Source organism: Scomber japonicus, chromosome 5 (assembly GCF_027409825.1).
Source record: "Scomber japonicus isolate fScoJap1 chromosome 5, fScoJap1.pri, whole genome shotgun sequence".
NCBI classification, from domain to species: Eukaryota; Metazoa; Chordata; class Actinopteri; order Scombriformes; family Scombridae; genus Scomber; species Scomber japonicus.
Genome location: NC_070582.1, coordinates 15,854,400 through 15,998,578, shown reverse-complemented (window position 1 = coordinate 15,998,578; position 144,179 = coordinate 15,854,400). Strand labels below are relative to the sequence as shown.

The 144,179-nt window shown below is 39.4% G+C and overlaps 4 protein-coding genes across 6 annotated transcripts; 1 reads left to right on the top strand and 3 right to left on the bottom strand.

The window, feature by feature from the left end:
* Positions 1–76,926: 76,926 nt before the first annotated feature.
* On the bottom strand, positions 76,927–79,125 carry LOC128358474 (cyclin-dependent kinase inhibitor 1B-like). The gene is made up of 3 exons (XM_053318770.1): positions 78,455–79,125; positions 78,141–78,258; positions 76,927–77,655 (listed from the first exon to the last, which is right to left on the bottom strand). Exons 1-2 carry the CDS (start codon positions 78,978–78,980, stop codon positions 78,143–78,145), a joined length of 642 nt encoding a protein of 213 aa, XP_053174745.1. The 5' UTR covers positions 78,981–79,125; the 3' UTR covers positions 76,927–77,655; positions 78,141–78,142.
* Positions 79,126–85,514: 6,389 nt separating this feature from the next.
* Positions 85,515–111,231, top strand: ptdss2 (phosphatidylserine synthase 2). Of its 2 annotated transcripts, none has more exons than XM_053318768.1 (13): positions 85,515–85,679; positions 86,238–86,541; positions 90,241–90,342; positions 93,114–93,196; positions 96,080–96,147; positions 97,914–98,048; positions 100,276–100,326; positions 100,807–100,920; positions 102,013–102,131; positions 102,443–102,557; positions 103,148–103,293; positions 104,373–104,558; positions 108,123–111,231. In XM_053318768.1, exons 2-13 carry the CDS (start codon positions 86,354–86,356, stop codon positions 108,274–108,276), a joined length of 1,461 nt encoding a protein of 486 aa, XP_053174743.1. In that variant the 5' UTR covers positions 85,515–85,679; positions 86,238–86,353; the 3' UTR covers positions 108,277–111,231. The 2 variants fall into 2 exon arrangements, with proteins under 2 accessions (XP_053174743.1, XP_053174744.1); XM_053318769.1 differs by having other exon boundaries at positions 86,197–86,541.
* A 993-nt stretch (positions 111,232–112,224) lies between these two features.
* On the bottom strand, positions 112,225–116,818 carry tmem168b (transmembrane protein 168b). The gene is made up of 4 exons (XM_053318767.1): positions 115,558–116,818; positions 115,122–115,264; positions 114,008–114,282; positions 112,225–113,642 (listed from the first exon to the last, which is right to left on the bottom strand). Exons 1-4 carry the CDS (start codon positions 116,692–116,694, stop codon positions 113,095–113,097), a joined length of 2,103 nt encoding a protein of 700 aa, XP_053174742.1. The 5' UTR covers positions 116,695–116,818; the 3' UTR covers positions 112,225–113,094.
* Positions 116,819–119,502: 2,684 nt separating this feature from the next.
* Positions 119,503–128,245, bottom strand: bmt2 (base methyltransferase of 25S rRNA 2 homolog). Of its 2 annotated transcripts, none has more exons than XM_053319648.1 (5): positions 128,056–128,245; positions 124,240–124,381; positions 123,958–124,086; positions 122,392–122,506; positions 119,503–122,061 (listed from the first exon to the last, which is right to left on the bottom strand). In XM_053319648.1, exons 1-5 carry the CDS (start codon positions 128,213–128,215, stop codon positions 121,429–121,431), a joined length of 1,179 nt encoding a protein of 392 aa, XP_053175623.1. In that variant the 5' UTR covers positions 128,216–128,245; the 3' UTR covers positions 119,503–121,428. The 2 variants fall into 2 exon arrangements, with proteins under 2 accessions (XP_053175623.1, XP_053175624.1); XM_053319649.1 differs by lacking the exon at positions 128,056–128,245 and adding an exon at positions 124,550–124,654.
* Positions 128,246–144,179: the final 15,934 nt, after the last annotated feature.

The window sequence follows — 144,179 nt, the reverse complement described above, 5'->3', positions numbered from 1 at the left end:
CCTCATGTTTCCCCTGTTGTCCATCAATCTCTCTGCCTGTTTCTTTTTATCTGCCTTATTATCTGTCTCTGTCTGCCTGTCTATCTCAGGAACTCATTACTAGTTGATGGTTAGCTTGCTGTGGAGCCAGCTGGATTCCAGCACTGGTCTACACTTATTGCTTCTACCTTTAAATCAACTCACACACACACATACGCCTACACACACACGCACACACATACACACACACAGAGGCAGACGCATACATATACAAACTGGTTGCCTACAGCCTTAAATGAGTGCCATAAAGCAGAGAGGGGGTTGGCTCCAGCCCTCCCTGAGGGCTGCTGTTGCCTCCTGATACAGATTGTTGCCTAACCCCGACTAAGAATGCCTTGTTCAAACGCAGGGCGTTTATGGCAGGTGATACCAAGGGGAAAGGTCAGAAGCCAGGTCAGAGGGAGAGATTGTCTTCGTCAGTAGGAAGTAAAGGGCCGGCGGGCGAGTAAATACTGAGAGATGGATGTGGTTGTGGATTGTATGTGCTCATGTTTAAAGACTTTATTTTGGTCAATATAGTTAAATGCGCTTAGAATTTTATTTTGAATGATTTGTAGATTTGGTAGCAAAGTACTTTTTATTAATCTAAAAAGTGTATTTATAGTGTACCAATTAAACAGAAAAGTCGTCCTCAAGCACAGAAAAGTTTTGTAGTGTAGTATAAAGAGTTGGCTGTACTCCCATCCTGTCAGTCATGAGATGTGTGTCACATGTCTAGTCTTTTGAACACTGGTGAGAGACAGAAAGTGAGGGAGGGGATAGAGTCATAATATGGTAAAACAAGAAGAATTGTGATGATAAAAGATGGAAAAAGTATGGACAAGGAAAACTGAAGCAAAATGTGCCTAAAAAAATAAAGTGCAGAAACTGAAATGAAAAATCTAATTTTCAGCTGCTCACAACAAAATAAAGACAAAGATGTGAAGGGTGTACGGATCGTATGTGCCTTGGAATTCACCCCTAGATGATAATATATACTCAAACATACTGTACATGTCAGGTAATATCTCATGGCCTGTGCAGATGTACTAGCAAAGGGAACAGTGGTACATTTGTTGGAGCTTGAACTTAATGAGTTTTCAATCACAGACAGATTTACTGGCAAAGTAAATGTCCCCAGAAATTAATTCAACTTGGAGTGTTTCTAGGGTCAGTCATCCACTGAATGTTACAGTAAATTATAGTTCACTCTGTGCACTGAATATATGACTTATGCCTGAAGGGGATTTGAGTGTACAAATCCATTAAATATATATAACATATTAGGTGTTTAAATTAAAATCAAAGCCAAAGATAGTAATCTCCCTTGAATCTATTGCACGTGACGTAAATGTGGAGTGTTTGCAAATGGTTGTGTCATGTCACCTGTGTGGTGTGGACTGATGTTGGGTCGATGTTGAGTGAGATGTTTAACCGCAACACAAGGGTTTAGTTGAGTTTTCACGGCTGCGTCGTTCTTCAGACGTTTGCTTAGGGGTGTGTAAACAGTGGAGGTGGTGTGTGTGTGATCAAGTGTGTGTTAAAGATCACCCAGCTCTTCCCCTGCTGCCCAGCTGTGTGGATACAACACTGTATCCAAACAGACTTTTAAAATGTAATTGTCTGTTGTTTCAGTTCTGTACACTGAACATAGTGTTTGAAATGAAGCGTTGACTACAAAAGTTCAAAGTGACTGACTTTTAGTTTGAAGGATATTTTGTGGAAGTTCACATCCATGTTGAGTGAGCAATTTAAGATTCTGCACTGTAACACTTTAATACATTGTCTCTCAACATTAGGAAAATGGATGCGGATAATTATCATAATCATACCAATTTTGCAACTATTCAATTTTAAAAGCCAGTGTACCTTTCCTCAATGTAACAAGTAATTTGCCCTCAACTTCATTTCACCATACATGTGTTGCTGAACTTGCTGGAGATCATGCTGGAGATCACAGTAAGGGTAAAAAGTCAGCAGAACAAACAAGAAATTAATCTGGCAGTTTTGTAGAGACTGTTTTGTCTACCACGAAACACATTACACAAACAATTATTTTCATTATCTATTCATCTGACAATTATTGATTAGTTGTTTGAGCCATAAAATGTCAGAAAATTGTGAAAAATGCCCTTGATACTTCTTTACTTATGTCTGAATGAAGTATAGGCTGTCAACAATTAACCTCAAGAAGTCTTGATCATGAGCTTTCTTTTCTGTCTGATTGAAGGTGTATCCCAGTCTCTTGATGTCTGCCTGGGGATCCCATCACCAGGTGCTCTTTGGCTGGCTTCTTTTCCTCTTCCCTTGAGCGATCCATGTCAGAGCTTGTCTGGTGATGTTCACACTGGTCTTTTTGTGTGTGCCTGGTCCATCTCCATCTTCCTCCAATTTCATCAGCTGCTGGTAATTGTTGTGAGCTCGTCCACAGATTGTTATTGCTGATCTTGTCAGGCCAATAATTCTTAAGGCAGTTGTTGATAAAGGTTTGTTCTTTATTGGTTGTGGTCATTCCACAGGTCTCTGCACCATAAAGTAGCATTGATTTTACTTCATAATTGAAGATTCTTGTTTGTGTTTATTGCTGTAACACTATAGAATACCAGCTGTTCTTGAGCTGTAAAAAGACTGACCTTCCCTTGCCTTTTCTTACATTAACATCTAATTGTGCCCCCCCCCCATTTGTCAATGAGGTAAATGGTACTCCCCAATTAGATAAATTACTCTACTTCTTTAAGCCTACTGCCTTTAAGTGTGATTGGTTCAACACTGGTTGGTTTTATCCCCATGATCTTTGTTTTTCTCTTATGGATGTTCATTACCTCATCGATGGCTAGTAGAAACAACAATGGAGATAATAGGCAATGCTGTCTGACTCTGGCTAATACCAGACCACGTCTCAATCTCACAGCCAATCACATCAACGATACACGATGACGTATTCAGAGCCTGTAGGGGGCAGTGCGAATCCCATCCTTTTTATGAAGGAAATCATGTAGCGCAAGGTTTTGTTCTATTTTCAAAGTGAACTTGGCTTCCAATTTATTTCACAATCTATTGCTGCTTCCAACGGTTGCTACACCTCCGTGGCAGCCATGCTGGATGTAAAAAGCCCGCCCCCCTGTTCGGTGATTGGTTCCCTATCTCAGGTGAAGATTTTGTCTTGGTGGCCATGCTAACTTTCTGAGCGAAGTAGAATCTCGCTGGAATGAGAGCATGGGTTTACCCAGGCTAGTCTGACTCTGGCCTTGATCTCAAACCCGTGGGTAACCTGGCCTTTATGTATCACTCTACATGTCATTCCAGCATAGCTACTTTTGATAAGATTAATTAGCATAATGTCTCAAAAGCTTCTCCCTGGGTCTCCCTGCTAACATTGTCAAACAAACTGAGGAAATTCAGTCTCATGATTGCTCCATGATAGTACAAAGAGTGGCAATCTGGTCACAGAAGTTTGAATCGTTTTGAATCCCACTTAATGTCACAAAGCTGTTGGTCTATCCAAGATGACTCTATTGAATACTTTACCAGGCACAGAGAGTAGGGCAAACCCTCTATGACTAGAACAGTTACCAGGTTCTCCTTTCTTCGGTAGTTTATAGATAAAGCCCTCTTTCCAGTCTGATGGTATTTCCTCTTCTTCTTCGTCAGTATTTCCAAATTGTGATTTCAGTAGCCACACAGTAGTATCCAAATCTGCTTTTAATGCCTCTACCTGGATATCTGGTCCTCTTGCCCTGTTGCTCTTTAGTTTCTGTTCTGCTCTGTGGAGAGATTTATTTCTGCTGGTTGGATATCTGGGGGGGGGTTTGGTGGTCTATTTAGTTAAGCAGTTCTTTAAAGCGTTCCAGCTATATATTGATTTGACCTCTTTTGGTCATAAAGGTGTTACCTTGGTTATCTTTTACTTGCCACTAATAAGTGAATTTTAGTTTTGATTTGATCAATTTTGTAGTGACTTTAAATCACCCATAAGTGCAATGGTTGTTTATTGTTATGACTATTGCTCATTATTGTTGATTGTTGTTGGATTATCTCATTATATGACCATTTTATAATAATATCACACCACCCAAATATGCACATATTTCCTTTTAATACACTTTCCTTTTATTTTACACTGAATTATACTGATGGTCTTTCAAAGCAATTTGTGTTCTGATACTTCCATTATAAAAGGAGAGGACCAAAACATGGTGAGTAAACTCACTCATTTCATGAGTTTAGACATTCTTTTCTGAAGACATTGCCATTTTACAATGACAAAATAAATTTTTAGCATTTCAGTTATGTTCAGGTGCACAGATACATTGTACCGGTTAGTGGTTTTCGGTTTGCTACAATTTAGTACATGAACATAATTTCTAAGAGACAGGGTTACAAAATAAAGACGAAAGTTAGCACACTGCAGCTGCCTTTGCAAGTACTTGGACAGTGGTCAACATTCGTATACTGTCCATAAGACCGAGTTTGGAGGTTGGTTGTACAAAGTGTAGGATATTGACACCTGAGACTGGGGTCACATTTAGGCTGCTAAAACACTTACTTAAAATGTGGGTTAAATATTTAAAAAGTCAATCTAGCTTTTTCAAATATTTAACCAAGACCTCAATATTTCTTTAATGTAAAGCAAGTTATTTTAGTCACCTAAACATAACCATAAAAACATTAATCATGCTGTAGCTGTAAGGAGTGAATATTGTTCATGTTTGTAAAGTGTAAGCATCTGCAGTGAACAGTTCCAGATATGTTCTATATAAATGTTTCTTTGTTATATTAATAAGAAAATGTAACCCACATGGGATCATGTTTTTGCAGATTAGTTGTGTATGAATGTAATTTTTGGGAGACAGGATTGGCAGGGACGATACAAGTGCCCTCTGAAGCCTATAAGATCTCAGCTAACGCTCTCTTAATCCACTGTATGTGTATTTGCATGTAACATTCATGTCTATGTGTGTGTCTGTGTGTGTTGTCCGCATGCCAGTCCCAGAGTGCTGAAGCATTACACTTGGGTACACACTGACCAAGTGCCCAGCAGCCAACGCCCTGGAGAACAGACTCTGCAGTGTGTGAGCCCACAGGAAATGTGTGCTAGAGGAAGTCGGACGGAGAGTTTGCACAGGTGTGTGAAGGTTGTGTGTGTGAATGTGTTTGGGGTCTTGCAGCCGAGGTTGCCCTTTGAAAGTCCCATGTAGTGCTCTTTCTCCTTTCCATCTTTGAACATATCCCGTGCAGAGGACCGGCGGGTTGAATATAAAGTTACAAAGAAGGGACTCTTTGTGTGTTCCAGCAGCTGCAGGAGTCACATAGTGGTCTGGTTACTGCTAGAATGTCATGTTAAAGCACAAAGTCAAGGTGAGGTTGAGGAAAGTGCATGAGTGGGAAATGCTGTCCTTTTCCTCACAGCTACTACTAAGGTACGCATGAGGTTCAGAATGTCTAATCAGACCTGATCTTAAATATTTAGTGATCCTCTTCTATTACATAATTTTCAAACTTTTTATCCAAAGCACATCTGAAAATTGAATTATCCTTTAGAAACCTAATGTATTTTCCAAAAAAATTAAAATGTAAATTGTAATTGTATAAATTGTGTTATGAATGTATAAATGTTCATACATGCAAAATATGTGTATGTGTATTTATTCTGACCAGATGTGAATATATTACAAATAAGTATTTTCTATAACTGCATGCATGTGGATAAATCTGATCTGGTTTTCTCAATTTTTGGCCCTCTGTCCACACAAAGCTGGTGATTTTTTGACCCCTAAAATTAGATCTAAATCTGGGAATAGTTTTGTGTTTTCAGATTGAATTATATGTCTCAAGCATTTATGCCCTGGACTGAGAAGTTACAATCAGTCTGTATGATCATTTTATTTTGCACAAGGGCTGTTTCTACATCTCTGTGATGCAACAGCAGCTTTCATTAGCACACAGATGAAACAAACCAACAGCAAACAGTCTTATCTCTGGTGTCAGTAAATTGAGCAGGGATAATCCTTTGTTAAAAGGCTTCAAGCACTCCAGTCATACGGTTTTCAAGCGCTTTCAAAACATTTGAGGTCAGTTGCACAATCCTACAGTGTAAAGAAAAGGCAAACGCAATTTTTGGAGCAGTCACAGCTTATTTTGTAACTCTTGATCATTATTGAGCTTTTATTGAATCAAATCATTTCCTCACCCCCCCTGTACTAAATGTTAATAATATGTTATTTTACTGTAATTTCAAATAAATTCCTGAAACATTTTCTGGGGGAAATTGATACCAACAATCAGGTAAACAGACAATTATTTAAATTTAGTTAGTTTTGTTATTGCCAAATGACTTTCCTTGAAAGAACTGTTCCAAATGAACCTAGGTAAATATTAATATGTTACTCATTTTTTATTTGAAGCTTAATTCTTCATTTATCTTGGACTGTATGTTTGTGTCTATTTTCGCTGTGGTTTGTACCAAATTGCTGAGTTCTACTGAACAAACTTCCAAGGAAATATTAGGCAAGTATTATCATATTAGGGACCTGTAAAATGTTCCATGGCTTTGTGTCAGTTTGTGGTTGGAAACTAATGGTTAGATTGTATTCAATTTTGTTTTTTATAAAAGTAATTTCTTTTATTTTTTCAGAATACTTGCTGCTGCCACAATCCCATTTCTTAGTGACATGCACAGGCTAAAAAGTGGCACCTTATGTATGTGCAATGTTAGGGGTTGGAAGGACATTTAGGCTGAAAAGAAGGGCCAATCAGAGGTCACATTAGACAAGCTAAAAGGACATGTGGGCCTCTCAAGTGCACCTCTGGTGTGTCATTAGGGCAAAATGAAGCAAAGAACTGTAACATAGGGGCACAGACATAGTTTGGTAAAATGCAGGCATAGTTGCAACCACAATATTCCAGTTTTACATTATCTTAATCTCATTTTATCATGATAAAATTTATTTTCTCAACTTTTTTTCTTAAGGAGTGCGTAATGTTGCCTTTCACACTTTGGAAACACGCCACTCTACTTCAGACTGAAGCAAAGCTAGCCTATTGGAAACAACAGCCAGTGCACATTTGGTCTAATTAGTGAACTTGTGCAAATCATCAGCAGGTGAGCCCATACAGCAGATATCAAAGCTACTTTAAGTCTTCAAGTCTTATTAGTGGGGCAATCATTTCCAAAATGACCACCAGTGCCCTATAGGAGGACCGATTTAGTAACTAAGATAATAATTACTCATGGAATAAAATGTACTCTCTAGAGAGATTTTAACACTTTTTGAATGAGAAACAATTGGAGCCAAGAATTTTTTGGAGCATCTAGTGGCCATCGGTGGCATTTAAGTACTTCTGCATTGGCCCCAAGCAGTGGTAGTTGTGGCTTGGATATAACACACTCCTCTCTTCAACTCCCACAGGAGACTGTTTTCTTAGCAGCATAAATGGGCACACTGGAATGGATAGATAACACACAACACAATACTAGGCTGTAGGCCACACACACACACACACAGAGCCAAACGTGGGTGGTCTCTCGGTCTTTCAAGAGCGACAAGGGTTAATGACAGTCCTGTTGGAGGGATTGACGCCTAAGCCACAAACACACACATCCATATACATACATAAACACAGACACAGACACACACACACACACACACACATACAAACTCTGACTAATAACAGTGATGTGCAGGCCTGTGGTTGGTCAGACAGCATCTGCAGACGTCTCTGATTAGATTCTGACTTGTTTTCTGTTTGTTTTCATGACAAGAGTATGATTAGTTAATGACCTGTAGACGTTTTTGTTTTTACACACTTTTTTTTGCAATAATCTGACTTTATATTTCATGTAAATAAAAGGCCGGACTTGGTTATTAAAGTCATGTCAGGATTCATGATAAAGTTTTTCATATGTACATGGAAAAGAATAAGGAAAGGTTGTCTAAATTACAGAAACATATTAGTAATATTTACTTGCTCACTTAATCTAGTAAAATTTAGTTTTTCAGTATTTTACATATTTTTATATATGAAGTCTCTTTTATACAAATCTTACCATTACCTGTTAAAGTTATTGGTAATGCAGGTACAGTGTGTGATACTGACAAGAAATTATCTTTGTAGTTATAATAATAATATCACTGAAGTCACATTCTTCCAAAACTCCTCCTGCCTTCTGGATTAATGATGCATAAATGTTTTTTAGAGTTTCTGATGAGTGACGTTTTCAAGTGTCATACATACAATGAAAAGTTTAAGCAAAATAATCTGATTGGTCACAGATATGGTAAACAAACAAAAAAACAAAACATCTGTAAACCTCTGACTTGAACTATGCTTCAATCGTTGCTATGCCAACCCTCGATGTCACCCTTGAGTTAGTGAGCATTTCTCTTCTCTTTCTGTAGCTGCAACATCTGGGTTGGTACCTCAGTTGTGTAATATCTCTAATGTCCAAGATGATAACCTGTACTGTAATTTGAAGAATTCTATGACAAAAATATTATGCATCAAGATACTGTATTTAATTTTCTTCATTTGAAAGTGTGAATAAGTGGCTAAAGGAGGAAAAGGGGGGTGTAAGATGACAACAAATGAATGTGTGTGTGTGTGTGTGTGTGTGTGTGTGTGTGTGTGTGTGTGTGTGTGTGTGTGTGTGTGTGTGTGTGTGTGAGCCTGTAAAAACAGCTGCTGGTTTTGTTTTGGGAACTAACATCATCACCATCCAAACACAGATACACGCCGACTGCAGCCAAGTAACCCAAAAGGAGAGAAAACACGTTTGTCACACACCTTCCCCACCCACTCCTTGGAAAAACAAAAGCCAGTCACTTTGGGTTTGCATTCACACTGAGATACACACACACACACAAACACAAACACACAAAAATACTCATGGCGCTCTTGTCTTGCCACTCAAACACTAAGACATATTCTTTGTTTTGCGTGCGTACAAATGCACTCAAACTCAAGCACCCTTCCTCCCTCCCCACACATACACACACACACACACACACACACACACACACACACACACACACACACACACACACACACACACACACACACACAAGAACATCCACAAATAAACACTTAGTCTTGTTCCTCCATTCACGGAATCACTTTAAATAAGAACCAGAGACTCTGAAGGAAACTCATAATATTCACTCACTTGGATCACATCATGCATGTTCAAATAAACATTTTTTTTGTTTAAATGCATTGTTTGCCTCTTAATTTGTTGTGAATTGCAAATGGCTCCCCTTAGTTTTTTTTACCGAAGTTACAATTATATTACACATGCCGTGTGTGTGTTTGTGTGTGTGTGTGTGTGTGCGTGTGTGTGTGTGTGTGTGTGTGTGTGTGTGTGTCTTGGTGCCAAGGGCTGGACCAGGGCTTGGTGCCAGCATGGATAAAGAGCAGATGGCGACCCTGACGGGGCAGAACACCTCCAGTTCCCACATTCTCCTGTTCTATTCAACCTTCACTCCCATACCTCTAATGGCAGCATGTGTGACAGGGATAGCTCAGATTTATACTTGAATGCACTGTCGTTTATAAGAAAACAAATGGAACAAAAACTTCTGCTCTCTTGTGCATACTATTTCTTTTCATGGGGTAATCATACAAGTTATGGGAACTGGGCAATCATGCTTGTCCAATTACCAAAAAGAAGAGGGTGCCTCAAGACAAGACCATCAGTATATTATATTATATAATATATTATATAAGTAGATAGTATCAACATTTTCAATCTCACCTACTAAGCTCTGATTTGTCAGTTGTTTCTTCAGCTGATGGAAAAACCTATTGTCAAATATTGTAGGTTATCACATACAAGGAATGTGCTTTAGTGTTGACAATGGTGGATAACAATCAAAATATACAAAGTAAGAGATAAGAGAAAGAGAAAATAGATATATAAGCACCTATACAATCTGGTAGAGAAACAAGTACAGCAAAAGTCAAGAAATAATATAATAATAATAATAATAATATAAAATCAAATAGAAATTTACCATAAAATATGTAAAAACAAACATATATATATATGTATATATATATATATATATGTGTGTGTGTACTTTATATACTGAGAGTGAGAAAAGATATACAAAGTTTAAATTAATAAAATGTAAATATATATTGAGGATTACTATTACAGTGAGAGAAATTTGATATGTCATTGAATAACACTTTGAATCAAATTTCAGCGTGTGGTTTGACTTTTCTAAGAACTGCATGGTCTGTAATACTGAATACTGAGAAATACACAGGCAACAGTTTCCTCAAAATGTATACTCCTTGGATGAGTAACTCTGTTATCTGTCTGGGACAATTCTGACCCTTCATTGAAATGAGGCCTGTTGATCATAAATTCCAAAAAAGTGTAAAACTTGTGGTAATAAGTTGAAATGAATTGCTAAAAGGGTCTAACAGAGTCAATTTTGACCTGGGAGGACAAAAGTTGCACGGTCAACAGGAGGACAACAGGAGTGTTAAGCGATGACATGTTTCAAATGATCTTTCTTATCAACAAACATTTCTCTACATCCTGTTTCTGGAGAAACAAGAGGTAGATCCCCGAAACAAATGGTTGAGGACATGTGACATACGAGAGAGAGAGGAAATGAGGGATGTGTCAGAGGACAAAGACAAAAAGGGGCTTGCCTGAAGAAGAAGTGGATTGTGACCAAAGCCGCATCTTTGCACTGGTGGATTCCTGTGCCAAAGGGCAACTTCTGCTTATACTCCTTTCAGGCAGACACAGTGACATTTAATCTTTAATCATCTTGCTTATGTATGTATGTGTATCAAACATCAAGACACACAAAGAGACAAAGAACTAGAGACAAAAAGAGATTAATAAAGAGCAAGACAGATGGCCATGTACTGTATTACTCGGACAAACACTGGAAAACAATAAAACCATAGGCTCTTGGCATCAGGAATAACTAAAGAATTTGATTTGATGCTCCTGCGTAGGTCAGCGTTTGGTTCCATCCTCCACCCTTTGCTCCCCATCTGGCCTCCATTGTCTGGTAGCCATGAGCGACAGGTGGTATTGTTCCCACAGAGACAGTTGCCGTGGTGGCACACTCCTGTGGGTGTAGCCTGTCCACATACACACATGCACCTGCACACGAACATGCACAACAGACACTTTACTAACCTGTTTCCTGTGTGTGTTCCTGCCAGACGGGAGGTGTCGCGCCAGGAAGTGCCCCGTCTCATCATGTAACTTTGCGTCTCTTAAGGCCAGCAGGTGTCTCGCCTGTGGAATTTCCCATGTGAAACAGACATGGCTCGACAAAACATCCATCAAATTTTCCAGTTTGTGAAAAGTGGTATATTTACTTTTTATGACTTAATTCTGGCTGACTCTATTTAAATAGGACTGTCTGATGCTGTTTGGGAATTGTTACACACATCAAGGCACTAAAACTTTACCTGAATTTCATTGCAGGGATCACTCACAAGCACACTCGCAAACAACTCATATGTGATATTTTGTAGATTTAATCTCTTCAACTCTCATGATAAATAATGTAGAGACCAATAAAGTGAATTATCAAGTTATTGAGTTGAAGAAGTCAATGGTTAAATTGCAATATTGCTTTTAGTGAGGAGCTTCTACAGCTTTGTAGTCAGTATGTGATTCATATTTAATGTTGATAGGACTTAAAAACACATTCTTTATTAAGAAAATGTGTATGTACATAAAAATAATAGTTCTAGACAGACACAGAGAATGAGTGTGTGTCATTGAGTTTGCATGTGTGTGTGCGTGTGTGTCTGTGTGTTTGCGTGTGTTGTAGCCAGACTGACTTTAGGCTGTCAGTGCTCATTAGGATAATGACTGTGGGACCTGGCAGGTGCCCAAACTTTGAGAGAGGGATGGTTAGAGGTGGGGGGTGGGAGTGCGATCGAGGAGAGTTATAATGGCCCAGGAGAGGGGGGCGGGGGTATAGCTGCTTAATGGGATCACATTTCATCTACCCTCACCCAACACCCCCCCCTCCCCCACACACACACACACCCCACTGTTTTTTGACAGTGACAAAAATTTATACTCCAGCTAACACAGATCAGCATAAATTGTAAGGTAAAAAAAGACAAACAAACCATAAAATTGGTGGTTGGTTTCTTCCTCTTCATATCATCAGAGCTGCAACTACAGACACATGGTTTATGTTACAATTCCTCTGTGAGGTAGCATACATGAACAGGGTTTTTTTTTTTTTTTTTTTTTTTTTAATAAAATTGTACAGCTGTATCTACAGTACAGTATGTCAGTATGGAAACTGTGTGTTTTTCACACTTCAGCCAGATGTTTTCCAGATCGGTCTTATTTTTGTCACATTTGACGTTCTAATCCAATGAGTTCAATTTATATGAACTCATGATACGAAGTATAAAATGCTCAAATATAGCAATTTTAAAAAATTGATTAATCTTGGTGCTGCCATGACAATAACCAAATCTTCTATCATTCAGCTGTCAAAATGATGTGTACATTGGCTTGGCTAACAGACTGATGAAGAAGGAGACACAGCAACTGAAAGAAAGTGAAATTTGGCTGATGTAAGAAAGTGTTTACTGAGGTAATAAATCAAGTGAGAAGTATGGCCTACCTTACATCTGAGTCTAAGATGCATACTTACGAACATTATTGTTACGACCCCAATAAAGCCTAGGAGAGGGGGAAGTAACAAGCAAAACAACTAAACAAAAGGCATAACAATAAAGAGTACCATAGAGCAAACTCGATTAACTGCAAGGCAGTGATTTATTAAGGATCAAACCAAAACAAGCTTCCAAACAAGAGAAGCCGAATTATGATCGATGACAAGGCAGTAGAACCATGCCGCTGGACAGAGATACTGGACACACGTGCACACCACACAAAGCTACAATGTGCACGCTCACATTATCACGCACACAGTATCGTCACCATCTTGAAGTAACACCGCTCCAGCTCCAAGGGCAGTAGCATCCACTTCGAGTTTGAAAGGCATGGAGAAGTTGGGCGCAGCCAGAACTGGAGCACTGCAGAGAAGAGACTTGGCAGCAGCAAAGGCATGGTCACAATCATTTCCAGACAAAAGGAACAGCAGGACTACACAGCTCAGTCAGGGGCGCCACCACCACAGAGCAGAGAAGTTCCTACAGGAACACCAATAGTAGCCTGCCATTCCTAAGAGAGGCCTGAGCTCACGTCGAGTGGTGGGAGTGGGGAGAGCCAGAACTGCCTCCACCTTAGCAGTCACAGGGCGGACCTGCCCAAGGCCAACCTGTTTCCGCAGGTATGTGACCGTAGCTTTGCCAAACTCATATTTGGCCAGATTCAGAGTTAGTCACGCATCAGCAAGCCGCTGAAACACATCCCTTAGGCTGGAAATGTGACTCCCCCACTCATCTGAACAGATTACAACATCGTCCAAGTACATGCTACAGTTTGGCACATCACCCAGTACACGCTGCATCAAGTGCTGGAAAGTGGCAGGGGCATTTCTCATTCCAAAGGCCATGACAGTGTACTGCATGAAAGCATCAGGGGTGACGAATGCAGAGATACCTGACGCTCGTGGAGTTAAGGGAACCTGCCAGTATCCCTTAAGCAGATCCAGTTTTGTGATGCAGGCAGTCAGGCCAACACTGTCAATACAGTCATCCATGTTGGGCAAAGGGAACGAGTCAGGTACCGTAACAGTGTTCACCTTACAAAAATCTGTACAGAACAGAGGGGTTCCATCAGACTTGGGTGCTAACAAACATGGAGAACTCCACGGACTACAGCTAGGCTGGGCAAGACCATGTTCAACTAGATAGGCAACCTCCCTTTTCATCACCACCCTCTTTTCTAAAGGACAGCGGTAGGCATGCTGCTTGATAGGAGTAGCACCACCCAAATCAATATCATGCTCTAATACATTTGTGCAGGATGGCACATCACCAAACAAGGTGGGAAAAGCCTCAAGCAGATTAAGCACATCCTGTCTATGAGCCGGGCAGAGGTAAAACAGATGGTGTTCAGCACTGGACAAAGACTCAAATCAAAAAGACAAATCAACTTCCTGGGCCTGCTTATGGGCCTGGGCTCTAGTTAGCACATTAAGTAGAAAGACATCAGGGTGCTGTTTGACTGGACCATCCTGATCAGACTCTGGCGTTTTGAGCGGACCAATCACAGCCCTTGCGGCCCGCGTTGCCGTGACGCGTAGTTAGGATTTTTTGGAGGTGCATGTCAGGCTACGGTGTAGGGGTCCACGTCTACGCAGAGGGCTACACGTAGCTACGCTGTCGACGTGACGCAGAAGTATAAATCAAGCTTAACAAACACACTTTTATGTGTCAGCATAAACTCATCTGCCAGAGAGGCTGCCTGTTGCAGAGTGGTCACTGTCTGCTCATTTAAATATACCGCGGTGTGTTCTGAGACACAGTTTTTGAATTCCTCCAGCAACATCAACTTCCGTACTGAAGCAAGATCATTAGCTTTACATGCTGCACACCACCTGTCAAAAAGACAGCCTTTCTCTCTGGCCAAATCAATGTGAGTCTGATTCTGCGCCTTCCTGAGACTGCGAAAACGCTGTCTGTAAGCTTCAGGCACAAGCTCATAGGCACACAGAATAGCACTCTTAACCTGGTCATAATTTAGTCCGTCTTCTACCGACAAGGAAGAACAAGCCTCCTGAGCCCTACCTGTCAACTTACATTGCAATAAGATAGCCCACACATCTTCGGGACAGCGTAAAGCAGCGGCAATACGCTCAAATGCGCCAAAGTATGACTCAACCTCTGCTTCGCGAAACACAGGGACCAAAGAAATGTGTTTGCTCACATCAAAAGAGACAGCTGGACCCGATGTAGATTGGACATCAGAGGACCAAGCTGAATGGGCCTGTACCTCCACCTGGTGCAGCCTGACAGTGGTGTCTGCCTCCAGCCTCTTAAGCTCTATCTCCCTACGAAGCTGATACTCGCGCTCCTGCTCACGCTCCTCCTTTTCTAATTGGAGTCCAGCCAAACGGATTTTTAACCTGGCATCCAACTTGTAGCCAGGAGTTGACAAAAGACGGTAATGTGACCGGCTTCGCTATCACCTTATCCCCTTGCGCACCAGGAGTAAAACCAACCGGCTGGCTGCTAGCCTCACCAGTCGGATGGCCTGAGCGGCCCTCCGCCACCGAAAGCTCATCCGCTCCCAGGCGACCCACACCCGGGGAAGCTTCTGCCCAGACCACAACCTGGGACACATCCCCTGGAGCCAGCAAACTTAATACTCCCCTACTCAACAAACCTTCCAGAAGGACGGCGCTAAGCTCTGCTTTCGGGAGAGACCTTGACACAACAATCACGTAATAATCCCCGATCACATGCAAGTCACTCTTTTTACGCTTATCCAACACAGTCAGAGACGGGTTGGATGTAAACACACCAATGTCAAACGTTGCCATGTCCCCCAACACACCTTGGGAAGAGCAACACACACAGTAACCCACACAGTAACCCACACAGCAACGATCTGCATGCTGCCGGAAGGCCCACTACCCCGGCACCAGCTTCCCAGGGGTTATTAAACACCCAGCCATGATGTGCCACAGCTGCGTTAATCAGCGGAGGGAGGAGGAAGAGGAGGGTGGTACCTGGCAAAAAGAAAAACAAAGAAACAGCACCAAACACAACACAGCATGTAACAATTATGATTGGTAACGTCACAACAATTTTGGAGCCAATTGTGTTTCATTTGAACTAGTTTTATGGGTGAAAAAAACACAAACATATCAGATACAAATTATTAGCCAAAGCAGAGGTTTTTATGTTTTCAAACATGTCGGCAAGCCTGTGTTGGAGGTGTCTGATTATACTGTTTGGTTACTAGAAGTGACCGGTTAGCCAATGAAAATAATAATAATAATAATAATTCTCAGTGGCCTTGGTATCAACGCCCATATGAAAACATATCCAGTACAAATCAGCCACTGATCAGAACTGAGCATAAAGACTGTTCAGTGGGAACCTTTGAGTTGAGTATTTAGACTAGACATTCCTTTATGCATTTACATGCCACTTGAAGTATTTGGCTAATGTAAAATGAACAAGCGGGTAATTGTTCAGTGTCTTGTTTAAGAACATCTAAACAGAAGGGTCTAAAAAATGTTCTCCTTTGCCAATTCAGGGGTCAAATTGTGCCCTTTCTGTTACATGATAAACTCTATTTTGAATGACCCTGCCGTTGGCACTTACTGGAAGCTTTGAGTTAATCACGCACTGCACACCAACTGGTACCAGTAACGAAGGGTTGGGACACGGACACGGACACGGACACGGACACGGACACACACACACACACACACACACACACACACACACACACACACACACACACACACACACACACACACACACAAAACAGTCCTGCTCAAATATATTTAAACACAGACATACATCTCCTGGGCTGTAGTCCAAACAAGACGGATAAATGTTAAACTCTAGTCGTCTCCCAGGTCTCTTTGATGCAGTTGTGTAGGCTCAGACGGCGGTGTGAGGTAGCATGTTTGTCACAAAATCCTTCACCCAAGCAGATCAAGGGCGTTCGTCAGACACTCAAACATCGCACATGTCTGCTGACAGGAGGATTATCTGTTCAAAATGAAAGGTTGGAGAGAGGGAGTTGCTCTGATCAATGGAAAGATAGGATGGATCCTGAATACAAATGTACAGAGGTTGAAGAGTGACAGATTCCTTTGGAAAGGATTAGAGTAAAAAGGAGTGGATGGATTTGTTAAACAGCTTGGTATTAAAATCCTATGTGTGTTTCTTATACTCAAAATATCTGAATGAATATTCAAATTTTCTAAACCATAAAATCAAAGTTGCCACAAATCTTAAGATTTTTTGAATAATAATATCAATGTTACATTGAGATTAGACTCATTACAGTAAATATAGATTCTGTTTTAACTTGATCCCTGAATCTTGAATATATAAAATTAATAAAATAAAACCCAACCTGCTTACAGCTTGAGGGAACAAATAGAGTATAAACCAGTCCTAATCTGTAAGGTTTGGTTAGGCTCCAGCTGGATTCAAGCTGCAAACATTAACTTCCATGATTCATTGGTCTGTGTTGTTTGCTTCACTGCTGAGTGACTTACCTGAACTATAGTCATTGGACAGATACTTAGAGCCCTTTTCCACAACAGACAGTTAACGAAACGTAAGATAATGTGCATCCATTGTCACATGTTACTGAGGTAATACTAAATGCAATCTCCTGATTGCTGCCAGTGCTGTTAGTCAAGATAGGTCACACAAATATGATGACACATCACAACAAAGACAACTACAACACACAGAGCATATATCCCCATTTATATCCAAAACATCCCTATTTGTGACAGTTACACAACAACATGGATGGCTGTAGTGATGAAATCTCTGAGAGGAAGAGGAAGAGGAAGAATGTCTTGGTTTGTAAATGAAAATAAACAATGTGATGAAACCTCAAGGGGTTTCTAAATAGTTTAGAAAATGTGAAGCCCCAAGTTACATGTTAATATGGAAAAATTCTATTACTGTACAATATCATTCATTATTCTTGCACTGAAAACCTTGAAGTTGGAGAAACCCTCATATTTTAGTAAATATGTTGAAACATCTATCTTAGATTAATACTTATTCTAAAAGAAGAACCCAGTAAACCTTCTACAGGCTACCAGGCAGCAGCTGTAATACAGCACTATGGTGCTACTTGATGCCTTTAATAACTGTACTTCTTGCTGGAATATTAAATGTTTTGTTTTTTGTTGGTTTGACTTTTGTTTGTTTTCAGAATATGTTAAAATCTTTAAACACTAAGTCAGTACAATGTTACTGAAAGTTGGGACAAGAAAAAGTTACTAGTTGTCAGTGAGGATCCAGGATCCCAGATGTGAATCCGAGACTTTTCAGACTAAATTCTCAACATGATGGAGTTTTAATGATTGATGATAGATCAAAAACATTATCTCCTTTTTCCTCATAAACTCAAATTTGATACTGATCCCATGATTGAGCATTTCTGTGTGTGTTTTCATGCAGATCTTGGTAAAGATGGAGATGAAACTTTTCTAAACATTTAACACATGTATATTGGTGTATGAGGAAGGATGTATGAGGAAGAAAATTTGATGTTACACGTTCTGAAAGTTCCTTCTTCATTTTCTGTGAAATTACTCTGTTTGAGTTCCAGTTAATACGACATGAAACTGCCATCTTCTTATTTATTAATTTTTTTTCATTTAAAGGTCTTTCAATTGCATTCAAAGTGCATCAAGCAAATGAGGGAAGATACAAAGTGAAACTATGCAAACCAAAGTTGTCGTTCTTGTGTGAGACCACCGGCCTCACCTCCATACACCACAATGTATATGAAAGGTTGTTCACCTATACTTGAATGATTTGATGGGTGTGTGAGAACGCAGCTTGCCTGCTGTTCTCCAATCGAGCTGGAGGAAAGTGATCTGTGCCTCGAAACAAAGAGAAGGCGGCTGAGGGGGTCAATTCATTAGCAGGTTAATGCAGTGTGTGTGTGTGTGTGTGTGTGTGTGTGTGCGTGCGTGAGAGAGAGAGACAGAGATGGGGCATGTTGTTGTGTGCACATCCGAGGCAGATTGTTATGGTTATGGGTGGGAACCTTTTCTTCACTCTAGACTTCACTCTAAACTTTTTTTTCCTAGCACACCTCACTCTGAAAGAATAGTGGAGAGGCTTCCCAGGAGAGCTGACCTCTCTCTGCCAGTGAGAACCTATTTGTCTCTCTCCCTCTTTCACTGCCTGGCTCTGAAAGGAGGATGCTTTAACCTACGCTACACTAACTAGAGAACGTCTTGAGTTTCACCTTTTACCAGAGTCCCATGAGGGTGCTCTCGGCTTTCTTAGGTTGAGGAAAACATGACAACCTATTCTAAAACAAAATGAGCAGGGCAGAAAGGACTTTGACATGTATTTGAAAGAAAGTATACATGTATTCATGAAACACTGATGGGATCAAATTCAACACGGTACATGTAACTAATACACAGAGGTGGAAAGAGTACTGAAATTTTCTACTCAAGTAAAAGTACCACTACTTTGTAGTACTGGTCTAAAAATGTACTCAAGTGAACGTAAAAAGTAACTTGTTTAAAATGTACTCAGAGTAAAATTTACTTAATTACTTTTTTTAAGTGGTGGCGGGGGGGGGGGGGGGGGGGGTGTTAGGATTAGGACAAGGGGATATAATTCTCAAACTAGTTGTTTTAATTAAAGGTATACCTCTTCAAATTAAAGCAATGACAAAATGAAATATGTCGACACATACCATTAAAACATTTAGGGAGGTCTTATGTCTTATGTGTTTTTTTTTTTTTAATAAAACATTTTCAAACAATACAACCATTGAATTGAAGGTGCCATTAATTGTGGATTCTGTAAACCACGCTTTTCTTCACCAACAGTCATACTGCAAATCTATAAATCAAAACGGGTCAAGGTCACAAGTTGTAACTATCCTTAAATGACCCAAAGATGACCAAACTCTAAGTAAAAAAGGCTGTGCCCCTGTGCACCATTCGCTTAAAACTCTCATGTCCAACGTTGCCCTGTGCACTAGAATGCATCATGCTCAATGCCTGTACCTACAGAGTGATGACATCACAACACAGTACATTTATCTTGCTGTGCGTCTATGAATATGTGAGTTTGTTCTGTTCTGTTATAAGTGGCAATGAGCTATGATATAAAGTTATTGTATCATGCTAGTTAATGCTTCTGTACAATCCTATTTTTTTATTTTATATCGGCAACATTTTTTTACTCAGTAACAGATGTGATATAAAATGTAGCTAAGTATAATACTTCAAACAAAACATACTTAAGTAAAATTACAGATTTTTAAAACTACTTTAAAAAGTACAAGTACACAAAAAAACTACTCAATTACAATAATGCTAGTAAATGTAATCTGTTACTTTCCACCTCTGCTAATGCATACACATCTACTAGGCTGCGAAATAAAGTTGTAGCAATTTGTAAATTTGGAAAAACTACATGACAGAGAATGTTGCTAAATTGTTTGATTACCACTGATGGAATCATACGGGTAAAGTCAAAACATTAATTTTGTACCTGCTATCCAGAGGTAGGTTGAATTTTAAAATGTATTTTTGTGATCCCAAACCATTTATCATTCCAGGACTTGTTTTCCCTGGTTGAAACACACATTTAAATCCAACATTTCCTGCCAAGTTAGTACAGTAGATTTAGGATTTAAATGGTGGTTTAACCCTGGAAGGAAGAAAGTAGGCCATCACAAAATTTACCTGTGAAGATAAATCCCACTGCTGGATAGCAAGTGAAAAAATACATTATTATTTTTTCTCCTTAATGTGAGTGAGAAAGAGAATAATGTCTGGAGCGCTGAGGTAAAAAAAAATGAAGCTATTTTATTATGCTTCTGCGTCACTGTGTACAATAGTAGGTAGGTGTCTCTGGTGTATGAACTGATTTATGGTGCTGTTTTGGATTTTACCTAGTGTTAGCAGTACTGGAGTACTGGATGTTATATTATACATTATCAGACAATTCAGGCTACTCAAAGAGGGATTTTTTGAACTAAAAAGACTAACTTTGGAAGCTACTCACATGATTTGCTGGCACTGAGAAGAAGATTTGCAATTCACACTGACAAGAAGGAGATTCTTCAATTCAATATATGTTGTCCTCACATTAAAAGCGTGTGGGATAAAACACAAGCCCACCAGTTCACCTTTGTGGTCTAAACGTGGCATCACTATATTTGCCATATCACTGACATTTTGAAACCATTTTCACTCCAGTGTCATAGATGGTGAAGAATGAATTCGGGATTTTTATGAGTTATTGTTGTTATAAACAGGCAAAAATTAGTCCATGGTGATTTGTTTACTACAAAAAGATAATCTTGCTAATGTATGATGCAATATAATACATATAGGCTATACTAAAACACAAATAAGTAGTGCAAATTTCAACATTAAGCCTTATTCTGCCAACTGTTTTCTGTGCATACACGTAATCTTACTTACACAAACGCACACAAACACACACCTGAAGATCTTCTTATTTTAAAAAAATAGCAAAACAAGAAGAAAAGAAGTGGAAACTCAAGAAGAGGACAATTGTCACGTTGTCCCAGGAGGCATCCTCCAGTCACATCCCTGCCACAGACAGGAAGTCACACATAATGTTTGCCAAACGGAAAGATACCAGGGGTTCCCTGAAGGAAACCTGAGACCGCAGGACATCGGATCACTGAGGGGGCCCAGGTTCCCTTCTCTATATCTACAGGTACAATAGAACCTGCTGCACTAAGTACTATTCAGCACTGGTAAGGGATATAGGGCCACCATGTATGCTGAATAAAGTGGGAAGGTAAGTATCTGCTGCTCTTTATTCAGATGGGATTATGTAATGGTGGCACAGGAAAACAAGAAAGGGATCACAAAAACAACAGTGTCACTTTCACCTGGTGACATCACTAGCAAGTGGATGTTTTAACTGCTGACAGTCACTTTAATAAAGGAGTGTCTTGAGCTGCTCTTTAAGCCCGAAGCACTGTAGGTGCTCAAGCTCATATTGTTAGAGTTTGTGACCTCAGAAAGACTTCCATCTCATGAGCATAGTCTGGATAACATCCACTACTGAGGATCAACCACATACTGTATCTGTGGGACCAGTTAAGTATAGAGAGTCTAGATAATGACATGACCCACTACCTCATGAAACCTATGTTGACCCATTCATACTAAAGCTGTGCAGTTTCATAAACACATTACACCTAGGTCAGGAGGAGGGTGGTAGAGTCAGGTCAGATAATATGTTGTTGTTGACCCATTTAAACTGCAGAAACAAGCACAACAACAGGCTTGCTAAAAGATAGCTGTGGTTGTTTGTGGGTGAATTTGCTCTTGAGAGGACTGCTGTCGGGACATTTTTTATTGTATTTATCAGTAAACCTTAATCCAGTAAATTTAATCCTAAACTGTGTTTAATTCTCTATATTGTGGCAGGATGCTAAACAGCTTTAATGGACCATGTATGAAAAGAGTCTTGCTCCCTGCACATAAATTAAATGTGATTTGGAGAAAGTTGCGCTTCAACAGTGGGATTCTTAGTGGAGTGCTAAACCAAAAAACAAGTAAGCATGTTTAAAAAATATGATAAGGTAGTACGTCTCAAATTTCCTGGTCAAGGAGGACAAAGTACTAATATTTCAGTTGTTTACTTGGCTCACATCACAGTAGACAAATGCTTATGGGTATTCGAACAGAGCCTTCTTCAGAGCATTTTGAGGTATACATGTTCAATTCAGTCATATACAAGGGCAAAATGTATACACAGCTGAGAGTTGGACCATGTCACTTTACTTATCCCATGGTTCTAGATATAGGGACCACTCACACGTATATAATTCAGTCTGATTTAAACCCCATTATATAAAAAAATCTAATCAAAACAAAACACTGTTTTGGGCCATCATTGAAAATAAATGTAGTATCACATCCTGGAGATTCTTGGACCACCTCATACTATACAACCCTAGCCAGACACGGCATTTAGAAATTGTGTGAGTCATTAGTCTGGTTTTGTTTGCACTACCGGAAAACTTCATAAGAATGGCCCAGTCAGGGTAACACCCTGTCTACATCCTAGCCGCATTTCAGCTGCATTTTTCTGTTGCTTGTATCTGCTGACGTACTGTGTACAACACGCAGCCAGTATAAACAAGCCGTGAGAATCACTTTTAACCTTAATCATACAGAGACAGACAGGCCAATGCAGTTTCATTACATGGAACTATTTATTGAGTTCACGCTTGCCATGCTTCCTCCTCACGTACTACACATTATCAGAGGGGGTAGAGGCAAGGCACCCTATGAGTCATTTTGAAAGAGACAGACAGAGATGTAGCAGACACAGACTTCCTGATGTGCTCTGTCTATGACCTTAAATTTTGATTTGACACAATAGACAAATAAACTCTAACTTTCCTGAAATAATAATAATCAGTTTTTCCCCAGAGGACATTAATTACATAATTAATGATGATTTGAGAATAAATAATGTTTGAAATAAATTTTGGGTTGTTTTTTCAGTTGTTTCTTGGTATTTTTGGGATTTCCAGAGAGCCCAGTCGATAGTCCTTGTATGTTAAACATGTTGGTAGGATGAGGGTTAACGCGATAAAACTTATTTTCTCTCCATCATGCTCTAATATAAAATTTCAACTGAAGCAATAGTCCACTTTCTGAATGTAATTTAAAATTTAACACTTCATGTTAAGGTCACGGGATATGGCAAAACACAAGATGTAGAAAGGGGGAAAATGTACATGATTAAAAAAAACATCATACATGTTGTGATTTAGGTATAATTTATCTCTTTCCCATATCTCCCAACACATTTTTCCAAGCCATCCTCTCCTCCTTAAAGGGAGAGAGAGACTGCCAGCAAAACTAAACATGATAAAACACATTTGTTGTCTGCCCTGCCTTGATTTCATTGGGGTCACTCAGTAAGTTAAGAACAGCTGCAAAAACTCAACACCACCGATAAGAATCACTGAAGTCGTGGTGCCCAGTAATAGTGGGAGCCTTCTCACAGCAGGGTGGTGATGATGCCGGCCTGCCAGATGTTTATTCTGACAATTTGAGGTCCCACTTGAACCTGACCTCCTTCCCTAATTTTCCTTCAAAACATTCAAAAAATACTTTGGTTGCTAATGTGTGTGTTGTTCAAGGTTTCATAAAAACCTCTTTTGTCCCTGTTATCGCCAACTGCTGACACAACACAATTTAGAAAAACCCATGCTGAGCAACATGGCATTGCAATGCTAAAACAGACAGGAGCCTCTTTAGTCAGCTGCTAAACATCTTTTGTTGATGTCCACTCATGCTTTAGCTATTGTTAGCATTGACTAGGATGTGAAAGTTCTCGTCAACATGACGACAGCAAAGTTTCAATCCGCTTTGCTGTCTCCACCTGGGCTGTCTCACCTCACCTTTGTGTCGAGCAAATGAGTCAATTAACTTCACCTTTATCTTCGCAGTGACAGTAGTCACGTCTGTTAAATCTACACATTCTTGCATAGATAACAGACTGACTGAGGTGTGGTGACAGCAATCATGCGCTGCCAGTGTCATTAAGTGTGACTAAAAAACAGAAACCATTGCTTAACCCTACACTACTACTGAGGTGAGCCTGACATTTAAAAAAGCATGCTGAAAAGCCAGACGATAACTGATCTGGATAAGTAAGCATGTCTAATACTAAAATGAATAAGCAAAATTTATTTTTTATTTATCTTATTCAACCTTTATTTAGCTGGGAATAGGCCCATTGAGACCAAGGTCTCATTTTTGATGGTGCCCTGGTTACGATATACAATAATATGAATTTTAAAAATCACAAACATTATGAGAAATTACTTGTACCATGAGCTTAAACAAATTAAAATACAATAAAATTTGTAATGGTATCAAATTTTAAAGCATTCACACACCTCAAAAAAATGTTCAATGGGGAAACTTAATAGCTTGGGGACATTAATTACATATGTATATGTTTTACGACAAAATTCATAAATCAATGACAAAAACATATACTACATAATGCTGGAGAATATAACAGAATAGTTAAGCCATGTTGAGTAATTTCATGGAATATTAACTCCCCCAAATCATCGTAGTTTGTACAGTACAAAATATAACATATAGTAGTGCCTCTCCAATTCGCTCAAATCACACAGCTCACACAATCAAACTGGAGGTTGCTTGGCATATACTTAAATCTCTCCGGCTACACTGGCAGTGACCTGAGAGTATCATCATATTTTTTTGATATCTGTTTTGAGTGTTGCTTGCGCATCACTTTTTCTTTTCTGACAGAAAAAAAAAGTTACGGTGTGCATACTGCATACTTTATGTCAGTAGCCACATCTCAGTGAGAATTCACACAATCACAGAAGAGGAAGGGATGCACAAGATTATGGCCAAAACACATCACTACGTATTTTATATAAGTAAGATGCATAACTCTTATGTCTCTCTACTGGAAAAACCTGTTGTTTCACAATTACTATGCAATTACTGTTGTTACTGGTATTTCTCTGTCCATTTACACTGATGGCAGGCATGTCTAGGCAAGTTCTTTGTGGTTTAAAAAGGCACACTAGAAACACTAAGAACTGAAATAAACCAGTAAAAGATTCAGTTACGTGTTGGCAGTTTTCACGTCCTTGCTCATGATTAAAGTTTTGATTCATTATTTATTTATTTATTCATGATAATGATTACCATTATTATTGATTACACACTACTCTACATTTCATTGTTGTCAATTTAAAATTGAAACCTGAAGCAGCTCTGGTCACTTGACATGTTTGAATTAAAGTAAAGTAAACTTATTTCATTACCTTTTGTACTGTTTAAAACTACTTAATTGTGTGTTTATTTTTGATAGTTATGCACCACAATGCCACAGCAACTTCCCTGTATGTACAAACCTACTTGGCAATGAACCTGATTTACAGTAATTTGCCGTATTTAAAAATGCCGGGTTTGATTCTGCTGTGGGACGGCTCATGACTCTTCCAGCGACAACTCTTCTGATCAATCAGTGGCCGGCAGTCTGTTGACATCACATTTAGTATCTGCTCGACTCGCTTGGAACCTCAGCAGAGCAGGTACTAAAAAAGTACCAGGTACCAGGTACTATTCCTAGTGGAAACGCAAAAAAAGAGTTGAGTCGAGTCATGCTGGAAAATACTGATGACATTTGACTGCCTGAATGTCTGAGAATAATCTCATGTCATCAGAAGCTAAGGCATGCATATATATAGGGATATATGTGTACTGATCTGGATAGTATTGCATGTTATTTGGTATCTGTGAGATGCAGTCTCTCCAAGTCAAAGGACCTTTACCTGTTTCCATGCTGTGAGGCCAGATTCCCATGTCCTGACTCAAAGTTCATATGAGGATTTGGAAACTTAATTTAAAGAAGGGTTTTTTTTTTCTCCTTCTGTTTCAATTAACATCATGAGTTGTTCTATTAGTCACCCTTTAGATTTCTCGTAAAGCCACACAGAACAAATACCTGCAGCTGTTGGTTGATGCAGGATAGGAGTGACTCACGGAATGTCACGGCCCAGAATTCACAGTCCAATTAACAGCCCATCACAAAACTGGTTGCCTATATAAACTGGCTCTTGTTGGTATATTATGATTTCTGTGCTCTTGCTTAAAGCTTTGTTGTTTTATTTCTTTCTCTCATTTCTACACTCTTCATTTCCTGTGTTAACTTATCTACCGCTATGCAAAGCTTCTGGTCCGTCCAAGCCAAGCGGCTTCCTGCTCTAGGTCTTCATTATGTCTTTCTTAATCTCTCAATCTCTATTTTTTTTAGTTCTAAAGAAAAGCTTTTATTGTTGCAAGAGGACAACAATAAAAGCTAGTCATCTCTCTCCAGGGTAAATTTAAACCACTGTTTTATGGTTAAATTATGTTTCTTACTTTCATTCAACAGACAACCCATTGCCAGCAGACAATCTAGAGAACACAAAACTACAACCAATTTGTCAGTACTGGCTGATCATTAATACATAGTTAAATTTACTCCATATGTGAACTTTTTTCAGTCACATGCTGAACATTACGCATTTAAGACTTAAGTTGAAATGTTGGATTTTACTGTATTTGTCGCTCTGGAAGCACACCCATTCAGTATGTAGGCAATCTTTGTCCATGTAATTGTTTTTGCCTTTTAGCCTATGCACCCATTAACGTGTTGGGAAGTGGATGCATAACTATGAGGCACAAATTTAGGCATCTAAAAACTTTTTGCTTAATTTGTACAGAGATGCAAAGAACTCACCTTTCTCTGAAATTTGCCATTCGTGATTGATCTGATGAGATTTTTTTTGGAGGGGGGGGTGATGATGGGCAACAGCAGTCTACATTGGATTTCGGTACCATAAAAATAAGTGCGGAGGACAAGAGGCTAATGATAGCTGTTGTTTGCTGTAACTTCTCATCGCGTTGCGCTCCTCTGCTCTCACAGAGACTGTTCTGCTGCTACTTTATTCCTTTATTCCGGCTACAGGATGCTGTTGTTTTAGCTGTGGTCAAGGGAGCTAGAGAGGGACCGTAAGAACGCAGGTGAATTGATCAATAAAACGTTATTTTCTGAATGTTTCACAGCAGTTACGTTCAACAACACAAATAAACTTCCCCACACACCTCCACTCAACCCTGCAGCTCAGCCTCAAACCTCTGAATCTGAAACATCTGCATGCTGTTTAAAACACAGCAACAGCATTATGCTGGTTTTAATGAGAGATCTTCATTATTTCCATCTGTAAAATAAATCAACTCAGATCCTGTACCAGAACGATGCATTTGACTTAAAAATGTACAAAATCTTCTCTCAGGGGAGCATTCCCCAGGACCCCCCTACAAGGTTGAGCTGTGGTCAAACCACCATCTCTCAAAATTCTGTGGAAACACTGGACCACTGGATTTGTAATATCAAATAGACATGGGTTGTTCTATTTGTGTAATTAAAATAACGTTATCATTGTCTGTATCATTATTGCCACAAGTGTGAGTACCCCCGTGCATCATGTACTTACCTTTTTCAGTCCTTACCCGTTTGCATCCCTGTTTGTATGTTGAAAACATTAGATCTGCATCTGATCCATGTTGCCATCAGTACATGGGGTTTTATCTTACAGCTAATGACTAATAACAGTAAACATGCACTTTTAGTTTTTTTTTAATGTGTGACTGCAACCAACCTTTAGGTCTGAACACTACAGCAGCAATAAGCAATAAGTTAAAATGCTGCTGGTGACTATAGACTGTTTCAACGGAAGCGCAAAAACTTCCTGCTTTTGCACTGAATGTAAACAGAAGATGTTGTAAACTTTTTGAATAAACTATTGTTACATTTTATTGGGAAGACAGCCTCTGTAAACAGCTGAAAAAGGTAATAAAAATGTTCATGCCTTTTCCTAAACAAAACAAAGTGTTCAAGTTTTGATAAAGTCATTAATTTGCCTGCATTAAACCCATCCATAAATGTTTATATAACCAGGCTTCTGAGTTTGTCGGTGACCTGGTGAAACCTCTGCAGTATTTGACTCAATAACTAAACAGCTAAATAAATAGGTGCTGAAACTGTACAATAGGTCAATGTATTGGGATTCTTTCCCATACAACACAGACTTACTCATCACTTGGACAACTTAAAATACAAATTGACTCAGAGCCACCAGTCGTAACTTTTCCCTGCTCCCTCCTTCCCTAACCACAAATTTATTGCATTATAAATCTTTTGTATATCTGATTTATTAACAAAAGCCCATTACGGAAAAACATTGTGACTTCGCGGATGTTATGAACCTCATGTTATGTGGCATCAGACTGTTTGTTTAGTCGTCTGTGTTTAGATATCTATCTCAGTTAAGATAAACATTAAATAAAGATTTTCATCTTGATCTATGTCTTCTTTCTCATCACTATTTCTCTCTGCCACTTTCTTCTTTAACTGTATGTTCCTCCTTCTCTTCATGCTGCTGCATGTTGGATGAGATTCAATATCCTGCAGTCAACAGGAGACTGGGACCATGTTTATTCTTGTTGAGCCTCAGGTGATACAGCTGCTCTTAATATTAACTGAGAGATGTTTTGAACTGTGTAATGCATCACATCAGAAATCTAATATTGCTGATGGATAGTAGTCAGATGTGATTCCTTGGCTGCATATCTTTAACGACATACAATAAAACCATTTTTCCACCCTTTATGACAATGTTTTCAATGAAGCTGCTTTTGACTCAAAATGTTTTTGTATTTTTTTCACTGACTGGCGAATCAAGTTGATGAGTCTAATGCAGGTTATCTAAGATAATTAATTAATTATAATGTGTTATTTAATCAAGAGGCTAAAGCTAGTAGAACTCATTAGTATTCTATGCAAACAGAAATGCTATTCAACTAATTAGAAAACCTAGACATACCAAAAAAACAAAACAAAACACTATTTTATTATAGTGATAATGAATATACTAAAACCGAAACTATGACAATAAAACGAAAATCAGCTTGAAGCTTCAGCTCACAGGTCGTCTGGAATTGAAAAGAAGTGAGGATAATCAAGCTGTTGCATGATCACTCGTTCTTATCAAAAGAGATTAATCATATGTTCTCCTACTGTCTGTCATAGAGGAACATGTGTTCAGGCTGGTGGAAATATTGCAACATATCTGCAAAGAGTTTACACTGACATTTTGCCACAAACATGAGTGCACACAAAACTCACATGCACACACAAATCTGGAAAATACCCATAGAGCCCCCACCTCAGTCGTAACTCTAATTGAAGCCTGATGCCAGCAATTTCTGCATTTGCTTTTATAGCCCAAATTCAGCAAATGATTTTAATGAGAGGGGGACAGAGGCAGAGTGATGCTTTCAGTTTAAACTACTGTTTTAGTGGCTACTTGACTCTGCACAAATGTTTGCCCCCAGTTTATCCTTTAACAGACAGAAATCTATCAAAATCTATTAAATCATTTAAAAGTGTACATACATGTTGGGATTTTGTTTTCCAGTTTTTCTTGCAAACATATAACATTTATTTTCTGTTCGTCTGTTGGAGAAACACAACATGAACAGTATATTCTTATTTTCATATTATGATATGTTTTGAGATCTTTATTGCCATCATTTCACAGAAAAAAAGAATTCTATACAGCTTAAAATTCTCTTTGATACTTCATGGCTAAAGTCTTTTAAGTCAGTGTGCCAAAACAACCTCAAAGAAGCAAAATTGCTGTTTTGGGGAGGCTGGAGGAACATGAAGCACATTCGCCCTGGGGCAGTTCAGTCTGGGGAGGGCTCCACTCCGGCTCCAGTGGTCTAGAGTTAGCCGCGGAGTCTTCAGACAGATGTGGTGAGCTGCATGTGATCAGTGCCACTGTAATTTTAGTTTAGTCATCGTGTGGTGGTGAATGAGGCTGACTGATGCCAGTCTGGCAAAAGTAACATGGGGTGTCTCTGTTAGTCTCCGCTCTCCTCTCTCCGTCTTCCTCTTTAAATGACAGTTCAGTGTTTGATTTCTGAAATGTTTTTAGTTTATTTCCAGTGGAGATAGAAATAGAGTTGGATTTGACAAATACACTGTAAGGACTAGATGTATGAATACAGTCTTAACATGTCATTATTATTCGACATATATATCATCTCTTTGTAATAGGTTATCTAGGTCCTTTAAAGTTGGCTCATCCACTTTGGTATTTTCTTAACTTTACTCTTTGAAATGATGGATTTCCCCTGCATATGACTTTGAACACTGGTGCAAATTCATGAGTCTGAAAGTATCTCTTTCATGTTGGCTCTTTGACTATAAGGGAAAGAATCATCAAAGGTGAAGGTTTAGACAGTTGAAAGTGTTTCTTTTACTTCATCTACTACTTCTTTTTTTTTTTTTTTTACTATAGAAGGCTTAATGTTTTTAATATAGACCCTTCAAATAAGGAGATGCAGCTAGCAAGCAAAGCAATTAGCTTAGCTTAGCATCAAGACTGGAAACAAAGGGAAGCTAGCCTAGCTCTGTCAAATGTTTTTTTTTAAATTGAACTGCCGACATTTCTGTTTGTTTATTTATTAAGTGATACTCATTTTTAACATCTGCACACAAATAGAAATGTAAGAAATATTAACTTGTGGATTTAGGGGGAGTTAGAAATAAGACATAGTTCCAGCATCAAAACAGATATTTCCCAAAATGTAGAACTTTTCTTTTAAATCTCCACCCTCCCACTCCCTCCTTCCGCTGCCAGGAGTCTGTCTGTTGATGAGTGTCAGAAGACAAAGTGTGGGTGCCTTTGACCCAGAGTGATAGTTACTTATGTAATGACTAGGCGCAGGACAATGAGTGGGAGGGCAGCTGCTGACCATGAAGCAGCACTTTCAAGGTCTGCCTATAATTAGCAGCTTTTGGCAAGTCAAAGTGGAAGGAGACGGAAGTGCGGCTGAGTGTAATCAACTTTACATCTGAGAGTGGGTGGAAGCATGAGTCCTGCTGAATATATGGCCAAATACAATTACAAACTGTGGTTACATGCATCTTGCAGCATGCACAATCCACCATCCTCCATTCCTCTGTGTGTCACATTGTATAGCCATGCTGCATTCCTGTCATATCAAAGTTATTGTGATTACCAGTTTCCGTCAAATAGTTTTTACATCAACATTAAAGTTGTGATTTGAGTGCGGAAATATGATTTTTCTGATAAGGTAATTAAACCCAAATTTAAAGTATATAGAGTTTAAGTGTTAATGCACAGGATTTTTTACCATCTAGCCACCAACTCTGCAGCCCTACAATCAACATAGTTTTTTCCTAACAATGCTTGTAAATCTTTTCCACCTCTTCCATCCTATCCTATCATATTTAGGGCATTAGTCAGGTCTGTTGTTCACTGAAATGGCTGAAAGTCCAGATGGCCAGTCACACATGAACTTCTTCACTGTGCAAGATGTGAAAAAATACAAAAATGACTTGTTTAATGTCAAGTCATCCTTTATTTAGTTCAACAACCTTTACTCATATCCCCTTTACTCCATTTCTGTTTTTGTTTCCATTTTCCATCACTTCAATTATTTATTTGCAAATAAAAAACTATTTGATATTTGATAAATAATGAATTATATTTGAGATAAATGATTGGGTCACGTGGTCTGTTTGTTAAAATCAAACTAACACTAAATCAATGAGCATGTTCTTACAGCTTCATAAAGAATCAAAGCATGTAATGACACTGAACTTGCACAGACTAATATAAGAGTGTTGAAGTTGAGGTGCTGTTGAAGTTAACACACACCCCTTTAAGAAAAAAAACAGATTCAAGTTCATGTCAATACATGGATGAAATTTAAGCTTTCTCCTCTTAAACTTTAGTGTTAACCATAGTTGTGTTACGTGCCTAAAACTGGAGTGGCATATCCAATTGTCACATAATTTGTGGTTGGGCAACATTATCATCACATAATTTGTGTCTAAAACATGTAATCTGCAGGTTACAGTCTGTACTCATTTCATGAATATTCTGGAGACAGTTTTGGAGCCATAACTTGTAGAAAACAAAAAAAACCCTTTATCTTCCCTTTCCAACCATATCTGTCCTTGGCTCTCACTCTCTCTCTCTGTATCTGTTACAAATAATCCTCTCTTACTCTTTATCTGTTCATCCCCCTCACCCCCTCCCTGTTCAGTGTAATGATAGATGTTATCTGAACTTTTGCAGCCAAAGTGGTGCAGTAACAGTGAAGACAGAGGGTTTGGTTGGCTCAGAGCCCTAAACCTAGAACAGAGCTGTGAGAGGGATTACAACACTCCAGCTGTGTGTGTGTGTGTGTGTGTGTGTGTGTGTGTGTGTGTGTGTTCTGCGATTGCTATCTCTGTGAGGACCAGTTTTAGTATGAAACAACTGTTGTGATATGTTTTGGCCTGTCCCTACTACTTCAAAGTGCTCTTTAAGGGTTAAAGGTACAGTCATTCTGGAGAAAGATTGATATTTGAACTTAACACCCAAACAAATACACCTCTCCCTTCGTGCTCCTTCAGAATCTCCAAGTCCCAAATTAATGGATGTGTATTGCCATGGAAATGACCAAAAGAGAAATATGGTGGAATCCAGAGTGGTGTGTCAGCTGTAGAGTCACTTCTGTTCCTCTCGCATATTATTACAAATAGAAAAAAATACTTTATGTCATGTGAGCACAACAGTCCATCCACGCTCTCCGCCTCTCTACTTCCTACAAGATCAGCGTCTCTTTCAGCCCCAGGGGAGCTGAGAGGGCAGTGACTACAAAAACTGCCTTCACCAGGTTGACTGACAGCAGAAATGTACTGAACCAAATTAGTTTGCATGTTGGCTCCATGGGAAGAAACCAACAGTGTTTCATTTATTGATTTATTGATATGGTTACGTTCAAAACACATAAACAGTGGTCCAGTGGAATATCTGTGTGGTTTAAACAGCCGCCTGCTCAGATTACAACTAGTAGTGTAAAAAAGACAGGGGTCGTCTAATTTCCAAATATTTTTATTCCTCAATCACGTGCATAACCTAAAACATCAAAAACGGTAATATGTCAGAAATTTGAACTCACTACGACCCCAAGTGGGCTCAAACCAAGAACCTTTTGGTTAAATACAAAGCGCTAATCTGTTGCACCACAGAGACATTTCTGGCCTTTATTAAATTGATGTGCCCTATATTTTTGATCCCCAATTACATGTTTTACCAAAAAATTCTTAAAATGCTATATGGCAGAAATTGGAAATCACTACATCCTTGGGTGGGTTTGAAACTCGACTACGACCTAAGATCAGACAAGACGACACACTGAAGTGTTACATTTCTTCAATAAACTCCTTTTGCAAAGGAGGGTTCCAACTACAGGTCTCAAACCCTCATCAGACCACATATGACTACCTTGCCCATTCAGCCTCAAAACAAATAATAAAAAAAGAATATTTGTATGACATAAATATTCATAAAAACCATCTATTTGTGCATTTCAGCTGCACCCTAACTCTATGTTGATCACTTCATGATGGGCTGAATTGGAGCATTGGTCAAATGCACACATTGCACATGCTCACATTCTATGAACAAATATTGCAGATAAATATATTTCATGTAAAACCAATAGGCAAGCAAGTGTGGTCCCTTGATCTGCATATCTAAACATATATTGTGTCAAAGGCCGCATTCACTCTCCTGCACTGCATCACAACATGTTCTGACAGGCCTGGATTAATGGAGTTGAAATGAGACAACACTGAGATTACAGACGTGTGGAAGATTTCCACAGAAAGTGATTCCTTCTGTTCCTCACACCAGAATTCATAGAAAGGAAATTGCCACAAATAGTACTGAAATAGTTGTGGTAAATACAAGAATACAAGATTTTTAATTCACTTTATTATAATTACTTGGTTTGGTTAATCCTGTTTAACAAAGTTTGACAAAGTATTTTACAACAACATTAAAGGTGACATACTCTTTGTGACTTTCTGTTATTTTTATATTGTGGATGATGTTGAATGTCTATGTTAAACATGCTCAAAGATCCAAAACTTGAAGTGAACATATATAAAAGTGCTCCCTGCAAGTGCAACTGCATTTAAACACTTAATGTTACCTCTACTTCCTCCTCGCAATGATGTCACATTGTTCATGTCCACAAATGGCTGTCCATTCCTTTGTTGCTAAAGTTGTTCCATGGGTTGTTTGCATTGTTCACTCACATTTTTGGACATGGTTTTGGTGCAAAAATGTGCAGATGTTTTTGAGAAGTTTCCATTTCAACTAAAGAAAAAGAAAAAGAAGTCAAATCCTGCAACTATTGTTTGCCTACGTAGTATCCTTGTTTACGTAGCCTCTTTACAAAAGTCAGACAAGTCACAGTTTCCAGGAGTTGCCCAATCAAAGCAGAATGGAATGGGCATTGGACATAGGCCATAAACAGACATGGGCTAAAAGAGACAGGGTCTAAAACAGCCTTTTTTAGACAGAGGTTGGTTGGTTTAAGATTAAAGGTTGAATATGTAGAATATTTATTAAAAGCTATATTTTTTTAAAAATAATACAGCCACGGGGCGTTTTGAGGGGTACAGAATGAAAGTATTGCTTTTCCATAAAAAAAAATATTTAGTCTGAATTAATATTTTTAAAATTTTTTGACGGGTTCGACAATGACGCTCTGACACGTTCTGTGTACATTGTACCAGCCAATTAGCGGCCGGAATTGCGGGTTGCCAGGGTTGTCTGTTGTTCCGGTGCAGCTACTGTAGGCTGGCACTGGGTGAAATGGAGTTGTAAACAAACACGGCCGTGTTGGACTTACTAAAACCAGCGTTTTTTGCTCTCAAGTACAACTTTTCATCACAAAACTTCGAAGGTAAGACAGAATATCTGTTAGTCGCTGTAAATAAGTGGTTGTTTACCTTTGTATGCTGCTGGTTCACTGAGTTTTTAGCGCAATAATAGTGGTACTGTTGAACTCGCCAGGGTCTTAGCTTTCATATGAGATGCTATTTGTTTGTGTACCATGAAGTATCAAAACGGTAGCAATGGAAATGTGGAGAGTGGGTTGACTTTCTGACGCTATTCGGATTTTGATATTTGATCATTAACCTCTTAACGCACGCTGTTCCGTTCACGGGACGGGACGGATGTTAGGAGGTAGCCACACGTTCTTCTGAATGTTTTAAACACCAACCCTTAAACATATATATTCATGCCGTACATTGTTGGAAAACTTAGATTGTTCTGATTCATTCAAGACCACTCACGACTTATATGGTTGCTCACAGCCGTAATAGTATTAGCGATTAGCTTGGCTAGCCACTCAGCTAAGTGAGAAAAGCTATAATGCCTACATACCTTCAAAGTCTTCCCTTTATCCACAACGATCATCTTATGACACAGGACTTTCTGTACAGCTCGCCAAGTATCCATTCTTGTGAAATATGAAATCTGTTTCCATAAAACCGGAATATTTTCCTCAATATGTCCATGTATTTAGTCCAACACGTAATGTAATAACACAAATAACAAACCATATACGGTCCGTTTACGTCATTTCCTGACCTGCGCGTCCATCTCAGAGTACACGTGACTAGATGTTTACGACCGTGAGCCTCTTCTGCTTCTGACGACACCACACACAAGCCAATCGGTGTTTAGGATTAGGCAGTACATGCAGAGACATTGCTGCTACTCCCACTGGCGTTACAATGTAATGTACCTCGGTGGTTTCAAGTCAGTTACAGCGAGGGTATGTTCGCTTCCTGTTTTCAAAATAAAAGCACCAACTCTATCGTTATGGTTTTCTTCATAATAAAAGGCAACGGGTGTTTTATTTTGTGAAAATGACCGGAAGTGCGTTACTCGCTACGGCTAACTTGAGCGGCTCCGAATTCGCAGGAACAAAACTTTAAGCAGATGTTATTTGGACAAATTAGCGTCACATTGTGGGTCTAAAGGGCTACTTTCTCGCTTAAAAAGGTTAGACATGTGGATAAAGTGAGAGCTAAAATAAAATCCGGCACCGGACCTGGCAACCCGACTGCTGGAATTACTTTTTGGTTGTTGCGACTACGATCTCGAGACATTAGATGGCGTTGTTCTGCTCATTCTACATATTCTACCTTTTAACTCAGGCTTCATACATAGCAGGTTTGGTCCCAAGTAGTGTTATTGTCTGTTGTTCATGGCAGGACCTCTTCATTCTGAAATACTCACTGTGCAGTTACGTAACATATTGGTGCACAATGATTCATTGACCTCACCAAAATACGCTTCTTTGTGATTGTGTTCTATAACTCATTTCATTTCAGCCAGTTAAAATAAAAGGAAATAATGGTGAATAATGAACTTGGCTATGTGGAATATGATAAAGAAATAGGCACACAAAACACACGTGCCTGTTTTTTTTTTCATACAAGGGATTAGTAACATAATAATGCTTGTTCAGCACTTCTTGGCTTGGTCAAATTTCATTCTTGTTCCCCCTAAACATGACTAATTGCATGGCCGGTCATTTGTGGCACTAATCCCACTGTGACTGAGAACAAGCAGTTATTTTTGGATAGGGTCACCTTGTTCATTTTTCTTTTGTGACCTCAGACTTTTTCTGAGAGGAGTGAATCCAGGTTGCCATGGTGATATGTTGAGTCAACAAGACTTTATGATGACAAAGAGTTAATTCATTTTAGGGATTATTTTCTACTTTTTACCTCAAGCTTAATATCCTTTGAGATGTAATATTTTTCGATAGGTGGGGGATCCCAGGGGACAGGAAGCGGGGGTTTGGTTCACCAGGAGCCTGCAGGAGCCTGCAGGGGCCTTTGGTTTACTAGAGTCTACTCATTAGCTCATTCCTAATCACTTGGCTGGGTTTTCTCTCAGCTGGGGAGTTGTGTGTGTGTGTGTGTGTATATGAATCTGCAGACTATGGAACAGTGGCTGCCCCGTGGGTAGATATCTGCCCACCCGTGGTCGTCTAAGTGCTACTATTTAGGGGTCTCCCGTCTGCTTTGGGAGGTTATTACCATGGAAGTGGGGTCACGCTGGAGCTGGGGATGCTGGTGGTGGTAGGGGGGCTATGTTGCCAGATAATTGAGGTCCTTGTTGGAGTGGTCACATTTTACAGAGTTGGTTTTAAATTGCAGACTCTGACTTTTTTTTCTAAATCCAGTAGAAAGGAGACTGTGATTGTAATTATTTGATAGGTCACTCATTTAGCTGAGTTACAGTTCTCAATGGAGTTGTATATCTGTGATCCACAGCTGCTCTGGAACAGTGTCTCATTTGTTTTCACTGTCGTCTGGGGTCATGACATTATTAATGATGCTTGCAAGCCTTTAAGTGACATGGGTTGTATTATGGATTTGCGATGTTGAAAAGAAAAAGGTTTCTCTGTGTAAAGAAATGGCACTAATGAAAAAAAATCACTTGCTGCTTAATCGAGCCAACATTTAAGTTAAGAGGCTCATCAGTTAGCAACACAAAACAAGTACTGCCTCAACTGCCTCAAATAAATTAACACAACAATTTACTTGATTAAAAGCCAAATGTTCCATGATTGCTACTTGTCAGTCCCATTGGTGGCTCTTTTGCTCACACCAGATTGCTCAGCCAATCAAAATAAAAATATAGAAACTCCCAGGAGAGTCTTTTGTGGTTTTTCTTCGGGTATTTTAAGGTCCTGAAAGCTCCGTTGATCTCATGTAAAAAGGGCTGTTAAGATGGTTATTCTCAGCCATCAGGTGTTTATCAAGTGCAAATATGTGATTCTGTGTGCGCCCGATGTCTGCTTTCGGGTTTGTGTATTTACATTGTGTGCGTATGCTGTATACTCGGCTGTGTGTATTCAGGCAGCATCGTGGACAGCTCATGCACTTATTTTATTGGGCTTCTCAAAATAGCTTTGGCCCCAGTGTGATTGTGTGTTTATGTGTGACGAACACTTCTAAAAGAGGGGGAAAAGCTAGCCTGGCAGCTCAAGCTGTCTCCGAGCCAAACCTCCAGCTCAAAGTGTGGTTAGCCTGCACAACTATACTTAGCGCAGCCTACCCTGTGTGCAGCTACGTGTGTGTGTGTGTGTGTTGTGTGTTGTGTGGGGTCTGCCAGACAGAGACAAGGGGTTGCCTGTGTCCACCCCTGCCTTTTAATTCTGTTGGGGTGGGGGCTGTGGCTAACGGTTAAAGCTAACCACAGCTAAATTGAGCTGTTTGTAAATCCAGGCCTAGAACATATTAGTGGAAGATATGTGTGTAAAACTGTCAGCTTAGTTCACAACTGCATTGAAGTTCAGTTGCTCTTCATGTGTGTGCACGAGTGAGTGATTGGGACTGAAATGCACTGTGTTTGTATTTGGGTCAATATTTACAACCAACAAGGGAAAAGCAGAGTGAATGTGAGACAGCGAGATGGTGAAAGAAACTTTAAAGGAAACAAACAGCAGCACAGGATGAATGAGGGATAAAACATGTCTACAGCAGTGAAAGCTACTCATTTTGTCATCTTGTATTTTGCAAATGTTTATACATGTTTTGCTAGAGAACTGAAAGCATTGACTGTTCTCCTTTCCCTGCATTTTGGCAGTGCTGTAGCACCTCATTCAAACACGGGGACCCAGAGCATTGCAGAATTGTCAGGATGCCATTCATTGTGAATAAATCGAAAGATGCAAAAGGCGCCCAACAGCAGCCTAATGAGACTGAACCAACACATACCCCCCCCCCCCCCCCAAACAATCAGTAGCCACATGCTTGTGAGAGATGAGAGAAGCTGATACTTCAAATCTATATGTGTGATTGAAGAAGTTCTGTAATGTTGCCCTCTATGGCTGTGAATAAACTCAAAGACCCTGTTCACACCTCGCTTTAAAATGCTTCTTGGATGATCTGATCACAAGTCGACAACTCTAAGTACAAGTGTGAATGTACCCCAAATGCATTTAGTATGCATTGAGATCCAATCACTCAGACCACATTCTGAGGTGGTCTGGGCCACATATGGCCACAGTCTTTTGGCAGTGTGTATCAAACGCTGGGCCCAATTGGAGAACTACCTACTCGACTGAAGCATGAAGCACTCTATGTAAGCAGAAGAACATACTCATTTGCGTGCAAATAGCATCATATTAAATGGCCAAACAACAAGGTGGCTGGCAACTGGACGTTAGCATTATAGCTGTGAATGGAGTGTGAATATGTGTACAGTTTAGGCTATGGTAAATGGACTGTACTTTTATAGCGCCTTTCTAGCCTTTACGACCACTCAAAGCACTTTACATTACATCTCATTCACCCATTTTCATACACTGATGGCAGGGGCTACCACACAGGGTGCCATCCTGCACATCAGGAGGAAGTTAATTCATTCGCATTCATACACTGTTGGCGCAGCATTGGGAGCAATTTGGATTAGTGACAATGGGTTGGACTAACCTGACCACTTAAAATGGACTGACCTTTAAGGTGGACTGCCCGTTCTCATTTCAGTGACAATCTCAGCAGTTCCTAACATAGAAGGGTCTGACTCCTGAGTCTTTCTCTCTCTCTCTTTGCTCTTTTCTGCACTGTATTTGGTCTTTACAAATGGAAATTATGTACATGTTTACTTGCATATAGGATGGGGAAGTGAGAGTTGATCACAAGGGATCACTCGTGATGCATGTAGGGACACATTCTAAAGCCAGGGCTGAACTGACAAACTTACGGCTGTCCCTTTGTGATTGGATAACCATGTTAATGTCAGGTGTAGATGTGGCGAAAATGATGAACTACAACAGCAATGTCAAAGTGTAATGAGTCAGGTTTGTGAGATTATCTCATTAGATTCTGTGAAACATTACAGGTACTTGGTCACTGCAACATACTTTACCATTTTAATTTGTTGGCATAAGGCTTTACAGACTCATAAGGTCATTTGTAATCAGATCTAAGATTATGCAAACACAATATATAAATATGTATATGACTAGCGATTTTTATTACAGGATAAGTATCATTTAGATAAAACACTATGGCTTTTATTATTAGCTTCTGAACCAAGATTCAATTGCACATACCTGCTTCAAACATAAAGACCGAAAACACATTTGATTAAGTTGCTTTGAACAATCTGAATCACCTGATGTTTTACTTGCATATGTATTGTATGAATCATCTGTAAGACAAAGAGACAATAAGGACTAGAGGAAAATAAGAGATAGTATGAAGAAGGTGCAGGAATGTGAGAAGAAAGAGAGAGAGAGAAAGTGGAAGGCAATAATCAAGACTGACGAAATGAGGGGAGAGTTATGCATACTTTTGGTGTGTGTACTCGTTCTGTGTATTTGTGAGGACAAGAATGATTCAATGAGAACATTTTTATTACCCATCTTCACAATACTAATTGTGGGTTAATTTTTAGATGGGGATTTAGCACTTTCCAGTAACAACTAGGGTTACTGTCAGGTCAAGTTTTGGTTTTGGCACAGTAATATAGGTTTAGGGCTAGGATTTAGGTTCATTTAAGGGTTCATTTAAGTTTTAAAGAAATATGAATCAACTCAAAAATATGTTCTAACCCTTACTCATCAGCTTATTCTCTTCAAATATGCTGAATTTGCTGTTCTATCCCACACACCTGCCTTAATGACTGTGGTGATTTGCATGTTCGCATAACCTGGATGTGCCAGATCAACATTTTATGTTTTTATTGTCTATTTTTATTGTGTCATGTGTTTTTTTGTTTTGCATTTTTTAATCATGTTATGGGTGGTCATTTCATCTGTAATGATTAATTTCTTTTTTGCATGTCTTTATAAAGCACTTTTTTGACTAATATTTATGAAAATCCCTATACAAATGAATGTTACTTACTTTACTTAATAAGAATGCATGTGAGTGTTTGTATGAGTAAGAGTGTATGAGGACAATGGCTGTTGCCTGCATGCCTTCACTACGGTACAAAATGTTCTGGGTCAGGAGAGTTGGCATTAAACCAAGTCTCTGGACTGGAGCAACCTCCATCTCACCACTCATAAACTTGTTCATTCAGTCTGCCTTGCAGTAGATCACCTCCAAGCTGGACCCACCTAGAGTTACACTAACACATGCAATATAATTGAAATTAAACCTTTGCAGATGCCACAGTATAGTTTTTTTTCTGTTATGTCATTCTTATTGATGACACACACTAGATTACCAGAATTTACTAAAACATCTAAATGCATTTTTCTCTTTTTGTGAACAAACAAGTATGGTAATGGTGACAACAATATGCACTCAGACTAGTTACAGTCTATTGAATGTACCACCAGCAGGTAGTTCAGCTGGGCATTCTGTTGCTAGTAGCAACCATTACTGCACAGTTGTATTGCAGTTGCTGCATCTAGCCTGTTAGATCTGTGACTAAGCAAATATAGAAAGACTTATTTTCTAATTTCCAAATGCCCTTTTTAAAGCATTATCTGTAGGTACTCTTTTTTTTATCGCAGCTGTTTTATGATTACTGATTCTTGTTTAGTTGAATTTAGCTTTCAGAGTGTCTTTTTGCACCCCTGGCACAAATAGCCTTTAGAAAGGTTTCATCTCTAATGTTTGTTCTAAAGACATTTCTGGTGGGAAAGTTGTATTATGTTTTCATAATCTTTTATAATCTTAGAAATTATTTGTCGCCAATATATTGTGACGAGCTCACGTGGAGGAATGTAAAGTGAGACAGATTTCTGATTTCTACAACTCCTGCGTGCACCCTTACACCGCACGTCCACAGGATGTGCTATTTATTTAACATCAGAAATGACAACAACCATACATGAATACTGGCCAGAGGTAATCAAACACACCAGGAGACTCAGTCGCGGTGGCGACACTGCTAATTAAAGTTAACACTATTTACGGCCATATAACCTGGAAACTCACATAACACAATTAAACATGCACACAACATCACTAAAACATGGCTTTCATCTCAAACATTAACAGTCCCATGAGCATTTGTGCTAACCAGCTCAAATTGTCCCAATCAGAGTGACCACTCCCCCCTCTGGTCACTACATAGCCCCCACCTGAGGGGTCAGCCGTCCTCGGCAACCCCATCACTCAACACAAAGTCTTTCAAATGTCTAGGCTGCCGCCGCTGGCGACCAGGCCGTCTGGGACTCGCAGGAGGTGCAATTTGAGGAGAGGGACCCTGATCAGTCTGTGGGGAGCTGCTACTGTCCCCCTCTACAGCTGAAAGTGGGGCAAGGGACCGGTAGGGTGAGAGTCTGTCCCGGTGCAGCACCACCTTGCTTCCCTGTCTGGGCATGCGCACCCGGTACACCACCTCAGACAGTCAATCCAAGACCTCGCCGGGCCTTTGCCAGTGGCTGCGGAGCTTGGGGGAAACCCCCTTCTTATGGACAGGACAATGGATCCACACCTTGTCCCCTGGTATGAAGGCCTGCCCCTGGCATCGCGTATCATAGGCCCTCTTCTGCCGTACCCTAGAGTTAGCCTGGGCCTGGCGGGTGTAGTCATGGACCACCTGAAGTAATCCATCTCTTTTCCCCTAGCAATCTCAGGTTCAGGCGGGGCGCCAAACACCAAGTCGACTGGTGTCCGGAGCTCCCGTCCGAACATGAGGGCAGCAGGCGTACACTGGCTGGACTCCTGGACAGCAATCCGGTAGGACCACAGAACCAGGGGTAGGTGGCGGTCCCAGTCGGCTGGTGAGGATGGAGAGCTGAGTGGCTAAGGTGCGGTTGAAACCAGCCCTCCACCAGCCCATCGCTTTGAGGGTCTTGGCCTTCCCATAGTGCCCTGCCCACACCGAGCCGTGGACAGTCTGGAGAACCTGCTGGCGGACCTCATTTCCCCGTCCAGGGGCCTGCCATCTCCGGTAAACCAACCCGTCGTGTAAATAGCATGTATTGATATCTGCACCAAGACGGGTGCAAATAGAACACTTTGCTATATATACCAGGGTACGAATAGCATCCACTTCTAATTGTACTGGGGTGCAAATAGCATTCATGGATGTGCAAATAGCCTTTGCCTTTAGTTTTTCTCTGATCAGCTTACTGCTAACCAAGATAGCTACTTTACTAGCTATCTGCGGTTAATGTGTTGCTAATGTAACAATCTAAGTAACTCTAAAGGAGCTTTCAGACAGTGAGTGATTACTGTAGCCACCTAGCACTTTTTGAATCAGAAGCAGCGCGCAGCACTGCCAACGTGGCTATGTGGCATCCAATCCTACCAGTAGGTACACCAGAGACTGCTGCTACCCCCTAGTATAATGTCAGAATGCTGCTAAGTAGAGCAGGTTGTGACAAAATAGAGGAAATGGTGAGCAATACATACAGATGGGTGACAAATTAAAGGAAAAACCAACATACAGTGGAGAAGAGTTGGGTCACCACATGCCACCAGAAGAGACAAGACAAGTGCTGTGCTATACTAATGTGAGAACCTAATATTTGTGATACTTTCTCTCTGGTACGTATAATTTAAGTAATTTGACATCTATACTTTTGTGAATCCACTTGACATTTATTTGTAAAACATTTTTAAAATAACTATGGCCTGACTGTTATTTATGGTACATTATTCTGATTTGTAATCACTATTTGTTGCCCAATACTGTTTTCACAGTTACATAATTGCTATGAGTAAAGACTGTCCTTATTCTATGTGTGTTTTGCTCGCTGCAAACTGTGCACCAATCATAACCACCTTTCGAAAAACATGCATTTCTTTCTCCAAGCAACAAAGAGATTAATGCACATTTTCACAACTAGTAGGCTGGATTATTGTAACCACGGGCGTTTCTAGGTGTTGACAAGGTCTGGGGTTTAGCCCAAACCATCTGGGGCTGTGGTCAGGGTGTGTGCGCGTGCTGAATTTTTTTGGGGTGGTCCCCACTGCTCTGCCTGGAACACTACTGCCTAAATTTAATTTAATTTGACTGTATTGTATGACCACTGCCAATATTGCATTTCATTTGAAATTAGACTTTAATAGTAATGTTGAGACAGTTGCTCTGGAGAAAATGGACGTCTGAGGAGCAGCTGAGGATTCGGAAACCTGTGGCACCAGTGTTTAGTTGCGGCTTAACTTTTTATTCTCTACTTTTACATTTTTTTCTGAATTGCTGTGATGTTTAACTCATTGTTGTAGAAAGATTGAACTGAAGCTCTTGTATTTGTGCTACCATTTAGGGAATATCAGGACAGTATGCCTCTGATCTTTGACCTCTTTATTATCGGTGGCCTGTGGTGCTGCCGCTGAAGGAAGTGAAACTCATTGTATGGTCTCACTATATGTCCTTTCCTTATTTCCAAACCTAAACAATGGAGTCCATATCCTTCCCCTTCCAGCAACCCTGCTTTGTTGTCATCTTTTTCTTTCACTAACTTTTTATTCAGAATCTTTTATTAGGTTGTATGACATGAAATCTGATGGTTTTGAAGTTATCTGAAATGTGTAATAATCAAAAAGGACCATCCCAAAAAGTGGTTATGTGTGACAGGGTTAAAAACTAAAGGATTGTCAAAAAACATGGAGGAAAAAGAAGTATACATTCTTGACTATGGCCAAAAAGAAAAAAGAAAAATGTGTGTGGAGTTCAGCTCTCTTTCTCTGTTTTGGGACTCCTTGATTTACAAATTAAGCTTTGGCTATTTCAACAGCCTTGGGTGTGCTGCAAAAACTAAATTATGTTTTCTTTGTGCCTTGTTTGGCTTCTCAGTAAGATTTGTGACCCTGTAATGCCATCACTATGGGGGGTCACCGGGGAACAGTGGAGGGCTTGTGGCACAGCTGAGAGATGCTATATAATCACCCAGTTAGAGCCTGTGGGTGATCATTTTATAACTGTATGTTTGGCGGCCTAAGTTGTGAAATTTGTGAATGTGTTTCTTGTTTGAGGCAGAAGAGAGAGGGTTCAGGGTTTGACTCCAGTGATGGATGTTGGTCTGGAGGGTTCCCTTTCTCCTTTACCTTTCAACTTGAACAATAAAAATGGGTTTGGTGCATTCTTTAGGCTGAAGACCTGTTGGTCACAGGAAGCCAGAGAGTCTCCTGACTCCATGTGGTTCCTACTTATTGTCTCAAGCAGCAGGATTTTCACCACTGCCATGTTTTCACTTCAGCTGCTGCTTTCCTCTTGTACCCACTGGGGGAGATGTGGTGTAAATGGTTTGGTTATTGTCTGTGTGCGAAGGTGCATTGCTTTTACGCACACTACGTCTGTGTGTGTGTGTGTGTGTGTGTGTGTGTGTGTGTGTGTGTGTGTGTTTGTGTGCGTTCGGCATGCGTGCGTGTTATTCAGTAATATGGATTCAATGTAATCCAAACACTTAAAATTTAATTCCCCAAAATGCAAAGAATCCCACAACTTTGATCATGGGCTTTGTGCTGTTCATGGGTCAAAGATGAGACATGTAAATTTGGTGTCCAAAGACCATATTTGTAAAACAAAAAAATAAATATAATATTAAACCACTCAACTCTTTTCATCCAGATGTATGTGTGTATCAAAGTACTAAATTAAGGGTGTTATTGAGCTCCAACATGACAAAATTCACTCAAATAGTTATTTTCCTTTTTCACATTCAATATTAGAACTGAGAATCAAAATCAAGCATGCTTTTGTCTTCTGATCCACAGGAGGTTTCTGTGCACCCTGGGTACACTTTAGAACACTTACATAAGCATTTGGTAAGTGTACTGCCCCAGTCAAACCCACCTGCCAAGACCCGGGAACATTGTGAGCGGCACCCCATATGTGTTATGGCCTTGATAAATGCTCCATAACTGCAGCCCGACGGATTTTGCATGTACTTGGGCTTTTGTGGCGTAATCTTTAAGACAAGTTACTAACAGGGATCAATCAAGTAGCCCTCAGTCACCAATTGGTGTGAGAACACCCGCCGGACCTGCGCCTTGGGAGAGAGAGTTGCAAAATAGACCCCTGCTGCAGCCACCAGGATCATGGGGTGGCAGGGTAGCCGGTCGAAACCACTCCAACCAACCCTATCCCTGGCGTAGACACAACAGGAACTGAAGCTTGACACAGCCTCGGGTTACTGGCGATTATACGGTGGGGTTTCAGCGGTAGAATGCGCCATTCAGGGTCCCCGGCGCCGTTCAGGGTCCCCGACAAACCCCACAATGGGCTCCATTAAAGGACCACTTCTCATACGAGAATTGATTTTTAAAAATCGCCGGGGAAAAAAAACGCGATTAATATAAAAATTTGGCTCAGCCCTACTTTTTACTCCTTATATTGTCAAAACAGGCTCCTTACTTGTTGGCTTGGTGACATTATAAAAAGAAGACATGACGTACAAATAAGCAATAGAGATCCAATCTTTTTTTTTCTTTTGGTGTGTGTGCTCCGTGTCGCCCTCGGTAGGATACCACCCTGGGCGACTGCTCATATTAAAATCTGCAACTGAAATGAAAGTCCCAACAATGTGTGCAGACAGTGCAGGAATATGGCAGCAGCAGGAAGACTCCTACCCTATGAACATATTATGGTATATATAATATAGGTCAATTATAACAGCAATCTGTGACAGTGAGTGAGTCACTCACAATTAATGTGATTAAAAATAAAAGTGTGACGCTCGGCCCTTAATCTTAACGCATTAACGCAATGCTGAGAACCCTAATATTTATATTAGGGTATTCTGTCTGTAATTGGCTTGTGGCAAAACCAGACTGTGTCCAGTGATTTTTCTTTCTTAATTAATTATTATTATGTGTGCCAAGGACTTTTTTTTCTTTTTTCCGAGTTATCAAAAGAGGTATTGTGTATCATTGATAGTAAAAATTCATTTTTACTTTTTACTTTTGTACTCAAGTACATTTCAGAGCCTGTAATTTCTTACTTTTACTTGAGTAAAGGATTGAATCAGTACTTTTACTTTTACCAGTCTTTTTTTACACAAGTATCTGTACTTCTAGTACAGGATGTGAGTACTTTTGCCACTTCTGAAATTTACTATATAATTGCAAATGGCTGTATAATTAAATTTAAATTAAATATAGAAGAAAAGGCTCTGAAAGAAAGAAAGAAATAGTTGTGACTGCTGACACATTGCACCATTTAGGCTGCATTTCTAAAGCTGGCACACTTTATTTGTCTGTAATTTGCAGAGTTTTAGAGGAGGGAGTTTCAGAGTCTTATTGTGCGAGGCGATTTTCTCACAGAATTTCCTTACTGTGAGCACAAAAATAAACACATTTTAAAACTCATAAATCATGCTAGCAGTACAGGATAAACATTGATGGCCTTTCTTTCCAAAAGGTGACTTTTACTTGATTTCCTATCTGCTCAGGACTTGAATCATAATTATCTCTCATGAAGAGTACTCATATGGCATAAACAGTAACATATACACTATTGGTCAAAAGTTTTAGAACACCCCAATTTTTCCAGTTTTTTATTGAAAAATTGTTTTCAAGCTTACCATCTTGGTCTTTTTTCCGAAGGTAATTCTGGCATAGCTTGGATTTATGTTTTGAGTCAGTATCTTGCTGTAGGATGAACCCCTGACCAACTACGTGCATACCAGAGGGTACTGCATGGTGCTGCAGAATGCTGTGGTAGCCGACCCTGGATTCAGAAAAACAGCCCCAGACCATCATGCTTCCTCCTCCATATTTGACAGTGTCACACACCGAGGAACCATCCTTTCGCCTACTCAATGGCGTAGAGACAGATTATTTTAAATTTTGATTCATCAGTCCATAACACCTTCTTCCAGTCTTCAGTAGTCCATTGGTGGTGTTTCATGGCCCAGGCAAGCCTCTTCTTATTATTCTGACATCTTAGCAATGGCTTTCTTGCTCCAACTCGACCTGTCAAACCTGCAACTTGAAGTCTTCTCTTCACAGTTGAAACTGAGTCTTGCTTACTACGACCACTATGAAGCTGTGCTTGAAGCTGTTGTCCTGTGAGCCGCCTATCACACAAGCTGTTGACTCTCAGAAACTTGTCTTCTGACTTTGTTGTGGCTTTGGGCCTGCCAGACCTCTTTCTTTCAGAGTTTCCCCCAGTTTGCCCAGAGTGCTTTTTGATGGTGAAGGAAACTGTACTCACTGACAACTTGAGTTTCTTCGCAATTTCTCTGTAGGAAAGACCTACATTTTTAAGTATTTTTGTATAATTTTCAGTTTTGGGTAACCTTACCTTTTTTAACCTCTGGCAGTTCACTACTTACCTTTGTACCATTTCAAGCTATTCATTTTCAGTTTCTTCCCTCTGACAGCATACACAGACAGATGTCCCACAGAGTTTGTTGCATGTGGAAAAATGGTACATATTTATCATTATGGCCTTCAACTTGTGCTCAGCAACCACTGCAGCCAGGTGGGATGCAAGCCTCCATACACTCTCTAGTGCAGACGCAGCGCTGCCTCGGCCTGCTGTGCATAAACCAAGCTGCAGCGGAATTTTCATTATTTTCAAAGAGGCTGCTCCTTCTTGGGTGGTCCTCGCCATGTGTCGGCCTCTAGCATGTGTAAATATGTGTGTGTATCTGAGTGTGTACAAGTTAGTGAGTTTGTGTCTCATTGCTTTGCACTTTTTGTGAATAAATTTTGTCCATGTGGCTTTGCAAGTGTGCGTTTTTGCCCAAAACTGCACAAGTCACGGACTCCATTCCCGTGTAATTAGCCATGGCTGCATTTTACGAGGGCGATAATCTTAACTGGGCAGCAGCCAAGTGGTTAAGACACAGCTAAATACAGCTGTTGTCCACCGCTAAATGAGGAGACGTGTCTGAAACAGACCCAAATACCGTGTCTAGAGAATTAACTGAATTAAGATTATTAACAGTAGTGATGGAAAAGTACATGAAATAACCCAATAATGCTTTTTTGTCTGAATAAAACCAGTTTCTTCTTACTATCAGATTAAACTGTTATCTGTTTGCACAATTGGAAACAATAGCACAATGGATGGAAATATTGTCCTTCAGAAATGAAAAACTTTAACCCTTGATAATCTCTCCATAAACAGCACTGAGACCTAGTTCCATGTAGGCACCACAAGATAATTACTCACTCCCTTCTAAAAGTGAGATGTTGGGTCATTTTCAGGTGTTGAGTAATTCATAAAACTCATAAGACTCATGGCGTCAAATATGGTTTGACATTTGAAAGCCAGCAACCCATGTCTAGCAGGATTTGAGAAGTTGGTAGATTACACCATTGGTAGATTATAACATTGTTTAATCCTCTGCATGCATATTTTAACATTTCAGATGTAGTAAGGGTGTATTCAGATCAACAATAAGCCTCCATAATTTACAAAAAAATGTATTTAGGTCTGCACTGGTGTGGTGTTGTTGATGCAGGATCTGAAACAACCTTGCTGCTAATTTGTCCCAATGGCCAAGCATAATACTGTAACAGAAAAATGCTGGACCACAATTAAAAAAGATGTTTGTGGGACTGTTTAGGACACCTCAAACTGCAAACAAGGACAATTATAAGTGGTTGCATTGCATCTTTAATAAACCATGAACATTTTATATTCATGACTTTTTCCCAGAAATAGCTGGTATCAAAAGTAAAGTCTGTGAGATGAGTAGACAGTGCCAGGGAAAGAGACACTAATAAACATGTGCAGTGAGGCACACTGAGGCAAACTAGGAAGATGAACACTTTTTGGCTATGTGCTGGGTGAGCAACTTTCTGGCAACCAACCAAATAGAAATACAATTACAAAAAAGCAAATCAATGTTACTTTTTTCATAGCATGATCTCTAAATGCTTGCAGTAGTCCATTATATCAGCCCTCGAAAAAGCTTCACATCCAGCATTAGCATTCTTCAGAATCAGTTACTGTTAGCATTAGCAATCAGCAGTTACCCTCCATCCTCACATGTTGCAGTGCTCCCTCCACTTTGTTATTTGTTATATTAAATTCCACTTTTTATGGCTGTTTTTGTTTTTTAGATGGTCCAATTCTGCAACTGTCAACTAACTTCAACATTTTAATTTAATCAAATTATTTATTTGTTGCATTACTCCATCATCCTTTAACAGTATTCATACTAAAATATTTCAAATGTGGGGAAAATGCATCTATTTATCAGATTTGGTCATGACATTTGCTTACACAGTTTTCAAAAATGTTTTTACAGTAAACAAAAAATAGTGGCAGTACATTATATATAATACCTGATTTAAGGTTTCTGCCCTGATTTCAAACATGGTAAACAAACTGTGTGTGGAAAATGTTTGTGCTGAATGTCCAGTGTGCATGAGGCGCAGCTCGAATTCACAGCACCATCAAATACTTAAATATCTGTGGTTGTTTGAGACAGGGAAATTTGACTCTTCTCCTCCAAAATGATTTTTCCATTGTTTTGGCCAATTCCACAGAACTTGGAAACAAAACCAAGCCCTGAGCCAAAAGAGCCAACTGTTCATCTCAGTCAGACGGCACATGTTTTTTTAGAGTGTACACCAGCTGTATGTGCCATCATGCCATTATCTCAGTACCAGTACGCACACTAATCACAAAAACAATTTCCTTGTCATGGCTGGTCACACTGCCAATTTACCAAAAATACTGCACACTCAAGTTTGAGAATGGATAATGCATCAACAGAGAGCCAATGAGAACCATACTTGATGTGAAGAGAGAAGCGGGGGAAAGCTGTGTAGTTAAAAAATCTGAGTATCCACTACATATTTTTTCACAAAACTTGCCCCCAGAACCGCATTATGGTTTCCACAAAAGATTCAGGCGTGAAAATCTGAATGTGTTCGTTTCCTCTGCCCTTAATCTCTCAGCCACAGAACAGTGAATTCACTGCTTTATTTTCTTCACTTCACCTCAAATGATGTAGTATAATTTGTCTATTTAGGGATAGGTTTAAGTTGAAAGTTGAAAATATCAAATGTTTGAAGTGTAATTTGACCAAGCAGAACAGTAAACTGGCACTGATAGTGTTACAGTATTTTCTGTGTTGCTACACCTGTATCTTACATCACTCTGGATATGAAAGTAATAGTAGTAGTTTTACAGTCCTCTCTGGTGACAGTTCAGTTTGTCAGCATACTCAGAGATGATGCTGACAGCGAGAGAACCAAGTACACCTAGTAATGTCTCCTCTTTCAGTTATTAGTTAGTACCCAAGACCCAATTCCAGCTGTCTCAGTTTTGAAAGTCAGATAATTATCAGTTCGGTTCTGTATAAGATTTATTATTGAGGTTAGTTACATGGAGTAACACTTTGGTATTTAGACCTCATTGATGCCAAGCGGCCCATGAATGTAATAAAGGGGCCAGTAAACTCCATGAGAAGTGCTTGTCTGGCAGTCAGATAGCTTTAAAAACCTCCTCCCTGCACATCTTTCAGACATCGCATTGGGAGGAGCAATGAATGCCATTTCTGTGATCTGACGATCCAACATTCGTTTACTTTCATTGGCCAATTGTGCAGAGGAGAGAAAGGAGCCAGGGTTTGAACTTCTCTCTCTTTTTCATTCTTGACCATTTCTGTCACTTTGAATTTGAACAACTGAGTGCAACAGTATGAATGCATTCCACACATTTGATTTTGAACAACACATCTTACGAACCAGTTCTGATCGACTGTAAACCGACTCTAAAGGACAAGATCCCCCAAAGTCTATATGCTGTTTGTGGTGGTGTAACACCAACAGGCAGAATACAGAGACACTCAGCTTTATATCCCTGAACATCCTGGTGGTGGTGGCTTAGAGTTGTAGTATTTGTTTTTTTTTCATGCACAAGACTTACCACAAAAGCATTGACCTAGAAAGATTTCCTTGCATATCAACTGCCTGCAGCCATACCAGAGGAATGTAATGCAATATGTTAAAGAAAGGGCAGCAAAACCACTGGTTGACTATGGAGAAAATGGAGTGAATAAGAAGAAGTAGGAGAAAATGGAAAGTAGAGCAAAGAAACAGGAATAGACTCAGAAATCTGAAAGAAGCTGAAACAGTCACAGAAGGACAACACAGTAGACACTCAGGCCCGTCACAACAGGACAGGCAAACCAAGCAATTGCCTTGGGCCCCGAGCTGGCCGGGGGCCCCCAGACAATGACTAGTTATGAATTGAATGCAATGACAAACTGTGTGCGCGTCCCTTCAAATGCTGTGATGGTCAATGCAGGAAAGTGCAGCGACACTGTTATCGGAATCCCCCTCAAGGGGGGGCCCCACAGTAGGTGTTAGCTCGGCTGCTAACTCGGCTGCTGGCTCGGCGGCTAATTCGGCGGCTAACTCGGTTGCTAGCTCGGCGGCTAACTCATCTACTCGGCGGCTCTTTACAGTAATTTAAGCATTGCCTTGCGGCTACTCCTGACTCTCCCTGTGACTGTGGCCTCAGGTGAGAGGAGCTTTTCAGCTTTGAAGCTGATTAAGACATACATGAGGTCCACCATGAGCCAAGAGAGGCCCACAGGACTGGCCGTTACGTCAATTGAGTGTGATGTTCGCTGGTCTTTGGACATGGAGGACATTGTGGTTGCCTTTGCTGAAGCCAAAGCAAGCTTGCAAACAGCAGATGTAGATATTTTGCATATTTTTTAAAGGTTAATCTTTAATGTGTGTGTGTACTTTTATCTATGTTGGATTTTATATTTAATACCGAATTTGCACTTTGTTTATATGTTGATTGCAAATGTTCAAATAAAATAAGTAAATATACTATGTGTGCAGTAGCCTATATGCAACATTTGTAAGCAGTATTTGCACTGTTAAGAAATATTTTATTGATTTAATGTGTGGTTGAACTTCAACAGTGTGTCTATGCTGTGGTTCCTGTAGGCTTTGGGCGGGCAGGGTGGGATGGTGAGGCGTAGGTTTTTTTGCTGTGGTCCAGGGGTGTCGGCGTCGGCGGGCGGTGGTGCTCCTATCATTTATATAATTCATAATTCAATTTTTGTGTGTTGTCATGTGCAGTCTGATAAGAAAATTGTTTGTTAAAAAGGTTCATCTTTCAAAATACCTTTAGTTGAATTCTTAATATGCCTCTGAAGGCAGCCTTGTAGAAGCCAATAATGTAATAACTTTCCAATAATGTAATAAAAGTCCTGAACCCGATAAGGTAGTAACTTTTGACCATTAACCTAATAAGCTGGAGCCGATAATGTAATAATATACTAATATCACTTTATTGAAGTTTCGTTTATTGGATATAACTGTGAAAATGCAGTGAAAATGCATACAGTCTCTCTCTCTGTCTAAATTCAAAGTGCTTTATTAGCATGACTGTTTGAATAGAGTGTTGCCAAAGATACAGGAAGATCAACCAAGATGTTTTAAATAAGAAGACAGAGAGAGTGTATGCATTTTCACAGTTACTGTATATCCAATAAATAAAACTTCAATAAATAATGATATTAGTATATTATTATGTAATTGGCTCCAATTATTACATTTGTAAAGGTTTTTTTTTTTACCAGGCCAATAACATAATAACTTATTACGTTATTGACCAAAAGTCCATTTTGCTTGGGGCCCCCAAATTCCTTGAAACAGCCCTGTAGACACTAACAGATCTGTGGGCACAAGTACTGATTTATTGTATTAAGTGAAATAAACAACATGAAGGTGTGTGCTTTTTGCTGACGCTTGGAAATGTTTCTTCAACTTAAGTGATTCCCAATGTAAAAGTGTGGATTTGTGCGTGTGCCAGTCTGAGTCTGAGTTTGTGTGAACATGCCTCTTTCTCTTCCCCACTGGCAGGAACAATAGCCTGTGGTGAAGTCCTGAGGTGCAGCCAAAGCCGGGAACAATGCGAGGGGCGTCGCGTGCCTCAGCAGGAGGTGGTTCATGCCCAGGCCCTCAGCGGGGGGAATGTCAAGAGACACAACTGGAACCAGGTGAAATGTTTGGCATGCCAGAATCCCATCTGGCTTCCTGCAAAGAAAAAGCGTCCCAAAGAAACCCACAAGTGGAGAAAGTAAAGGATTATGTTCACTGTCCAAAGAGGTGGAATGTCGAGCTGGGAAGGATACAGACAAGCCAGTGGTGCCGATAGGATCCAAGCAGCTGGCAGTAAATGACCAAAGACTTGAGCTTTAGCTTCTCCACAGGGGTGGAAGTCAGAGGCTGAGACAAGTGCAAGTCTACCAGGCTCAACCTAACCTAATATTTTATGAAAATACAGTATATAAAGTCTCAGAGCTTAAGCTCATCTGATATGTACTGTGTCCATCAACATATGTTTGCTTTACTTAGTTCTTCTACTTCTTTTTTTACCCATGAGGGGCCACAGCCAAATTTTTAATTTTTAAATACATACTTTTTTGCTTCTTTTAAAACATTTTCAAATTGGTTAAAATTGTCTACCAAAAAAAATTATACAAAGCTGATCTCTGGATGATCTATGGATGAACCTGCTGTTGTTTTATTTCATAACATCTAACATTTAACATATGTGAACACATCTTTTACAGTTAATTGATTTATTTAGTCTAAAGGGACAGTTCAAATTTTGTATTATTCTATGCAGGGTTAGAAAAGCATCTTTATATACATTTGCATAAATGTTTTGTTTGTTTTTGTTGATGTTGATGTTGTTGTTTGATTGGTCAGGGTGTATAAGTGACAAATAACACTGAGGTATGTGCATCTCATTCCCTTGCTTGCGCTACAGCACCTGTGCCTTGCTGCCACCCACCAATATCTGCCTTAACTCAACCAAAAAGCCAAAACAAAAAAAAAATAGAGATGACAAGTAGTCTTGGTGGTCCAGGACTTACATTGTTCAATTCAAGTGCAACTTCCAGAACAGCTGCAGATCATCCCTCTCTTTGTTTCAATAGTGACTAACAACAACAATGCCACAGGGTACACAGGTTTGTGTTGTTCACTTAAAGTAGTTGATGAAAACTTTTGGATATAAATAGCTATAGAAATGTGAAATTAAGACATCAAGTACTAGTCCAAACTTGTCTACTAGTCTTTAATATTCTCAAGCACATGTTTAAATGCACCGCCCAAATTCGCAAATTACAAACATGCCTCAGAGGGAGTTACAATCTCGACAACATTCATTTAACACATGCAACAGGTGACATATAGAGTAGACCAATTAGCAATGCTAATATTGAAACTTGGAGAAACAGAATGATAGTGTAAGTAAATACATTAGTAATGTACAGTATATATTCTGCATTAACATATGTTTGTTTACGTCAATTTTCTCTCTTTTTGTTTTCCATCTCATTGCAACTTCCAAGTACATCTCTCACCCTCACTTTTCATTTCAATGTTCAGTCATCGAAGAGGAGATATGTCCTGTTTTTACTGCTCACTTGTTTTTCTGTAAACTCCAGCGTATAGTGCTAAACAATTGCATCTTGTTAACACAGACACAGACACACACACACACACACACAAGATCAGAGCACACAAACATAAAACCTCGCCCAGCCCCTGACCCACACTTTGCTGATTTGACATAAACAAGCCAGAGAGGCTGGATGAAAACAAGCCAGGACACATCCCTGCATTCACTTTCCTTTTTGGCTCTGTTTCATGCTCCAGATCTTTTAATCATTCAAACTGAGCAAGGGTGGATTTAGAAAAACAAAATATCTATGATAATTTAGTAAACCGTCTTTAACAGTAAGAGTAGAGGAGTAAATCCTCCACATGTCAAAACAAATGAAGAGTTTTTTGGTTTCTCTCTATCTGGCAATCTTCTCTCACTCCCCCCCCCCCCCCCCTCTTTCTCTGTATTGCCCTCCCTGTCATTCCCTAAGGTGTGAATTCTATTAAAACCACATGTGCTGCATCGGCCTTGAGACATGGCCAGAATTTTATTTTATATCATTTTTAATTCATAGTCCCCGCAGAGAAGGAAAGTGCAGGATGCCGAAAACACCTGGAATCATTTTGAGACTTATAAGATAGACAGGTTGTACTTATAGTGCCAATATGTGAGTGTGTGCTTGTTAAGAGCACTATACCTACTTTTCCCGCTGTACTTTCTTGCACATTTACATTTATATTTTATGTTTGGGCACTCTTTTTTTTCTAAACCAGAATTTTCCTGTGTCATCTTTTGTGCTGCTGATGTTTATTAGTACAACACAAACAAATTGTCCTTTTATTTTTGAGTATAAACACTCTTATCTATAGACGTGTGGGACAAAACTTTGTACATGGTTTATTGTAAGTATAGCCTGGCCTTTATATAACCTTGCTCCATTGGCACTGCACATTAACTGAGGTTGCAGGTGTGACTCTGGAAACGTTCAATATTGAATACAGTATTGCTGGAAAAAAAGGAGTACACAATAACCTGCTTTCTTGTTGATGCAGGGTTTTTTTAATACAGATGATCAGTGACACCTGTATGAGACTCTACATTCATTGATCTGCAAGGGGCCCTTCAGACAGACTGCACAAATGTTATGCAGAACTACATTTTCAGATATAACACTGAAAAGGTGCTCTTCAGCTGTCAGTGTTACATTTGAATTTCAAAAGGAAGAGGCTAAAGCTCATTGACTTGCATAGAAAAAAACATGAATTTATTCATTGGCATCACCAATGTTTGAGTCAAATAAATCTGCATGTTATTGGCATCCTTCCTTTTGAATCGCTGCCAGTGATTTTATCCAACAGCCTCATTTGACAAAGCTCTGCACACATCGTAATAGGTGCTTTGGGACATGTTTAACCCCCATGTCTCAGGTGTCCTTCCTTTGTGTCAATTCTCATTTACTGTTATTGATTGTTCTTCATCACTGCTATTGGTTTCATCTCATTTGGTGACCAATTCTGCACTACTAATGAGATATGCCCAGTCCCATCTGTTCAAAGCGTGAGGCAGATCAGGAGCCATGTGGTACTTATTCCCAGCAGACATGCCCACAGGATGCTCGGACGACCTGCTCGTCCAGTTCAGAGCTGCTTGTGCCTATCAACTTAGTTTACTTGTTAGTGTGCATGTAGTGTGGAAGTGTGTGCGTATGGGCGTTCTGGGGGGATGGGCAAATGTCCCTACATGTGTGTTTTCCTTTGTGTTTGAAGAAATAAACATTTTAAATGTCTGTTTCAAGTTTGCAACAAAACAACATCTGAATGAATGAAACTACTGCTTTGCACAGTTCATTTGAGAAAAAATGCACCTTTGAAAACAACTTTTTGGTTGGATTTTTATATGTCTTCAAATGATTTGTCATTGGCTTTTTCTTTGACAGAGCATCAGTGTGAAGTGATAAAAACACAATGACAAAACACAGAAAAGGCTGGGGGGCATCCTGACTGAAGTGTATCCCTCAAACGAGTTTCCACAAAAGACACAAAACAAGCAAACAAAAACAAACTGGTGACGATTGAGCAGCTGAATTGTCATTGTGGGTTGGGGCTCCAAACGAGGACACAGGTCTGATAATGGGTGCTCTGTACTGAGCCTGATGGCTCAGAGTTTTACAACCAGAAGAGAAGGCCTTTTACTGTCTGGTAACTCAGCACCAACAGATGTGTTTACACAACCTTTATTACCTGTCATTAACAAGCTGTCAGCATGTGTGTGTGGAAACAATTGAAGGTTTACCTTAGAGACATACTGTATGTGCAGGGTTGTGACTGAGAGGTGTGGTTGGATTTGCTCAGAAAAACAGGAAAATTAATGGAGATCCTTCAACCCTAAATGAGTGAAAATCCAAGGATTAGTGGGCTCTGGGCAGTGAAGCTTTAAAGTTCAAGTGCTCTAATCTCTAATCTCTGTAACATTTAAGTTACTTCAACATTTTGGGACATAGCCTTGTTTGCTCTCTAACCTACTGTTAATTTAGCTATATGAAAAGATCAATATTAATCCCATTTCATTAGAGAGGTCCAGAACATGTTTGGTCTAGCATTAACTTTGCATAAAGCCTGTAAGCAGTTTCAAGTCAGAAAAGTGTGTGAAGGCAGTTGGTGTTTGAAAAAAAAAGTAAGTTATGTTACTAATTACAGCTCCTGTTGAGCATGAGTAATGGGATTACATTTGAGTAATTGATTACGTTTTCCAAGTATCTTTCCCAACACTGGTTTGTGAGCAGAAAATCCTAGTCTGAAAATTCAGGAAAACTGCACACAACAAAAACAATATGTACAAACATTTGACAGTTTTTCCAAAAAAAGGTTTTGTTTTAAGTATTAAAAGTAAAGTAAGGATGCTCTCAAAAAACAATACAAATAGTTAATAGTTTAATTTATCAGTTAACTTTGTACAAAGTGCTATACACAGTTTTTTCAAGGTACTTGGCAGGTAGGTTTTTTCAAGCAACCTGAGAACTTGCTCATAGTTCCTGTGTGAATTTAAGCTGTCTCAGTGCTTCTGTCTCTGCAATAAATATATTTGTTGCATTAATTCTTGCAAAACGCTGTTTTGTTCCTTTTTTCTTGAAATTCTGCATAATGCAATATGTTCTGTCTATGGAAAACATGTTTTTGACATGACCATGGTTTATTATTTCACATACACTGTTGTAAGTTGGATAGTGTGGGTTAGTGTGTGGGACAATATTATACAAAATAAAAGGAGATGCATCATGAAACCTTTGGGGGTTCTCCTTATTTTTCCCCACACATAAATGATTGTAATTACCCTTTTGCTCTTTAATTATCTTTGGAGGGAATTATCAGTTTTTTCATTCTCCTGCACAAAGAGGTCAGAGGTCAGGTCTTCAGAGCAGGGACTCAGTATCCTGCTTGATGATACTTCAGGTCAAATGCTTACAGACACAAGAGACTGCTAATAGTTTTTTCTACTTACTTAAAAAGAGCTGGTCATACCGAAACAGTAAATACATTTTCAAAGAAAAACAAATTCAAAGGAATTGCAATAGAATGCGTCACTATCAGGCAATGGTATGCAAGACCACGAAAATAGCTCAGATGAGGGAAGTGAGAGCATGACTTCAAGTTTATCAAGAAGGAACTTGACACTGTTACGTTCTTTCAGCTACGCAACAGTTTCCTGATGTTGTTGATGATTCAGCGGGATAAACTCACCAACTTCATTCCATTTACTATACATGTTTCTAAATCTGACTAATAATTTTTGTCTCTGCTTCCTCCATTTCTGTCTCTGCATTTATTCTAACAAAGCAGACAATCTCTGCAGAAAAAAAATAGCAGAGGAAAATGACTAGAGAGGCCATATAAAAGACTAAAAGTGTTTATTTTCTGCCTCTCCAGAGTTTGTTGCTGTTTCTGGTTGGCTGCAGCCTAAGTTTTGGAAAGGTCCACAGCTGCAGGCTGTAGTGTACCGTACAGACCACTGCAATTATAGTAGAGCACGTCAGCCAAGCAAACAGCTACAGTGAACACTCCGGGGAGTGTGTGTGTGTGTGTGTGTGTGTGTGTGTGTGTGTGTGTGTGTGTGTGTGTGCATGTGCGTGTGTGTCTGTACTGTTACATTGTGTGTTTAGTTATGGACAGCTGCCAGTGGAAGGAGAGAGCAGTGAGGGGGGCTGGTTGGATATCAGTGTTTGCTCTGGCTCGGTGCCAAAAGACTCCTCTGTTTTTCTCAGCTGGCGATAATAAATGCAGAGGGGAGAGAGCCAGAGAAAGAGGAAGAGTGATACTGACCAAAAAAAAGGTAGAAAAGGAGAGGAAAGAAAGATGTAGTTGGGTGGAGAGAGAAAGGAAGAATAGGCAGGCAGAGAAAACAAAATGTAAAGGGAGTGAGACACAGTGAAGGAGAGAGAAAGAAAATCAGAGGTGAGTGAACACGATCAGACAGATAAATAGCTCAGGATAGAAATGGGCTGACTGTCCTTGTGTCTGTGGAAGAGGAGGAGGATGACGAGGGAGTAAAATGAGAAGCAGAAGGAGGAGGGAAGATAGCAGAGAAGAACAGACAAGAAAGCAAGGAATAAGAAGCAGGAAAAGAAAAAAAATGACAAAAGGAACACTATGGAGAATGAACAGGAGAAGGAGGTCGGAGTTGAAGCAGGAAGATCATTACTTAATCAGCCAGTGTACTGTATATACTGTCCACTTGAGGTTGATGCCATAAATGAAAGAGTCTGTAAGTCATGTTGAGAGAAGAAAATAGGAAATAAACAGGGAAACAGTAAAGTAAGTCCAAAGCAGAGCTTTAAAGGGGAGTTTTAAAGGGGATATAATATGCTTTTTAAAAAAAGGTATATTGTGAAGGTGTTGGATATAAAACTTGAGGTGAACGAGAGGCTTAAAAAGACAGGATCTACAATGGTCTGTTTCAGGCAGAGGCTGAACTGAGGGGCTACATAAAGTACCAGTATAAGATAAATAAGGAGTGCTTTGAAATGTAAATCATGCAAAGATATACCAGTACAGCCCCAGAATATAAATATAGACCTGGAAATGAGCATTATAGATCCCCTTTAGGTTTTTGACTTTGTCTTGAGGCCTTTAAACAAGATTTTGTAAAGTACAGCTGACCAGCCTGTTACTGTCTTCTCCAATCTGTGTTTTTAATTTTGCTATTTTGACAACAAAATTCAGCCAAATCTTATTTTGTTTGCATTTTACTCCAAGCTGAATAGTCAGGTAAGAAAAGACAGACATCTGGCAAAATCAAAACTCTTCAGCCCAAATGGAAATCAGATAGCATGTTTCGTGTGTACTCCATCCATGAGGATCCATTTTACACTTACATAGAGGATGTCAGTTGAATAGATGGCCTTTCAATTTGGCCCATAACACATTTACGTACCCACTGCTAAAATAATGTGTCTGGCTGCAAGAAATGACCCCTTATTGAACACCTGTAAAAATTTGATCTTGGTAAAAATCAACAATATCACAACTATGAAACATAAGGAGGAGGCTAGTGTGTTGGGGGAGAAGAGGCAGCTCTCTGTACACCTGCATGAAGTGACAAGTTGAAATGCAGAGGGCTACAGACTTGGCTAGTCACATTCATTTACATTCATTTGGCATATGCTTTTGCACCCAAAAAAGTGCAAGAGCTACACACCTGGAGTGTATACCTTGTGTTTAGCACTATAGTAAAAGTGCTTTTTTAAACAAGCAATTCACAATACACCACTGATTAAAGCGTGATTAAAGTGAAGTCACAATACAGCTAATAGAAATCTATTAAAAAGGGAATCTACTCAGCCATCTCAAAGTGTAGTCCAAGAATCCAGACCCTCCAGACCCTCCAGATGCACAGTTAGGCGTGTGTGTGTGTAAGATCTGTTTGTTTATGTACTGAACATGTTGAAGTGGTGTTTACAATCGATCTTCACGGACTTGTCTACTGGCTCTCCTCCCTACCTACGTTCAAGACGCTGCCCAGCTTTGCTGAACAGGTGTTTCTACTGGAGATAGAACATATACATTTTGGGTGATCTGTAATGCTCTGTTAGTAAGAAACACACTTTTATACATACACCTAATGCATCAGAGCGTAGCATTAGCGTCATATCCGCTCATCAAGCCCTACAGTGGTTACAGTCATAAAGAATTACGACGACAGAACCTACACATTACCTCCTTTCTCTCTGTCTCTCTCTCTCTCTCTCTCTCTCTCTCTCAATCTCTCTCTCTCTCTCTCTCGAACACATACACACATTCAGCACCAGACCTATCATCCCCATTTGTGACTTTGATCGCAGCAGCTACAAATCCAGCTGTGGGGGGTGTTTATAGTGTGTAATTGTCGCCTCTGTGTGACTTTAGAGTGAAGGAGGAGGGTGTGGCACTGAACAACATGACTTCCAACTTCATAAAGAGCAGCCAAGTGCAATTAGTACTGTTTTTACACTCCAGCCCTGCTACCCAGTAGCCCCCTGGCCTTTTCATGTAGGCTTGTCTCTCTGTCTCTGCTCCAAAAGGCCAAAAAAAAAGGAGGGATGGGAGGCGGTGAGACAGCCACACTAGCTAATTGGGAGCCACATCTGACACAGGCCTCTGCACTGATGTCAGATCTCAGTCCAGATGTGACGTCGTAGGCAGATGAAAGCATTTAATAGACTTTTCCAGTGAAGGAAGCAAGGAGCAAGTGTGGCATGGAGGTTTGGTAATGATTCAGCATCGTTTGGTAGAAGAAGAGATTTGGGGATAATTGGGAGGAAAAAACATAAAGGCTTGATAAGATTCTCCATCATGAAACAGAATTACAATTGAGAGAGAGGCCGATAAAAGTGGTAAGCTTTTCAAAATGTTTGTTGTTGTTTTTCGTTTTGAAGTTTGCTGAGGACGATAAGAGTGGCCTCTGATCAGACGGCCTCATTATTGAACTACTCGGAAGGCCACTCATTACGGCCATCTGATAAAAACAGCAAAACAAAAAAGGCCGATATGTGTTTTCATAGCAAAAGATAAACACAAATCTCAAGTCCCAGTGGCTTTGTTTGCTTACTCTGTTTGCCTCCCCTCCTGTCTGTGTTGCAAAGTGTCTCTTGAGGCCAACAGTGTCTTAAAATCTTGACACTCTCCTTCTTTCCTGGATGGGTGAAAGTCCTCTTGGATGCAGAATAAAGCAGGGCTTGGATCTGTCAAAAAGCCACTCAGCTACCCAAGGGTCAACCTCTCCACTGTGAAAATACATCATATATTCCAACATCAGTATATACTTGTAACTATTATTATTTGTAATTTTGTTTCTAAAAAAGTACTGTATAAATAATATGTATTATTATATCATTATCGTCCATCTAACCAGCAAAACAGATAAATAATAAAACTGGTGAGTAAAACCAATAGGAATAGATTCATAATTCAAGAGCTTTAATGTCCCTAACACAGTAACACAATGGGTAGCTCTAGTTCCAATTAAATTGACAGTAAATTGACAGAATCGAAAATGATGAAAATATATACTAATATACATTATGAACTGTATTGCACATAAGTAATAAAGATGTCTGTGTGTGTGTGTGTGTGTGTGTGTGTACAAGTGTGTATGTACGTGTGTATGTATGTGTGTGTGAAGAGGGGGGTGAGTGAATTCGTAGGAGAGGAAGCATTGGAGAACAAAAGAGAGTATAATAACAGGCAACATTTTAAAGACCTTGATTGTAAAAAAAAAAGTGTAATTTTTATTCCTTTTCTCAATTGAGCTGCAACAGCTTTGGCAAAGAGGGACAAGTCTCAGAAAAATACGTCACACAAATTAGGGAAAAGAAAAAGGTTAATTGAAAGAGATTATGTTAGACATCAAAACGCTTAATGAAAAGCTATATTTTAGAATAATATGAGGAACTTGATGAATCTCTGCCAAGGGACACTGAAGCTCTTCTAGAGGCAACCTTTATGTTGATTTTTTCCTTTAATTTGTCACCCATCAGAAGAAGAGGAAGAGGTAGAAGAAGATGAAGAGGAGGGAAGAGAGATTAATCACAATCATTTATTTGTACATTAACACATCTGATAGTCTCAATAAAAGCTGAACATGTTAATGTGATGGTTTGGAGGAAAATCTGTCATTGTCTCGTCTCGACCTACTACTTCTCACAACGGTCACATGGGGGCATACTTCAACCGATGGACTGCTCTTTCTCACCCACCCTAGCCTGTTGTGACACACACACACACACACACACACACACACACACACACACACACACACGTCCTCACTCACAGAGGGCTCTGACATTCACTCTCACACAGGGAGACACCCCCTCTCTTTTGAAAACACACAATCACCATTCACTCTGCAAAATCCACACACACCACGTCCTGTCTGCTTGGGTACACTTTATCAACACACACACGCTCCTGCACACGCACGCTCAGACACACACACACAGACACACATACACACTTAACTGAGGGCCCCTCGCCTTATTGCCTCTCCATTTGGCTGGTGCCATTTGTTCCACACGTTTTGTCAGTGACTGACGAAAAGCTGCTCAGAGCTGGTGGTGCTGTGAGGCCGCATGATGGAGGTGCTTGTCCAGACTTGTTGAAGACTTGTGTCGTGACCTGACACTTTACTAAGCGTTTGTCTGTGAGAAGTGATGCTTTCCTAACACGGGATATTTTTTCGGTTGTTGAATCGCTGACAATCCCAGGATTTTAAACTTGTCAACTGAGATAATGACCCAAATTTGTATTTCTGTGGGAAGAGGTGTGTGCTTTATAGGAAAAAAATAACTAAAACACTTTGATGAAATATGCAAGGCATCATAAGAACAAGTGTTTTCTGATCTGACACCACTATTGACAGTTATCAGCAGGGTGACGTCAATTGTCTGTGCTGTCAGTCACAATAAAAAAAACAAAAACTTCTCTATTCTATTATTCTATTGTGTGATAATGCCGTGGTTTAGGTTTGGTTGGCCTGAAATCAATTTGGTTAAATTTAGGAAAATATTGACTTATTGAAAAGTGATGTCTTGTGACGTTTTGTTGAACCCCCCCCCCCCCCCCCCCCATTCACCATGACTTCATCCCTACATGGACTTAGTCACTGTATGTTAATGTCACCTGCTTCCCTCCTTTGCTCCAGTTTATGGCCACAATTATGGCTGCTAAATAGAGGGTTTTGTGACTTGACAGTTAAGATGCCGTGTGTCGTTTTTAAGGGCAATCGGCAAAACAACTGACTTTTGAATTTTTCTTGGAAGGACAGTTAGTGGTAAACATCAAGTTCTTTCACTGAACCAAAGAACGTGCCTGGAAACACTTTTACTCTCTTGGTTTTTACCACCGTTTCTCCATCACTCTCTGTCTCAAGGCCTTTCTTTGGTCTTATTGAAAGCTGGAAATGTAAGAAACAGTACTAGGAATAAACAAGAAAAAAAATTAAAAAAGAGAGAAAAAGAAAGAGAAAAATGATTGAAATAATAGAAAGAAAATCTCAAAAGGGATGTTTTATGTGCATTTTATACATATGATATGGAAGTGCTTGGATACACAAATGGTATTTTCTTTCTAATAACTACACCCAGTCATTCCCCACTCACAGTGATCCCCAGCTTTGAAGAAGTTCAAGACAACAACTGAAAGAGACTTTTTCATGCAATGGATGTTGCATTGTATGAACATTTCTTAAGAATGTATATTTTAGCTTTTACAAACATACTTCTTACAGGTCAACACTTACATTTGTGCATCTCATTCTCCTACAGACACCACAATGTCTTAATCTACCATTAATATTGGTTTTATTTGTGGTTTCCAGTACTGCTGCAAGTTCATGGCTCTGTCTGGTTCTCTCTCTTTTACACAAACATACCATCTTCACTACTCTCTCTTTCATTTATTATGTTTCCCATTTCATTCATCTTTCGCTCTCGCTGCCTCATATCTTTTATCAGCTTGTGAAAGCTACATTCATTGTTGTCACTGTACGCACATGCATGCACACACAAGACCAGAAACACATCTGATTATGCTCACACGGACTGGACAGACCACACACCAGCATGCACACGGCACATGTGGTGAACACACACACCTGAGCCACACTTGACTCAGTGGGTGGTGGGAAACTCGCCTGATTCCATCAAACCTCTTTAAACTGTAAAGCAATGAGCACTAAGGTGGAGAAGGGTGTGCTGTTTAATCAGGGGCTTAAGGAGTGAAAGTAAAGAGTTGGCACTGTGATGAAGGTGAAACATGCTGGTACCTTCACCGGCCTGTTAAAGTGTTTTCAAATGTCTCTTTTCATTCTGTTCTTACATCTCAACTCCTCACATGTCTTTCCAGCAGCAAACCTTTGCCCTGAAAGCAACTATAAAATTTTAATCTCATACTTTTGAAATAGCAATTCACAGAAGTATTTCCAGCATTTCTTTTGTAAGAGGTGTAACACATTTATAATCGCCCTTACAATATACACTCATATGCAACAAATTGCAAGTGAACTTGCTGCATTTATTTTCAGCACATTTGTATGGAAAGGTAGGCATGAATACAGTATTTCTGGAAATTCCCAGTCAGCAAAGCATTTGGAGCAATGTGAGGATTCCTGCACAGAAGGTTGTATAGACTGAACCTGATGACCCTCAGCTTGTCCTGTCCCTGAGCAAAGTATGCAAAGTCTCTTTGTCCCCGGGTTATGCTTCAGCACTGGCTTGTGCTCATCGAGCGTGAAAGCAGGGATGTTTGTACATATTTGTATAAAAAGGAATGCATGTTATTCAGACGTTTTTCATACAAGACATGGTGCATTGGTGCATGATGTGCACACACCAGTCAAGAATGACATTATTTTCCTGCTAAAATTAGAGCCTGAGATTCAGACAGATGGGAACATTAATTAGTTGCACCTCATTTAAGACTTAAGTATTTGTGATTCCACCAATTTAAATGCATCTTGTGTTTATAATTTGCAAAAAACACATGACTGTTTTTAGGATATCTGAAATGTAACTTTACTTTACTTTTTTTGAGCAGAAGGTGTTGATTCCACATCTACACCTGTGGTACCAAAGCTGGAGGTCAGGACCTTCCATGGGGTCCCAGAATGTATCTGAGGAGTCACAATAAAATAAATTAAAATAAATAAATAAATCTTGATTTCATCTCCAATTTATATTTATTTTTGGTGAAATACAGGATATTTTTACCTCTTCAGGCATCAAAAGATTCTTAAATTGAAGCAGAAAGAAATAATCACTTTTTTACAATATGGTTGTTATTAATGAAGATGTTTTTAATTAAAAAAACAAACAAAACTGAACACAATGTACAAGACTTTGCCTTGTGTCATAAAGAGCTAAACAAGTGTCAACAGGAAGAAAAAGTCCCTATGTCCCAAAATAATGACAATATTCAGGTGAATTTATTGCACATAATACTGATTCTTCCCAATATACCATCACCTCAGTCACCTTCTCCTATCATCAGTGACCCTCTAGGAATGGTTCAGGGATCACAAGGAGGTTTTGGGGGGGTCAAGGTAAAAAGTTGGGGATGAATTTAGGGGACGGACAGGAAAGGGGGGTGCCCATGGTGTCTGGGAGCAGATGGCGTACCTCTCCCTCTCTGTTTTTGGTGACGTCCACTGGGAATTGGAGAGGCCTTTAAGCATTCCTTTAGAGGCCAGAGACAGATAAGTGAGTTATGCAGTTCACCACCATCTGGGCTCAGACAGGGCCTGGGCTGCAGCTGACAAGTGTGTGCGTGTATGTGTATACTATAGTAATAGTAGTGGGGAGGGGTAGGGGCGTGTTTCCATAGCGATAGGTCCTATTCCTGGAGAGAGGTCTGTGCATACACTCACACACTGCCCTCCTCCCTGGTGTTGTGTCGTCATTGTTAACTCAGATGCTGACTTTGAGAAGGTTTTCTTCTTTTTTCTTTTTTTGTCCTTTTTTTGTCCTCCAGTCCCCACCGTCATTGTCGACAAATTTCGGCCCATTCTTGTGCAGCTGACAGTGTCTTCATGGAACATAGCATCTGTTGTGAAACAGAGGGAGGGAGCGAAGGATGATGGCAGGGGACCATGTTAGGTTTGCCAATTTGCCTATTCCCATCGTTCAAGGCTTTGTGTGTATTGTAAGATGCTGTGCTGTGCTGCCAATTCTGATCTGCGCTTGACCTGCTGCATATCTGCCTGTTGTTATTTATGTTTAGGTCTTTTCTTTCAGTCTTTGTGCAAATGCATCTGTGTGTACAATTCTGGAGGAGTTTTGAGCAGTGCATTTTGTCTAGTGGCTGCCTTGTCACTTTATTTTATCAATAAATGTTATTGTTGCAATTAAATAATAATACAGCTACAATTATTGCTGCCTCCTCTAACAAAACTAGTGCTACTAACAGCTACTAATAGAGAAAAAAACTGATAACCTGCCATGATATTTATGTCTTAACAAGCATGAAGAACTGCAGGCCTCTAAAGCAAAACTTCCATATGTAAAACTTTCACATTACACAGTACATTTAAAAAAAATTCACTTCACAATAACCATCTTATCTGTAGTTATAAACACTGGGAAGCAATACTTGTAATGAATGTTTTTGGCCCAAATGCTCTGCAGCCTCCCTATAGAAGATAAGCGCTGCCAGCAGTCCATGGGAGGAGTACTTCTTCATGTGTAAAAGAACTAATTAAACAATATATTGTTAAAGGATATACTGTAGACCAACCAATATTGAATTTAAATAAGCTTATATTTCCCACAATGCAACAATGCCCCAGTTTTTTTGTTGTTTTTTGTTTTTATAGATATATTCATTGAAAACATACAAATGATAGAATATTCACATGCTTTAGAGGCATATTACATTTTTCAATACACAAAAATAATACAAAAAATACAAAAAAAAAACAAAACAAAAAAATAAATAAACAAATAAATCAAATAAAAAAGCTAACCCACTCCCCTACCTCCCCCATCCCCTATATGGTACATCATTCATAATCATTTGGTTTATATGGTGAAAAAGCATTGACATGCTTTAATAATTAAAACAATAATATTTTTAAAAAGTGCATGCCTCAGTTTTTTTTTTATTACAATTTTGAAACCAGAGCCACAGTAAACAGTATACAACTGTTTTCATAGGCTAGGTGGTATTCCTCATAACACATTAAAAAAAATTATTAATGCATATTAATGCAAGCTTCATTAAGTTAATTTATCCTACATCCTTTATAAAATACAAAAAAGCTTCATGAACGCAATCAAGAATAGTCAAAAGAAATTTAAACACAAATGTAATTTCATGATTACAATATCTGTCACTTGCTAACAATGCTGAAGGAGCCTCTTTTCTAAAACCCCACACTATAGGACATTTGCATGGTCAAACCCTAATGACACCCTGTGATGTGATTTGTTTGAAAATTTGGCCATTTTTATCTTTGTCAAGCATTTGTTGGCATTGTGATGCGGTGATGTTGTATATTGCCATCTCTATGAAGATAAGCTGCTGTTCAGCCTCTTCATGCACTGATTTCCATGTATACAATGTAGGCTGAATACCCACTGTGTAAGTACAAAACCACAAAACACACACTGAGACAGTTTCCCTTTCCCTTTACACTCCCTCTCTCTTTCTTAAGACCTCTTCAAAGCAGCCTACCGCCACATCACCTGCTTCTCTTTCCCTCCTCAGCCAACTATTCATCTATCCATCCATACACGTGTGTGTGTGTGTGTGTGTGTGTGTGTGTGTGTGTGTGTGTATGTGTGTGTGTGTGTGTGTGTGTGCACATGCATGTGTATGTGTGTCTAGGCAGGCCTTTCCTGCTGTGTAATTGCAGGCTGTGTATCAGTCCATTGGTGTTGTCCTGTGTGGAGACTAAAAGATGTTGCTAATCCACCAACAGAATACAGCAGGTCAAGCAGCCAGCAGAGGCTGAATTCAACCCCAGGACCACAGCCACAAATTAGGATGGGCTGACAAGGCCCAGCGGCATTCTGGGTATTGTTGTGAGCTGACAACAGGCCTCTAAAGCCTCTGGCCTTGTGTGAAGGCACAGCCAGGGAAAGGTGATGATTAATAGTGGCTTGGTGACCTGGGAGTACGGCAATAAATCTATATCGCCAACAAACACAGTATGTCACACACACACACACACACACACACACACACCATCAGTACTATGTGAAGATTGTCCAAGACAGATCCAGCTTACAAACACCACAAGATGAAATTTGACATTTCAGCTTCTCCTTACAAGCAGCTGTTAAAAATTAAAGTGAAATAAAGTGACCATGACCTTCCAAGAAAGAAAAAAAAGATTACAGATCCTATTTGAAAAGACAACCAGGCCTGAACATGATGCTAGCGAACGCAGGCAGACGAATGCTAGCAGGATAAATCCAAACTCTGTCACTCTTTGGTGTTCTGTGCCTGATGAATGATGGTCCTTTGTTGTATGTCCCATAAAGGCTGCCGTGGCCATCCCTTTTCATAGGACCTGGCGAGCAAATGTGATGCGTGAATAGCATTAGTCCGAGTCAGTACACCCATAGCAGTGTAGCCAGCCCTGAAAACACAGCCTGCTAGCCCTCCTCCCCAAGTTTTATGAGCCAAGATGATTGAAGGAGAAGAAAACTGCTCTGCCCAATAGAGAAGGACAGGAAGAAGAGGAGCAAGGAGCAAAGGCGTCAGAGATGGATGGATGGACAGATAAAACAGAGACAGCAGCCGTTTGACAGAGGACTCACATCCCATGTAAGACGGGACGTGAAGGGGAACAGGTTTGGCTCAGGCGAACTGAAAAGGATCCTGACAAAAGGAGAAGAAGAAGAATGGAGGCGGAGGACTCTGGCTGTCAGGACTGGCGCTGGGATGGAGTTAGATCTCATTTCTCAAGTGTCATCGCACTATCTGTGTCTCCTCCTCTCTCCTCTCTGTCCAATTACTGCCACAATGAGGCAGGCCCCTTCCTGCAGAGCTGCATATGGTTCTTCGGTTGTAAAGCAATAACTCGCAAGTGAAGCTATGCAGTTTTGATAGGTACAGTATGTGTGAGACTCAAAGGGCCACAGTAGGTTGTTGTTTGACTGAGTGTGAGCTGCTGCTGCTTTGACCATCTGAACAGGAATGTCTGAATGCTGAAATGCCACCAGTCACATGGAGCAGTAGTGTAGGATCAAATCACCTGCTATGAAATTCAACATCACACACCACCCTCATTTGTTGAAATTGACATAGAGTAGGGCAACTTTTAACACTGATTTGCTAACAATAGGACAATACTATTTGCATTTAAATTCATTCTTTCTGTTTGATATTTAAATTAGAAGAAATCTACTGTAGAGAAACTCCAAAAAGGAGCTTCAAAAATAACATTTATGGTTATTATTGCACACAGTACCTTTATATTTCAGTTTGATTTAGATTCCCATGACATCTGTGATCTGAAGGCATTCAATTATCACATAGCATCACTGGCTGTATTGGTGTGGTGTCTTCTGTGGGAATGTAGTGATAGTAAAATCACACACACACCATATGTTGATGGTACTCTATTGACGGTACCACAGAGACCAATGTTTCATGTGACTGCAGCTTGGGGTCAGCGGGAGAATAAATCAAAGGGGCATCAGTATCTCCATCAAGGACACTTTGACAGATGGGATGCTTGCTAACATGAAAAACCAGGTTCTCTGATGTTTGTTTAGTGCTGAGCTGGATAAAAAAAAAGAAGACTGACTTTGACAAAAAGTGTGATGCTTGACGTGATCCCACATGTAACATTCATTTATTTTAATTCTTAGCTACTTTGCTTTAAGCTCTTATGTCCTGTTGCAACATGTCCATGGGCATACTAAGTTACAAATGACTTTGAAAGAACCTAATAGTACGGATAGGATCTGAATGCTGTTTTAAATGATTAAACTTATGCAATAGTACAATCCTAATCTTATACACCTTTTTCACTTACTATATATCCAGCATATATTTTGACTTGACATAAGATGAAAAGCATGTACATGTAACAAATATGTACAAACTGGTAACTAATAACATTATCAAGGACTTCAAGTCATTGTTTATGTAAGAAGTTACACTTGTGCTTTTACGGATCTCCTCATGCCTCAGCCTGTATGTGAGGATATGAGCATTACCACAAAAGCAACAAAACAAAAAAAAATTCACATTTTGCTTTTTCATGAAGCCAAAATTATTTTTACAAGTGAACAGCTATTGAGTTTAATCTGAAACAGTTTGAACATTTGAAAGCAGTTTTGACATGTTCCTGTATGGAGGAATGAATGAGGATGATGGAATTTAGAGCTGCTTTGGCACCAAATCAATAGCATGACCTTTTTGCCTTTTTAAGTGGAAAAAAGGCTGATCAATAGATAACAGACATCCTTTAATTTATGCTCTTTACACTGAAAAAAAGGACCATCTTAAGTCATTTAGTCTTACGTCTAAAAATACAACACTGGTTTCTTTTTTTAAAAATGTTAACATGCCTTCATCAAGATTAATATAAGACATCCTTCACAATTAAGCAACAAACTATGATCCAACAGTGAAAAAACACCTGTTTAAAGAAAATATTTTGTGAGTATTAGATCTACTAACTTGTTTAAATTTGATGTTTTTTCAGTGTGTATATATCAACTGCCCAAGATTTTTTTTAAACATCTCAAAAGCTGCAGGCTCCCTTTTTTCAAATGCAGAACCTACATGCCTTCATGCTCACTTCAGCATGTTGGTTGCTGTACTCATACTGAAATGAGGCGTGCAGTCTCAACCAAAATCTCACTGTAAAAATATTCATTTTAACAAGTTCTGGTTTCGAGCTCTTCTTAAAACAAGAGGGCAAACTTAAAAAAAAAAAAAATCTGTTCTTCAAAATTGTGATAAATTCAGCATCATATAATAATCTGTTTGTTAAATTTCAGTGAGGATACAGGCTACAATTTTGCATTTATATCAACAGTCAGAAAATGCCATTGAAAAATAATATTTTTTCAATGGTAATTGGTTTCGTTCTGGCACATAATTTAATCCCCCAATTTCTCCCAAGAAAAACAAGTTTTTACAGGCCAACAAACAGACCAACTCTCTGATACAGTGGGCTTTACTCTGCAGTGCAGAAGCAGTCCAGACTGCCATTTAGTCGCTCGCTCCATCACGTTGTGAAACATTGTAAAGGATCTGCCTTTCTTCTGGGCAGCGTTAAATCCGATCCCCTTGATGCGTGGGGAGAGCAAAGTGAATTAGAGATTGAGGTGGGAGGCTGATTAACCCACCCCTCACCCCCAACCCCCTCCCTCCCCCTTCGAACCGAGACCAAAGTCGAGATGCAAAGAAAAGGAGGAGACAGAAAGAAGATATTTGAAAAGCTGCCACGAGTTCCCTGTCACACCGCCTCCTGCGTGGATTGAGCCGTGCTTTGTTACCCACAGGCATGAATACTGAGTGGATGTAAAGAGAAAAAAGCCCAGGAAAGTGAAAAAAAGAAGAAGAAGAAAAAAAAAGAAAAACATTAATCCATGCAAAACAAAACCCAAAATAACTTGACCTCTTTTGTGATGCTCTCATTCTCCTTGATGATACTGTCCCCATCATCCCCGTTTATATGGATGATTTCGTTGTTACGTTTAAAGACATTTATTATTCGTGTATTATATTGAATATATTGTATTATATAATTTAACAGTAATCCTACAATATTGCCATAGTGACTTGAATGTGTATGTAAGACTCTTTTTTCAAGTATTATTTCAAATGTAAATAGTATTTTGGGGTTATAATCGGAAGTCTAATGTTGTATTTAAGGACTCAATAAATCATTGGAAATTAATAAATGAAAGTTGCTCAGTAATGATGTTTTAGGGGATTTATAGGATATTTGTACCTTGTATCACTACAATTTATGTAAAATATCATATCACTTTCAAGGTTAGGGGTTAATTTTGTCCAATGCAAACTTGTATTAAATGTATATGAAGACGTCTGGATTTGCTGCATGACTACAAAGCTTTTAGACTTGCTATGACCGAGCGCCAGTGAGCACACACACGCACACATGAAGAGAGAGAGAGTAAAACACACACACACACACAAACGACAGAACCCTCCTCCGGATACAATCACCTATATGCAAACACGTGGGTCTCTGTCTGCCTACTCGACTCCTGGAGTGGTGGGGGTGGAGTCGTGATGGGGAGCAGCACAGGTGTCCAACAATCCAACAGCCAACCCACCTACAAAAACACCCTCACACACACACACACACACACACACACACACACACACACACACACACACACACACACACACACACACACACACTTTCATGTCTTTGACCGCACTGATCCAGGTCACAGTTTCAACTTCAAAAGAAAAGTCTGGATTAAAACAAACAAAGTTCATGAGTGTATCGATGAATCTATTTTTTTAAATTTTATTATTTATTTAATCATTCTTCCTAAAATAAATAGGCCTGTGCAAGAAAAGTGTCAGAGGGCTAAACTAGGCCTTTTGGTGGACTTTTAGTGCGTCAAAATAATATATTTAACTAAAATAACACAAGTCAGTGTGTGTTTGTAGTTGTATTTGAACCTTTGTACAACTGAAAATCATTGCGAGGAAGACTTTTGTGCTTCATTCTGCCTTATTTGCCTGATTTTGCACCAAAGATTATTTGACCTTAAGAGAACCAGACTTTCAGACTCAGTAATAATTGAAAAAAACAGACCTACAGAGACACACTTGTGTGCACGTTTCCAATAATTCCTAGACAGTTTTGGTCTGCAGTTCCAAAACATACAGACCCAAATTCAGGCCCTCCATTCGTCACGCTATAGGTTTTTTTTTAAAGAAAGAGAAAGGAGAAGTCTTTTTGGGGAGGGGGGTAAAGGGGGTCAGGGAGCTTTAACTCGGTGACAAAGCCTCATTTGCAGGTCAATGCGATGGCACACTCGCCTCTCCTCTCCATCGAGCTCGCCTTTGTTCCCTGTCGCCTGCGCCGATGCCAGATGGTCATGGAAAATGCTAATTCCCCCTGGCTGATTTTCCTCCTTTCTATATTTAATTGCAGTCTTTGCAGACTGTCCCTGTTAATTGTGCGTTTTGAGTGGAAAATGTGATTTATATTTTTAGTTGCTACATTTGCACAAAGTCTGCGCAGTACATATGGAAGTGGCTGCATCTAAACTATTTGCCACCTTCTCCCAGACTCATGAAGGGAATTCATTCAGTGGAACCAGTGGAGCATTTTACTGAGGACTGATGATATATTATTAGCAATCAATGCGATTAATTATTAGAGGCAGAATTAACAGACCCATACCAAGACGCACAGACTAGAGGATTTTCTAAGAATATCTTATATATATATGACAAACGTAATCTTTCTTCAAAGCGCAGATTTAAAAAAATTGAATAGACTCAGATTTATGAATTTATTCGTTCCTATTTGGCAATTCAAGTATAGTTAACAGTTTGTAGGTCTGTTATATCATATTTACACACATTTTTACATACATTTTATTTAATGAAATACATTTAAATGTAACGTTTTGTATTAAATGGATTAGGGCCTGTTTATATAAAGTCTTTAAAAGCTAAAAATATAGCTTTTCTGACATGATAATTGATGATCTCACACACAGCCTATGCAGTGATGTATATTCATACATCCTGGAGGCCACTTTCACGAATCGATGAAGACTAATAACATACTATTTTTATGACTGAGATAAATAAGACTGTGGTTATGTGTGGGTTTAAAGGTCAGATGGGAGACTTGCAGGGCCCATGGGTCTGATTCTCTCCATCAGCAGCTGCTTTTTTAATTATATTCTATTGCAGCAGGCTTGTTAATGAGGCCTGTATGTTAGCTGTCATCTCTTTCCTTTATATCCATCAAACTTGCCTTAATTAAGTCATAATCGTTCTGTACATCCTATACAGAAGCCATCAACAACAAATATGAATATTTTAGAAAAGAAAAACATTTAAAAATGTATACACAGTGGAAAATATTCAGGCCTTGGTATAAAATATCATATTTTTTGTGAAAACAATCATTTATAATACAGGCTGGTTATGACAATTTGCTTTCAGTTTCATTTTTCTGTTTAAAGAGAAGCTCACTGAGTTGTATCTCAGGCCTTAACCTATGACCTCTTCCACAATGGCTCAAATTCAACACCATTTTGGGAAAACGAATGCAGTTTATTTGGACAAATTTTATATAGTTGCACAGCTGAGGAGGAAGATGACCCCTTTAACTCTGAGGGGGGACCTGAGCCCCTGAATGTGTCCAGTCTTCAACATAGAGGGGACTTCATTAAAGTAACACATGAACAGCTGTTGTCTTTAACATGTAAACTATTGAGATTTTAAAAGTACACTGAATGGCCTCGCAGCTCCCCGTGGGCATATGGGCGTTAATTAGCTGGATATAGCCATAGATTAATTATAATATTTTTTTCGCCCATTCGTATCAATAGAGCAGCCAGACAAAGTGTCTTTTGTTCTCTGATGCAGGACATTATGTGGCTGACTGAATGGGTCTTGGCTATGTCTACATGGATTTGCCATATGGCAACAAAAAGGAAAGAATGGAGCCGGAGAGCGCTTTGTGTTGGAAATCAGAACAAGCCCGTCAGAGCTTATGGCTGCATAGAGCTGACAAAGTCACTCTGGCCATCAAAAGTCTCCATTTTTATCATATCTTTAATGTCAGATAGTCAGAGCCACTCAAGAGAAAATGGAAATTATGAAATGTGGCTTTGTTGCGTTTGTACTGATAGCCAGAGCAGGCCCAGTACGCATTCAGACACTGCATTTGGCTTCTTTCAATTAAGGGTAAACTTGCAAGTATGACCTGTTGAATGGTTTGTTTCAATAGACGAGGACAATTACAAAGACTAGTAGTTTTCTTTTTCCAGATCTGGCAGGTGGCCTCCACGCCCGGTGTATCCACGGCGGGGTAAACAGTGTGTATGAGTGGGTCTTTAGAGGGGTTGTTGAGTGCGGGTGGATGTGGGGGTGTCTTCTTTGCGGACAAAGCGGGGATCCAAAGGCAGCTGCTGCTTCTTTTAGAGGGGCGATAGGGCCTTTAAATCCCAGCCTATATCCCGCAGCTGCCATGCTGCAAGGGTGCACGTCTGAATGCGTTTTCCCCCCGCAAGGTATGAGCCACAGAGGCAGACAGATACAGGCGGAGCTCAATGAAAGGTACCTGCGTCCCCGGGGGAGGAGGGTAACAGAATAACACTAACACTGCAAGGATCTCTAGCGTTTATTGTATTCTCCATTTAGCAATACGTGTGTGAAATGTAAAATACTGCGTTATAAAAGGTCTAGAGTATCTATATTGCAATACTGCTTAAACAATACGAAGGAAAGATCACTGGATTCGGAGCAGGAAATAACACACAGATGTTAAAGTTTAAACTGGACCAACCTGAACAAAAACACCAACAAATTAGTTTAAAGTTGAAGTGAAAAATATTTTATTCTCCTCTTTTGTAAGACATAATTAGGGCACTTGTATGAAAACACACAAAAAATACGGCTCAGAAACACAAATAAACCTATTTTTTTCAAGTGTGGACTACTATGGGGGAAGCTACATGATTGCAAAACATCACAATAAAAAATAGTAAATAAAATAAAATAAAAATATGCCCTTTGGCTAAATCAACAAGGCATTTAACAAATATAAAGAAACATAAATAAATTATAAATTAGAATAAAATATACATTTACAGAAAAAACAGAACAACAATAAACATTTATAGGCTATTGTCTCTATAAAGCTGTACACTTTTGGCCAGTGTGGACCATTTTTAAAAGTAATTTAGGATTGCACAGATGTTAAAACATTTAACACTGTCGAGTGGCTGTATGCAAAAGCAACAATGAATGCTACATTTGTACTGGATAGAAGTCATCCGGCGAAATCTCCCTCCCAATTCCTCCCCAAACCGTTCAGTCCGTTCAGTCCTGAGAGTCTGGTCCGGTGTTCAGGCTGCGCTCCGCCGGGGCGCACCAAGCCGAAGCAGCCGACGGCCGGTCGGGCTTCTTTCTTTAACACCTTCCCTTGTGTTTCCTCTCCTCTCTGGCGTTTAAGTGTCGAGGAAAAACATGTTCCCCTTTATCCTCAAACTGCGCAGGCAAGTAGTGCAAAAACAAAACCTGAGGAAGGAATAAATACAGTCAGTTTTTTTGTCTTGAGAGGCTGAGCCACAGTCCTTCCGAAGAAAGACGCGAGTCAGCTTTCTCAGGAAACAGGAGATGTAACTTCAACAGCAGGCGTCACCCTTTACCCAAGCCTTTTCCCGCCACATCGTGACGCACACACCCCTCCCCCAGCCTCTAGTGTTACTACAGCTACTACTATCACTACTACCTCGATTTCTCCACCACAAACTCTCCCCACCCCACCTCTATGATAAGCCTGCCAGCGCTTTTTACCTCATTAAGCCCTTTACAATTAACTCAGGAAAAAAGGAACAGAAATGACTACTTATAGGGAAATTAACAGCCTTAAATACAACCCATAGTGTTTAACATTTAACAACATTTCAAGGTGTAAAAAAAGTACTACCATAATACGAGACCAGATTAAAGCAGTTTATACTGTTTTTTAACAATTAATAAATGATTATAAATATTCATACCTTCAACGGATCCTCTTTCTTGGAGTTTGTTCCACCTTGATTGGAGACTTGGATTGATGGCAAAGGCTCATATCATTAGATTTTCTCTCAGCAGCTCTCTTTCGTTTAACGAAGAAGTCTGTAGGAGAGAAGAAATACAGTTAGGGCACATACATCTCTTGGAGGTGAAATTACGCACAGAAACGAACGAAAAAAACAAGAAATACATTGGATACAGGGCGCAGCTCCGAATCTAAGAGCGCACACAGCCAGAATATGAGATTTAAAAAGTCAACTCATTTTTTTCCTCCTTTTAAATTTTTTTTTTTTTTTACCTGTGATGTGTGTGTTGTTGTCAGTAGTGGCCGGCCGCTTGCGTCCAACACACGGGACTTGTCTCTGCTTCCCTGAGTTGAGCTTGTCTGTGCGGTTCTCCTGGTTGACCTCCGTTGGGCAGGGAATGCTGCTGCTTTCGGGCACCGCTAAGCGCTCCATTACATCCATTTGAGGGGTCTCCGGGGCAGCAGAGTCCGATGAGGGCCTCTGCTTAACGGGCGTCGATGGCACCCGGGTCCTGCTGTCCTGTGTAGAGTCTTGATAAAACTCCGGGGTCTTATCCACGGGGACCTCTTCCCACTTGTAATCCCCATCCAGCGGGGTGTTGGCCTCGAAATTAAAGTTCCATCTCTGTTGGTCCCGCTCGGAAATCTCCCGCAGCTTGGATTTCATCTCCTTATTCAGCTCTTCATGATCCACCGGTCCGAAGAGGTTGCGGCAGGCGCTGGTTCGCCTGTGGAGAGGGAAGGTCCTCCTGGCCACCAGCCTCTCCAGTGCGCTGCTTGATAACTGGACGTTAGACATCTCCAAAATCTCTCCAGCAGAAGTCTCCAAAACACAACGTAAAAGGTGCCCAATGTGGCTGATTGCTCCCCGATGAGAGAATATCAGATGATGATGTTGTTGTTGTGGTTGTTGTTGTTGTTGCGCGTGTGTGTGTGTATGTGCGTGTCTCCACTCCTCAGTCTCTCCACACCACACAATTCTGTTTAAATGTACCTTCGTCTCTAGACGCGAGGTATATAACCTCCCATCAACTCGTCAGTCAGAGCAGCCAACTCGGACGACTTCCTTATTGGTTGCTTGAAGTCCAACCCTCTCCAAAAAGACACGCACAACCCCCACCCTGATTTCCCGTCGGGCCGCGGTGCTGTGCGCAGAGCTGAGCGCAGCGTTTTGATTTTCTCTCTGTGTGCCAATGCTCGGATAAGACTGAGCGGACTTTCCCGGTGTCAGAGTTGTAGCAACATGTTTAGGTCATGTGTGGGTAGTGTTGGGAAGCCTGTGTTATTACTTAACAGCTGCTGGTAATTGTGTATCCATTATTAGACCATTTGACAGTTTGTGCAGGCAAGATGCTTTTAAAGCTTTATTTTCTGGCTGACTGTGCCCTTTTATGTTTGGAAGGATTACTATAGTCCAGTCAAATAGTGGATTAAAACCACTAGCCTACTTTTCAGCACTGACAAAATGGCCGTGGTAAAAGACATACTCAGTTTATTTGAAACAGTGTAACTCTCCCGTTTGATCACTAAAGGTGCTCTATCTGCATATGGCAGAGTAAGATGATGCACAAGGGTAAAAATCACTGCAGCCATGATTCAATCAGGTGACTGATTATGATGAATAATTAATATAATATTGGTTTATGTATTATCATTATATTTTGTTCATTGTGGGGTAACTTTTAACTTTTCTTTGTCAGAGCACTATCAATTGACTGCAAAGTGCCAGCAGACTCTCCAGTCCTCTGACCTCAGGTCCTCACAGGAGAGACAGACAACGCCTTTGCAGTGGATGATGGTTGCACAGCGGCCCCCAGTGGTTTCAAACTGCAACTCCAGCACGGTCATGTTTAAAGTGCAAATGCAGCAAGAGGATTTGCCACAAAAAAAGGAAAAGCAAAGAAAAACACAATCTTAGTATATAGCAGCACGTAGATGCCTCTTATCTACAGTGTTCCATTTATTGTCATCTATATCATTTGTACACTCACCATGTGCATCTGTCTAACTTTAATTTACTGTTTATTTTCATTTTTTCAACTTATTTGAATCATGATCCTCTCGTGGTATATTTCTTGTGCTGTTCTATTGCTAAAGAGTTGCCAGACTGAGTAGAATTCATTAAACAGTGTGTGTGTGTGTGTGTGTGTGTGTGTGTGTGTGTGTTTGTGTGTGTTTGTGTGTGTAAGTACAAAACCACAAAACACACACTGAGACAGTTTCTCTTCCCCTCCTCAGCCAACTACTCATCTATCCATCCATAGTACACATGTATGTGTGTGTGTGTGTGTGTGTGTGTGTGTGTGAAAATGCTTCAATTGAGTCAATTTATTCCCATCAGCAAAATTAATAATGTCACAAAGCTAATTTAAAATAGAAAAATAACATCCTTTAAAACTTGAAAACTTTGAATGTTATCTGTATTCCATTTGAAAGAGGCATCTGCATGCATCATATCAGTAGCACAACAGTCTCTTCATTACTTTTTGGAGATAACAAAAACAAAAGGGATCTGTTGGACATTGTGTAAACAGAAAAAAACTACAAAATATTACAAAAACACATTCAACAACTTCCAACCTGCAGGGCTGCACTGACAGAAAGCATACACAGCACATCATTTAAATAAGCGACCTGAGGTTAGCGGTGGGGGAATACACAGTTGTAAGGTTTGAATATGTGACTCTTTGTTTAGATGTGACACTGTGATGACACCCATTAGTCATCTAAGTCAGTTACAGTTACTTTACATGCAGTTACTTTACATTCATGTTGTCAAAGTCACATGGATTACAGTGTGAGACCCCATGAGGAGGGATGACATTAAGTTTAAATGATTTAACCCAAATCTTCAATCAAAGGTCAGCTGTCTTCCTGAGTGATGTCCTGATCCCCCAGGCTGTTGACAAATGCAAAGACAGATGATTCACTCTCTGTGATTAAGGCTGCAGAATTCTCTACGTGTTGTATGTTGGCGCCACCTAGTGGTGAAAAGGATTGCTAAAAGCCTTTTTTATCAGTTTAACTCAAAGTAGTACATGCTTTCTGGATTATGTATTGAATGTAAGCATCTCATAAAATGAAGTGTCTGTAAATGTCAACTAAAGTACCCAATTTCCTCAAAATAAAATTCCCTGTAAACAATCAAGGGCATAAACATGCTGTTAATTGCATTACAGAACATGATGATGAAGCCGACCTCAGTTCATCAGTGCTTTTGTCCTGATAATTTGCATGAAACTCTATGCTAACAGAAAATATTCTGACCTCTCACAACCTATTGATCAGTTTCAAACTGGTTACAGATTTACTTTGAGGTGTAGCTGGAAAACCTCTGTTCCTGCAGGTTTTGTTTCTCTTTCAAGCAGATCATATCGGCGGAGTTTTAAGAGCCATGGAAATGCAAAGAGAAAGTCTGTATTAATGATTTGATCTCACAACTTTCATCTGAGTATGCACATGTGATCAACACGAGTGATGTCCAGATCTGTTTCTCTGACAAATGCAACTGCATGGTTTTTACATTTCAAAAGCACATAAATACCTTCATGGGCTAAATCTAAAGGCCTTCAGAGATGGAAATGTTAAGTAACGACCCAGGCTCTCAGGACTCTGATGGCGATCGTTGGAGCAGACAAAGAACAAAAACAGGTTTGGATAGTTTGTCTTTGAGGGTGATGCTGTCCAAGAGCTTCTAAAGGTGCTCCAGCTATTGTCAGAAACGCAAGAAATCATTGTTAGACCTTGAACCAAGAAGTTTAGCAAACTTTTGTGTGATGAAACAAACAATTAAAGTTTGATTAAATCCAAATTAAGCTAGTGTAGATGTTTTTCTTCATATTTTATTATTAATCAGATGTAATGTATATCCAGCACAAATTATGTTGATACATTTATTTGAACTAGAAAACTGATTGATAAGTATGCATGTTGTTTTCTGTTGAGACAAAGAGAGATCTGCTGTGTTAATGGAGTCTGTATGTCTCAGTTTAACTTAGTAAACAATGTTTTTCATGTCTGCTGCTGAAACACATTACTATCCATCCTCCACCCCCACAATACAGTATCCACACTATCTGGTGACATATTTATTACTTTTGTGATAAAAATGTATGTCTTTGGATTTAAAGCAATATTGAACCTAAGCAGCTGGTCCAGTATATACTATATTGTGCAAATATTTGAGTTTATTTTATTTAAATCCTTTTTATCAAATTCTTCTTAAGTCTGAAAGCATTAAAAATGACATATCTTAGCTCATGTCTGTTATTTTTTTAAACCTTAAAAATGTGGTTGAGCAGAAGTTGAAAAGCATGTCAGAAAAAATAATAACCACAATTAATATTTCCATTTACGTTTGGAAAACTGTATATTAAGAACTCTACAAAGTCAAGACGTCCTTCAGTGACAACAATTAAGTGACAACAATTAAAATCCAACAGCCAAGAAGCTATTTAAACATGTTCTGAAATACAGTAAATGGTATCCAAGGATTTATAAATATTGTTTGTATAATATTGCTTGGAGCTTTAAAATATAGATCTCAGAATGTTTTCTAACTTTTGCAGAAACAAAAAATCGAATTTAAATTAAATTATGAAATGGTAGCCATGTGCTGCAGTTTATTTTAAGTTAAGACTTAATAGCTGTGTGGTTTAGCTGTCTCATGGATTCTTTTTTTACTCTGTCTCTGAGTATCTTTAGCTGTATTTTATAGTGTTTAAAGATTCTCCCCTTTCCATCCCAGTTGTTGTATGCCTTGTAGTTTCTCTTTTTTTTTGTAACTATGGGATTTGAAGAGCTACATGTTATGCTCTGGATCAGAGAGATTGTCAACATATAAAAAGTATATTCTTTGGTATTCTTTGTTTAGAAACAATATGCTAAATGTCTTTAAAGGAGCAGCATTTTCAGCACTCAGGTGTTCTTGTTTTTGAAAGCAAATTGTTTTATATGCCATTTGGTCAAACATTATAAACTGAGCTCTTCAGACTAAAATACTTGAAGCCTTGGGCTAATCCTGCCATTCATTGACCCTTAGACTAACAAAACCCCAGTCCTCAGTTTATGATCGACTGTGGCCATTATGATTCTCAGCCCTCAGTGTGCCTCGTCCAGCCTGCCGAGAATGTTGCCTTTGGCCAATCATTTTATTCAAGACACACAAACACACACACACACACACACACACACACAGAGTCATGTTTATATCACTTCAGAGGACATTTTATTCACTTACATTTATTTCCAGGAGACTTATCCTAACCTTAACAATACTAAAAACTTGCCTAACCCTAACCTTAAAATAACCCTGAACTTACATTACCCTTAAATCAGGTCTCCACCCTAAAGTTAATGATTTACGTTAAGGGGGCTTGATTTTTGTTCCCATAAGGGAGGCAAGTCATCACAACATGACTGTGTAAACAGATTTAAGTCCCCACAACATGAGAAACACACACTCACATACACACACACACACACAAACACATGCGCGAACACGCAAATGATCAGCTAATCACAAAATAATGTTAGAAAAAGTCCCAAATAAGTGATTTTAAATGTTAAAGTCACTATATTATATATTGGTTGCTGTAAGCGATGGAATAAAAACTCATTAAATCCTATAACAGTATTAAATATGACATAAAATCATTAAATATGACCCTACAAAAATTTGAACAAGGGTTTCTTTCAGAGGGTTAAAGTAATATATTGATGCATTAACCTCACATACTGTAACAATCACTAGCTTATGATTTTTAATGTAAAACATAATAATTTTGCAAAGTAACAGGCACAAGATGAATGTAATGAACTAATAAGTACAATATTTTCATCCTGTGTTCAATAAAAATATAAAGTATTACAAAGTGGAAATACTCATGTAGAAGAACTTTTTTCACTTAACCTCTGGCCTGCAGTCCCAAACTCTGGTTACACAAGAGAGAGATAAAAGGTGTTCTTTTTGCCATGTGTTGTCAGCTGAGGGATTTTTCCCAGCTGGAAAATTAAGTCTCGAGGAGAATCTTTCTGAATGGACCTTTGACAAGCCAAAGTTGGAGATGAAGTCTAAGCAAAGGTTATAACTGTCCAACAGTGAGTGTTCGAAAAGCTTTTAAAAAGCTTCTGTAATAGCGTAGTTGTAGATCAGAGTGAAGCTATATTTGTGGCTGAAGTTTACAGGGTGCTCCATCTATGGGCAAATCAAGCTGTTTAAAACCATTGGGTGAGTTTATGCCACACTGGCTGAAATCTTCAACTCCTTACATTAAAAGCCAGATCGTTTGAATTTTTAGGTTTCTTAAGGAAATAAATGATATAACTTCAGTGCCATAAACAAAATAAAAACTTTATGAAGGGTTTAGAACTTGCAACTCACTGCTTCATCATCTGCTTATTACAAAACAAGAAACCTCTAAGCATCTATCAAGTCAAGTCAAGTCAAGATTTATTTGTAAAGCACATTTAAAAACAACCTCAGTTGACCAAAGTGCTGTACAGTTATTAAAATACAATATAATCATGCACAAAGGAGGAATAGTAAGAATAGTAAGAACTCAATCTTAAAACAAAATTACAAAAAAGAGAAAGTAAAAGAGTAAAAACCAAGGTCAATGGATGAAACGAATGGGAAAAACTCAGTCAAAGAGATTTTGTACGACGTTATATGAACCAGTGGTTGTCAAAGTGGGTCTGGGAACCCCCAGGGGTCCTTAAAGAATTCAGGGGTCCCAAGTAGCCTATACTTTTACTATAATTTCACCTATAGGCTAAGTAACACAATTACAGAATGTAGGAGTATTTTAGGTATGGTCTGTAATAGAACATCTAAAAGCAAGAATATTTTCAGATTGGGGTCTGTGGTGTAATTTGTGTCAGTTTATGGTACTTTGGCGTGAAGAAGTCTGGGAAGCACTAATCTCGCCTATATGATAAACAAACAATCCTATAATTTCCCGAAGTGTAGGCCAAACGGAAGTGACGGCATACGCATGACCCAAAACATCTTGTCAGGCTTTCTTTAGCTTCGCTTTATAATTTGGTTCATCATTTAGTTTACTTCAACAATAACTCATTAACTCCTACAAGCATATAACAGCCTGCAACGGATGATCCATTGTCAAACTCGCCAGATAGGTCAGGCTGGCAATAATCCAAAAAGGTATAGAATTCGGTTTCAGAATAAAATCACAACCCATTAAAACAAAAGTAGGTTCTCTTATTTTGAAGAGAACAGACCAGATGCTTCTCCTCTCTGTCTCTATCTTGTCACCGAGCAGACGCCATGAAGCCCATGTGAGCACAGTGTACAGACTATGGTGTGGAGCGGTTTGTGTCGCTTGTTGCCACTCAGTCTCCAGGCGGTGTGTGGCACAGTTTACCGCTGACCTGCTCCTCTTTCTACTTTTAAAAACGGATTTCAAGCGTTTGTGCTGATGTAGCCTCAGTATAGCTCGTTAACTCACCCGGACCGGTAATCTCATATATTCACTTGGTAAGTAATGTTAGCTTAAATTTAACGACAACGCCACATCGACTACCCAAACATAAAGGTAATTTTGTGACAAACAGACAAAAAAATGGCTTGAGTAATGATGGTTTTACGTCAGCTAATTGTTAAAGAGCTTGTCAGTTAACTTAGCCTTGTTAGCAAGGTCAAATAGTCAACAAAAAGCCTGCTACAAATAGCTATCGCAGCTAGCCAAGCTGTGGTGACAGTGATTTGTTCTCCATCTGATCAAGTTAATACCTCGATAGTGTGTCTGTCAAAAAGTCGTCGCCATTGTTGACGCATGACAGCCTTGCCCCGCTTGTTCTTGCATAAATGCTTTGGCACAAGTAGGCGGTCAGAGGAAGAAGAAGTCTTAGCTTCATGCCTATCTCGTTTGCATGTATATACTGTACTGTACTGTACTGTGCCATGCCGTGCTGTATTGTGCTAGGTGGTGTTTAAGAGCCGGCAGCTGAAGCAACAGCAGGACGTGAATTTCTGGTTATTCTCTCCTTTCTAGTATGGTCAGTAAGTAATGTTCATATCCTCCGACCACCTCAGGATGCTGACAGTCACTTGGGTGGGGCTGACGCGGATGACAGTACAGGGGAGCAGATCCCAAGGTTAAAGACAGACCGCATATTTTATCTCACCCTGCGCGGTTGCTCGGTGAAGTAATGACCAAGCAGGAGTCGAAGAAAGGCGGCGTCGCCGAGCAGGTCAACAACGGCCCGGTGGAGCCGCGCTGTCCGGAGCAGAGCGCACCGATCAAAGCCAAGGTGATGAAGCAGACATCCAGGGAGAGCCTGCACCGGCGAAACACCGAGTCCGAAGTCTACGACGACGGAACCAACACCTTTTTCTGGTGAGTGTGCTCCCCGGCAATGTCAACTGTGATGTAAATGTCAAATCCTGGACACTGCAGCATTGAAGTGTGATGGTGCTGTTTTGTCAGTGTCAACAAGAAAATACTTCAAAATTCACACCGCAATGAGAGGCAATGTTTGTTAAAAGCAGGGTGTGTTTTAGGTTTCAAGGTGAACTGAAAGACAGGCCCAAGTGACCTCCATTAATTATAACAAGTGCTGTCACCTTGTTCGACATCTTTTAAATGTGCACAGTGAATTACAACAAGTCGAGCTGAAAGGAGGTTTAGGTTTTAATTGTTCAAATGCAAAATGATAGCAAAAAATCACAGATGTTTACTCCACCAGGTGTCAGTTTTTAAGGTGCTCTGCTAATGTTTGCTGTGCTGCCATGGATGCTTGCATTGCAGATTCAAGCTCAGGGCTTGTTGTTGACAAGCCAAAAGCTAATATGCCTACCTGCACCTTCAGCAGAAACAGATCCTCGACACACACTTGAAGTCAGGACCGATATTCTGCTCGTGTGGTGAACTGGAGAAGTCGGTTGTGTGTGTGTGTGTGTGTGTGTGTGTGTGTGTGTGCAACCACTGGCACAAGCCTGTGCCACACACGTAGATGCAGTGTGTTGAAATGTGCAGGATGTAGGTGCTGTCATGTCATGGCCAGTCCAGAAAAGTGACATTCCTTCTGCAGCCTTCTTTAATTTATTGCTACGGCCGCCTTTCAACCTGTCGCTCAAGCAGCATTTATGCCTGAGTGTGCCTATGTGTGTGTGTCTGTTTCATGTGGAAAGAAAGCGCTAGTAAGGATCTGCTAAGCTATCCAATAAGTCTGACAGAGAGACCTTAATGAGAATTTGCCATTACTGTGGTGCAGCCTGCCAAAATGACCATTAATTCACATCAACACCTCTCTAAGTTGATTTTCATTGAAGGACAGCTCAGTTTGGTCGCACACTAGCTGTGGTAACACTGCTCATGATTCATTAGGAAGAATTTGTTCTCTCAGTAGTTTGTTACCACTCCCAGTTTTGTCATAATGGACAACCGATAATGAATGTAGCTATTTACTTTGTGGTCAACTTGTGGCCATAGTTAATCACAAGGCATCCTGGGTATTTAGGGGCCACATTTGTTGCATCTTAAGTGTTTCCTGTCCAGAGTCACCAGCAATTCACATTAGTTAGTGGCTTTTTTTTAAAGTGCACACATCCCAGCCAAATCATTGCATTGTAAAAATCACAATGGACATTTTTTTTTCTACAGGTAATTTGTGATATCAGTGAATAAGCTTTGTGTTAACCAAACCACACACTAAGCATTGAAATAAGATCAAGTGGCAGTGACAATGTGTGTGTATATATATATATCATTCTCAGATCATGGAGTCAGTACAGGAGCATAGTGGGTGTGTTGTGGGAGTCTCTCAAGTGTTACAGAGATACTTAAGAGCTGTCTCTTGATATTTGCAACTTCCCCTGGTTGTTAAGGAGGGTAAGAAGCTGTCATGCAACTTGCCACAGATTGGATTTAGGGAAGAGTTTTTTTTTTTGAGAACTGAAATAGCTTTGATAGACTTTATATAGACGTTGTGACAGAATTTTGTGCTGTGGCACCACTATTTCCCTAAATAGAATTGCTTCACACACATTTCAGGTCTCAAAGACTTATGAGATTGTTTCCTGCATTTTGACTTGAATGTCTTGGAAAAGTTTTCTTTTTTAGATTGAATTTAAAGAGAAGAACTCTTAAGTTAGTGTTATAGAAGCAGTCTAAAGAAAATAATGCTCATAATAACAGGATTTAATTTGATCAAAGTGTTACCATGCTAATGAACTAACTGGGATCATTGAAACCAGAGGCTGCTGTGAAACCAGAGGCTGCTGTGAAACCAGAGGCAGTGTAATGTGGTCAAACACATGAAACTGCCACAATCGTGCATCTTGTACTAAGTGAAGTCATATTATTTTGCTCAGTTAAGTCACAAATTGTGTTTGACAAGTGTGTTTCGACCCTGCTGCCTGCCTCAAGACTAAATTATATTGAGCATGAAGCTGTTTCTGTATATGCTTGTATTGGTCATAGGACACAGCTGATTTAATTTGGATTCTTAACCTGTGAGTTTGGCTTGTCTTTCAGACTGTTGCGCTAGGCTGGTGTTTCTGCTGCATCTTTTCATTCCCAGTGGTGTTGTGTGGTTGTTAGGGAAGAGAGATGCCAGGTCCTCTCCTGTGTCTCCTGCTGAACAGGTCGGATTAGGAGGTGGAACAGGGAGAAAATGTTTGTGATACCTGGTCGGCCATCTCCATCAGTCAGACTCTAAGCCTAAGGGCTGGTCAATGGGGTGAGGCTCTTTATCTTGAAGAGTGACAACAGTGACCTCAGTATGACAAAAATGTTTTAAAACTATTGCTACACTTCCAATAATAGTACTTTAAATGATAAGACTGATGTTGGTTTTTCCACAAGTCAACGGTAGCTGCAGCCATATATAGCTTGCAGATTGATGCCATAGATGTCCAATTTCGTCCAAAAACAATAAAAATAAAAGAGCTGCACTGGGTGACATTTTCCATACTGACAGTGAGTGCAACCAGTATATGTAATTCATAAACAATGCCATGAGTGTATATTATCAATCTCTGGAGAGAAACTCTGGTCCACAAGTTACTAAGAAAGTTTGGGAACATGGTATGATGTTTACACTGCGTTCACCAGTCTGAAGAGTCACTGTTTCTATTGTAAAAAGCCACATTAATCGATTTTTGGTCACAAGAGGCAGAAAAACAAGTCGACTGATGCACATCAACACAGACAATGTTGGCATATTAGACTTTATAATACCAATATATGGTGTTCCTCTTCATCTATGGAAACATAGACACTTATTGTTTGAAATATGCATTTTAAGCCTACATTTCAGTCATTGTAAGTTACAGTAAGTTAATGTCTCAGTAATAGGTAGATATGTTGAATGATGAATGTGTTGAACGATATGTAATATCAAATTGCAGCACAGAAAAGATATAATTGAGCAACATAGATTATTCAGCAGAGAGTAATGAAAAGTTAACATGCATTTCTGTTTGTAATGAATATCAGCTGATGCCACTTGCCATCTGATCAATCTGACATTTCTAACTGTGTGTTTTTGTGAGTCATGTCAGCATGATAAATAAACAAAACTTTAGCCCCTGAGTTGTGATAAATCCTACAGATAGCATGGAATGAATGAATGTAGTGTAGTGAGGGACCGTCATAAAACAAAGGTCAAAGTTTGCTTTCTCCCTGCTCCTCCTATATCTGGTTATATAGGATATGTGAGCCTATAGGTAATAACAGTAGCGTAAAACATCAAAGTCAAGGTGTCTGCCAGAGTGTAAGCTATGTGAGTAGTCTTAAACCATGATGATTTTCACAGGCCTGAGGCAGAAGTAAATATACAACTGAAAGAAAATGTCAAACTAACTTTGAAAATGTGTAACTTATGGTTTCCTCATTTCAGAAAGTTGTGAAGGTTTGATTATGTTTAAACACTTTGAAGTAATCACCAGTGTGCACTGGGCTGAAATTACAGTGCAGTGATAGAGCTCAACTTTTCTCCATCTCTACAGGCTTTTATTGTTTTTTTTCCTCTTCACAAATGGTATTAATATCACTCTCCTCCCTCTCCCTCTCCCTCCCTCTCTCTTTCTGCAGGCGAGCTCATACTGTGACAGTGCTCTTCATTCTGACCTGTGCACTGGTCTACGTCACACTGTTGGAAGAAACCCCACAGGACACGGCCTACAATACTAAGAGGTCAGTTGACTGTGCTCGTCACTTTCCCGCTGCTCTTACGACCAGAACCACACAGGACACAAGAGCCAGCTCCAAAAAAAACCTGATGTAATCCACATGAGTCTTTTTATGGGGCTGCAAAATTGTCATTTTAGTAGCAGTTTATCTAATGAGAATTACTTATCTCATTAATAATCCAAATTACTAGTAAACTAGGGTTTATTCTGATTTTATACGACCACTTTATCTTCAATTCATGTTCTGTTCGTCTGATGAAGTTTTACTAAAGAGGCCCCCCAATTATAAACGATCAGCCTCTTTGTGTGTGAGATGTGGGGAAAAGGCAGCAGTGCATGTGTTTGTCTGTTTGTTGTTTGTCATGTCATATTGTCACTCAGTGAATAGGTCACATAATGAAACCAGCCAATGAGCAGACCAGTGTTTATCTCACCTTTAACACTACTTGGCACGAAGCCACACAGTCACAGCAACATCGTTAAAGTGCAAAACCTTCAATCACTCCAAATTGAATCACTTTTTCAGTAGCATTCACCTTGAGCCCAGCTGGCTCTCTTTTCAAGGCCACATGTAGCTGTTTGGTGTTTTTCCACAAGGAAAAAAAACCCCTAGATGACCATAAAAAAGAGCATGAATATCAGTTCACAATTTGATTAGATTAAGATTTGGCAAATGTGTTGGAATCTTTACTCTTTGAACATTGAGAAAACATGCAACCCTGTACAATTCATTAACTGAAGCATGCAAACTTTGATAAAAAAGCAAAATGTTAGCGGGTTAATGCAGCTTGCCTTTTTAGTGTCTTGTGACCAAAGAAAGAGTCACAGCAAAATAGGTGATAGAAGCTAGTTTGCGTAAGGGTTTTCAAGTGGCTAGCTCTGTTTGTGGTAAATTAGATTAGACGAGGAAAGCTCTGTTGGAGTTGCATGTCATTTGGCAGAGCAGGGTCTTTTAAAATTAGATGGTGCAACAAATCTTCTTGTATGTCAAACTCTTGAGTCCTCTCTGTTCCCTCAAAGGTCAGCAACACTGTCAAGTTGGTCAAGTTGTTAAAGAGGGAAATCAAATCATGCTTTTTGTGATTTCTGTTATTAATATACTGTTAGAGTGTGACACGTGTATGTAGCAGCAGCTCTACAGCACGTTCTCCAAAGTTGAGGACAAAGAACTTAATTAAACAATCCATTTAGCTGTTACCATTTCATGAAAACAAAGCGATCTATAGCTGATTATTTCACAAGATGAGGAGAGAGAGGAGGAGTTTGGTGGGGAGTGAGATCCAATGAGAGGTTATGGTTCAAATGCTACTGATGAAGAAGGTACAGGCAGAGAGAGAGAGACTGACACTCCATTTCTGAGCCAATGAAGTAGAAAAAGTGCTACTTTTACCCGCAGTAGCTTGCCCAGTACTAAACTTGTTACTTGCTACCAGTGGAAAAGTCAGTCTGGAGTCCTGATAACTTTAAATATTCATTTCCGAGCTAACTTTGGTTTTACTCACTTGGGCTGAACTGACCTCATCATGTCAGTCAGGAGTGATTCATACTGGTCTGATGAGCACCACCTGAGCACTGAGCTCCTCTCTGTTCTACCAAACTCTAAACTCAAAATGTTTGGAAGCGTTACTCAATGCAGGAAAATGCTGGCTTTGTGTAATGTCTCGTGAACTGAAAGTGTAGGAAAAAAATAGTTTCTTAATCTAAGTCTTATGATATTATACATTTGCTCTCTCTGTGTGTGTGTGTGTGTGTTTGTGTTCGTGTGGGGATTGAATAATCAAGGAGAGCCAAGCAGGCAGCATAAAATGTTGTGTGTGTTTGTGACATATAGAGTGACTGTAGGTTGTGTTTGTGTGTATGTTAGTGTTTGTGAGGGCTTGTGGGATGCTTCTTAACAGGATTTGCTGCAGTCAGCGCAGACTGGCTCGTGGGGATAAAGACACTAGAGCTTCTTCCTGGCAGCAGAGCACACACACACACACACACACACACACACACACACACACACACACACACACACACACACACACACACACACACACACATATCAGACCATGATCATTTTTAGGGACATTACATAGACTTGCACTAATTTCCTGGAGACTTAAGCTGTTCATAACAATGACCACTATTTGCCCATAAATAAGCCTTTTTCCAACTGGGGGCACAACTTTTGTCCCTAATTGGAAAAGGCCGTCTCCAGTTAACTGGTGCTAATTCTGAAATTTGTCCTCAAAAGTATGCCAAGCTCACACGCATCCACCCTCACTTTGACACACATTCATGTTTTCTGAATCACATACACTCACTTTTTCAACCTACACACTTTCACAAGAATCAATTACTCAATCACTTACACTCACATTACCACGCTCATTGGCAAGCACATGCTGTAATCGCATTGTACGCCCAGTGTCTAATCTTACCTTTTTAATTTGTAAGTTCAGAGCAGCAACCTCGTCTTGTTCTCGGAGTTCAATACAGCAGGGATCAGACGCAACACAGTCTCACAGGAGCAGCTTCAAAATGATCTCATCTCTTAGGAAACACAGTGGGAAATGTGGGAAGCTGCTGAGATAGGCCTCCAGATTTTTATTATATGAAATTCTGCCCAATCTTTGCTATTTCTATTCATATCACAGATCTTTGAGATTAAGCCAGGCTTTTAAGGCTGCAGAAAATCTGATATTCATACATGAGGGTTTTATTATTTGTATCAGTAGTATAACATACTCTTCAATTACATTTTTGTGTTTCTTATGTGTGCTCCTGTAGGGGGATTGTGGCCAGTATCCTGGTGTTCCTCTGTTTTGGAGTGACACAAGCCAAAGATGGACCCTTCACAAGACCACATCCAGGTAAGATGTGTACAGTTATTGCATAAATACACATGAACACCCTGTTTGTTTGTTTTTACCCCCCAATAAAATTCAAATTGATAAAACTTCACTTCACTTTTAATATCTGGGTCACTTTTGACTTCCAGTAATGTGGAAAATGTCAAAGGTTAAATATCACATGAATAATTTGAGTAGCTCAAGCTTTTGCAGTGCAATTCCGAATCATATTCAAAATATGTGACATCTGTTTACCCTCAGACACATGAATAGTTTGGCAGGAGTAAAGCACTTGTTTACAAATATGAGCAATGAAACATTAGAAATATATCTTCCATTACAGTGATTGACTTTACACTGTTCATATAGCATGCTATTGTCAGGAGGTGTTCACACTGACTTTTTAATAGCACATTGATTGCTTTTCCTTTCCCATCCTGTGTAGATGGCTAAGATATATTGATCAATAGCAACATTTGAGAATCTCATGTTAGTTTTTCATATAGACCCTGTGAGTGCTGGGAATCAATACAGAAAATGGCTTGCTGAATGTGATTGTCCAAGTAAAAGGGGCAAATGAATAAATGAAGAATCCATAGTCTGTTGAAAGCAGGTTGGATGTTTTCCTGGCATGGGTTGGATCCAGTCAGTTCCCATAGAGAGCGACATAAACACCAACAAACAAAAGCTCATACTGGGTGAACATCTTCATTACAGATTGTTAAAGTTCCTCCCGGTTTATAGAAGCATTATCTGCAGGACTGTAGTGCTCAGTGAACAGCTTAGTGATTAAAATGATGCACTCACTTGAACATGATGATCTCAACCCGCTAATTTCTCCCACTCATATTTGAGCTGTTGTTTAAAGGCAGATCCTCCTCAGACCATCTATTAATATCACACTGAAATCCAAGAGATTAGGGAAGATTTACATGGACATTAGACATCAGGAAAGTTAGTATTATTTGAAATGATATAATGGCCACTGAGAACTCAATGTCCATTGTCAAGTGTCCATTAAGTTCTGTAGAGCTTGATGCTTGGGTTATTTATGTAACCAATAAAAAAAGATAGATAACTGCTCTGTAAGTGCTATGCATATTTAGTTTCAAACATCATCATCTGACATTTGCATGAATATGGACATGTAAACACAAGAAAGACAGAACTTTTTGAATTATGTCATGGCTAAACTGATAAGCTGGTGGGGTTGAAGGACTGCTGCAGGGAAGGAGAGAGAGTGACCACATAATTTGTTGGATATTATCCCGTACGTGTGCACATCACAGTTTCCCTCAAACACTCCAATAAGAACGCTGTTTGAAGACTTTGTAGTATTTTATATTGTTCATAAACATGCAATGAATGCTTGCTGTGTTGTAATAGACCTATACATTAAATAAGCTGGATGGTGTCTTGGATGTCTTAATAGTGGATATAAGTCTGCTTCATTATTGAAAGTGCTGTTTTATTTGCTCATTACCAAAGAGTTCTTTTAAACTTGCTTTTGATCAGAGCCTCTGTTGCAGCGTGCTTTTATAGTTTAGTTATTTTAAAGACTTAAACTGTTTAGTTGGTTATATATTATATTATATTATATTTGGTGACTGCATTAGCTTAACTTTGGCACTGTGTACGCTTTTTCAAAAAAAAAATCTTCCATTCCCTATAAAAGGATATTTAAATAGTGCTGTTCTTAGTAGTTATTTATGTTTTTGAGCAGGAAATCCATGCAGAGTAACTTGTATCTCGTCCCTCAATAAACTTGTTTCTCACTAACTTCTGAGGAAGTGAGGAAGGAAGGAAAGAACGAAGGAAGGGCGATAACAGGGTGTGGATGGCAGTGTGCATGGAAACACTGTGACAGTTGTTGAAGGTGTGAAGTGGCCGGGCAAGAATTTGGGCTGCTGTTGCTACATTACTTGCGCCTCCTGGCCTCCTCCTCTTGTGGAATGAAAGACAAAAGAGAGTTTTGTGTGTGTCTGTGTGTGTCTGTGTGTGTCTGTGTGTGTCTGTGTGTGCCTGTGTGTGCCTGTGTGTGCTTGTGTGTGCCTGTCTGTGTGTGTCTGTGTGTGTATTGTGACTGCGTCATACTCCCTGACCTGTTGAGCCAGACAAGTAGGTTCCATTGTTGTTCACGTCGTTGCAGGTTGGTAGCCTGGGAAAAAACCCAGAGGGGGTATCAGAGTGACAACCTGATGGCAAACTGAATACACATGAATTCAGAAGGAATTATAACAAACTGTTCACTCTAAAATCAACAGCTTCGTTCTTGTGTGGGACATTTATTACAATATGTTACAGCAGCTTCAGACTGTGGAGGTCAACCCACATAATGTTTTAATCTGTTGCTGAAATTCTTTACTTTAATGGAAACCAGTTCAAACACGGTAATGTTTGTATAACAAACTAATTAATCAAAATATGAGTCAGGGAAAGTTCTGCAATATTAAAATCACATTTCATGATTTGGCACTAAATCAACCACCTGCATCTCGTGTGTTCCTTTTCCTAAATGTCAAAGTCAGGGCAGTTATGTAGAAGTTAACTCGACAAAAAACAGTATTATGGTTTTTTAGTGTGTTGAAAGTCAAATGCTTCTAAAACAAAGGAGGGGTACAGAAACAGCTAGAGATGTCTATAGGTGCAGTCAGGATTGTTAAGAAGGTGTGGGTATGACAGAGAGACATTAGTACGAGACACAAAATGGAGCATGACTCACATTGTCAGACCGCTTAATATGTTCATAGTCTTTTATCTGGAACCTGTATAAAAAAAAAACCCTCCAAAATTCCCCAGATTCCATTCAACTACCTGTTTTCTGTTCCTTTTTATAGAAGTGAAGAGTATGTGTAACTTCTAGTTTAAATCTAACCATTACTTTCTCTCTCTTTTTCTCTGCAGCGTACTGGCGGTTCTGGCTTTGTGTCACTGTCGTCTACGAGCTGTTCCTCATCTTTATCCTGTTCCAGGTGAGTGTGCTGATGAAATACATGCAAAAAAACTTCAATCAAAATATTCAAAGATGCACACATACATCAACATATGCACATACAAATTCAAAAGCAAAGGGAAAACCATGAGACAAGTGCATGCTGGTATACTGTACATCAGTTATATTTGCTTATGATGCATGTACATGCATGTACACACATAACTCATCAATATAGAAGCTGTTCATTTTCTGGAATTTCAAACTGAGCTTTTTCATGGCAAAATTAGCAGCAGGAGCTCTGTGACAAAGCAGCAGTTCTCCTCACATTCCTTATTAGTCCTCAGAGAGAAACCAGAGAGATATTTATATGATTATACATTTATACAATTTGTAAGACTATGTAATCATCACTATAAATAAATAATAATAATTTGGCTTTACACAAGATACATACTAATTCTTTCTTTTGTCTAAAAGTATGAATCTAACTCATTGCAACTCTTTAAGGCTAAGTTCACACCGCAGGCCTTAGTGCTCAATTCCCATTTATTGCTGTTCATATTACACTTTTAAATGTGGCCTCCTGAAGTGACCCACATGCTCAGTTGATCATTAATGACATCACGCACAGAGCAGTGTTTAGGGAAGCGAACATGGCAACAGCAACAGCTGGTGAAGTTACTGGTAGTCCCATTTATGGTCTAATGTTAAAAACCGTGTGTGGCAGCAGCTGGCAAATTTGTGAGCGGGTGATGTTAAAAAGGAGGAAGAGGAGAAAGAAAATTAATACTTTAATGATGTCTTTATGCGGAGCATTAGCTGTGTGTTGTGTGTTGCTCCAGAATAACGTCAAAGCCGCATTAAATGCGACCTGACTGTTCAGAGTGCGGTCGCATTAAAAAAACCCCGATATGTATCCGATTCAGTACCGTCAGAAACATATCAGATATGGGTCAGATTTGAGCGAACAAATTGGATTCAGGTCACTTTTAACTGTGATGTGAACGTAGCCTAAGACTGTCCCTTTTTAACCACAGTTTGAGAACATATTAGTGTTACGTTACTAGTTTTAAAACCTGTGTGACAGAAATCTCTATATTCAATATTCATTTTAATTCATAGTCCTATATTGATTTAAATTGTGTATTATGTAGTGTCCAGCTCCATCCTGAAATAGTCAATCAGGGCATCTGAAAACTAGGGCTAACTGTCCAAAATCCTCCAATCTCTGGTACTCTGTAGTCCTCCTACATCTGAAACCTTGGATGCCTCGCTACTCTGCCCAAGTTTAATTAAAATCAGACTCTTACAAACAGCAGCAATGGGTGCCATTTATATAACACTTTACCGCTGGCAAACTGTGTCTTAATCAGGCCTGGACACTGTTAAAAAATACTTCAGCCATCTGCCTTTTTAACTTGTGCAAAGAAAATAAACATTTTAACTTGGGAAAAGCTTTCAGAACAGTATTGTTATGTTGACAACAAAGAAGTGGAAAACTTGCTATGTTTAAAGTTAAAAACAAAAAAAGTGTTTTTCTGGTATTTAAGACCTTTGTAGAGAACTTTCTAGAGAGTATGTAATAGAGGAGCCCTGTTTCAAAAATATAAATGTGATATGATTTCATTCAATAACATTGTAAAAGCATTCTGCAGGGACATGGCCCTTTATGGAATAGTTTGGACATGCCAGTGTATTATAATGATGGTCTCATTGCAGCTCTGTGTCTCCATAAAACCCTTTTCTTGTTATAATAAGTACTAACGTTGAACCTTCCTTTTTTGTTTGAACTCGGTTATCCAGACGGTGCACGATGGGCGGCAGTTCATGAAGTACATTGACCCTAAGCTTGGGGTTCCCCTCCCTGAGCGTGACTATGGAGGAAACTGCCTCATGTACGACCCAGGCAACAACACCGACCCCTTTCACAACATCTGGGTGAGACTGTGTATTTTGTTTTATTTGTGCACATTGTCCTTTGAATTTTAAAGGTTTTCTCACTCAATTTAAGAGACATTTTTTATTATGTCCTGCCGAATGTTTAAAGCTTTTTATATTGTGACAAGCTTTGCCCTCAATTATTACTAATGAGGAAATGACCCAGATCACAAATCGTGTGGCTGTCTGTACATGGTCGTCTGCATTACTGTGAAATTGAGAGAATCCCTTCTTTCTCTTTGTTCATTTCTGACATTCATTCATTCATGAACTCATTGTCCATTTGACATGATTTCTACCTCATTTCTCCCTATTTCACACACACACACACACACACACACACACACACACACACACACACACACACACACACACACAGACATTTGGTGTGTCTGTGTGTTGACTGGCTCCAGAGGCTTGTGTCTGGTGCAGATTAAAGCCCGTCAGTAGAACCAGGCCTCCTTCCCTCCTGGGTAGGCAGTCTGCAGCTGCCACCGTGACCCAGAGCCCATCTCTACCATTGGCCTGGTTTCAGCAGTGGGTCATTTCACCACTTCCTCCACTACAAATCTATTCTAGCAGCCTTTTCAAAATACCAAAATGTGAACTATATATTATAATGAAGTCTTTAAAATAAAAGTTATCAGTTACCCTTGTAAGTACAGTAAATTACATAAAGACTAGAAGAGAGCACTCAATACTCCTCTATCCCTGCACGGCGAAGATAACAGAAACAGGGATTTATTCATTTCGTATCATGCCTAACTTTTGGGGGAACATAACATATCAGGTATGGAATTAATCAGCAGAGCTCTATTTCAATATGAGACCAACATTTTATGTGGATGTCAGTTTTTGAACCTCAACAAAGTCCAAAATGTGGTCTTCAACAGTCTAACTAAACCTTGTTTGTAGTCTAGCCCATTACCAGAAATGCCTTTTGCTATGTCGTAATACGTGTCGTAAAATGACGAGGATTGCTGAAAAGGCAAAATTGTAAGCTTTACAATAGCGAAGGAATAGCATTATAAAATAGGTTTTTAAATAATTGTGAATCACTGCAACCACGGGAGGTTCCTGAACATACAGTCATAAATGCACAAAAAATATTAGGCTTATAGATTCAGTACTATGTGAGATTAGCTCTGGACAGACACACACACAGACACACAGCCAAAAGCATGATCCCCTGCAGGCTTATGCCTGGCGGAGATCATTAAAATTAGATTTTTTTATATGGGACGTGGGTGAACTGTGCTGCTCAAAAGAAAGACATACACCAGTACTTAAGCTAAAACACTCTTTTTGTAAATAACATTTCTGTTTTTTATGATGCCCAGCCAAGCTTTGTCCTATTCAGTGATCCAGTGTTCAACCTCATCCTCATGTACCCATCCTGGAAAGTGCAAAAATAAATCAGATGTGGTGTTTAATGAGAGCATAGAGAATGATGGTAAATAGTCCATCATGTTTTAGTTTTAAAAAACATAGTTACATGAGAGACAATGCAACATTATTCTCAACAGCAATGTTTGTGCTGATGTTGCATTTAACTTTAACCACAGTTGACAAATTGAAAGAAGTGTAACTAAAGGTTCTTTCACACACATCAGATTTTGGGCTGTCTGAGATGAAAGTGGCAATTTGGCAAAATCTTTGGTTGTCAGTACAAATCAGTGCTTCTAGATCTCACTGTGAGACACATGCACTGTCAAGTGATTTGGAGCTTTGACAACCAAAGACCGCTTGAGGCAAAACCAACAATATAAGAAGCCACATTGTCACAGTGTGATTGCTGTTACAACTCGCATCTACAAAGAAATTTGAAGCCTACAAACGTTTCAAAAGTGCAGTTTATTGATTGAAGTTTAGAGGAAAATGAACTTATTTTCTCTTGATTCCACTATGGCACACAAAAACCAAAGTGATGGAAGTGAAACAAAAAAGACGGAATTTTTGCTGTATTTTCAAAAAAATCTTCTTGCACAATGTGACATGCAATAAATTCACATGATAGTTGGTGTCACAGTCTAAAGGTGCCTTTAGTTGATTGAAATCTGTTTAGAGCTGACATGTAAATGAATGGTTTAATGATTGTGCAGGAACACGCTGTATATTGGGGATAATTGTGTGTTTTGGCTGAATTTGCCATCATAAATTGAAGCTGAACAACCTCTTTTGTAAAGAGAACAATGTGTTAAAATAACATGTTGGTTTGTCTCCACAGGACAAGATGGATGGCTTTGTTCCAGCTCACTTCTTGGGATGGTATATCAAGGTAGATATCAATGCAAATTTCCTAACTGAATGTAAATGAATGAACACACCAGGATACACTAATTGTGACTGGCCTTAATCGGATATTAAATGGCAAGAGATTGTTTGAATGGGTCATCATTATTTTGGGTGCCTAATCAAAAAAAAAAAGTTTTAGTTTATTTATTAGAGAAATAGTTAAAATTAATTGCAGTTAAATGCACTGGATAAAAGGCAGAGCCATGTGTTGCTGGGATGAACATAAGACAGCAAGCACTAACTAATACTAATACAATGCTGTGATAAAAGCTATGATTTATTTACAATAAAGTGCTTAAATTGCTTGGTTTGCACTTTTACACATTAGGTAATTGTGCAGCACCAGTCTGCTGTGTTGTATTTGCAGCAATGAACAGTGTAAGTCTCTTACTGTGCCATCTTGCTGACCTCCTCCCACTGTTACTCTCTTACTCACCCCCCCCTTCTGCTATGTTTTCCTCAGACGCTGATGATTCGGGATTGGTGGATGTGTATGATAATCAGCGTCATGTTTGAGTTCCTGGAATACAGCCTGGAACACCAGTTACCTAACTTCTCCGAGTGCTGGTGGGACCATGTATGTATAAGTATTACTGCTCTTATCCTTTGCTTACTTTCATGTTGCCTCATGTTATCATGCCAGTAATTTTCATACTTCAACTTCAACTTTATTTGTAAAGCCCTTTACACACAACACAGCTGATGGAAAGTGCTCTACAGGACACACAGAGCAAAAGCATGTTTTCAGGTTCCTCAAAATAAAGAGTAAACAGATGTATACAAAATGTAGGATACCTGTAAAAAATAAACCCCAAAAAACTCTTTGTCAGGTTTGTAAAGGCTTACTGTACAGTGCAGTGGCTGATACACAGGTTAAATGTGAAGCAGTATCCCATATTAGGAATTGAGGAAGCACTAAAATTATGTAATATCCTGGCCCAGGACTTTTTCCTGGTGCAGCTGTTTAATTTCAGCTGTTGAATAGCAACAAGTCCTCTATTGTTTCATGATGATAAACTTCAGTGACACCAGTGTGGAAACTAGGTGGTCAAAAGTGAAAGTAAACCATGTAAACTACATAAGGAAGCATTAAAGCATTACAGTAATAGCATAGAATATAAACAGACAATAACTGGAGCATTATATAAAGATGGCTGTGAAAACACATCAAGTAGGCTGTCAGTTCAAAGTCAGGTCAGTTACTTAACAGTAGTGACATAAACAAGGTCACATCTATACATATACACACACACACACACTTTAAAATTCAGGCAAAATGTGTTGGTGCCTCAGAAACTTTAAAGACCCTAGTTTGCAGATTAAAGTGGACCGAAACCATGCTGAAAGTTTGCTAAATACCAAGGTTGCAACTGATTGTTATTTTTTTTATAATGGAAGACAAGGAAAGGCAGTTAAGGTTAATCTGAAACCAAATATTTAGCATTTTTGTAAAAACAAAACAAAAAATGTGCATTACATGATGAATTATGAATTATTATTGCAGATTAACTTACTGTTGAGTGAAAAGCAAAGCTAACAGGAGACTCAGGTAGATATTAATGAAGCAATGAGAAGAGATCTAATGTAAAAACAATATAAAGATTATGTGCAGGGAGGCTTACTCTGTGCCCTATTACTCTGTGATTAAATGATGCTGTTTTTTCTGCAGTGGATCATGGATGTGTTGGTGTGTAACGGTCTGGGGATCTACTGTGGCATGAAGACTCTGGCCTGGTTGTCAATGAAGCCTTACCAGTGGCAGGGCCTGTGGAACATTCCTACATACAAGTACGACTTAACACCACAACCTCAACAACCTGCAAACTTGATTCACTCTAAAATTAGATAAACTTACCACTGGAGAAGGTCATCTACTTTCACAGGATTATTGAATACACAAAATCTCTGAATAATTCACATTTTTAATTAAAGACTATGTGATACTTTTTTTTTGTTCTTTCTATAAGTGGTATCCTCTAAATATTGTTTGACAGATATATGAAAGGTATAATCAATCAAGTTGGGGTAGTATTGCCTTAAGCTGCAGAAGTACCAGTATTGCTGTGTTTCTAACTGCATCTCTGCTGTGTCTCTCTCAGGGGGAAGATAAAGCGTATAGCCTTCCAGTTTACACCGTACAGTTGGGTGAAGTTTGAGTGGAAGCCTGCCTCTAACCTTCGTCGCTGGCTTGCTGTGTTAGGCATCATCTTCATGGTAAGAAATAAACCTGTTAACCTTTCAAGGGGACAATACAATGAAAGATATTCAACATTGTGTGCATACCTTGATGTTACATATCCTCCACATAATGTATATTACCTCAGTCCCTATTTCTTAAGCTTCTTACAATAACTTCGCTCTATTAGCATTTCCAAGCAAGAAAACATTTCAAAACAGAAATTACAACAGCCTTGACAGCAATAAGGTGTAACATGAAATAAGAGTTCCTGTTTATGTCACCATACACACTCCCTTTTTTCGGTTTGTCTTCTTACTGCTGTCATAATTTTTGACCACTGAAAGTCTTTAGTATGGTGCTCAAACAAGTTGTTGGCTAAAATGAATCAATGACAGACAATGACAAGATTAGCTATTTTTCTGTATATATTATTGTAAAGCGTGCATTTATGGTTGTTTGACTATTAATCAGTCAGTATAAGCTGTTCAAGTGGTGGATATTGGTCATTGTTTATGACATTTCTTTGAGTAAATGATCAACCAATTGATTGAAAAAGTAATGGGGTGATGAATTCTTACTGTCAATATTCATTAGTTGCTATCTCGGTCTTGACTCGTCATTTCAGTTTCTGCTGGCGGAGCTGAACACCTTCTACCTGAAGTTTGTGTTGTGGATGCCCCCTGAACACTACCTGGTGCTGCTCCGCCTAGTCTTTTTTGTAAATGTTGGAGGTGTAGCCATGAGGGAGATCTACGATTTCATGGATGACCCGTGAGTAGCAGCGACAAGGCTGTCAATTGGTGCTGGGGTTTGTTGGATTTATAGGCTGATCAAATGGACAAATAGATTGGGTAACACTTACCATACAACATCTGGAACAGTGATCCATAACACAGATTGTATTGAGCAGTAGTAGCAGTAGTTGTGCTGTTGCTATTATTCAAGTTTATTATGTAAAAAAACAAGTTTAACAGTTTAAAAGTTTTTGCTGCTGACTGTTCTACATGCCAGAGTAGAAAGCTATGCTACATTTTCAGCCAAAAAAGTAACTGATCAGCGACAATAGTGAGGCAATAAATGAACCAGTAGCACAACTGGTAGCAAATATATTTAACTGGTCAAAAATAAATTCTAAAAGTGCCATAATTATTAATAATAAACACCATAAATAATTGGTAGCCATCCTTTAAAGAGCCATTTTTCTGAATGTTATTATGTATGGACATCCAGTCTGTACTGCCAGTATGCATTGCATGTAAGCGTCTTGTTGGGAAACCCTCAGACCAGCATAGGAAGTGAGTGTATTTACCTGACTGATAGTGTAAGCTTCTTATCATGTTTGCGTTCTGGGGGCAGGCATTTCTGCTTGTTTGACAAATATGCAAGTAGTATTCAGCATTGTAGTTAACATTTGACATCTTTTTTGTGCAGTGGACGTGGTTTTCGTCCTTATATGAACTCATATGTCTCCTTCTAGCAAGTATGCGCTCCATATTTATTAACCATAATCGCAGTAAATGGAAGACTGATAAATACTAGCCATATACAAATCTGTGTGAAACACACTATAGCATATTGACCTGGTTTCAGTTGCTGTTTGCTAGAAACTGAGCTACTGAGTATCTGTTTGCTTTAGGCAGCGTTTTGTTAACTGATGTGGATAACAGTGCGGCTGCTTCATGTGGCCTACAAGTGTTACTTTTATGTATGCTATTAATAGAGTCGTATTGACCTTGAGTACTGCATTTACAGTGATATATTGTTTATTTTGGCATGCCCACAACAAGAGCTTACCTATAAACATAGATTTTTCATGTTTCCATAATAACACCTTTTTATCTTTCTGTCAGGAAATTCCATAAGAAGCTTGGCCAGCAGGCGTGGCTGGTGGCGGCAATCACAGTGACGGAGTTCCTCATAGTGGTCAAGTATGACCCCACTACCATCATGCTTCCCATTCCCTTCTTCGTTACGCAGTGCTGGTTTTTAGGAATCCTCCTGATCTTCACCTGGACCCTGTGGCGATTCTTCATTCGGTAAGAAGTGGAGGGGGCTTACTGGGCAGAGGGAAAGTGGGTGACAGGGTACAAAAGACATAAAACATGAATGTCTCAAAGAAATGATAAAACTGTGTGCTCATCCATGTACAATTATTCATTTTGGTGCAAGTAAGCCTTTGGCAAAAATTGTTAAATTACAAAAATAATCAACCACATTTAGTGTTTTCATCTGATTTATTGCAGCAGAGTGTAAGAGCTGTGTAAAGACTAACTGGATTATTCTTTTATTGGAGGAAACCCAGTAGAGCAGACAAAAGAAGAGGTGATGGAGCAAAAAAAAATCTGTTTTTGAATGGAAGCTCACACACATTAGGAGGCACAAATGGGAATCAGTCCACCAACGCTAGCTTTTGCAGTTCAATGAATGGCCAATTGTTCTCAGTCACAGTTACATTGTAAAAAGTAGTTTGATCACAATAGTCCATTGAAGTCAATTAGTGTGGCTTTACATGCGCGTGATGCCGTTCAGTCACAGGCCCTGTACTTTTATTTTGCTCTTCCTCATGACATCATGCAGCCATATGATGTAGGCTACTTTTGCTTTTACTCAACTTCTTTTGAGTAGTGCTCCTGTCAAGCATAGCCCTGCCCCAGCATGTTAAGTTCTCGTCTGTTTTCTCCCCCTCCGTACCTCCCCATCCTCCTGCCTTTCTCCTTCCCTGAACTTCCCTAAACTCTTTTCTGCCCATGCTCAGCAGTAATGTCCAGGTCCAGTGAGGTAGGTATGGTAGAGAGGCAATTGGCTTCGTTCACTCCCTCCTATCAGTAGTGTTGTATTCTGTTTTGTTTCCTCTTTAATATACATCACTGCTTGGATCCATAATTACACACATCTTTGGGATCCTCTAAACTCTACATGGATCTCATCTCTCACATGGCATTTTTCAGTTTTTTGCTGTGGTGGATTTTTTCATCTTCATTTTTAGCATTTCTTTCATGTCTGTATTAATGTTTAGTCTGCAGTCAGTTAAGCAAAGGAGAAGACAGCCAGCTTGTGCTGACACTCTGTGGGTACATCCCAAGTCCCTTATTTGATCTTTCCTCTCTTTTGATCCTTCCTCACACTTCTGTGAGGATCGAGGAGTGAGGAAGGATCTCTTAGGAGCCATGAGCAAGGGTAAATAAGTCAAAGTTTTTTAATGGCTGACACACCCACGTATTGGATATCGGTTATTGATTGGATGCTGCAGTTGGTTGCTGCAGTTGATTGCCCAAAGTTTTAGATTTTGTTTTTTGATTCACCAACTAGTCAAAAATTAATTGTTACCAACAAAAGCACCATTATGATGTTATTCCTCCATTACCTGTTACTATAGATCAAATTAAAGTAAGGAAGGTAGGACAGCCTGTCTGCCAGCAAGAAACACTTTAAATACATCTTGACAACATTTTACATAATTTATTGTCATTTCCATTCAGTCATACGTGAGGCTGAAAATTCCTGAGCATCAGGTTTGGTAGGAGTTACATAAATTCTATTTTCCCTCAAACATTTAGCCAAATACATAATTTCCAGTGTTCAAAAGACAACCTAATCATAATCTGGGTTATTAGATAATGAGTTCAGTCTCAGAATTTCAATAAAATAATGTAAATAATTAATACATAATATAAACGCACTCTGCCAGTAGAAATGGTTCATGTGCCTCTGGGCAGGACACAGTATGCAGTCTAAATACAGAATGCGGGTTCTTATTCATGTGCAGGTGTTTGTCAGACAGTTAACAGGCTGCAGAGATGTGAACTGTGCACCTTTTTTTAGTCTTAGCACAGTGCACATGTGTGCAGTTGTTAAAGTACAAGTGTGTAGGATTTAGTGGCATCTAGTGGTGAGGTTGCACCAACTGAATACTCCTCCCCCTCCTCCTTTTTCCATGTGTGGAAGAATCCCTGCTCCCTATGTAGATTTAAAGGGCTCCTACTATTTTCAGGTGATCACACACTAATAAAAACATACATTATATAACATACATTATATTCCATTTCTGGAAAGTCTGTTCTGCTAGATACCACTAAATTCTACACACTGCACCTTTAACTCCAACTCACAGCTGATCCAACTGGGATAATAAGCTGCTACTGTCATCAAAAATGACTGTTGCTTCACATTATGCTTTGTCCTCACATGATTTCCTTGCGTCTCTCCATGCACCCTTGTTTGGGAGGGACTAAGACATGAGGAAAGGACACAAATGGGGGACATGTGGATGAAATTTAAGGGACTTGGGATGCACTCTGTAAGTGATAAGAAACAGTAGGGCTCATTAAATGAACCAAACAGGAATGTTTTGCACCTTATGCACCAATCAGCATGTTGGCTCCTCCCACTGCCTGTCATCTGATGAGAGCCAATCAGATCAGCCCCACCACTCATGGTGCACTTCCCTCCAGTCATATACTACAGTGCATTAAGGACACCTGGCACGAGACATTTTGTAGTTTTCCAAACCTGGGATAAATTGTATTTGCATTTATTTTGAGTCTTCTTTGGTAACAGATTGGCTGGGTTTGCCACATAGGATCATCAGTTGTTTTAATTTATTATCAGAATGTTTTTGCTGAAATTAGTCTTGCATCCCATAAATGTCATTGTAAATCTGCGTGATCTAAGATGCTGGTGCTAACCCTACTCCACTCTTAAGCAGATGAAAACAAACTGACAAAATTATTTGCAAATACTGTTTGGCCCAGTTGTACAGGTTCAGGTGTGTCATGTCCCTCTCCTCATTTAATAAACCATATTAACATCAGCAAAGGGGGAGTCAGGGCATTAACAAGTGAATGTTTCTGAACCTTCTTTTTTATCTGAGACACAGAATGGTATATTAGCAGGATTTGCTATTACATTATGCTATGTGTTTCAATTTATTCAATGTAGCAGCATCATTACTGCAGGGGGGTCAACCTGCCAGGGCTTATGGCCTCCCTCCACAATGAGTCATAACAAATAAAATAAAAGCTTTTCTTCATAGTTGTTAGAGAAAGACAAGTGGTTTATTGTTTACTTAAAATACAGTAATCAATAACAACAAAGCACAGTTTCAACAAACATAATGGCTCATGTGTTTGTTCCTGGTTTATGGGTCACAGTGAACGAACACACTGAAACACAATGAAAACAGTTTCCTTATCTGGGGATACTTCTTTAAACTAATCTGAATTTGGTGAAATATAGTGAGTCCCATTTTAAAACTACAGAAGCTCCAGTAACACACTGAGTCTATTTGAAAAACATGAAATATGGTACTGGGGTTTTATTTTCTGTTCTGGATACTAGAATTTCATGATGATAATGTTTTTGTTGGAAATGAACAACATCTCCCATGATTCTTAGTTAACAAGGCCCTGTCAAAGCCTCGTGTGATCTTGATTTGACAGTGAAAATGTTATTCAATGCAATAGCAGATTGAGCTCAAAAATTAAAGAAAACCTCAGCGGCATGCACTATGAGAAAACACATCTAGTGGAACTAGCTAGCTTTCATTCCTGTGTCTGATAATATATTAATAGTTTGTCTGCTCTTCCTCCATCTTCTCATAGTGACATCACACTGCGCTACAAAGAGACCCGTCGACGTAAACAGGAAGTCCCTGCTGACTGGGACCGCCCCCTGGGCAACGGCAGTTCAGCTACTCCATCCGGACGGAGCAAACTGAACGGTAGCTCGGAGACGCTCCGGCAGAGGAAGTCCTGAGAGGGAACACAGTGGCTGAAGGGGGAAAGGACAAGGTTTAATGGGGAAAAGAATGAAGGAAAATTGTGATACGAAGACACGTGTAGAGGCAAAAAAGATTACAGATGGACACATCTACAGTGTGTGCAGTTTAGACTGTTCTTGTGCCTACATGAACCAAGTAGTTATTATTCACAGACAAGGGGTGGAAGGGGCCATTTTCATTGATTGCATTGTCTAGTTGTTGTCATACTACAGGGATTTACCTCAATTTTTTTAAGAACATTTTGGGAATTATACACAGGAGGAGATACATTTTGTGTTATTTATACTTTGCTTTGGATGTTTGGTGATGAGGGGAAAATGATGAATCAGAGAGTAGCGGAGAGAGGGATGGTAGGTGACTGGGGAAGCAGATACACTCTTGACCAATAATCAAAAGCAGTTTCCATTTTCTCATCCTCCTAAGAAGTAGTGCAGCTAAGTTTCAGGAACATGGCAGCCACTGTAAATATGCTTTATTCTTTGTTGTGCAGTCACATCAGTGCAGATGAGAAAATGGAGGGTGCTTGAAGCAGTGGCAAGAGTTTCTGTAGGTGGGATGTGATTCCGTTTATTGTCCACTACTATGCAATCTTCAAAATCAACCTGGGACATTGGTTGGGTTGATTGTGTAACATTTCTGTACAGGTTCAGGTTACAGAACAGTCGTTAGGCCTCAAGTTTCGACAGTTCAGAGTGCTCTCATGTTTGGTTTGGTCCCAGGTTCATGATACATAGTTTACAAGTGGGAGACAATATCAGCACTTCATTCACAGTTTCGGGTTTTCATTCCAGGAAGCACTGAGTTTTGAGGTTCTTGTCACTGCTGGGGATCCTCGCTCAGTCGAACCCAGAGAGGAAAACTGGCTATAGCCGGTCTCTCCTCTCTGGCTTTGTTCTTGAAAAGAAAAACATGTTTGTAAAGAAAAAAATCAAGATGTACCATATTCTAGGTATTTAATTGCTGATAGTATACTACATATATGGGATAGTTTGGGTGTCTTTTTGTAGATGTTTTGTTTTCACTATCGTTATTTCTTTAGGTTAAATAAATTATGAACACTAGGTTGTCCTCAATTTCCTTTGTGTGAAATGAGGAACTGAGAAATCTGCAGCACTCTAATGAACACATCCATGACAATCACACTCATAGAAAGCTGTGCTTCCTTCTGATGGAGACATGTTGGCTGATGTTAAACAAAGGGCACAAATCTGGATGTTTCAACAAGACTAAATACGGCCGGGCTCATTCCGCTCTTTCAGTCACATCAAAATGTGAATCTAATAATCACTAATCCCATTTAAGCCAAATGTTTTCTTTTTAAACTTGAATTTTGTTAAACTTTCATGTTATGTGCTGCCTGAATAAGCTGAACTAGTCTTATCTTCAAAAGTGGGAGATGATAGTTTAGATTCAGTTGTGCTTTGGTTTGGGAAAGGAACCAAACTTTCCAGTTCTGTGGAGGTTACCATATTGCACATGCAATCAGCCAAAGCTTAAATCTCATTCTTTCTAAAGCCATAAATGCCACCCAGACCCACTCAGCCGCCCAAACAGCTGTTAAACCTCATTTAGACTTTTTTTTTTTTCATTTCAGCTAATGCAATCAGAGATTCAAAGCCAATGGGGTCAGCATACTTTGTATTACTAGAAGAAAAAGACACTAGTAAAGTCCGATTTTTGAAACCAAATTTAGATAATGATTGTATGTATTATATCAAAAATGGGAGACCCCAACTCCTTGGATTTAGCTATAAAATTGAATGTTTTACAGTCTAAATATGTGAATGGTTTGTTGCTTTTAATTGGTCAGCTATAAAGTTGTTAAATGTTCTAAACTTCTCATAATGACACAAATTATTGGCTTCACATTGACAAAAAAAACAAAACACATGCATTCCTTGTTTGGATGTCCACATCGTTATTCATTATCCAGATGCCCCCCCCCCCAAAAAAAAAACATCCCATCAAAAAGCTTGAGTCTGTGTCTTTTTCAGGTCTTGTGGCTGTCAGAGATCAGTTGTACATTTCTGTGTGTTATTCATTGTGTCCCAGTGGCTACATAGTTGATGGCGAAGTAGACAGCATCTGTGAATCTAGCTCCAAAATTGTCCTGTTGTAAACTAGGCTGATGTTAAATGATGCTATAGTAATTTTCTTGTGAATGTAATCCAGTAGAATCTGCTGCTCAAATCAGAGGGTCTTGTAATTCATCAATTCATTAGGCCACAAACACTAAATTAACAGGTTTGTTATTTCTACGAGGCTCATTGTCGTGCTTATCCGGCTGTTTTGCATATTTCACCCTCTTTTTTGAATGCAGACTTCTGTGCAAATCTAAAACTAGAAATGACGAGTAGCTAATTTGTCAAAGTTCGCTTAACCTGTGCTGTGATAATTCAGTTGCTTGAGAACTTGGTAGAAGTTCACAAAGTTTGCTTTCTTTTTACCCCCCTGCTTTTCTTTTAAAGCTTTTTAAGTGTGGGCTGGGGACCCTCTGTGTAACAGTGTCCATGCCTTAGATTGGTCAAAGCACTGTCAACTTAAACCAAGGAAGGTCATGAATTTTGCACATAAGTTAAAATTAGTAAAAGGTGAATTCAATCAGAGACTGAAATCACAAATGATCTGTTGATTGAAATGGGAATTGGATTTTTTTTTTTTTTTAACAAAAAAAAACAATATTTTTCCACTGTGGTTATTAGGGTTCAGTGTAGTTTGACTTGCAGCCACATGGGGGCGGTAGATGTTCTGTTACTGTCTGCTCTGTGCAGTCATGTCTCCTTGACAGTGATCACTGGTAACTTGCTGTAAAAGCCATTTTCAACTTGGTTTGTGTAAATGTGAACATGTTAAAGATCATAAAAACTGAAATATGCTGCTGCACCACATAATTTTATAATGTTTTCAATAAAATCAACTGAAAACCTGAATTTAACAGTCTTGGCCATATTATTAACAAATCAGGAGGAAAGATTAACTCCTAAAATGTAAGTGTTGGTATTTTGTTACAGTATTGTATCTAATCGCAATGATATTGAATGTCTGGCTATTATAATTTACTTCTGGTAGGCAAAGGCTCACTGCTTACACTAACAGAAGAAGCTGTACCCAATGCACACAGTTATTCTACAGATAAGGCCAACAGGTTAGACTGGACCAGTCAGAAACCAGGTCAGATGCACTCCACTTTGTAGATGAGTAACAGGTGCTGTTGCCGTTAGTCACGTACTACAAAACGTCAGACAATGGTAGCTTATCAAACTACACTACAAACACCAGAACAATTTCCTCATGTTTAAACACTTCTGCTTTTATTGTTTATCTGTAGGCCAAAGCCAGTGGAGCAAGTTGCTCAAGTATTCAAGTAAGTTCAGTACAGTGAGCAAAATATGGCAGCACTGCAGTGACTGTGTACATTAGTGAGTGAGAGGTGTAAACTGCTTTGGTATTAGTATGTAAATTCCTCATAATTTACTAGAATGTTTCCTGGAAAGTAAATTCTGTAGTAGTTACTTAAAACTAAAATCAAATTTAGCACTGAAATACTATGCTTTCAATTAAATGCTGACCTAATTTGAGCTAGAGTCTTTCCTTCAGGGAAATGAAGACTTAAGTTTACATTAATAAATGTTAACTCTGCTTTTATAAGAAGTTATTTCAACTAGTATTAACACTGTCTCTGTATTTCAGGAGATATTCAAGAAGGTTTTAGGAAATGAACAACAAAAAAGTTCTAGGTTAAAATCAGTACACAAGCGATGACTATTTACTTTGCATAAATGGAAGATTGGATTAATTTGGCCTTCTCCTAGTGTCTGACACATGAAAATAATCTTGTGTAGTTTGTAATTGAATTCATCCAATGAGGGTTAGGATCCCATTAAATTCACTCTTTACAGCAGAGAAGTCTCACTTTTTTATTGCATAGCTCAGACTCCATCTTTCACCTGATATTCTTTCCATGAATTCTTAACATATGCATACAACTGATTATAATAAACTTGCATAGCACAATAATCTGTAAAAAACAACAACCAGGAAGTAGATGAATCCCATCATGAGATTGATGCATTTACTTTCTGGTGTTTTCTTATGAGATAAATACTGTAGTTCTCTCACCTCAGCTTGTAGTGCATTCACCAGCAGAGATACAACTCCTTCTGGGCTCCCTGAAGCTGCAAGAGTAGATTTTTAAAAAATCAACTCAAAAGCATTAAACAAATCTGTTACAATAGACACAAAGCAGCACACTGAATATACTCGAAAACAATTAATAAAATCCACTGTATATTACAGAGGGGTGTCGAAGGAATCATTTCTTCACAATCAAAATAAACAAATAATTATAAACAATTACAAAACATTTTGAGCTCATCTGAATATGTACCGTTGCCACTTTGGTTTAAGGTTAAACAGATCAGCCTAGAGAGCGTCATGTTCTTTGGATATCTTACGGTAAAAAGGCACAAATGCTCTTAGTATCAAGGTGGAATCAAATCTAACAGTGAATATGATGAAAAAATGTGCAAAATAGTATCAATGTGCTTAGTCTCATCACATCAGTTGACATTTCTATTATCAAATCTAAAAACCAACAATTTGCAAGAAATATAAAAACTGGTACTAAAAAGACAAAATTTCAAAATTCACCAATCAGTAACTCAGGTTTTTAGTAACTAAATGGACACTGATTAGTAAGGAGTGTACGAGCTGCCAATGTTCAGGGTCCAAAAAAAAACAAATTTTCCTTTCAGAAATATTTTCTAGAAGTAAAAATAGAATTTAATCATCATTCAAGATTTGACCAGTTTGAAGCCTTGGCCAGTGTCCAGTATTGCTGGTGGAAACCAGTTGAGTTTGATTCTCCTGAGACATCGCAGACAGGCGCTGCAGAGCCACAGTAGGTTCAGACCGCCGCACCACAGCGCCAACTGCACCACTGGGTAGGTCATCCTGGGGAAGTACATGCTCCAGTGAGTGGTGACGTCACTTCCTGTCGGCAAGTGAAGCGTGTAGTCACTCCAGTGTTTAGAGATGCCGTAGGAAGCAGAGACCCCTCTGCCCCTCTCTGACCACTGGATGTGGCTGTTAGAGTTGCAGTTAAACTCTACCCACTGAGAGGTAAAGTCTCCGAGCTGCGGAGGGTCCTGCAGCTCGACGTCCATTACCCGGGCGAGAGTTGCACCCTGCACGGCTACGTGTACACCCTCCACCTTCCTGACCTCCTTCACCCACGGCAACGAGTTGTCGCAGTCGAGCACCAGAATGAGGCGTGAACAGAAGCTGCCATTCTTCTCCCTCCACCACTCCAAGATCTGATCCAGACGAAGAGTGTCTCCTCCTGAAGACAAAGACAACAAAGCCCAATGATTATAAGAGTAGAACACGCTCTTCTTACTAAAATTACAGCAAAATTAGTGTTACTGTAGAATCATGTAGTGTGCACACTAAATATTGTGAGCTGCCAACATTTTAGTTTTTTCAAGGATGCAACAATTTAACCTTCAATCTTGAGCCTTGAAGGTTTTTGTCAGGACCTAAAGGTTTAATCATTAAATACAACTTTGTCTCTTTTTCCTTTGAAAGCCCAAATCATAATAAGAGTTATTATAAAATTTACTCTATCTCTAGCTTATAATCACTTTTGTATTTAAATGCTCAGTTATCCAAACACTAGGGCTATTCAAAAAGCCTTATTCCTCTCACCTGCCAGCGCCCACTCTCCAGAACGGTGGGTGTGACCGCTGTAGAAGATAACGTAGGTGTCATGCCGAGGCCCGTCAGCAGTGCGGAGCTCCAAGAAGGATTTGATCTTGGCCTGCAGAGCTTCCAGGGTCACTCCGCTAGTGGAATAATCGCAACCAAATGTTTCAATCAGGTGGTGAGCGAAGAAACGCTGCACGCTGTTCAACATGCCTGTAGAGCGCATGTTCAGCTCCTGCACCTGACCTGGAGGCAGCAGCATTGGCTGACCGTCAGGACTATAAGGAAAACACAAAGAAAACAGCAGAATTGACATGAACAAGTCTAGATAAGATAAGAGATACTTTATTAATCCCCTAGAGGGAAAACTGAACCGTCACCCTTACACGTAGACAGACAACATACAGGAAGGAAACATACAAGAGTCAGCAGTGCAAGATAAGAGCAAGGCAACAACATTCAACATGGAACAACAGTGTTCGTTAAAAAAACCCTCACTGAACCAGGTATAAAGGTCTACTAAGGTTGGCCACTTACAGAGTCAAAATATACAGAAAATACTGCAGCCTTTTTGTTTCAAGTCCTTGGTTTGAATAATAAACTAACATCTGGCTATAATCATACAGTATATACAGGGTGTCCACAAAGTCTCTTTACAATTTAAAAAAATCATTACAAAAGCAATTGATGAGATATGTTAAATCAGATTTGTTCTATGTACTTACTGGTTATCAAAGTTTTTAATCACATTGTATTTGTGTATCGTGTATGAACAATGATACGGGACATCAAGGACCTGAAGCAAAAGATCACTGATGCCACTGCCACCATTGATGAGGCTATGCTACAGCAAACATGGCAAGAAACCGAGTACCGTCTTGATCTGCTTCATGCAACTAATGGTGCCCATATAGAGATGTATTAAATGATTACATTTCCATAGATTTGTCTATTAATTTGCTTTTGTAATAAATTTGTTAAATTGTAAAGAGACTTTTTCACCATAACTTATATTATAAAAATTACTTATAACCATCTAACAGAAATTGACTGGTATCTTACTCTGACAGCAATTACTTACAAGGTACAGGTGTATTTGTTTGCATGATGCACTGACCTGCAGTAGTTGGTTGGGATGACCAGCGCGTAGCCCACACAGGTTCCTCCTAGGCTGCTCCCAAGTTCATGGAAAAGACCGTGGAACAGAGACTCCAGAGGCAGGACCAGCAGAAACACGCTCACAAAGAAGCTGCTGGAGGCCTGAACACAAGAACATTAAATAAACAAACAATTGAGCTAAGAATGAGAACATCATCATAAATAAGTAATACTGATTTTTTTAATAGTGTATGAAGCTGTATTTTTCAATTCAAGGGTATCAAAGTGAAAATATAAATCACTGTTTGAGTCGGTCCTGTGGTGTAAAATCTAATCTTTCTTGTTACATTCATGCCTTGTAAGTCCAATTGTGTAGCATATTTGGTTCATACAGCCCTGCTATATGCTCAGTTAATGTTATGTGATATGCATGTTTTATGTCTTACTGATCCTACCTGCCAAGAAAAAGCAGCGACAGCAACAGTTGACACCAGTGTGAACAGCACGAGGCGTTCAGAGATGAGGCAAAAGTGTCTCATGCCCTTGGATGCCATGACCCGGTCCAGCCCGCTGACCCCTGACCCCTGGATCACACACAGCCTCTGGCAGTCACTGAGCTTGGTGTGAAAGCCCCACACAGTGATGACAAACACTATGTGACAGATGGCCCAGAAGAGCGCACCCACCACAAAGCCTGGGATCATCAGGTACCACTGGTCCAGGTCCGTCAGCTTCCGAGCTGCCACGGCGACGAAGGTCACCTCCACCACCAGCAGAGGCAAGAGGGAGAGCCTGCGAAACAAACCCCTCCACACCAGGAAAGGCTGCCAGCGCTCGGTCACAGAGAGACCACTGAAGTACACATCCAGCAGAGGGTCACAGATGAGCTGGCTGAAGAAGCAGGCGAGGGCAAAAGGGTTGGTAGGGATGTTGAGAGACCTGAAGAACAGTACAGCAGTGATGACAGCGAAGCAGATCAGGTTGGGCAGTGCCAGGACAGCTTTCATCCGGAGGGCAACCATGAGCGTGGCCAGCGCCATCACCAGCACCATGACGCTCAGTGACTTCTGGATGAGCAGAACCGTGCTGGCGGAGGCGAAGCCCACCAGCTCCTGCCTCTCTGCCGAGGTGAGGAAGGCCGGGCGGTACCTGGCACATCCCAGCAGTCTCTCCAGCAGCGCCCACAACGTCCTCAGGACCACACTGGCCAGCAGCATGTAGTTGGCCGCCTGCTCCTTCACGTCGCCCTGCAGGGAGCGGTTGTTGAGGAAACACAGCAGACCCAGCAGAAACCCGAACCACAGGTGCAGGAGGCTGAGGCTGACCCTCTCCATGCTGAAGTAGTAGTACAGCACACTCGCTACGCCGAGGACGACCAGAGCTAAAACGAAAATGATAAGAAGAGTGGACTCTGCCGTGCTCTCCCACCGGGCATAGAGGCCCAGGCACAGGGCGAGCAGCAGGTTGAGACTGGACAGGTAGCCCAACCACCGTACAGAGGACCACATGCTCACCTCCCCGTTGACCTCCTCCAGCCGGGTCATCGCCGCATGAAGGCAGTGGCTGACACAGTAGCGTAAAAAACGACACATCTTGACACCGACGACTGACTGTCCGAAGTCAAAACAGGCACTTGAATGAGTTGTAAAGACGCTTTTCCTCACTTGTGATGCTGAATATTTCGCTACAGACGAAGTTTAGCGAGCTTAGCACTGTCAGCTACCAGCTTCATCTTTGTGAGGGTTATTATTACCGCTAAACGTCACATTGTGGAGTCTGCTGTCTGTATGTTTCTCATCTGATGTCCGCTGCGGGTTTGAAAGGTTTAAGCTGGAGCAACCTAAAACCAGCTGGAAGGAGAGTGAAAGACATTTCAGTAGAAAAGTTTTGTCACGTCAAAAGTTTTGAGTCAGATGACAGGCGCCATTACTCTCTGAGCGGCTACGGCGAGAGCGGAAGGTCAAAAGGGGTTTGCTGTTATTAAAGGCCCAATCCGTATTTTCTTTTTACCATAAAAGTTAAAGATCCCCTCCCGTCATGTTGAATAATACATATAAAATTCTACTGATTTGAATAATAATTTGTGTTGGATATGCTTTCTGTTAATAATCCAATCCAATATATAGCACGATTTTAACAGACACAAGGTTTCCAAAGTGCTGCAAAAAAAGATAAAACAGAATAAATAGATAACACAATAGAAGCACAATAAAAAGATGAAGTACACAATAGAAAAATGAAAGCAATAAAATGAGAATAAAATAAAATGCACTGGCCACACAAGATAAAAATATGCATGCAGTAGTTCAACTACCTAGTTAGATATTCTTTAAATGAGGGGGAGCTGTACAATAGAGGGCGCTGTTAAAAAGTGATAGTACTGTACTGATGTTACTTACTTTTAAGGTAATTTCCAGAATAAATCAACTGACATTGAGGTGAGAGGACGTTTAGTGTTTTTCATGTGAAAATGTAAATATGCAGCTCTTCAGTTTTTCTCTTCTGGGCTTTTACACAATGAATTTATAATAAAACAATCATTACCTTTAAAAAGTATGAAGAGAGTAGTCATTTTTTCTGGTTGTCACATGTTGGCATATACACATGTGGTGTGATATCTAGTCCTGTCCTTTTAGAGAGCAAAATGACAAGGACTTTTGTCAGGAGGACAAACAAGGGCCAGACTCCACCAGATGGAAAGCTCAGAGCAGTCAGAGTGCACAATATTGTTATGTAAGGAATTCCAGAACCCATGAATGCAAAATATTTTTCATTAAAAAAAGTTTAACTACTGGACACAAGATGTCTCCCACTTCACTGAAAAATCTATCCCCTGATATAAAGCTGAGCCTCCAGGGAAAGAGCAATGGTTTTAGATTGTCAAGGATATATATTCAAATTCAAAGTTATCATGCATGCTAAGAGTTAAAAGCAATATTTTGGACAAGTGGTAAAAGTGGATTGTTTACATTAAACATGATGCTAACAATGAATTGGACTGTTAAGTAATGGGTTAACTGAGAAGGACATTTTATACATGCCTGAGCTTAACCAGCCATTTGTTCAGTGTTGTATTACTTAATGTAACATTAAATATGTGCTCATGCAGTCGTGTCCAGAGCTGAAAACGCAAAAGAAATTAAAGTATTAAAAAGAGAAGTGAATTCTCAGTGTATGTGCCCTGGAGAGATCAAGTTTCCACATCACACTTGTGTTAGTGGCAGACTTGAGCAGGAACATTTTCCAAACTAGTTTTGACATAAACAACTAGGGGACAGGGGGTTTTAAATTATTTACTAACATATTTTTAATTGGCATCTACAATATGTGTTAATTGAGCAAAGTTATGTAGATACTTATTCTGTGGAAGTCAGGACCCTGGACCAACTCTCTGCCCTTGCTCCAGGGGGGTTTGGATGTAAATCAGCTAAGATATTTCTGCCTTCTGCTGTCACATTTAGCATCAGCATGTGTTACATAACAGTCTAAGCTAAATATATTACTTTGAATTATGAATGAATACATAATAGGGCTGCAACTAACAACTATATTCATATTAATTAATGTGATTATTTCTTGATTGACTGAGTGTTTAATGTCAGAAAATTGTAAAAATGTTGATCACTATTTCCCAAACCTGTCTTTAAATGTTTTTTGTCCACAACCCAACTATATTCAATTTATTGTCATGAAGGACTAGGAAACATGAACATATTTAGATTTGAGAAGCTGGAATTAAGAGAATTTTGACATTTTCTTAAATAATGATTTGCAATAATGATTACAGCTCTGCATACAGCATATGTTAAAAATGTTACTATCTATGATTCACTGTGACATGCTCCTTTTAGTTTAGTTTGTGTGTTTTCAACTGATGTTGCTGTTAAATAACATTTCCTGTTTATCAAACCATCACTGTATGTGGTTCCAGTCTGTTGTGATATTTGGTGGTGGTGGTGGGGTGGGGGATTACCCCATTTCAAGCACAGAATTTACAGCTTCTGGTATTGAACTATGATGTTTGCAGCTACTGTGCATTTTTTAGGATATCACTTACTAAAATAATGAAAATGCACCAAAGGAAACTAAATTGTGAAGTGTGTTAGTCAGAGGCATCAGTGGTTTTCAATGTAGTGCAGGCTGTTTTCAGGTGACCTAACAAAACCAAAAAGAGGTTTCACGCAAGTGAGAGAGACAGATCCACAGTGATCGCTCGGCCCAGGTGCTCCAGGTTTTATTAACCAGAGGGAGCTAAAGATCAACCAAACATTAATGAACAACCTGCTTGACCTCCTGAGCCTCGCCGACCTCTCCTTGACTATTTCATGAATACGTATTCTGAACGTTCATAAGTAAAGGCACATTACACACAGAGAACAAAAACACACAGACACTTAACATTTACATTCATTTATAAAAGAGAAACACAACCATACTATAAGCACACATTGTTCTGCATTGTTGAAAATGTTGATAATGAAGATGAACTGTCTCATGCAAAATGGGCTAAAAGAAACATTGGAAGACAAATGCACCAAATATATCACAAAACACGCTTCTTTAAGATCTGAATGTGTGATCACATGATTTTTTTTTCTTTTCTTTTTTTCCTTTTTTCCAGTAAAAACAGAAGAGATATCAGCAGAGAGATGTGCATTAACTGGCAAATGATATGAGAAAATGGCAACAACACACTGATACGTCAACACAGGAAATGTTTTTTGTTAACCATTAATAAGACAAAGAAGAACTGGACCGCTGTGTGTATGGTTTGGCCAAAGAAGCTTGACATCTTTTTTTTGCAAACGGATATGAGTTTCATTTTCACCAGGGGCATGAACTTCTGCTTGCAACATAATTGTGAACAAAGAAGGCACCTTAGACTTATTGGTATCATCTTATGGGCCCATCATACTGGTCGTTAAACTGTCATCTTAAGAAAATAATTACATCTGTGACACCCTTTGGGATCAATGATAAAGTGCCACCGACAAGAAACACATCAACATAAATTAATTCCTTCATTCACACTGACAAACCCAACCGCACCCACACATTTGGCCTGTTTGGAAACAGGCAGGAACACACACTAACACATCATCTGGTAGTGTCTTTAGTTAAAATCTCCCCCCTGCTGGATTCAGTATTTTCAGATCAGATCTCACTTGCTATATTGCTAAAAATCTACAGTTTCTCACCTTTTCAGAGGTTCCATATGACAAAACAGTAAACTAGTGCAAATCTTCTGTTAAGGCGAATTTTCTGAACTCAGATCTGGATCCTTTTAGGAGGCAGAGTACTTACTTTTCACATCAAAGTTACAAAATTGTGTCAAAGGATACTGGTGCTGTTAAACCCATCTGATATGGGATACTGACTTGACGGTTGTACTATTTCTTTGCTTGAGAACAAAAACATGTATTGGAAATCTAACAGGAGATAATTCAGTATTAATATTTGTGAGGACAACAAAGAGGAAAAAAAGTGTAATACCTACTTTGAGACACTCGTACCTTGTTACACAATGAGTAAACACAGTTACAGTTTCACATTAGTAAACCTAATAATACTCCTACCATATGGTTCTGAAAATGTTTAAAATGCTACAAATACCACTTTCTTGTAAAAGATACACAAATCATTCAGAGGATGCCAAGTTAAAATGGCATTGCCACACTTAACACTGGACAACACCAATGTTTTGACTGTTGAGAATATATATTTCAACTTTTTTTGTCTTGGAAAACTAAATGCACATCAAGAATTTTCAGAAAGTCTAGCTGCATGACTGTGACAGAAGCAAGCGTACCAAGTCCAGTCGTTTCCATCTCAAGTCTCTCCAGTTTAATCAAACTCATGTCAGACTGCTCGGGTTGCTGTATTTGGCTTTTTTGTACTAAGCAGCCTGCCACACTAGCTTATTCAAATAGAGACTTAGTACAGATGTAGACAAGCTGACTGTTGTTATTGAGAGCTGATTGTAAGATGGGATGGAAATCAAGGAGCAGGGACTTTAGATATCTTAAGGGCATTCAACTTTCCAACTCTTAAAAAATCTAGCTATTTATCAAAATATATCCATCTTAGTGTGTGTGTGTATATGTGTATATGTGTGCATGTATGCGTGTGTACTCTCAGAGGAGTGTGGATATGAGAAAAATAATCTGTAAACTTCTCTCTTTCACACTGTGCAAACTGCATTGTTTTGGAGGAGAGGGAGGAGAAGTGGGAAAAGAATGCAGCAGGTTAAATTTGGCAGCGCAGCAGTTGAAGGGGAGATGACAGTTACATAGAGAAAAGAGGGGAGGGGGGGTGGCTGGTTTAGCCTAACTCTGAAGCAGGATGGGGTCCTCTAGCTCATGGAAGCCAGGCAGAGAGCTGCACTGGCTCTCCCCAGAATCTGAATCGTAGGGTGTGTCAGGTAGCTCCATGAAGCCCCAAGCCAGCTGGTCATCCTCAAAGTCGGAGCGCACCTGCACGGGCACGTCGGCACAGTCTTCCTCCTCATTGGAGTGGAAGTCCTGAGGGATGTAGAGCATCTCGGGGTAGTTGCGTGACACCAGGTCGCTGGTGGTTGCAAGAGACACCTTACGGAAGGCGATGAGATGCATGTGGGAATACTTGACATATTTATAGCGCTTGAAGCCCAGTGACTCCACCGCTACACGCCAGCTGCGCATCATGAGGGCGTGGCGGTTTTGGTGGGATGAATCAGGTGTGATGATGAGTAGCAGGCCATGCAGCTCCAGCAGCTCGTGGGCCTTCTTGCAGCAGATCCAGCGCTGGTATGGTGAGGGGAAGTAGGAGAGGAGCAGGGAGAAGACCACCACGTGGAAAAGCTGGGCAGGCAGAGTGTCAATGGGGTTGTGGAGCTGGCGCAGGAAGGCCTCGACTGCGTCGCCTGCCAGCTGGAGAGGCTGCTGGAGCTGAAGGTTGAGGAAGTCGCACTTGTACACACTCTAAGGGAGAGAGGAAAGGCAGAAAAATCAGCACATAGGAGGTTCTAACCTGATGTGTTACCATTTTGCTTGATCTATTATTATTTCTCTGCTCAGAAAGTTTTTGAGCTTGCAGCTGCAGAGTGTGCAGCACTTATGTTCTGCTTTCTGCTAAAACTGTTCACAGAAGCCGTCTAAACCACAACACCGATAGCCTGCACAAGTCATTTCTGGTGTTGCTTTTGCTTTGTAATGCCAGCATTGACCCAGCAGACAGGAAAACCTCATACATTTAACATGTTGTCAACAAATCGCGAATAGAATGCATAAAAATAACTCAACTCAAATTACCTCAACTGCAGGCACTATGTCAATACCAACTGTAAGGAATTCATCAAACTTCAAGAAAGGGTTGAAGCAGCTTCCCACATCAAGAAGGCGCATTTTCCCCAGCTGAGAGATAGAACTGCAACATAATTGTGAGACAAAAATAAACTGTAGCAAAACTTCACACATTTAATGTGCTTCATTTCTCTATGTCATGAAAAGAAATTGCTTACTGTCAAACAAACATGTACAAACTTTTGCATCCAACACAGTTGCTTTTCTTTTCTTGATGAGCCACATAAGTTGAATGGCATCAGGTAATGTGTACCAATTAAATATTTTTCTTAGTCCCCGTGTTACCACTGGTAAGTTATATATTACAGGAGGAAGTTCCACACATTATTTGCCAATATAAAACTGCAGATGTTTTTGTTTTTTTTAAGGGGAAAGGAGAAAAAAATGGAAACACATATTTCATAACTACCACTAATATTACAAAATACTTTCTCCAACTGGTGACAAAGTTAGTACCACTCATTAAGACGTGTGTATGCCATTACTTTCAGAGTATTATTATGAGTGTGGACTAGATAAACATTTCCCACAAAGTATTTTATAAATTCAGTAGAAACGAAACAAATGAAATCGCTGTCCAGAAGTTATGTATGAATATTCATTTTAGATTTTAGTAATGTGTTGAGAATCTACTTGTACATATCCCAATATTTTAAGTAACGATTACCATAAAATTAAGTGAATATTTGCTTGATTGATCTATTGATGAAATTGAGGTCATATCTTAACATTAGATCCAGAGAAGCTAACAGCTATTAGTGAATATTTTTCCTCTCACCCAATGCTTTTGAATTGTGTCTCCAGTGAAAACTAGGAAAGCTTTATAAAAAATTCATCTGATGGTGATTATTTGCATCAGTCCACATTACTATTACTGTACGTGTCAAAAATGTAGTCGCTGAAACAAACAGTGTGTTGTGTTTAGGAAAGGCTTTAAAAACTGCTAAACATCTTGTCAAAGTGAATTGGTCATGGACAAAGAATCCATAGAGAATGAATTTTCAGAGTTCAGTCAAAGCTTAGAAAACACACCCCATCATCTGGGCAGACGCTATAATTTCATTTTACATGATGGCTGACTCTTTTGACTGTACTTCCAAGTGTGGTCTGTTTTGTGGTTCCTAAATGTGTCCCGTATTACACAATTACTCTAAGCAGGTTTTATATATGTAGTGTCTTTAGACAGTGGTAATATTAAGCATCTGCCAAAAAAAATCACTATGCATACTAAAAAAAAAAAAAAAAACCTAATGCCTAACTTACTTATTTTAAAATTGTGGAGAACATACACTGTTAACTTTGTTTTTTTTTAGTGGAGTTTAATCTGCAGTGTGACAACAAAGTCACAAAATTTTAGTATAAAACATTAATGTATGTTCATTCCTAGTCTACTAACTGCATATTATGACTACACTATAATAATACTGTTAAATAAATACTTTATTCTGTTAGTATATAGTGTGGAATAGGGACAGAGTCTGAAATCTACTTTTATGGCAGAAGTTTAGAACTTACCTGGGGATGGTGCTGTACGGTTGGGCACTTACAGACGCTGCAGTCAGACCCATGGCGAGCGTGGCACTTTTCTCATCCTTCTCTAACATTCGTTTCATCCCGCCATCTAAGAAATATTCTTGACAGACACTGTGGAAGTAGAATAAAAAGACAACTCATATCTCACTGTGAAAGTGACAAGAAGCATAATCAGAAAAGCACATCCTACAGGTTCAGATGAGTCACATATTGTTGTCATGTGGTCAAAAATTGCAGCTGAAAGACGTTTGAACTCAGACGTACCTGCGACACCATTCGATGCGACCCTCTCCCTCGCAGTTTATGGCCCAATGGTTGTCAGCAAGATTCTTCATGGCGAGGGCGTACTCACTCAGTGTCTGCTCATCCTCGCAATGCTCGCGCCAGATCTTGTCAAAGTCGCCCACTGCCAAAACCATAAAATGGGGACAGAATCAACATAACTAAGCAAATAAATCAGAGACCTCACAACACACAGGTATGCCTTCAGACTCACAAATTTAGCTGAAGTTACTGATAGGTTATGTCTTCTTTTAGTCTGATACACAGCAAGTAGCACACTTTCAGAACCTACTTGCCAACTTTGGTCATCCACTTCAGCACCAAACCATGACTGTAATCCCTTGGAAAAACATGCGGAAAAAGCTCAATCCACTGCTGGTTTTCTGTTGCCTCATCATTACCTACATGTTTCGCTTGTCTCTGCCAGGGTAGAAGTGTAACCACTTCTCTAAAATCATCCTCAAATACCCATTTCACAGTAACAATAATGTCCACAAATATTCCCCTTCAGTAGTTCACAGCTGCTCAGAAGTTTACAGCCTGTAGCATAGGCAAACACGGCGATGAGGAAAAAAATCCCATGACCACAAGAAAAAAAAAAAAAAACTATATCAGATTTGCAGAAATGAAAGGACAACAAGAGGACTGGTGGTAAACAGCAGTGCTCTACAAGCATGACCACTGTGATTCAATGCCAAGCCTACCAGATCATGCTTTACTTATTAACCAATCATGAGGTCTGCTCGCAGGACAACTTCCCTGTGTTGTTCTTGTCTCTCCAAAAACAACCAACTAGTCTCATTGAGCCTAAATCATTTCTGATTTGGCTTTGTTCAACACATGACTTGATTTAACAGTATATTTAAAACACTATATCATGGTTATGTTTTGTTTTTTCAAGTGAGTAAACTGGGAAAGTGCCGACACAAGCAGCACAACTTCACATTTTTATGCATTGCACTGAGACTGACTCCTGAAACACCTTTTTGAGAACTTGTTTGAAGCTGGTTAAAGTTGTCTCATACTAGATCATTTCTTTCTACTTTATTTTAAAAACAGTGAAATTGTAAAATGAATGGTTTTGATTTTGAGACAGCCTAATTTATCCTATTTGTGAAGTCTTACAGATGGCTGCTATTCTGCTAACATAATCAGATGAAATAAGTTTTCTTTTCTCAAGATAAACATTTTGCACCTGCTCTTCTGAATTTGCCTTTTTATGAACCCGCCTACACAGTCTCAGCAGGACTATGCATTTCTCAGGAAGAGAAAATGAGAGTGCAGCATCAACAGCAGCACAAAGCTTACTGTGTGGGTAGGCATTGTACAAAGTTTTTTTTCTTAATCTAGGGCCTTGCTAGTAGGCACTGCAAATTACCAACGGTCTTTAGCTTAAGGCTGGTAGCTTTAATAAGCCCTTCTGTCAGTGATGTCTAGTGAAATGTTGCCTATCCTATGAGCCTCCACGTTGTCAAGCACACTTACTGACACTCTGATGTCATATGTCAGTGTCTGAGAAAAACAGCTGATGTGTTAGAAAAGGGGGTTTCCAAACTTCCCATTTTGCATCATGCTATTGTCCAAACTGACTCACGATAAGAAATGAGACTGAGATTTTTATTTCCTGGGCAGATGGCTTCACACTGACTCCAACACTGAAACAGCCTCAATTTGACCACATAGGAATGCACAGGAATCTTTTTAGCAGCATAAAGCTTTAGCAGAGATCCACTTACTAGTTTTGTTTGAGCCAATGGAACACATGAAGAAATTAAGCGTCCTACAATTTTGCATTTTTGTATCCACACAGACTCCATTATTACCATTTTAATTTTACTTTCAAATTCTTTGGGCTTGAGCAAAACAAAAAAATCCAGCCCAGGTAAACTCAATCATTTCTTAGTGTTAATGTGTGACAAATCTGAGAGATTCAGTATGCTCTGCTTCTATTAGCTGGAAACTTCTTGCCTTCCTGTACTTCCCAAAATTGCAAAAAGAAGCAGAAATACACATAGTAACCATGTCTACTTACTTTATATAATGTGAATGATTGATTGTTTTACCTTCTGTAAAGTCCAGGTTCAAAATGAACTTTTTTGTCCACTGGCCAAACAGCTAGTGAATGTTAAAATCTACAAGCCACTTGCATATTTTACCAGCATTTGGCTGGAGGCTGGTGTTAATTTTGTGCCCAGCATGTGAACCCTTCACTGTCTGATGCCAGACTTCTTACTGAAAGTGGGGAAAGAAAACAGCAAGAAGCAGCCATAGACAGATTTAGGTAATATCAGGGATTATATGAGTCACTTTTTGAGTGCTTAAAGTATTTAGGAGTACTTTATTAGAATATTATTCTCCCACCACTCATAAATGTGTTTTGCTTATTGTTACCTCACTTAAATATTTGACCCTCACTGCGTAGAATGATGCATGTGCAGAGTTGCCCACTCAAAAGCAATTTTAAATGAATCTGCTGAAAGTCTCACGTTTCTTTGTGCTCAGCTTAAATCTGGGTTTAACAGTTGCACATACAGTACGAGTATGATTTGTGACATCATCACAACTGGTTTGGAGGCCAAGTACAGTCCAACATGCAACCAAACTCCAGGTCATACTGAAAATGCACCTTGCATCTAATCACTTAACTGAAAAAAAAGAAAGATCCTATTTAAAAGAGTATAATTGAAGCAGAGCTATTTTATATCCGCTAAAATGTCTTATTATGGTAATGTTTTCTGTCCCTCACACCCTTATCATTTGTTTGGTGAGTCCACGGTTATCTTCTTTGGCAGTGGAGAGGTAATACAGTGTCATTAATTGTCAGATAGGTTCTAATTAGTAACATATTAGCGTCTAAGTTTGTTTATCTACTGGCTTCAAAAGATAGCTAATCCAATTTTACAATAGTGCCTTATAGCAATAGCATTCACAGTGTATGTGAGGTTAGATTCACAATTCACAAAAGTCTGTCTTAAAACAACTGCCAGGTGCCCATATGAACACTGAATGAGGTTTTCCTTGCTGTAATTATTCTTCCTGTTCATAGTGGCTATTAAAAGATACTCTTTCATTGTAAGTGATCCATAGTGTGTCCACAAAGTCAATTTATGCAAAAATATATTTAAAAGTTAATGTGAAGCTTTTATGAGGCTACATCAGTCTGCTTTAGTCATATCAAGTGGATATCTGCCACATTTACATTTTTTAGCTTCAATTTCTCTCTTTGTGTTTCCTTGGACAGTGTTTCCCTGTTAAGCTGCAGTGGTAGTATAGTACCAAAAAGAGGGACTATGGCACTAAAAATACTGTAGCATGAAACATATCTACTTGATTTGACTAATTTGGACAGCTTAAGTTTCATATTAACTCCACATTAACTAACACATTTATGCACAGAAGTGTGGCTTTTGATCCCCATCACTTACATTATGGGTGCATTATAAGTAGATCTTCTAGTAGCCAGTATGAACAGGAGGAACTATAACAGCGAGGAAAACCTCTGTCAATGTTCATTTAGGCACCTGACTGGCTTTTAAAAATTGTGAACCTGTCCTTTAAGTAGATTTAAAGGCCTTGCTTGCTGAGTGCAACCCTCTCCGACTGCAGTCCTTTAAAGCTAACATGGCTGCAAAACAACACCGTCTGCACGGCAGGAGTCAGGTAAATCGAGCAGATTATGTTTTCTGTGATAACCGTGGACAGAAAGGTTAGCATTGAGTATTTGTCAGCTAGTGTTCAGTGTTAGCTTGTCGGCTACTGGGCCAGAGACAGACAGAGGGGCCCGCTGAGGTTGCTTACCCTCTCTATATTTCCTGCGCAGTTTTCTGTGGACGTTTTTGACGACCCCTGACAGCTTCTCCTGCTCGTTCTTGGTCGGTGTTTCCTCTGGAATCGGCATGTAGAGCAGCTCCTGGATGTTTTCCGTCTCCCCTGTCTCGACATTGTCCCTGGGGTCCATAGCACAGCACCGCACCGCCGATGCTGCCTCCGCCGCCAGTTGTTTCCCCTTTTCTCAGCTGCAACCCGACCGGCGAACCGGTGGACAGGCCAACAACGCGCAAGCTGATTGGTCGGCTCTGACAAACATGCTTCCGAACTGACAGTCCGACGTCCAATCAGCGGCCTGGAAGCATACCTGAGCCAGTGTGCGTGTTGCGGAGAGTTTAAATGCATCACGTAAATCCCACAACTCCCCCTAAAGTAATCTCAACACCACATGCTATTATAACTCAGAGAATAATGCTGCAGAATATCTGATTCATTTTGTCACATTTTTAAATTCATAAACACAAATTTGCAACTTTCCTCCTAGAATCACTCAAACTAGTAAGTAATAATAAAAGCAATACATTAATACACCACTATGAAACTCTATCCCCATGAAATGTTTTTATGTATTTATGATATTTTTCATCATCTTTAAATGTAATTTTTAAGACTTATTCTTTATTTCCTCATATGTGTAACTGACTTCTGAACTGTGTAGACAGTATGCATGATGTGATGTTGTGCATTCCAATAATAAATAAATAAGTCTCAACACCACATAACATGACAGAAAAAATGTATGCTTTGAAAGATGTCGAACATTATGAAATAATTTATTTTTTGAAAACTGTCAGAAAACGTAATTGATACAACTTATTTGTATGATTTTATTTATTTATTTATTTTTAAGGTTTTTTTTCCTCACATTTTTTAATTTTAATAAGATTATTTATTTATTTTATTTGTATTATTATTATTATCATTATTAATTACATCCTTGCTGCCCCGCATTTCACTTCACTTAGTATTTTTGTCTAGGTGATGAAAAATCAGTTAATTTAGGGAAAAAATAGTACTCATTCATTCATTAGACATAAGCTAAAATGATCATTAATTTATTGAAACCACAAAGTTAAGTTTTCTGTAAATGATGTCCTACTCATAATGCATTACACTATAAACCACATACATTATCAGTTAGTACTAGTTAATACGTAATTATAGACATGTTCAGTACATCATACAGTGATTTGGCACAGTTGTTGTAGTCTGCACAATGGATTTGGGAGAGTTTAGGGTGACTGTCTGGACATGATGATGCTGGGTCCTGTTTAGGAGGTTAGTGTGAGAAAAGGCACTGGGAAGGCCTCAAAAATATTCAGTGAAAGAAATACCCCCAGCAGTGTGCACAGAGGCCCAAATAACTATTGCTCAAGTATGGCATACTGTAACCCTTCAATGGTAAACCTGGAGTTAGGAGCCTCCAGAGTGTATACATATGTAATGAACAGAAAGATAAACATCTCATATTTAGTATGAGAAATTCACACCCTGTAAGGATTCGCCATTAAAAAGGAAATTGTCATAACTCCACCATACTTGACCCTACAAGGTCTAAATGTATTGTGCTTGGTAAGAGTCCTGCCCTGAATGTGTCAATACTGAATCTGAGTCATAGCGCCACCCATTGGCATTGCAACAGGAAGTTACATGTTTTGCATTTTTACGCCCATGGATAGCAAGTTGAGCAGATCCACCTCAAATCTACGCAGAAAAGCCTCGAGAAGACCTTGGAGATTGTATATCACGAAGTTGGTAACTCTCTGTCGAAAGGCGTTGCCATGACGACAAGGCGAATTGCGATGTTTTGCCATGAAATTTCAAAGCCTTATATAACTTGATTCCACATTGTCTTATCTTGTCCATATTTACTATGCTTGGTAAGAGTCTGAAGACAGGTACAGGCCTCTATGGTACAGGCCCATATTTAGTGACACTACTGCGCCACCTGCTGGACACAGGAGGTCAGCCTCATGTGACAAACGAGCTGATTTACATGACATTCACAGAGTGTGTTCTCCACATCATACACTACAATATGACATATGATTAGTGAGTGTATATGTTGCTTTGTGGGTATTTTCTTGCGCTAAATAGTGGACTGATTAATTTAATGTCCAATAAGTGCCTGGGAATGAAGACATCTACATGAGCGAGATGTAAGCCCTTCGACATCTGTGAGGGTGGGAGGGCCCGCTCATTGCTGCTGCTTGCAGCTAGTTTGTATGCAATTAGAGTTTTATATTAAATTTATCATCTTTACAGGAGTTCTAAAAATGTAAGATTTAGTCCACCTGAAGATTTTTGTGCTTCCCATTTGACTTGACCTGTATATATATAAAATATATATAGTTTCAGTCTTGTGTTTGCTTAATTTTGAGGGCTTCTTGCAAATTACAGACATCCATTCCTTGTTATCATTGTTTACATCCATATTTTTAAAATTAAAATTAAAATTACACACACACACACACACATACACACACACACACACACACACACACACACACACACACACACACACACACACACACACACACACACACACACACACACACATATATATATGCACACACACAAAAAAAGACTGACTGGGTTGATTTTAAAAGGGTTCAGTTGTTGCAACTTTGAAATTATTACTTTAAACATCCAACATCTTGAGTTCAGGACAATTGCGTCTAAATCCTCAAAATCCCAACTGTAGCTATACATTCTTTTGAATCCTTTGACAGAGCATAACTATTCCTATCTCCCAAAAATAACTCATAGCACATGATGGTGACTACACTGTTTATTTAGTTGCTTATATGCCAGCTTGAGGCACTGTGATACTGTCTTGGATGGGATTACATCATAAACCATACTAATTTTAGCAAGTATCATAAAACCCTCATCATGTGAGGTTTCACATGCTTGTAAAGGCTATCAGTAGTAAACAAGAAAAGTTGTAACAAATAAATGGGAAACGCCTGTTTATTTTTTAATTTTTTAATTTAACTGTGTTCCATTGTAGTTTGTACTGTTATTGCTGTGTTTATGAGAATCAATTTGAATTTTCTCTCACCTTTAAATAAATGTGCATCATATAATGTGTCTGTGCAGATCATAAATTGTTATTATTAGTAGTATATTAATTTATCATGTAAAGTTTGTGGTTAATTTGTTAAATAAATAACTGTCTCTAAAACTAATAAAGTGTTAAGTATTTTGGGTTCACTCAAGATATGCCCTGTTAACATGTCTTTCACAGAAAGGTGCCCTTTTCTCTACCACAATGTTCCTCAAGCTTTTTCACGTCAAGGACCCCTAAACAGTGACACATTTTGATTTGATTTTTCAAGTTTTCTGCTTTTAGATATTTAATTACAAAGTGTTTGAAACCCATTACCAGAATTGTCATGCATTCTGTCGTTGTGTTACTTATGGATGGAATTATATTGAAAATTAATGATTAATGAGGTCCGGGACTGGAATCTGTCATCCAGACATCTACAGGCCCAGATTACCTGTGAAACGAGAAAGCACAGACAACTCCGGGGAAGAAGTTTAGGTTATTGAATGCATTAATAGTACATGAATGTTAATGGATATAAATGGATGGATAGAGAGAGAGAGTGAGGAGGAGAGAGGAGCTCAGTGCATCATGGGAGTGGGAGTCCCCCGGCAGTCTAAGCCTATGGCAGCATAAACTATGAGCTGGTCCAGGACAAGCCTGGCCGGCCCTAACTATAAGCTTTATCAAAAAGGAAAGTTTTAAGCCTACTCTTACATGTAGAGAGGGTGTCTGTCCGAATCTGGAAGATTGTTCCATAGGAGAGGAGCCTGATAACTGAAGGCTCTACCTCCGATTCTACTTTTATAGATACTAGGAACCACAAGTAGGCCTGCATGCTGGGAGCAAAGTGTTCTGGTAGTTACATAAGGTACTTTAAGCTCTTCAAGATATGATGGAGCTTGACCATTAAGAGCTTTGAAAGTGAGGAGAAGGATGTTAAATTCTATTCTACATTTTACAGGAAGTCAATGCAGTGAAGCCAAAATGGGAGTAAGGCAGCACTCCTGCTTCTAAGTAAAATGCTTGCTTCAAATGTTGATTAATGCGCTTTGACTATTTATCAACGCACTCGAGTAATAAAACGCCTAGAAAGAGATCAGACAGGCATCTGTTCATGTGGAAATGTAGACAGTTGGCTGGCTGCAGTCTGCAGTAGCTATTAAACACTGAGGTCATCATCAGATTATGCAATCTAACAGGTGTAAGGGTCAGCCAACATGCAGCAATGATATGTGGCCAAAACAAACTCCACCTGCACAGCTTATAAAAGTTCAATGGTATTGCTTTTGCTGCAAGGTAAACACATAATAATCCAGTCAGGCCAGCTAATAGGAAAATACCATGTTTAATAAGTAAATAAACCATTTATTAATATTATACTGACATTAGTAGTGTTATATCTCTGGTGGTATTACATATCAGACATTGCTCACTAAAATTACATGATCTCATGATTACATGAGACTGAATTGAAATGCTGGATTCAACACACAATTAAGTAAAAAACCCATGTACTTGAAGGTTATAATTGCACTATGAACAATACAAAATGCATGGACATTAGATTAGTTACAGATATATATACCCCTCTACATATCTGTCCTGTGAAAAAAGTAATTGTGTTTCTTTTAGAAGCTAAAAATGTTCATGTTTATCTGGCAAGTGAGAGTGGTAATCCTCACAGTGGACTGCTCTGAAATCCCCTGGCAAGTATACTACTGCAGCTGTGTTCAGCTCAAAACACTGCCAAAAGCCAAAGTTCAAAGGGAACAAGAGCTACAAGCTACGAATATAAGTGACTTGATTTGATACTCTGTTCATTCATTCTCAGACAAAATGATTCAACTACTTTGGACAGGCATAGTAAACTGTCAGAGGAGTTATCCACTTTACCAGATTTAATGATGTGGACTGACACTAAAAGACAGCATGTCAAAAATGCACGCACACTTGGCTCAGTGTTGTCCTCTATTTGGACCAGCTTCATCTTGGAAAGAAGCCTGCAATTCTTTCCCAGGGAAAGATAAATAAACGACAGAAAAGGATCAGGAATAATCTGAAACTATTTCCTTCAATTCTCTCAGTGTAGCTCTGTGCTCATTTGTAAATATTGAATTTCTGGATGTAGCATGCACCTTGGAAACCCAGTGCATGGCAACTAAACAGTAAAAAAGTACAGCTTAATACTTGTTTTGGTCTGCTTGATGCCAAACATATTTTAAAACTGATAACTGGTGATAACAAGAAACCTGATTTGATCAGAATGCAGGCCGAGATAAAAACCTTTCAACACCCTAGAAACACAAATATGAATCACAAATGTCGGCTGAGAATCCAGTTTCTGTGTTACTGTTCCTGAGTTTCAGGGTATGACCGCAGATTTCTGACATTACATACCACTGACGGCATTCGTGTTTCTTTTGCCACACTTGCTGCCTGGGTCTGGGGACTGCAGTTTCATTCTGTTGGTCAAGCCACCTACCACTGGATGGCTTGTAATGAAATTTTAGACATTCAATGGTTCTCAGATGATAAATCCTAATAAATTTGGTCATCCCCTAACCTTTCATCTAGCACCACCATAAGGTTGGCATCTGTGATTTTGAGTTAACTGCCATGAAATTTGGTAAACAATATACACAAAACCCTGTAAAACTAATGAGATTTCCATCAGCCTCGGCTGTATTTTGTGTTTAGTACTAATTACCAATTGTTATGCTAACATGCCAATGAACATGGTTCACTGTGAGCACATTAACATGTAGCTAAGTACCTACAGCTTCACCGAGCAGTTAGCATGTCTGTAAACTATTAGCCTCATTTCCAATGAACATGGTGAATAGTGAATTTCAGGCATTGCATGAACAATGTAGTTTTTCATTTTTTTCATAAGCGCTGGAGCCACACACCCTCCTGTCTGATATTTTCCATAATGTTTGGGTTCACTAATCATCTTTTACTATTGTTTTGTTTAAATGTTTAAATATGTATGTGGATTGACTGTAGTTTGTATGAATTAGTATTAAGTATTAAAATAAAGAATTGAGTCACTGATGTGTCAACAGCACAATTTATTAATTCCATACTCATGAAAAGTCAATGTAACTTACACAAATATTATTTGGGGTGTCATTCATACACACAGCACACTGATGAGCTTCATTTACACCTTGATAATTAATTAATACTCTGCAGAAGTGATCAGTGTCAGAAATGGTCCGCAGCCTGCTGGCTGAGTTGACGCAAAGGTTTATGTACAGTAAATCATAAAGAAAATTGGTTATTACTCTTAATAACAGAGAGTTAACATACTCCCACAGGGAATATACAGCATTTATTCTGGTATGTGTCTTATAGCAATTAATGCCCATTTTGATTTATTATCCTTCTCTTTAGACCATTAATAACTGTGCATGTCTTTTACAAATAAATATCAAATGACATGGGGGGAAAAAATCAAATCTACTTAACTAACAGATCTTGTGGTGTAATATAAGCACCTTCTATACTTAATTTAAACATTACCACAATTAGAACTGATTTCTACATCTTCATTCAATCTATCTTGTTGTTTTTAACTGGCTGGGTCTCCCTCTGAAAGAAGAGCCAAACCACAGTTATCAAGTACAGGCCAAAACAGGCAAGAAAATCATAATGGTACGCTACAACTAAAAATACCACTAACAATGTGGCATATATCAATATTTTTGAGATATTGCTACAAGAAAAAGTCTGTTTCCACCATGAAGCATTTCTGTTGATGTCTTCCTGTACACTTGACGCAGACAGAGCTGCAGTGGTGGGTTGGATATCTGCCACCCTTGTGTCTTCATGATTGTCTGGAAGGCAGCTGAGGTGTTCCTCATCTAGAGACTCACTGATGGACGGCATGGTTGTGGACAGTAGTCTGCTTCTGGATGCAGAGGGCCGTTTGCTTGTGCTCAAACCTGCATCTTTAGTCTGGTCTTTAGAGGCCTGTGCTCCTGTGTGAACAGCCCTCAGACAGTGCATGTAAAGCTCCACCTCATCATCAGAGTCGGACTCTGCTGAAGCGCTGTCGTGGTTTGTTTGGTCACTTTCAGGTTCATCTGTTAAAGTGCACAAACCTTCCTCTGCAGCTGTGAAATCACTCTCATCTCTCCTAGCTTTTGATCGGTCATGTGTAACACTCTCGTCGCTTTGAAATTCCTCCTCTTTGTAAAGATGCATTTCAGTTGGGATGTGTGCATTTTGCCCTTCTCCTGTATTTTCTTTGTCAATTACACTCTCGTCTGCACCCTCCTGCACATCGCTCACTGGAGCAGATAAACCATCCTCAACCTTGTATTGTGTAATGTCTGACCTCTTATCAAAGCACTCCACTTCATCCTGTCTGTCTGCTATTGCTGTACACTTTGACTCTGCATCTACAATTTCAGTCTCTCCTGCCTCATCAACTAACATTTCCTCCTCATAATCAGGATTCTCCTCTTCTATGTTTTGCTCCTCTGGTATTACCTCATCCCCCCACTCCACATCTATTTCATTTTCACCACTGATGTCTATTTGCATCTCTTCCTCCCATCCCATCTCGTCTTCTTCTTGAATGTCTTTCCCTTCAATATTGACCTCTTGTATCTCTGCAAAGTGTTTTATTTCTTTTTCAAACTCTTCCTCTTCTTCTTCCTTTCCCCTCCCTATGTGAGTATTGTCTGTTGTTCCTTCCTCTCCAGCTATATTTTCCTTCTTTGTGGTTTGAACATATTCTAATTCTTTCTCAAACACAGTCTCCACAATTTCCTCCTCTCCTATTGTGCCCCTTTTCTCTACCTCCACAGTATCTTCAGCCTTGTCCTCTTTCTCCTCTGCAGCTGTGATCTCCACAATATCTTCCTCTGTTTTCTTCTGTATTGTATCTTCACTTTTATTGATTCTAATGTCCTCCGTTAGCTCAATGAGCTCTTTCTCTGTTGCTTCTGTGTCCTCTGTGGTTAAGTTTATCACCTTGCTTTCCTCTTCATCTGTTAAGATATTCTTTTCCTCTTCCTCAACCATCGTTTCCCAGTTTTTTATGTCAGTAATCTCTGCCAAACTAAGATCCTCTTGTTTTGGGACTATAGCTTGAGTTTCTACTTTATCAGAAATTATCTCTGCTTCTTTGTTGAGCTCCATGAACATGTCATCATGTATGTGATTGGTACACATCACTGCCTTTGTCAATGACTGAGCTACCTCTCCACTGACCTCAATTTCAGCTGAGTGGTCTGTTTCCTCTTCATGCAAATTGTTTGCCACTTCATTTCCATCTCCCTTGATATTAGTTTCTTCCTGAGTTTCTAGAAGTGTCTCAGGTGTTATTCCATCCTTTTCCTCCATGATTTCAAAACAAGAAACACTTTCAGTTTCTTTTGTAGCTGAATCATCGATATGGTTAGGATCCAAATCATGTAAAGCTTCTAACAGCTTATCCTGTTTTGGAAATGTATTATCGGTTGTCCAACTAATTATGGATTCCTCTTGGTTTGACTCAGAGCTATTTTCTCCACTGTTGCTGGCCTGTTGGTCTGCATTATCACGCTTTGACACACTTTGAGGAGGCTGAAGTGATGGAAGAGAGGTTTGTTGACTGTCTGTGACTTCTTGTATTTCACTTTGTATGAGTGTTTCATCCAAATGTGCTTTCATTTTTGTCCATGTAAGCTCTGGCAGTTGAGGCTGAGTTTCTTCTCTAGTTTGGTTTTGGAGGTCACAGGTCAGAATGTTTTCCTGTGTTTTTCCCTGGAGATGTGAAGTCTCTCCAGATATTTGTGCATTCAACAAATCTGTATTTAAAATGTTCCCAGTCTGGAAATGACTTGTTATATTTCCTAACGGTGATAAAAGATTAGCTGGATCCCACAGATTGTCATGGTGCAGTGTGTCAGGTGCTGTCATACTCAAACTTGTCTCTTCTTTCTCAAGGAGAGGAGTATTCAAAGTGGCATCTAAGCATTCTTGGTTTGATTCCTGAGACTCTATCACATTTCCATGAAACTTGTCGTGGTTACTTCCATTATCTGCCGAAACAGTGCAGCTACTCTCCCCTCTGTCAGTGTGAGGATAACTTTGAATTAAGTCTCCAACACTCGGTTTAGCCAATGCCAGATTTCCGGAATCACCTAAGCTTTGACTTTCACTTCCCATCCTGCTAAACATCTGATGATAAAGTGGAGCCACCACAGTGCCAAATGTGAAGCCGGTGGTCTGGCTGACAAGGCTTTCACTGCTCTCTGCTGAAATAACACTGTCAGCTGTTTCACTGGCAGTGTTGCTGCTACATTTGTAAATCATGTCTTGCTTTTGACTGATCTCCTTCTCTCTAGAGATGGACTCGTTGGTAGTTTGGCCTTCTGCAGGAGCAGGCTCGTCATGTGAATGCAACGGGTTGTCTGGGATATCTATGGCAGTTGCAGCTTCTGTTAATGTTGCTGAGTCATCCAAATTCATGCTCTCAGGTTTCTCTGGCACGTTGTTGGATATGTAGTCTTGTGCTTGTGATTTATCATTTCGTACATCAAGAGAGGCTGTTACAAACTGAGAATCTTCTATTTGGTTGCTCCCATCAGAAAAAGATTGACTATCTGAATGCTTTTCCACTTGGGTTTCCTCTTTGGTTGCCTGTTTTGCTTCTGGAGATGATGCATCAGTTTCACCACCATCGACTATTTCAAAGTAGTCCCTCAGTCGAGCCATCCGTGCTGCCTTTCGGCGGCTTTTTCGGCTGGAGTTCCGTCTGCTCTCAGTCTGTCCATCAACAACATAGATAGATTAAATACAGTTAGCTCAATGGTTATGCTCTTACAAGGAGAGGAGCATGGTGACATTTAATATCTTTTTAATATCTTTTTATTACATGTAATGACAGAACAATTAAAAAAGTATTGAAATAGCATGCATAACAAAATACTAGACTTTGAAGAAGTGCAAGCATGGACAGTGTCCCAAGGTGCACGGTTCATTATGTTACACTGGTGCCACTAAAGCTCCAGTCAGATGACACACGCTCAGAAAAGAACACCAGGATCATCTTAAGTTTCCTGTTCGTCTTGTACCTCATCAACACACCATAGTGTCTTCCACAGCTAATAATACATCAAAGGAATCATAGTTTTGACAATTACTTAATATTATGGCACTTGATGATTTACGATATCAAGGCAATTAGGTAGTGTCAAGTAAGTTATTAATCACAAATTAACTAATTTAACCTGCAAATATGCTAGTATAATTAAACTAGCACACATGTATGGTATGTCATGCATTAAATTGCCTTGTTCAACTTTGACAACGCTATAGGTAAACTATAAAAGTTATTGATATACATGACTATGGTGGGATTGAGGCTATTGTGTCTCGATTAATAGAAGAAATGGTAAGTATCAGTGTTATTTTCCACAAACCTGTAATTTCTGTCTGTCCTCCTCTGAAGTTTCTGATTGACCATCAGAGACTTGATTTACAGTGGCCACTTTCTCTCCATGTTTTGACATGTCTGGAGAAAAGAAACATTTTACATTTGTTTTGTAGCTGTATAATTAGAGTGATTTTTCATTTCATGATTAGAAAAATTAATGTTCACCTGCTGTCATGTCTTCCTGTGATGAAGTTTCCTCAGCTGACATGTTTTCCACATGAGAGAAGTTCTGACTGTGAATGAATAAAATTGAAATTAAATTAAATTTATGTGTCTTGTAAACTTTTGCATGCCTATTATCAATCAAAAACGGTTTAAGTTGATGATAGGGTTTATCAGAGCAAAGCACAATTTAAGTTTTTGTTTTCCAGTTACGTTTGGTCTGTACTGGTTACACAACTCTTGAAACTTTCCATAATTTTATAACTTTCACATTATATGTTTGGCAATAGTATAAAAAATCTGTATGTAAAATGTTTGTGTCCACAGATACACCAAAATAAACGTGATTAGCTACCTTTGAATTTAATATACAGTAGATTGACCTGTGTTATATCAAACACTACTGGATGGCTTGCAACAAAAATATACTCTTTTTTATATATATATACTTTTGTCTAATCTTTGCATGTTTCTTGTAGAAAACCAAAAGCATTAACCTTTTTCAGGCTTCAAAGAACAATTTAACTATCTGAGAGGAGAAAAACACTATTTGATAGAATCATTCACAACTCATAGACACATGTGATGTGATGAGAGGTTATTAGGTAAAATGGTTTGGAACAAGTGGACTAATATATCAGGTTTATCAATACCCAGTATTTCTAATTAAATATCAGACATTGATGTGTACTCTATTCCACCTCTACACTGTCTCCTTGACCACAATTCATGTGGCATTACCGTCTTTATATGAACTGAATATATATCGCCAACAACTATCATCAGTATTGATCATTGCACAATCCCTATTAGTCAAACATGCTCTGCAGCATCCTCACCTGACAGTCTTAAGGCAGCTTTTCTTGTATGAATTTTCCTGATGTGGTTTCTGGTTCTTCATTTTCTGGTGACAGAACAACACATAGTTCTTATTGTCATTGTTGGACCAGAATGTTCCCACTGAAGTCTCATACCTCAGACAAAAGTCAACTCTTGCTCCCTGCTTCACGAATGGGGGCACTAAGATGATCTTAAAGGAGAAACAGTCCATCAGACTATCACTGGAACCGGGGATATACTCTGCCAGGAGGTCAAAGTGGCTCGACCAAGTGTCCAATGAGGTTCGAATGTATACCGCTTTATTGTATGACATATTGAGGACACGGACCACTCCTTTCAGTATTGTGGTCCCTGGAAGTAAGTCGATGGTCTCCAACTCCACTTTCTGCTTCTGCACCTTGGCAAACAGCTCCTCAGTAGACCTTGGAAGGATGAAAGTGAAAGGAGATAGGACGTATTCTTCTGCATCTATACCTTCACCATCAGAAGACTCACAACCTGGCAGCATGGGTACATCCCATTTGGCAAACTCCTTCACTTGCACCAAATTGAGGCCCTTGGCATCCGCAAAGGATACTCTCCTGGAGCCACATGGAGGCGGCTCCCAGTCCTCGTCAGAGACCGAGCTCCTTCTCCTTGGGAGAGGAGAGGATTTGGGCCTAATGCCGATCACCACCTCGCCCTCGTCATCATCTATGTCCAGGGAGCTGAGGCCTGGCACTCCTAAGAGGCTATAGGCATCAGTTTTTGGTTGTCCCAGAAACTCCATGGGGCTCTCTGCAAGAGAGTTAGCGGGAAGTGAACAGCGGCTCCTCTGCTTCTGGCAAGTGACATTCAACATGCTCTGACTTAACAGATGGAGTCGAGTTACAGATGACATTGTTGCAAGGGCCAACACTATAAATAGGCCAGAAGGGACTTAAACTATGTACAGTAGTCTAAACTCAGGAGGAGAAAATATCATCGTCAGGCCTCTTTGAGGCACAGTGAATGATATAATCTGCACTGGACTAATAACTCTAAATTTTTCCCTATGTAAAACTATTGCAACATGTAAAGGTTTTCTGGACATGTCTCTTATGTAACTTTAATTACTCCTTGGAGACTTGTAATGCTATTCATAGAGAAAGTATTAGATTTACCACAGCGGCTCTTTGCATTTTTTTGCTTTTGGCTTATATGGCATCTAAAACAGAACAAATGGCACTGTTTTAGGCCTCCAAAAATAATTTCACTGACCAATAGCTGTCTCTGTGATGATGCATGGTGCAATAACTGTGAAAATAAGTATGAAAGAAACAACCATTCCACATAAATGTGTTCTTTTATCTGTTTGCAGCTTATCCCGTATCAAGATTTGTCTGTGGCTTACAGAATTATACAGTTTACAGCTATGCATTGTGTTTGGACTATTTCCTGTGTTTATCTTACAGCTGTGACAAAGTGGTGTGTCCAGCTAAAACCATGACCAAAGTGGTTAATCCTTAATCTTACTGAGCAAATAAAATACATATTTGTGCAGTGAGTAAGAGTGTTGTGTCTGAACTGGGGAATGGTGAGCCCTCCCCTTATTTGGATGAGAACAGTATAAAAGCATGTAAAGCCTGTTAAGGAAGGATAATATTTTGCTTTTGTCAGAGCATGAAGGATCTGATGCAAACTGGTTAATTTAACAACTACAGTAGGGATAAATAATGAATTCAGAAAATAGAAGAACAAGATAACATCTAAAGGACACTTCATACATGACAATATAATTAAACCGGAGAAAGAGCAGCAGAGAAATTATTGCACAGAAAATGGCTGAAACAATGGCACATGCAGACACCACTTGTGAGAGCACCCTGACCAAACCAGCTCATCCTCCAGGTGACATTTCCACTCAGCCAAACTCCTCAGACGATCCCTCCTCAGAGGACTCACAGCACTTCTCAAAACCCTCACTCTCCTACATTGCCCTGATTGCCAAAGTCATCCTGTCCTCCCCCTCCCAGAAACTCAACTTGGCGTCCATCTACAGAGCAATGGAGGAGCAGTTTCCCTACCTCAGGAGCCGGGGGCTGGGCTGGAGGAACAGCGTCAGGCACAACTTGTCTGTCAACGACTGCTTTGTGAAGGTGAGCCGCTGTGAGGACGGCAGAGGGCATTACTGGGGTGTTCACCAAGCTCACCTTAGAGACTTCCAGCAGGGGAACTTCAGGCAGTACAGGAAGGCCAGAGGGAAGAGAGAGAGGGAGCAGTATGACAGGTTTGCGGGTTGTCTGGCGTGGATGGAGACCAACTACTTCCTGGGAAGGTTCTCGAAGAGTGGATCTACATCATTGGGTTGGGTGGAACCTCAACTCCCTCTACAGGAATCAAGGCAGTATCAGAGGAGTCCTCTGAACTGGGCCGAAGCTTACTATCACCCTTGGAGCCTAAGCATGGGCTGGGCAGATACATCCAGCTGGATGAGACGCTACTATTTTCCTGAGAGGATTCCATATGGCAGAGTTATAGCTGGGAGTAGGCACAGCAGTCAACCATTGACCTCTAGGCAGCACTGTTGGGAGATGCATGACCAAATACTGAAAGGCATGAGAGAGTCATATGACAGCAGGTTCATGACACCGCCACTAGAACTGCTCAGCTTCCCAAGGTGCTTGTGTGTGTCTCCAGTCATCCCAGAGTCCACTTTTAATTCCACTCCTGAACTGTCTTGAAGTGTTACAATGAAAGGAGGAACATTGCTAGAGATTACTGAAATGTTTTGCATGTTTCTGAATATACAGAACAAATGTACATTTTGCTTTCAATAATAACTAAAGGGCAGGTAAATAATAATCCAGTAGGTGGCAGAAAGTTACCTTGGTAACAATATCTAAGATTCAGCCATGAGATGCTCTCATGGATTGTTCTGATTTGAGACATTTTTTTGTGTGATGATTTAAAATGATTTATTTGATCATCATACATAGACTGCATTATTGTTGTTGTGAACATGGCTATGCCATACTATTTCTTATTTCTTATGCCATGACAACAGTTTAATGTGCACAAATATTAAAGGGTGTATTAAAAGGTTTATTCTGTAACTTGATAACCCTCTTATATCACTAGGGCTGCAACTAATGATTGTTTTCATTGATAATTTATCTGTTGACTCTTTTCCTGATTAATCATTCGGTTGAAATCCTCAAATGTTTTCTTGTCTGGACCAACAGTCCACCAAAGGTATTTAGTTTATTATAATAGACTAAACAAACCAGAAAATATAGAATAGAGATTTTAGATTTTTTTTCCAGACTAAACGAGTAAACAATTATGAAAATAGTTGATATTCATTTTCTTGTCTAATTGAGTAATGGATTATTCAGTTGATCATTGACAAAACTGATTATATGGCAGCCTTATCTTACTACCCTTCCTTTCTACATCATGTACATACACATATGTAAAAAATTATTTTACAATGAAGTATTGACATTACAAAAAACAGGAAAAGAGTATGATGCTGTGAAAAGAAAGAAGCATAAAACCAAAGAGGTTTCTTATGTCTTAAGCAAACATAGAGTCTTTTTTTCAGGTGTTGTTTGTCTATGTGTTGGACTTTTACACTCGAGGGTACGTTTCATTTATCATCAGCCCAAATTAAAATTCTTTTATTTGTGTTTAGTAGATGTACTGATATGCTATTCAAATAAAGTGCAGACACCACTGTAAATAGCTCTTTGATAGTAGTTTGACAGCTGTGTAGTTGCAGAGCTCTTTTTGTTGTTCAAAACTCTCAGAAACAGCATCTCTAAATAAAGTCACAGACACTGTCTTTTCTCTCAAAGGACCATTTGTTTATTCATAAAAGACATTAAATTATTCTTGTTTTGACGCATTTGTTTTTTAAATCTTCTTGTGTTTTCTTTTGTTTTGAATTGGATTGTATGTCTATAAATATCAACAAAAAAGTGATGCTTGCCCAAAAAAAAGGCATTCTTAGTGCAGAACTGGAAAGCTCAAAATCATCTTTTGTCTATCAATATATATGATTTTTACATTATCATAATTTAGATGTTGTATTTATTGATTAATATATATCAAATGCAGAAAAAAAGCTATCCACGCTATCAATGTGGAGACATTCACCACATATACACTACTACTTGTAAAACATTTTGAGCCAAAAATAGAAATGATCTGAAGCTCTAGCTAATTTTGTGACTATTTTGTCTTCTTTTTCACACCCCTGTAATCAACTGCTGTTCTCACAATCTATTGACTGACACTGTAACTCCTCCCCCACAAGTAGACACATAACTCCATCAGTTTGCTCGCATCCTCACGCCAAACTGCATGACTTGGAGGCATCAACACTACCTGGCTGCTCTGAATTGACTCTTCACCTGAACAGTAAGTAGATTTAATACTTTCCTAATACAAAGAAAGAACTTCAGGTGTCAGAGAGTGTTTGAATATGACAGTACCATCAATATTTAGGAAAGTTAGTACTTGAGGTCTACAATGTAGCTAAATTTGTTTATATTTTTCACTTTTTCTACATATTTTTAGGGTCTCTCTCTTTATCTCTCAATTTCATGCGGTGCAGAGAAAAGTTCAGATATAGATAAATAA

Bases quoted from the DNA above. Each gene is read 5' to 3' on its own strand.
- LOC128358474 (XM_053318770.1), bottom strand. From the start codon at position 78,980: ATGTCTAACGTCCAGTTATCAAGCAGCGCACTGGAGAGGCTGGTGGCC. The intron at 78,259-78,454 runs GTAAAAAAAAAA...TCTCTCCTACAG, and splicing joins CAACAACACACACATCACAG to ACTTCTTCGTTAAACGAAAG.
- ptdss2 (XM_053318768.1), top strand. From the start codon at position 86,354: ATGACCAAGCAGGAGTCGAAGAAAGGCGGCGTCGCCGAGCAGGTCAAC. The intron at 100,921-102,012 runs GTATGTATAAGT...TTTTTTCTGCAG, and splicing joins CCGAGTGCTGGTGGGACCAT to TGGATCATGGATGTGTTGGT. The intron at 103,294-104,372 runs GTGAGTAGCAGC...TCTTTCTGTCAG, and splicing joins TACGATTTCATGGATGACCC to GAAATTCCATAAGAAGCTTG.
- tmem168b (XM_053318767.1), bottom strand. From the start codon at position 116,694: ATGTGTCGTTTTTTACGCTACTGTGTCAGCCACTGCCTTCATGCGGCG. The intron at 114,283-115,121 runs GTCAGTGCATCA...TTTTCCTTATAG, and splicing joins ATCCCAACCAACTACTGCAG to TCCTGACGGTCAGCCAATGC. The intron at 113,643-114,007 runs GTGAGAGGAATA...CTTTGTCTTCAG, and splicing joins TGGAGAGTGGGCGCTGGCAG to GAGGAGACACTCTTCGTCTG.
- bmt2 (XM_053319648.1), bottom strand. From the start codon at position 128,215: ATGGACCCCAGGGACAATGTCGAGACAGGGGAGACGGAAAACATCCAG. The intron at 124,382-128,055 runs GTAAGCAACCTC...TGGTTTTGGCAG, and splicing joins GCGCAGGAAATATAGAGAGG to TGGGCGACTTTGACAAGATC. The intron at 124,087-124,239 runs GTACGTCTGAGT...CTACTTCCACAG, and splicing joins CGCATCGAATGGTGTCGCAG to TGTCTGTCAAGAATATTTCT.